At 36.0% G+C, this 144,179-nt stretch overlaps 3 protein-coding genes and 1 long non-coding RNA gene across 4 annotated transcripts; 3 read left to right on the forward strand and 1 right to left on the reverse strand.

Annotated features, from left to right (window-relative positions):
* The first annotated feature begins 9,441 nt into the window (after positions 1-9,441).
* LOC121426396 (integrin beta-1-B-like) lies at positions 9,442-82,495 on the forward strand. Its single transcript, XM_041622684.1, has 24 exons — positions 9,442-9,581; positions 33,624-33,724; positions 39,774-39,850; positions 45,143-45,250; positions 47,182-47,266; positions 49,448-49,579; positions 51,952-52,048; positions 53,296-53,380; positions 55,048-55,134; positions 57,453-57,536; positions 61,465-61,545; positions 62,264-62,359; positions 64,093-64,182; positions 65,683-65,870; positions 68,577-68,661; positions 69,615-69,757; positions 72,067-72,139; positions 73,081-73,162; positions 74,753-74,877; positions 75,837-75,929; positions 76,691-76,817; positions 78,008-78,118; positions 78,522-78,688; positions 79,357-82,495. Exons 2-24 carry the CDS (start codon positions 33,649-33,651, stop codon positions 79,417-79,419), a joined length of 2,355 nt encoding a protein of 784 aa, XP_041478618.1. The 5' UTR covers positions 9,442-9,581; positions 33,624-33,648; the 3' UTR covers positions 79,420-82,495.
* Positions 82,496-97,373: 14,878 nt separating this feature from the next.
* On the reverse strand, positions 97,374-116,064 carry LOC121426222 (serine/threonine-protein kinase OSR1-like). Its single transcript, XM_041622438.1, has 13 exons — positions 115,922-116,064; positions 110,382-110,494; positions 109,614-109,722; positions 108,206-108,347; positions 107,701-107,866; positions 106,887-106,988; positions 106,335-106,468; positions 104,988-105,105; positions 104,392-104,580; positions 103,306-103,427; positions 99,085-99,206; positions 98,592-98,653; positions 97,374-97,597 (listed from the first exon to the last, which is right to left on the reverse strand). Exons 1-13 carry the CDS (start codon positions 116,025-116,027, stop codon positions 97,523-97,525), a joined length of 1,560 nt encoding a protein of 519 aa, XP_041478372.1. The 5' UTR covers positions 116,028-116,064; the 3' UTR covers positions 97,374-97,522.
* Positions 116,065-121,068: 5,004 nt separating this feature from the next.
* LOC121425930 (ADP-ribosylation factor-like) lies at positions 121,069-139,492 on the forward strand. The gene is made up of 5 exons (XM_041622040.1): positions 121,069-121,170; positions 129,755-130,001; positions 131,769-131,879; positions 137,435-137,559; positions 138,468-139,492. Exons 2-5 carry the CDS (start codon positions 129,854-129,856, stop codon positions 138,624-138,626), a joined length of 543 nt encoding a protein of 180 aa, XP_041477974.1. The 5' UTR covers positions 121,069-121,170; positions 129,755-129,853; the 3' UTR covers positions 138,627-139,492.
* A 540-nt stretch (positions 139,493-140,032) lies between these two features.
* Positions 140,033-140,524, forward strand: LOC121425931. Its single transcript, XR_005971546.1, has 2 exons — positions 140,033-140,115; positions 140,184-140,524. It is a non-coding gene; the product is annotated as an uncharacterized LOC121425931 (long non-coding RNA).
* Positions 140,525-144,179: the final 3,655 nt, after the last annotated feature.

Consider the following 144,179-nt stretch of genomic DNA (forward strand, 5'->3'; position numbering starts at 1 on the left):
TCCAATAACCAACTTTTCTACTATCATTTGGTCTGATGTCAGTTCGTCCACTATCCACATGGTCTAATAGTCATTTCGTCCACTCACCATTACGTCATAAAACCTGTTGGTCCAAAAGCCATTTACTCCATATACCATTTGGTCTACTTGGACTAAGTGTTACTTGGATCAAATGAATCAAAAGAAAATTGGTATTAGGGATTAGACCAACTGGTTACGAGACAAAATGGTCATAAACAAACTGGTGATTAGACGAAGTGATTATTGGACCAAATGGCTGTTAGACGAATTGTGTATGGACAGGAAGGCATAAGACTAAATTAAGGTAGACCATGCGATGATTGGACAAGTTGACAATAGAAAAATCGGCAATACATGCAACAAAATATGAAATTGTATGTTCAAGAAGAAGAAAAATATATGCAACAAAATATGAAATTGTATGTTCAAGAAGAAAATATATATGCAACAAATATGATGTATTTAATATAAAGGCATGAAGATATATGCACCATATGCTCAGCACAGAATATGTGTGCAAAATATATATGCAAGGCACAAAATATTTGCAAGGCTCAATGTATATGCCAGGCATAAAATATGCACAAATCCAGGGGCCCAATTCATTAGGAATCAAAGTTGCTATGATAGCAAGTCTGGTGGAATAGCAACTTTTACTAGCGTAGTGTAAATGTTGCAAGTGAAAATTTGACACTGTTTTGAGACTTGACGCTGATGCTGTATCTTAATGAAATTAAGTGTATAAGAAACAAAATAGATGCAAACCATAGAACATATACATATAATAGTCAGAAAATATATGCAAGAAACAAAATATTTACAAGAGCCCTTTGAAGATTACAGCAGATGATGATGATGAAGCTTGCCATAATATGCAACCCAATTTTGTTCAAGCCTGACAAAATGTTTAAGCTAAACGAATTCCAGTGAAAACCAAACTAGAATCACGAATGCTAATCACAATCATGAATTTGATTCTACTCCAGAGGTGAATTCCAGTTAAGTTTCACTTTAATTACGGTACAAATTTTACATATGACACTGAAAGGATTGACCTCCAAAACATCTTTTGGAGGTCAATCCTCCAAAAAGCTCTATCAGGATACCTCTCCTTCTTTCAAAACTCAAAATAAAATGGCCGATCAAGAACAAGGCTATATTTTGGTGGGTTTTTTTAGGTTCCAGTCTGTGCCTCGATGTCAGGATTTGTGTGTCACGATAGACCTTCATCCATATACATGTAATTGTGGTAAGTGCATAATTTCTATTTCCACATTTTATTAAGATTACTAATGAGACCCGAATCTACCCCAGTCCCGTGTCTCCCTCGTTTGGCACGGTCGGCTCCTGGGCTCCGGTCCGGTTCGCAGACTAGAGCTCCCTGGGTTGGTTATATCATAATCTTGTTCATAGAATGAGTGGACACAGTCATGTACACGTCTCAATCATCAACAATCATACTGGCCAGAACTCAAGAGTCAGAAGGATATTACTGTAGTACCACAGATGCTGATACCACAGATAGCCTACTGATATTTTTTGGCATTATCCTGGTTTAAGTCAACATGCCATTTTAATACAGCCGTTCATTTCGTCAGCGGCGGTGACTTCTTTCATCTCCCATTTCAGGCCCATTGACTTTGTACACAACGAGCGCACACACACTGACACACACAAGAAGAGATGTAACTTATTTCAGGATAGGCCCACTTGTTCACTGCTACCATCCTGCCTGTGGAGAATCTAAAGGTAGGACTATGGCATGCCAATGCTGTATTGAGCACACACTATGAAAAATCATTAAAATATCACTTTTGTGACTAAAATTATTAATTTACATACAGTGGCAATTCAATTTTCATTAGAAGCTTATAATAATTTTTGTAATGACCAGAGCGCTCAAAAACATGAATTTGGGGCATATTTTTGTGTACGCCCTCTATTGGTGGAAAGTAATGTGGCAAGAAAATTTTCATTTTTCAAGCTCTATTTTTAATAAAGAAAAAATAGTTCAAAGAATCAAATTTACTTAAGAGCCAAGTTATATAATGAAAAGCTGTAATGAAAACTGACGGTGTAAAAAAAAATGCCACACATAGATATGTAACTGAGAACAAGGTTATCATAACCTTGTTCACTGAATGAGTGGATAGGCCTAAAGTCTTTTTGCATGATAATTAAAGGCACCGGTAATGGGTTAGTGCCAGTTACACAGTCACACGGACTTGGCCATGCCCTATAGTCAGATTCGGTCTCTGTTATGTTGGTTGTTCCGCTGAACTCTGTTGGCTCCACTCACCAAATACAGAGACCGAAGACGAAGTAGAACTTGTAGCTCGATCTGTAGCCCTACAGCCACAGGAACTCAATGGCCATATGTTTATGCATTAATATCATTAAGTTCGGATTAAAACTGGGAAAGTGAAGTTGCACGACAGCCGAACTACCCGAAGTCATTGTTTTTTCCCCTTTTATTTTTCCTGTTTTGCTGCATTTCAGGCCTAAAGTTTAAACAGAATAATCTTCATTTCGGTACAGTTCTTTTTATATAGACTATGAAAATAAAGACAAAAATCAATGAGCCCCATCGGGGGGATTTTGCATTGTTCACCGGAACTTCACCCCCAAATTTATGAATATGATTAGGCCTACGCCCTAACTTCATGAACTTAGACCTAACAAAGTTAAAATTTAAATTAGCTAGGCCTACAAGATAGTCGATAGCAAGCCGTCTGTGTACGAGGAGAAATTTAAAAAAACAAAATGTTAAAAAACTCCTCAAAACAGACAGCAGCCAGCTGTCTAGCCCTGCCCCTGCCCTGAAAAGCGCCTGCCGTGCCATGCCATGGCCGAGATGCCAGAATAAGGGCCGAACAGAAAAGGGGGTGGCTTCTTCGAAACGCTCCATCTGTTCAGTCACTGCATTGCACGTTTTGCCCGTTTGCATACCGCGGCGAATCCGGAAGACGATTGCTACCGAAAATCTAACCACAAAACTACATAAATCATGCGGAACAGGGAAGTGAGGGGCAAGAATTTTATAAGTTTATCAATTATTCAATTTATCGCAAACATGTTTAATTAGACACATATTTTGATTACAGAACAAATACAATTACTTACGGCACAGGTTACGAAAAATTGACCTCTTTCCGATAAAAACATCAAATAGGGACATTATTTCATGATGAGCTGAGATGGCGCTCTTCACTTCAACGTTCACAACAACGTTTCCTTTTTTAATGACCTTTGAAAATAAAGTTACGAAAATAAGGAATTGAACACAGACACAATTCTAACAAAAGTCTCTGGACTCTCCAAAATAGAAATCACTAACTTTGAACACCACTGTATATTCCATACCAAACCTATGACAAACCGGTGACAAACGTCAAATTAATGTTTATGAAAAGGGAGGGAATTCTCAGAAATGTATTCCTTAAATGAGTAATTTAGTATTTATTCTGTTTTCGGATGACATTTTCTAAACGCACGAAAACAAACTTATGGTGTGTGTTTTTTCAAAAGCAAAAATAATCCTTTCTCGATACAACTTATTACCGAAAAGAATCCATTTCTAATATTCCGACCCGAAACTTGAAATTCTACACAATACATTTTGTAAAGAAGAAGAGGATATTCGTTTTATCTAAACAATAGGTCTATCGATGCGAGCTGAATATTTCATATATTCCAACCCAGAGAGTTCGAGCATAAAGACCAAGATATTCTGTATTTCACTCATTTCTGAAAGATATACTTCACTTTCCTAACCAGTGACTTTCTCGTCTCTTTATTTTACTTCTACTTCTATCCTTTCCCAGGCTTTATGACATATACCGTAGGCCATTTCAATACGCAATTTTCAGGCAGCCATGGAAGCCTTTAAATATCATTCAAAGTTGAATAGAATGAATATATGGAAATAAAACAAGCATAATGTTGACCAAAAAAATCGTCAGAAATCGGATGTAAATTTGATTTCATTTGATTTAATTTGTTTCACATTCCACAAAAAATACATAGGCCTAATCTTTAGCAAATTAGAAAATAATAATAATTGAATTCAATTATTTACAAAGTAATATAGTCACGTGAAATATGAGGAACCTATTTGAAAAAAATGCATATGTCTTGTAAATATAGGTTCTCATATAGATTAAAAAGGTTAGGACATTTTAAATTGTCGCGCTTTTTTTGAGGGGGGGGGGGCAAAATGTTTATGTAATATTTATTTTAGTATGAAGCCACGCAGTTACTGAAGATATCACAGCGTGTATATGAATTATATAATAGGCCTATTGTTGCACATTGCAGATCGGACAAAAAGGAGACTTTGCATTCACTAAAAATAGGCCATAAATGGCAACTTTACATTAACAATCTGGCAGAAATAAATATTTCTTTTACATTATGACGAGGGGGTAAATTTTATATTTCATATTTCAAAAACAAAATAAAGAGTGAGTGGGTGATGTAATCGGTTTCCATCATCATGCTCATTTGCATACCGATGTCCTAGCGGTACTTTAAAATATATTTTCCCATATTACAGCCGATTTTCAAGTTTACCCTAACAAAAAGTTCATTTAAAGAGAAGAATCCAACAAGCATCGAAATCGGGTATGAAAGTCTAAAATTTCGCTTTTGTAAAAATGAGAGATTCGATGATGTAACTCTTAGTTTATTTTGACGTAACTCACTGTTTATTTAGTATTTTTTTTACATTTTAGGACTGTTAATTTGACGTTTGGAGTTTAGTTTAGCTATTTCACTTCGACTCTTCCATTCTCTTTATTTTCAGTGGTTGATTTCATGTAATTTGAATATATGTTAATTTTGTAATATGATATGTATTCTGATGTGGCAAAGTATCCCAGCTATTGGAAGCGCTGATTCTGGCCTGAAAAGTAGAAGCATAAACACGGCCTTTGTCGTGTCAAGTTCTTTCATGTACGCGTGTTTGAGCTTGTTCTCTCTTCTTCAGTTAAATATTTTAAATATTATTTCCCATATAGACTATATTATTTAAAAAAATTAACAACATTTTCCCTTTTTTCAAATATGAAAACAAAGATATTTTATTCATTTAACCGCAATAGTTTACAATGGTCAGGGGCGGATCCAGCGTTTTTCGAAAGGGGGGGGGGCACATTATTTTTCCAGAGGAAAAAAAATTGACAAGCCCCCCCCCCCCCCATCAAAAAAAGAGGTTGTAACAAAAAAAATTGACAAGCAAAAAAAAAAAGGCCTTCACTTTAGAAAAGGGGGAGGGTTGCACTCTTTTTTTTAACGGCATTTTACATTACAAATTTCAATTGTGTCTCTCAAGGGGGGGGGGGCACGGGCCGGCTGTGCCCCCCTGGACCTGGATCCGCCAGTGACAATGGTATTCCCACAGAAGATTCAAACTTTGTTTCACATTATAATGAGGAGAATTAATGAAAATAAATCATAATAATTAATTGAAATATAGAAATTGTGAGTCGGTCACCTTCCTCATCTTCCGATCATGTGCATTGCTATAGTTTGTGAAATGAAGCGAAACTTTGAAATGTCATAACTTTCTTATTTTACATCCGATTTTGATAACATGTTTAGTGTTCAGCTTTTATACTTTTAATTTTTCTATTCAAATCAACTTTTTGCTTCGGCACGCCTTTACGAGCGATGAGTGGTACAAGTTGAAATCGAATGTTAGTGGATCAAAATTCCTGCATCTAAGTGTGGATTATAATCATTTTTATCGAATATGATTATTACCAGGGTTATAACCTATAACCCTGGTAACAATCATTTTCTAAAGGAAATTTACTCACATAGTAAATTAAGAGGCTGTAATAGGAGAAAAGTATAATTTGTAAACAAATTTTCGGCATTACTCCTGTGACTTATGATTTTCATTAAATAATCTTAATACATAGGAGAAAAGCCGAAAAAAAAAATGTTTACAAATTTAATTTACTCACGCAATGCTAAACTAGAAAAAAAATAATTCTCGTCAGTCGGGCCTATACTTATACCTCAGTCACATTTGCTCTACGGCGGCCGTACGGCGAGTAGAAAGCATCCGTTTTATTCATACCACCAGTATGTAGCTATACAATTACAAATTGTTAAAACGGCCGTTTTCGACTCGGTTTACGGCCACCCGAGATCATGTGACTGAGGTTTTAATAACATCTTCTTTACTCACAAACACTGTTTAAAATGTTCATACAACGCTGAACCGTATATGGTTTAAACAAGTGTATAAAATCATAATATAAAGTTTAATTTCTCATATTTAGTTCTCAATGCACTGAGTATGGTTGTTTGAACTGTTAAACAAGTAAAAAAAAAACTACAACTACACACTCTTAAAATGTTGGGCAACATATTTCCACACCATAATTGGTTACAAAAAAATCATCCAACTCTGAGTAGTTTTCACCCAAAGCACACATTATTGGTTTAAAACTGCCAAGAATTGTATCAAGTTTTAACTGGGCGTTGTGGGCGTTTTACAAGTTTTAACTGGGCGTTGTGGCGTGCGCCTGTCATCCAAGCTGTGGGGAAGTTACAAATTGATGCAGAGGTTCGAGGTTCGAGCCCTGGTCACGTCTTTCGGATGGTGACGTTTAAGGTCGGTCCCAGACGTAAATAATCATATCTGATTGATACACGTCTGACAAAACTCAAATACACACACACAAGTTTTTACAAGTGTTGACAATATGTTGCCCAACATTTTTAAGAGTGTAAGCTTCATACAATAAACAGCGTTGTATATCAAAAAAAGTTTTTACTGTGCATGAAACACTGTCCCGTCCCCAAGGATATTGTTGATTTTATTTTCTAATGAAAGACGTTTAAACTTTTGAATTGTAAAATGCAAGATACATGGGCGGTGCCAGGCCGGGGGGGGGGGGGTATTTTTCTTATCAATGAAAGTAGGGGTATTTACGCACTTCTAATAAGAGTTCTCTCTTTCCCCTTTATTAATGTTTTATTTCCCATACGAAATACTTAAAGAGTCTAATCAATGAACGACTTGTTTAATTTTCATTTTTCGTGTAAAAATGCACCCTAGAAAATGAATACACTATTCTTTACTTTCAAAAATCCCGTCGTAAAAGAGAGAGTGAGGGGGAGGAAGGGAGAGGGAGAGAGAGGTAGGGAGGGGAGAGAAAGAAAGGGAGAGAGAGAGGGGGAGAAGGGGAGTGAGAATATTTTGCTACCTATCTGCCGATTGATTCTTCCAGCACAGAATAGTATATACCGCCATCTACACTTTCTACATTTATTTCATTTTTTTGCAATCAAAATAAAATTACGGATTTTTTTAAAATGCCTTAATGCTTAAAAATTGAAAGCATTGCACAATATGATAATGATGGGTGAAATATAAATGAGCGAGTAGATGACGTACGTCATACGCTCTTAAAAAATATATGTGAATTTTTTGTGTAGTGTAGTAAATACGCTCTTGATTGAATCATATCATTTGCAACCATGGTTATGTGCAGGAATTTTCCGGGAAGTGTGTGTGTGCGGGGGGGGGGGGCAGGGTGACGAGATTTCACAAAATGAAATACGGGACAATCGTCAAAGCACGCTGCACGAGCGGATGGACCGAGCCAGGTCTTAATAAAAATAGATCAACAAAAAGGCAACAATGTTAGACTTGTGAAAAAATATAAAGAATTGGAAGGGAGGGTGAACGAAAGAATGAAAGCAGAAAGAATAGACGAAAAAAGAGATGAATTGAGAAGAAAAAATAAAGGGAAAATGAAAAAAAATATATGAAGAATTGGAAGAGATGAAGGAGAGAAATAATAGGCGAAAGAAAAGAGATGAATTGAGAAGAAAGAAAGAAAAAAGTAAGGGAGAAATGAAGGAAAAATTTAAAAAAAAATAAAAGAAAGTTAGAATATAAAAGAAGGATGAAAAAATAATAAAAGAGAGAAAAAAGGTTTCCGTCATTCTTTGAAATGAATATAGGAAGAAAAAAAAGAAAAGAAGGGAAGATTGATGAATGTGTGAAAGAAAAAAATAAAGGATAGACAGTACGAAAACAAAAAGGAGAGGACGGGAGAAGGACGCAAAGAAAAGTTTAAGGAAATAAAAAAGAAAGTCAAAATAAGAAGGAAAAAGGTAAGAGAAAGAAGGAAAGAAAGAAAATGAACAGAGAGAGAGATAAAAGGATCAGGAAAAAATAGGAAATAAAGAACAAAAATGGCAATCAGGAAGGATAGAAAGATGAAGAAAGAATGATAGAAAAGAAAGAAAGAGGACAAAGTTCAAGTTTCAAGCAAAAAAAAATCTAATCAAACAAAAATCATAATAATATTTGTTGTTTTTTAATGTTTCTTTAAAATTGAATAAATGAAATGTTTTGGAAATGAATTAAATTTCAAAGTGAAACATTGTCAAAATTAGATGAAACATTGCGGCATCATACACAGACATCTCTCCCATCCCATTATAAGTTCGCACAGATCACAAGACTCAAAACGAAAGTTGTAACAACTAGATCTAGTTATGAACACTCAATAGCTTGTTCCTCCGATTACATTTCCATATCAGTAATCTGAATATGAAGTTATATGATTATTGAGTAATATGATTATGAATATTTCCCGCCGATTTTGTGATTATTTTGGTGGAAAAACTGTTTATCATGTGAGATTGTTTGCACCATTGAGAATCTGCTCCGATCCTACATGCCTACCTAGTAGCCTGTCACACATAGGCAGGAGGCCAGTTTGTTTGCAATGCATGAAGTTAAGTAAATTACCGCACAACTTCCCCAAAATTTACAGTTCTCGATTTTATTGTAGTCTCTGCTTCGTCATAATTATGTTGGTTATTCGATGAAAGTTTGTCACTTTATGTTTTGACTATATTTTGTTCAATATTCTGAAATACGGGACAAATAGGCGTCCCGGGAAGGTTTGCCGGGACGCCGGGACAAAGGGGCAAAATACGGGACGATCCCGGGAAATACGGGACGTCTGGTCACCCGGGGGGGGGGGTGTGAATAAGTAAAATTTTAAAGAATATACAGGCAATTAAGAGAGTGTAGCCATCGAGCTGATTTCCTTTTTATTACTTTGAAAATAAAAATAAAATATCCGACGTACACAATGGATGCAATTACGTGAATATTTGACCCCCCCAGAAACTAGCCTGACTTTTACCATAGCTGAAAAGGGGGTAAATTATAAATTCCCCCCCCCCCCCTCTCCACTCGAAGGCCCAATGGGGGCCTTCACCGCTACAACCGCTCCTACCATCGCCACTACCAGTACCACCACCTGACACTCCGCCTCCACCACCACCACCACCCACACCGACTGTACCCTTTTTTATTACCCCTACCCACTACTTTTGCTCCTTGACGCGAACTCTTCAGAGCTTGCATGCCGGTGCCGGAAGTGACAAATTTCGACGACATAAAGTTTACACACATCTACTGTACAAACTTTTAACCAAGCTTGTGCCGTTGACGAACTTTAATCGCTCTTGGGTTAGCTTCATTTTAAACTGAAACACAACATTGTTCAATTGATTTATTGGTGAGTATCATGTAATGATCGTCTTTAATACAACCTTTTCTTTTAGATTTTGTTAGTGTGTGTAAATGTCATTTTTAAGTGCGGATTTTCTTCGGAGTTGTTACGGGTGTTTGTGATCGGCGAGTGCTCAATGTGCTGAGCTGAATTCAGTCTGCAGGTGTACCCACGGCTTTCGGGCAAGAACTACTACCGAAACACGGTGGGGAGCGGGAGTGGATTGCTGGCTCTGATATTCGATATTTGGAATGGTAATGACAGATCTGCAAAAAGTTACTTTGATCATTTTGATGTTTAGAATTGAAACTAAAATAGTGTATTAGGAATTTTTGAAACTTATTTCAATTAAAAATTATAGTCTGAAAAATAAAACTCGGAATAATATATTGTGGGCAGATAAAGTGCTTTTATTTAATTAAATAAACACTGTGTATATAGTCACATTTATTTTATATGATGAAATAAGAAATTAGGACAGGGGGAAGAAAGTTAGAAACTCATGTAGTTTGTAACTGACATGCAAAGCAAAAAAAAAATAATGAAACTAAATCAGGTCTAGGTAGGTGAAAGGAAATGTGTTACAAATCAGATCGAAAAGTCTTTCAGTATTAATTTATATTCTTAAATTTTGTAGGCCTATATAGTGTTTATTATACCAAAAGATTTTTGATATTTTTTTTTCAAATATGACTCTGCTTCAAGTAAATTGTACCAATTATACCAAACATGTTTTAAATTGGCACAATGAAATTGCAATAGGAGTACGAGCTTGCAGTACTTTGTTGTACAAATGATATTCTCTATAGGCCTACCAGTATTTATTATAACTACTTTTATTCTTAGTCCTGATCATGTACCAATGTTTGTTTACATATTGATGAAAATTGACCGAGAAAGTATCAAAGTTAAGGTGGGGGTGTTGTGGTCTATTGGTTACAACTCTCGTCTTCCAATCAGAGGGACGTGGGTTCAAATTAAGCCTGAGTCATATCGATTATTTTGAAAACCGGTGTTCGACAGCTCTAATTCGATCGAACATCGATGCATCGAATATTGAAGGCGGGGAAAATTTAGTCTTTTGTTTTTGCGTCGATGCGATGCGCTTTGCACATGCACTACGCACTGACGGTACCCCGTATGCGCTGGCGTTGGCCGGGTGAGCGTTGCACAAGCAGATGACAGAGCAAAGTTCGTTTGTATTTTCCATGATCACAAAACACACAAAAAAGGCCGGGGACCAAAGCAGAATTCTTCCCAAAATATCTTCAACAATGATATTTGCAGATGACAACATATAAGTTTAAAATGAAACAATAATAAAGACATGAATCACGCAGAGTCGATCCGAATGATTTTCGGTCAACTAGCATTCGCAGTCCATTCACCAGCCCGGCCCCGTCCGCAGCTCCGTACACTCACTCTCCCGAAACGACAGGCGTGCTTGACGTCAGCGCCAGCAAACAAGTGCAATCAACGGAGAGCGCTGTAACTTGCCTGAGATTGTGTAGTTGGATCCAAAATGAGCTCCAAATAAATTTATGGGAATAAATACGTAATTTTCTCTGGATGGTCATTTGAATTGCTATTCAATGCTGATATAACGATTGTGAGGAAAGATTGTGGAATATGAGTTATGACGATGTTCGAGAATTAATCCTGATAATGACAATCCAGTTTTTTAGACGCGATTGAGCATGCGATCATAATAAATACGAATGTTTCGAATCGAGCCCTGAATTCATCTCAATTATTACGATTTAACAAGATTTCATGGTCATACTAAGAATATTGACGATGTCAGCAAAGTATGTTATGTTCATATGGAAGAATTAATACTGGCATTATTTCTGTTGTTATTCTCTGGACGTCTCCTCCAAGCTCCGAGAAAATAAGCACAATGCGCATGCGTGTTCGATGATGTATGACATATTTTCCCATTCATGAAATCAGAGCCCAAAGTTGGGCTCAAACTAGCAATCAAACGCAATTTTATCTGTTTTGTCATGTAAAATGTTATTATATGGTGATATTACAAACTTGAACAGAGTTTTTGCATGTAGACAATGTTCGACAATCAATCCTGACGTGATGATTATTTTTTTTAGACAAGTGCACTAGCTCGACTCAAGAAGTCAAGTCGATCGTCATGAGATGTCCGCCATTGAAAATTGAAACGAAATACAAACGTTTCACATCAAGCTCTAAATTCATATTAATGATTATCATATGCAAATTATTGTTAAATATTACGATTAAATAATGTTCTATGGTCATGATATTAATATTGTTCATGAAAGCAAGATTTATTTTACGTTGATCGCGTCAATTTCAGGCCATTTTCTGGTTTGATTAAAGAACAGTACTGCGCATGCACGATCGGTGGCCGGCCGGCCATGACTTCCATTCATGAATTCATCGTGCATCAATGTTAGAAGTAGCTACTTCAGCATACGTATTATTACTTCATGGAATGCCTTGCCTGAATCACTTATCTTTGCACGTAATATTGTCGCTTTCAAAAATGGCTTGGACAAATTTTGGCATAGCAAACAGTTCTATGTACCATGACGACATCCACGCACACACGCATCATGTATGATGACTTCGTTGACGACCGGGAGATCTACAGGTTTACCTCACTCCCGTATACCAGATGATGATGATGATAAATTATCTCCGCACGAGCAGACGAGTAAGACTCGAACTATGATCGAAATAAACTTCAAATTAATGGTGAATAGCATCATAAAAAGGCATCATAATTACTCAAACGGTTTCATTTTGGGGGCAATAGAAATCAAGTAAGTAGTAGTAAAGTTGGACATTACTGATATTTTGATGATTGATTGTGTAAACCAAACGAATCGGCCGGCCGACGTATTTTTAAAAAAAATTTTCGATGCACCGATTTTGCAAAATCTGCACCGGTGTTCGATGACATCGATCGAACACCGATTTTAAAATCGATTCGACTCAGGCTTAGTTCAAATCCCAGCTATAATATGCTTTTCTTCAGCAAAAAACAGCTGGAGCTAAATAAGCAACTAGAAAATCAGCGCCTCATAAATGCGAGTCTTTTTAAATAGTTGACACGATTTTTTATGTAATCATAGCTGAAATCTTGAATTTGCCCCCAATAATTTTCTTATTGAAAAAAGAGGGAGAAATTAAAGGGTATTGATGAGAGGTCCTGGTCATGTGTATGCTCTCTACAGTACCCCCTTTCATTCAACTGAGAAAAATTATTACATCATATTTAGGATATTACTTGTGTAGGTCCAGTATGATCTGATAAGCAGGCAACCGCAAGATTCAGAATCGCTAGCTCAGCAGCCACCCACAACACTCGGGCCCAACCAAGAAAGTTGCTGTAATTTGATTGGTCATACTGCCAAAATAGCTACGATTTTGGAACCCCCCCCCCCCGTCCCCCCGCAAAAGTTTCATACATGTAGTTTTGACGAGTACCTACTATTTAGCGTGTATTTTCTTTCTGGGATGTTACACGTGATTTGCTTTCACACTGCAAAAATTATGTGTGATTTTCAGATCAGGGCAAATTTCCCGATCAGAAAATACCTGGAACTGACAAACTTCAGTGCAGTCTGAAACCACCTAATCTGTGAATTCTATTCTTTACTGGAACTTTTACAATTTTCATTATGTGTGAATTACATGTAAGAGAAGATACAATGTATAATCTGATTGTCTTGTGCAGTCATGTGTGAAAGTGCAAACTCTCTAAATGTTGAACTATTTTCAGGGTGATTTTCCTATAAACATGCAAGAAGATGATAAGTTCCACACTTCTCATCTGTACTCACTTCACTTTAATCCCATCATATTTTTTATTCCCTCATGTTTATTTAATAACAAAGTTGATAAAATGGTGGAAATATTTAGTCTTGTTCAGTTTAAAAAAACACTCCAATTACTGCAAAGCCCTTTAAAACATACACATTCCCAATTCAAAGAATTAGAATTATCTGATCTAGTATGATATTATATTTTAATAGTGCTTATATCACATAAAGGCTACTAATGATAATCGGCCCTGAATGAGGAAAAGTAGGTTTATTTATCCACACTAACTTTTTTCTTGGTGGCCTGATCAGTCCATCAAAATCATCAATTTCATATTTTCTATGGCCCGCAAAGCAAATTTGGTGGCCCTAAAACTATAGAAAACATTACAATTATTAAGCCAAACAGGGCGACCACTTTAGTAGCCAAACAGGGCTACCAAGTGTTGGCTATTACAGAAGTTTGGTGGCCTTACTCTCCTTTTTGGTTGCCCCGGGCCACCAGGCCACTGCTAATGTTGAGCCCTGTCTATCTAGACCATTGTCCCACTATAAATAGAGGTGGGCTATAGAGGGTCGATTTTAGGTCACATTTTCAGAACATGCTCATCACACCCTAGTTTGATGGGTTTGTGCCTACTGACACCACTTTTGAAAAAAAAAATGAAAAAAATGTGAAATCCGGGGTGCCCTGACCGAAATCGTAAAAAATCCAAGATGGCCGCCGTTTCGGTTAAAAAAAGACAATTTTGGCTGTTACTCGGTCATTTTTTTGTCTATTGTAATAATTTTGGTGTCTAAACCTATGTTTTAGGGGTCAAAGAAATATAATGATGATATTTTTGGTGTAAAACCTAATCTTCTACATTATACTCACCTTTTCCCCATATTTAATGTTAAATTTTCCTTCTCCTTTACCCCTACCCCAATAGCAATTGTACTTTTTTCTGTAATTTCTTCAAGTCATGCTAGCTATGATATTCTTAATAATAAATTCTAGCTATTAAAAGTTTTCATTTTTAAACAATACAGCAAGAAGTATACAAATAACTTACATACATGTACGTGTCAAGCAGAAAACCTGTATGTGGCTGGTGAATTTCGAGTCGACCGGCATGGTAACTGTGGAGCCAGTACTACATGTAATACTGTATCTGCTTAAAAGTACCAATTAATAACATTTTGGTTATTAGACCTCTAGTCAGAGTGCATTCAGGTCCTTTGTGGGTGTACATGTATATATTTAATTGTAAAATGACTTGAATAAGCCTTCTATAATATGCCAATAAATTGTCAAGCACAAATGTCATGCTTCTGCTGGAAGTTGTATCCCATGAGCCAATTACATTACATGGAAGAATCTGCATTGGCAGAACTGTCTGTACATCATCTTTCTTTGGCCATCTCCATTGCTCATGCTGACCTTTCCCTTTCACTCTTTCCATGTGCTCGATCTCATATCCGTCTTTATTTTGGTCTCGACACATACCAAGGTACCAGTTTCGTTCATCTTTGTAATCCCATATCACAATACAGAACTCATTTATGCCCACTTCTTTGTCTGTATTTTCTTCATGGTTGGAATGGGCAGCTGGCTGTGTGATCCCATTGGATGGCTTTAGATTGAATGCATTCACCATGTCATCTTCAGTTGGAAGATCAGGGGCAGGGTTTTTTTTCAGACTCTCCTCCAGTCAATAGAAGAGTCAAGTTCACCTTCATTTGTGTTTCACATAGTTGGTTGACCTTATACAAGTGTGGGCGCACCAAGTAATCTCGATGGGAGATGTGTCTGCGATATGACAGCTCTGCACGTAACACAGTTTTAAGCTTGGTGGGATCTTGGGTATCCAGGCATTCCTGAAGCTCATCAACATTTGTTAATGGACCTCCCCATGTTTTACATTTCTGTAACAGCCTATGCACATACTCTACTGCTTGTTGTGCCTGGGCCACATTTCGCTGAAGCCTTCCCTGAGAGAGGATGTTTTGCTCTTCCACCCATTTCTGTTCACTCTTATCCAACAATTTTGCAATGTTATGGGTCACTTTTTCCACAGTTACTACACCAGCCTTGTTCAGAGTCATATCATCTCGAATACCCTTGCCAGTGAAGTTTCTATTGGAAGCAGCTGCAGACCGTTTTGCGAGTTTGTCAAACTTTGACACATCCCGCTCACACTGCAAATTGTTTGTAGGTAGATTGGTGAGATCTTCTGGAGTGAGTTTGTAGAGTTCAGTTGCTCTAGGTTCTGCCAAACCCATTTCTGCTGTTTGCTGAAATCCATACTCGCGTCCTCTCTGAGTGGATAAATCTTTGGCAGCTTGCTGACACATTTGCTGAAGAAGATACATGCCTACAGTTGTCTCGGGTTTTTCCACTAGGAAAGAGTATGGTACCTTGTATGAAGACAGCGTATCTGTCTTGTTATTTAGCAGATCATCATGAAGACTTGGAAGGATGGTCACTAGATCATTCTGTGAGCTGACTTCTACCATATTAAGGAATGGGAGGGTTATGCAGTATGTGAACCAGGCCAATACCTTCAATGCTATCATGATGAAGTCACACTCAAGGTACAGATGGCAGGCTTGAACAAGAAGGTTGTTGGATTTGGTGTTCTGCAATGTTGCCTCATACTCCGGGATGTGATATAGAATGGCCGCAGCAGTGTATCCCATCTGAGCAAATCGGCGTTCTTTGAAGAGGCTGTGCTTCTTTGTTTTGCCTGCAGATGCAACCTCACACTCGAAGATCTCCCACATGGATGACTTGTGTCCATCATTACTTACTAGTTTTGTCAGTGCCTGTAATGCTGCTATGACCACACTCTTCTTGAGGAAGGATTTCAGGGGCGGCATGTGTGCAATTAGCTTTTCACGGAGTCCTAACTTGACTTCATGCTGAATAAGGGTAGAGATATTGCCTGCATCGAATACCTCACATGTGTGGCTCACACACAACAAGTGTAGAGGGATGTGCTGACTGTTAAGAGATGCTGCTATTTGAGACTCAATGTGTAGGTTTTTGGCAACTGAGTCAGTCATAAATGCAAAAACCTTCTTCCACAGATTCTCTTGTGAGGCTTGGTTGCATGTAGCCAGAGAGAGACGCTTGATAACTTCAACCATTAACCTTGTGATATTTTCTCGATTTTCAAGAGCCATAGACAAGGGTCGCATTCTAAAGAGTCTCCCACTTGCTAGTCGGACAATTATGGATGTCCACTCTCCAGAAATCCTACGTCGTGTTGTAGTATCATAGTGTATAGTCACTTTGTCTTCATCAGATGCATCAAGAATAGCCAGTGCAGCATTGCGTTCTTGCTGTATTGCTTGCATGTGTTTCTCACGTGCAAGGACACGGGCTGAAGGCAGAACATGTTGGTAAGTTGCTGCATACTCTGCAGCTTTCCGAGGACGCTTAGGAGACTTGCTAGTAGCTTGACCTGCAGTTTGAAAATTAAAAGAGGACACAGCTTTTGTACTAGTACAAGAAACTTTTTTTCATATTCACTCTCCCTTTCTCTCTTTATCATGATTTGTTATTATGCAATGCTCTAATGTATGCGAAAATTATCCTGAATCTGTTGGCTGATTGGACATTTAGAAATGTTATATCTTGATCGATTTATCCATTGTATTTTTTTCCCTTGTAAACTGAATGCAACTTAGCCTACAGGTTTGAATGTTTTACTCACCCAATTCATTTTGGAGAGCTTCATCTGCAGATAAGAAATATTTCTGGCCAAAAAACACTTCACTGGTCACTTGAAATGATCGACGCGCTTGTTCTACACTTATTGAGGCTTGGCTGCTTGCTGATGCTAGAGCGCACTTAATTTTGGGGTCAAAGTTGCGTTTTCCAGTACGAATTGGAACAGCCGAGTTGACATCAAGAGTTGTCTGAGTGGATTCATCAACTTTTGGCACAGTTTGTCGAATTGAGCCTGCCCTTGTAAATGAGGTATTTAAGTCAGTTGACACAGACATGTGATCGTCCTGATAATCGGCATCCATAGCAGCAGCAGGCAGTCTTGCACCATCTTCAATAAAAGCCAGTTCTGCATGCTTCTTCGGCCTGATGATGCTCCAATGCTTCACTTCTCTCCTGTTCAGCAGCAACATCATGCTCAAGATCGATCTGATCACTCAGTGCCATCTTTCTAGCACCAGATTTTTGATCATAATAGAAGGCACGTTCATCAGGATCAAACTTGTCAGGATCAGAAGTCGGCTTCAAAATGTCAAATAACCCTGAAACTTCAGCTTTCCATTTGAGGTGATGAATTCGCCTTTCCTTTCTCGCCTTTTTGAGAACTTTACTGGAGTATGCTTGTACTGCACTATACAGCCTTTTCTTGATTGGGTTGAGAGTCAGTACATGTTCTTCAGAAAATGCCTTCTGCCACTGAAATTGGAGGGCTTCAGCAAACTTGTGAATTGCATGTTTCTGTTTTATAGATTCACGTTTGGAAGAATAGTTGATTATAGTCAGAACACACTCACTTGTGGTAGGTAGCATGTCCATGAAGACAAATACCAAATGGTCATTAGTTTCAGAAGCCATGTCTTCCAAGTTGAATTATATTACTAATGCAACTACTTAAGGCACATTGTGTCAGCAATTATGGAGAGGAGATTTTTATTTGCTGAGTCCTGATGACCCCAGAACTAGAGCAGAGAACTAGGAATGGCTGCCTATAAAAGGCATCCACCCTTCATTTTATAGCCACTTTTAGCCACAGAGTGAGATGATGACTTTACCATATGATGCAAGGAGAGGAACATGATGTATTACATAACATTGTTTGTCATAGATAAGTACATAATTCCCCATCAAACATGAGGAAAGTATTTCTAAATGGTAGGGATCAGCAGAGGGTTGAGAAATTCATAGGTGGTGATATAGTGACGTTACATATGCATTAATGAAGGGAGCTGTGCTGGAACTAATGTGCATATACTTACAAAGTGGAAGATAAAATTTGGGATAGTGGGCATGAGACAAGGAGAAGCAAAAAGAGAAGGCTTAAACTAATGATTGTGGTGCACACGTCAGCTGTAGGAATCGATATTGCAATAATTCACATTTTTGGAGAAAATAAGTACAAATTTGACTAAATATTGATCTAACATGAATTTGAACACTTATATATTAAAATGAATATCTTAAATGGGTTCAGTGACCCCCAAAACATAGGTTTAGACACCAAAACTAAGCTAAGAGATGAAAAAATGACCAAGTTATGGCCCAAAACATGTTTTTTGAGGCGAACCGGCGGCCATCTTGGATTTTCGGGTTTTTCGGCCAGGGCACCCTGGATTTCGCATTTTTTTCATTTTTTTTTCTGATTATGTTGTCAGTGTGCACTAATTCATCAAACTAAGGTGTGATGAGCATGTTCTGAAAATGTCACCCTCTATAGCCCACCTCTACTATAAACACACTTTTATATCCCGAAACAAAGCATTATGCAGTGTGTCACTTTCAATCCAGAAACTATAAAGCAATCAGAAAACACAACTATTGTTTATTCATTTCACCTCACTTTTTTCTCGAACCTGAGTTCCCTTTCTTACGGGAAGTCCAATCTTAAGTCAAGTTGAACTTAAATGAAAGCACTTTCAATGCAGCAGTAAGAGAAAAAAAGAAATTGGAGCTTTGAGTAATATCCACAAATATAAATAGCAGAACTATGCATTTTGGAGAGCTTTAATTTTACAATACATGTGATGTCCTTAAAGCAGCTTCCTAGATCAATTCATTAGGCATACATGTATATTTGTATGTCATGTGAATGTACATGTAGTGCAATTTATGTCAGAAAATTGAAAATGAAACCAGACACATTTAATATATTTAACCATGGAGCAATAAAAATTTATGATTTAACTGTGAACATGGCCATGTATGAAATTTGTAATAAATTTTGACACATTAGTTTGCTTGTTGCACACCTGTACAGAGCCTGCATGTAGATTTCTGATATAGATTCTGCCAAACCTTCACAAATTTCTCTCATTATCTTGTTCTAAATCCAACTTGTGATTAGGTTGAAGTGTCCCTTTAAGACTACGCATTGTACTGGCAACAATCACAAGTCTGTGACTGACTTATGAATAGAGTAATTTGATAGGAAATCTTTCAAGCTTCGACCTTATGGAGTGACCTCAAGTCTTTCATCTTGATGGTTGGCTTGTATTGTAATGGAATAGTTCTGAATTCTTCTGATGTTTGGAAGTGTTATTTATAAGGCATTGTGTGCTCCTATTTTTTTTTTACAAGGCATTGCAGTTACCTATAAAATCATGAAAACATGCTATTCTTACTTTTCGCAAACTTTTATACATTTATATATAATTTTCCTTATTGCCAGGTTCGGAATTGTGCATGTACATGCAAATGTACTGTATGCATGTACAGTACATGTGTAATGATCATTAATGATTAATCATTCTTGATTATGTAACCATGTACGTTATTGAATGTATTGGCACAGCAGAATGTCACATGTCTACATGTGCCGGCCAAGTCCAGACCACACCCAACAAAAAGTTGATTTGAGTTTTCTGAAACATGATTGATGAAGTAAAAATTGTTAAAATGTCATTTTTCTTAGTTTCATTGCACAATGATATACATGTATATGCACAACTCAGAGTTAATCAGTTTCTTGAGACCTCGTTCAATGTATGGAGACTGGTCAGTATTCAGTAATATATGTAGGCAAACTTATTAAAAATTGCACCAAACGGATCACCCCCCTCCATCATATCAATTACAGACAGTTTTAAGTACACAAACTACAAAGCATCTAGCCTAGGCCTATAACTCCCCTTTACTACACAAAGAAAGGACCTATTGTTTATATTTCAGTGAATATGATTCATCATTATTATGTAGTTCCCCCCACAAAGTAGTTGCCTCCAATTATACTGAAAATAACATGTGGCCTGTTGTTGACAAAGCTACTTCACTTCAGACTTCAGCATATTTATCCTATGACTATTGTATTGTCACATTGTGACTGATGACAGAGCTTGAGAATCTCAACAAGAACATACAGGACTATAATTAGAAGAACACATAAAGAATTTAAGCAAGATTAAAGGACAAGTCCACCCCAACAAAAACTTGATTTGAATAAAAAGAGAAAAATACAACCAGCATACATGTAACACTAAAATTTTCATCAAAATCGGATGTAAAATAAGAAAGTTATGGCATTTTAAAGTTTCGCTTCATTTCACATAACAGTTACATGCACGTCTCGGTGGGTATGCAAATGAGGAACTGATGACATCACTCACTCACTATTTCTTTTGTATTTTATTATATGAAATATTTTTATTTTCTCGTCATTGTCATGTGAAATGAAGTTTCATTCCTCCCTGAACATGTGGAATGCCAATATTTTAACATTTTGTGCTTCAGGCAAGGAGGTCCTAATCGTCAAATTCGTAAAATTTGAAATATTGTATGATTCAAACAATAAAAAACAAAAGAAATAGTGAGTGAGTGACATCATCGACTCATCTCATTTGGATGTTACTGGTTCGTTCATATAACTATTTAGTTAAAAATAAGCGAAACTTTGAAATGTCATAACTTTCTTATTTTACATCTGATTTTGATGAAATTTTCAGCGTTGTGCTTGTCTGATTTTTCTCTATTGATTCAAATCAATATTTTTCTGAGGTGGACTTGACCTTTAAACAACATTGTGAAAGTCTATGTTGCATTAAGCTTCTTGGTTGCATAAAGCCTAATAGGCATTTTAAACTTCCTGTAGGCCTACATGTACATGTATGTTCACTGTGTCACCCTTCAGTTTCTCGTTGCTGTGTTCAGTCTGTGGAAGCAGGCTACAAATTACAAACTCTTATTCTAGATTTAAGTAATCAATCAAACTTTTATAGCAGTTTTCAAGCCAGTTGCCAAATCTTGTACTAATTTCAGTTTTGGCAATTCCATACTTTTGTTGTTTTTGTTCATTCCGTATGACATTTTCATTTCAATCATTTAATGTTGTTGGTTCTTGTGTCCCCTTCCTGGTATGACTTCATACTGTATATTCTTTAATCTTCATGCCAAAGTGATGTAAAGTTTTCTCGAAATATGTTTGTATGATACTTAAAGGACAAGTCCACCCCAACCAAAACTTGATTTGAATAAAAAGAGAAAAATTCAACAAGCATAACACTGAAAATTTCATCAAAATCGGATGTAAAATAAGAAAGTTATGGCATTTTAAAGTTTCGCTTATTTTCAACAAAATACTTATATGAACGAGCCAGTTACATCCAAATGAGAGAGTTGATGACATCACTCACTATTTCTTTTGTATTTTATTATATGAAATATGAAATATTGTTATTTTCTTGTCATTGTCATGTGAAATGAAGTTTCATCCCTCCCTGAACACGTGGATTTCCATTATTTTAACATTTTGTGCTTCAGGCAAGGAGGTCCTAATCGTCAAATTTGTAAAAATTGAAATATTGTATAATTCAAACAATAAAAAACAAAAGAAATAGTGAGTGAGTGACATCATCAACTCTCTCATTTGGATGTAACTGGTTCGTTCATATAACAATTTTGTTGAAAATAAGCGAAACTTTTTTTGAACTGTCATAACTTTCTTATTTTACATCCGATTTTGATGACATTTTCAGCATTGTGCTTGTCTGATTTTTCCCTATTGATTCAAATCAACATTTTTCTGAGGTGGACATGACCTTTAAAGGGATGGTCTGAGCTGAAAATATTTATATCTTAATACATAGAATAGAATTCACTGAGCAAAATGCCGAATATTTCATCAAAATCGGATAACAAATAATGAAGTTATAGAAGTTAAAAGTTTAGCAATATTTGAAAACAGTCGTCATGAATAATCATTAGGTGGGCTGACGATGTCACATCTCCACTGTCCGTTTTCTTATGTTATTACATGAAATCATATTTTTTTCATTATTTCATACTTGTACGAATAATATTTCCCTTATAATGAAATAAGTTGCAGCAATAAATATATAATGCACTAAATCAGTTGTCAATCCAATTTTCTAGTTCTTGGAGGAAAAAATTTGAATAAACCTAATTTCATATGATAAAATACAAAAGAACAAGTGGAGATGTGACATCATCAGCCCACCTAATGAATATTCATGACGACTGTTTTCACAAAATATTGCTAAACTTTAAAATTCAATAACTTTGTTATTTGTTAACCGATTTTGATGAAATTTTCGGCATTTTGCTCAGTGAATTCTAAGTTTTATTAAGCTATACATTCTTTCAGCCCGGACCATCCCTTGAAAGGTATTGTTTAACTTTGTGAGCAGCCGATTTAAAAAATTCTCAAACCAAGATGAAACATGTGTACAATGTACAAGTGCATGTATTAGAACTAATAAACCCTGAAAACAACCATTATTGAGAATGAAAAGCTAAAACTACAAGGCAAATCCCGATTTTGTAAATAGGCATCTTATACGCCTAAATAGTACACATTAGTGTATGGGACAAAATTAAGATGGTGTTTCCGGTCACTTTATATTTCAATTTTGAAGCACTAAATAATTATTTTCGAACGCAATTTTTTCTGGGCTTCATTTTTGTAACATATCACAGACACAGGTGACAAGTGTGACCTTCTAGCTCAGATTTTTTAAAAGTCAAACCAATGTTAACCAATCACTTTAATGTTTTGCAAACATAATGTGAACACTCTTACAGTTTTCATAGAACAAAAAAGAGAGAAAGAGAGAGAGTCATGCATGCCAGAGAAGCTGTCACACAAAACTGAAAATATGACCGCAGGCCTGCCGACTCTGAAGTGTCACAAACAATTGGATTAATATGATATTGTGGTAAACATGATGAATCAAGCCATTGCCATTTATAAGCTCCTATTGTGCACACCAGTCATCCAAATCTGGGCTTTTGCTCTGAATGATCCATTGTTCACATTCACCCCCCCCCCACAAACACACACGTACACATATTCATAAACTAAAGGCCTCTTTACACTTGGAGTATGTACATCTGCGGCACTGTCTTCCAAAAAAGTCGGAAATATATTGAAATCGCTTAAGGTAAATCATAATTCTAATATTCTTTTACTACAAAATTTGTTGTTCATGTTGCTCTTCTTTTGTTATGTTTTTTGTTATACCTTGTAGGCTATATAGCTCTAGCTATATTTTTGGGTTCAAGTGGCAAAACAATAAATGAGTAAATTGCATTCAGAATGTATAAAATTCATTTTTGTCTCACCTGCGAAGCAAAGTGAGACTATAGGCGCCGCTTTTCCAACGGCGACGGCGGCGGCGGCATCAACATCAAATCTTAACCTGAGGTTAAGTTTTTGAAATGACATCATAACTTAGAAAGTATATGGACCTAGTTAATAAAACTTGGCCATAAGCTTAATCAAGTATTACTGAACATCCTATCAGAGTTTCATGTCACATGACCAAGGTCAAAGGTCATTTAGGGTCAATGAACTTGGACCATGTTGGAGGAATCAACATCGAAATCTTAACCTGAGGTTAAGTTTTTGAAATGTCATCATAACTTAGAAAATATATGGACCTAGTTCATGAAACTTGGACATAAGATTAATCAAGTATCACTAAATATCCTGCATGAGTTTCACGTCACATGACCAAGGTCAAAGGTCATTTAGGGTCAATGAACTTTGGCCGAATTGGGGATATCTGTTGAATTCCCATCATAACTTTGATAGTTTATGGATCTGATTCATGAAACTTGGACATAATAGTAATCAAGCATCACTGAACATTTTGTGCAAGTTTCAGGTCACATGATCAAGGTCAAAGGTCATTTAGGGTCAATGAACTTTGGCCGAATTGGGGATATCTGTTGAATTCCCATAATAACTTTGAAAGTTTATGGATCTGATTCATGAAACTTGGACATAATAGTAATCAAGCATCACTGAACATTTTGTGCAAGTTTCAGGTCTCATGCTTAAGGTCAAAGGTCATTTAGGGTCAATGAACTTTGGCCGAATCGGGGGTATCTGTTGAATTACCATCATAACTTTGAAAGTTTATTGGTCTAGTTCATTAAACTTGGACATTAGAGTAATCAAGTATCACTGAACATCCTGTGCGTGTTTCAGGTCACATGTCCAAGGTCAAAGGTCAATGAACTTTAGCCGAATTGGGTGTATCTGTTGAATTACCATCATAACTTTGAAAGTTTATGGATCTGATTCATGAAACTTGTACATAAGAGTAATCAAGTATCACTGAACATCCTGTTCCAGTTTCAGGTCACATGATCAAGGTCAAAGGTCATGTAAGGTCAATGAACTTTGGCCATGTTGGGGTTTTTTGTTGAATAACCATCATATCTCTGTAAGTTTATTGGTCTAGTTCATAAAAAGAGGACATAAGAGTAACCATGTATCACTGAACATCTTGTGCGAGTTAGAGTAGAATGCAAAGTCAGCACTGCTGCTATATTGAACCGCGTGATGCAGGTGAGACGGCCAGAGACATTCCACTTGTTTTAAATGCAGCCTGTACATTATAAGAAAGAATGTTAATCTATTCAAGACGACACCCAAATTGTTATCATTATGCCTCTCCATCATGATCTGTCACTTTATTAGTGCTTAAGTTTGTAAAGGAAAAAAAATACATGTAAGAAAAGAAAAAAAAAACATTTCAGTTAATATCCCTATTTGATTGAGAGGTAAAACTCTGTAAACTCTCCATGCAAATTAGTTAATTTTTCTGCTCAAACTACATTCGTTTTCAGGCTTTTTACATGAATAGATTTTAATTCAGAATCATGTACATGTACAGGACTTTAAAAGGAAAATTTAGCATAGAAATATATTTTTTCATTCACTCGTGTTTATGTTATTAAAAGTTGATAAAACATGGAGGGTAGTCCAGTTTAGTTGAATAACTCCAAATTATTGTGGAGCCCTCGAAAACATTCATGTATCCAATTCAAAGAATTGAAAAGCTGGTCTAATGTATTAAATTATGTTTTTATAGTGCTAATATTACATCAAAACTAATGTATTAAAGGATTCTGATCATAATTGGTCCTGAATGAGGAAATGTAGCCCTGTCTACAGTCCCTTTAACACTCTTTTATGTCCTGAAACAAAGAGTATGCAAGGAGTCACTTTCAATCCAGAACAAAACTATAAAACAATCAGAAATGACAACTATGGTGTGTTCAGACAAGATGAAAGTAATGTTAAATACAGAGGAAGAAAGTTATTAATATATTGGGTAAATAATGCAGTGAAGAATGGATGCAAGAATAACATAGAAAATAACATTGAACATTGTAGGCTTACATGTACATGTAATTCCCCCCCCCCAAAAAAAAAAAATGATACCATGATTGACAAGGTAATGGTCTGATAACCCAACTTTAATACAACACATTGTATTTTTATTCAATCACAGAAACTTGTTTTTCACAATTTATTTGTTCAAATGATATTTTAGGTCATAATATTGTTTTTCGCTTGCTTGTTGACATCAAGATGGATAGTGCACTTTGAATAAACTCATTGATGTATTGTGTTCTGTATATAGGAGAGCACTACACTGTAATTGCTAGTTTTACTAATGTCCTCTTTATTCACAAGTTTTGTACATATCATGATTTTCATACATGTACGGTACACTTTGGAATGATTAAATTCTGTCAGTCTAAAATGCGGGGTTCATTTTCTTCCTCAGGAAGTTGAACCAAGTGTTAGGTTTTCCATGTATTTCCTGTCTTTCGCTAGAGCAGGCTATTGTTGTACTCTCAATGCTCTCTTGTAACTCGACAGGAAAGTAAACGTTCTTGGGCCGGAGGTGAGAATTATTTGTGATTCTAAAAAGGTTTGGAGCTCTTGAAATCATAGGTTTTGCCAAGAAATGGGTTTTTAGAATTGAAATTGGGAGTTTAGACTTGAGAGACTCTTGGAGAATGTTGAGGGAGAGCCATTCCCAGGCATAGCTTTGAGAAATATTGTGCTTTTCAAATGCCTCATTTATTAAAGATAGAGAGATTTGTTAAAATTTACTGAGAAGGGATTCATAGTCAATTAATTCAATTTAATTATAATTTGAAAAATGCAGTCATATACCAACATGCAAACTGAATTAAAGACAGATTTAGATTTTAGTATTGATGGATTTCATTAAACTGGAAAATGCATTCTTTATAACTTTGAATTTTGAAAAGAAATTGTCTCAACTGTATGCCTACATGTACGATATGTAATTGTTTATTTCTTTAAGTTCATACATGTAGATATGTACATGTATTTAAGCAGACATGCTTGATTTCTTCATTCTCTGACATTGCTCCTACCAACAGGGGGGATTTAGGTAATTCACAACATAAAAACTTGTTCATTATTAATTAATTCAATTGAACTATAATTTGAAAACACATGTACCAACAAGCAAACTATGAATTAAATTCAGAAAGCAGATTTAGATTTTGATATTGATGGATGTCATTAAACTGGAAAATGCATTTTTTAAAAACTTTGATAAGAAATTATTGTCTTAACTGTATGCTTGCAATATGTAATTGTTTATTTCTTTAAGTTCATAGATATATACATTTGAGCAGACATGCTTTCTTTCTTCTAGGGCTGGGACTAAAACCCGGGTACCCGGGTCCCGCCCGGAAGCGTCGGGTACCCGGGTAGAAAAATCAATACCCGATACCCGAAAATTGCTCACCAGTATAACGTACATTTGATTTGTATTGCGTAGTGTAAGACATGATTGTAAACTCATCACAAAAGTACACAAGTCTCATTTTGAATCTCACCTATTACCCTCGAAATATCCATAAATATATTAGTTTTTCAAGTGATGATGATGTGACTGAGATCGTTCAATCGTCGCCATGTTTCTTTTGCAGCGCAGTGACGTCATCCAGCCACTGCGACGCAAGCCAATTTATGAATGAAAATATAGTAAGCATGCGCATTGCAACTTGCAAGCCTCAGCCCCACGCAGTATTCCGTCAAAACAAGTCTGCAATACTCTGTCACCTCGTACCAAAATCGACCTAGAATTTCACTTTCCTTTATTTCATATGAATTATGAAAGGTATTCTCAGAGGATCTGTTTTCTCACCGATACCACGCAAGTAAGCAAATTTTATTACTTCTTGCTTTTCCGTCAAAATCTTACGAAGTAGCGTCGATGTTGCATCGTGTTTGTGAGTTTGTAGAATCTATCGCTATGTGAACATAGTCAATTGATTTCCGGGTTTCGGAGCATACGAGGCGCCAGCCAATCACGTTCTTGATACCAGTTTCAGTTCATTATAAACCGAAAATGGTAACACGATCGTGATTGGCTGGCGCATTTGACGCTCCGAAACCCGGAAATCAATTGACTTTGTTCACGTAGCGATAGATTCTACAAACTCACGAACACGATGTAATATCGACGCTACTTCGAAAGATTTTGACGGAAAAGCAAGAAGTTATAAAAATTTGCTTACCTGTGCGGTATCGGTGAGAAAACAGATCCTCTGAGAATACCTTTTATAATTCATATAAAATATAGAAAAGTGGAATTCTAGGTCGATTTTGGTACGAGGTGACAGAGTATTGCAGACTTGTTTCGATGGAATACTGCGTGGCGCACGGGAGGCTTGCAATGCGCATGCTTACTATATTTTCATTCATAAATTGGCTTGCATCGCAATGGCTTGATGACGTCACCTATGGGGTTTTTCCACCAGTCATATTTCGAGCGACATGATTTTCGGGTACCCGGGTACCCGCCCGAAAATTACCACGGGTACCCGAAAAGAAAAAAACCCGAAAGTCCCAGGCCTACTTTCTTCATTCTTCAACAATGCTCCTACCAACAGGGGGATTTAGGTAATTCATAACATAAAAACTTGTTCATGTTTATTTTTGTTCTGTCTGATTAAATATTGCATATTCCAATATCAAACAAAAATACTGTAGCATTGTGCCAAAATTACAATAAAACGTGGAGGTGTATACTGTACCTGTTAAGATTTAAGGTCAAGTCTACCCTAGAAAAATGTTGATTTGCATCAGTAGAGAAAATTGATGCTGAAAATTTCATCAAAATCGGATGTGAAATAAGAAAGTTATGACATTTTAAAATTTCATTTATTTTTCACAAATTAGTTAAATGCATAATTTAGTAAAATGCAAATGAGAGAATCGATGATATCCCTCACTCACTATTTCTTTTGTTTTTATTGTTTGAATTATAAAATATTTCAATTTTTACAGATTTGACAAGAAGGACCAACTTGACTGAACATTAAAATGTTGAACATTGGTAATTCCACATTTTCAGGGAGGAATAAAACTTTGTATCTTACGACAATATTAAAGGAGAAAATAATTTCATATTATAAAAAAACAAAAGAAATAGTGAGTGAGTGATGTCATCATTTCCCTTATTTGCATACTGACTGTTATGTGCATATAACTATTTCTGAAATAAAGCAAAATTCAGAAATGCCATAACTTTCTAATTTTTCATCTGATTTTGATGAAATTTTCAGTGGTATGCTAGTTGGATTTTTCTCTTTTTATTCAAATCAACTTTTATTTGTTTGGGTGGACTTGTCCTTTAAGTACTGGGAATGGCCCACAGGAGGCAGTGGTACCATTGAGGAAAATATTGACTCTCTTTCAAATTTCCTCTGACCTCTCTTTTTCTTCCCATGACCTCTATTTCTCTTTCTGAACCTGTCAGTTCAAAACTACTTGTCAATGGGACACTTTTCATTTCATAGAAAAACAGGTCATATTTAAACAGGTTCCTGCTGATTTAAAGATATCTGTGATTCTGAGGGAATCACCATGAAATAGCATAGTGCAGTCACTATTTTTGAATTGAATGTATTTGTAAGAATTGAATTCTTACTATTTAGATAAGTACAGTACCTCAGTTACATGTTACCTTCCTGTTTTCCAAAGTGCCATTTCTAGGGTCAAAGAAATTAGCTCCCACAACTATAAGGACAAATATTTAAACTTTTTTGGAAAATGTTTTAAATACTGAACAAAGAAAATCAAATTATTAAATTCTTCAAAGAATCGCAAGTTCTTGTTTTTAGACTTGAGTGAGTACTTCTTGATGGTTTGAAAGTGAAAAGTTTATTGCATCTTCTTTGAAGACGGGCCCCCCTGTGGCAGTCAATGTAGGAGAATCAGGTGTATCTTTTGGGGAAAGTGCAATCAGACACCATGATTCATTCACTCTCATGCATCATCGATTCTCCTGTCTGATGCGGTCATGGGCCAAATATTCTGGGATATTGATACGTCTACATTGTTGATATGTGAGTGGGCACACAAACTTGGAAGTACATGTACACTGCTCATTTTCTCAGCTGACTTTTCTGAGAATGAAAGCTACATTAAACTTCAAGTAATACAGTTTTGAAGTTTTCCAAGTAGGGGAACTGGAAATGTGTGTGCATGTACATGTACTGTATGAGAATGGCATGATGATTAATTCTCGTCATCAATTTGTCAGATGGTACAGGTCAATGATTCTTTAAAAGTGAATTAGAACTATTATTCTTTAGGCCTGGCATGGCATCTGCAGACTAGGGGCAAATATCAACATACATTATAATCTCAGTGTCCATGTAGGCCTATGTGTTTTGAATATGACCCTTTAATCCTCAAACAAGGATATTACATTTGAGGATCTATCATGTGTTCAGGTCATGATAAAACTCTAATCAATTATGGAGAAGTGCAAATGGATAGCCTGATTCTTGCTCATCCTTGATTTCTTTAGTCTGTGGATATGGGCCAAATTTTCTGTCTGATGTTCTCTGTCAACCCTTGAAAATTGCTCAATCTCAAGATTCTAACCCGGTTAGCCCTAGAGATCTATTCATCTCAAAATTGAAGAAACCTATATGAACCAGTGTGTGAGAAATTACTACTTGAGCATGGAACATGATCTTGAAAGGACATAATAATTAATACTCTCCTTTTACATAGTGATCAGATAATAGCGCGTTATGTCTTGCCTCCTCACAGTATAGTGTTTGAGCTCCTTGCGATGGTATGGTACAAAAAATTATACTGATTCACTTAATATGAATACATGTCCAGCAGTATTTAATCCATCAAATCTCACTCTTGTTTTAACAAATTCTCATTGGGCCCAAGATTAATGAATAAATGAAATCCTACCGCAGCACTCGTGTCCTTTGGCAAGGCGTTTATCTACATTTGCCACTCTCCATCCAGGTGTAGTAAATGGATACCCTGTAGTCAGGAATTTCTTGAATGCTCGAGCGTCCGATCAGGGTATGCTTAAGCCGGGTAGTATGCACTGCTTAGAAACAGTAAGCGCTATATAATGTTGCATATTCAATAGAAGATACCCGAAAAATAACCTGCTTTATATTGCATCTTCATTACACATTATCTCAAGACTGTTTTGATTGGAATGATTTTTAGATCAGAAATAGTGGGATTATTTGAAGATTATGGGTGAAGTGGGAGAAGTGCATGGATCCATAATCCACATTACATGTGATTATCTCAAAAAGTCACAATAGAGAGTGAGCATTGCTCGATTTTGTTATTTGATCAATCTTTGGGATTGATTATGTTCCAAGCATGTGTGTTAAAATCAGGTGTAAACTCTTCATAAATCTAAGTCATGTACATTTTTCCCCTAATGCACTTTTGCTTCCTGAAGTACATGTATTTAAACTACATTATGTTATTATATTAATACCTGTACTTCCTTGTAATGAATAGCGCCTAGCACAAGAAGGCCTATTTTGATATTAAATAAGCCTTGACATGTACACATCCACATCCATGTAACTGCATATGAGTGTATGAAATAAATTAGGACAATGGTGGATTTCGCCTTTATCACAGCCCTTTCTTCACAAAATGGATTGCTTTGGGGTGGCCACCATTTCTAAAAAGTTATCCCAAGTTCTATTACATGTACAAACATTCAAGAATTATATCATAGTACCCTTGTATGATATTTTGACAGGGGGTCTACATCTTACAAGCTTTGCTTTTCAGTAGACCCCTTCACTTTTTTCATTTCAATGGTACGATTTAATCCTGCACTTGTTATGCAGTTGATGCATCTTTTCATTGTAAAAATGATTTATTATGAAATGTACTTTGAGGATTTGTGGAATATGAATATGTCATTAAATGGATAAATAAAATAAAAAGTTAGAAAATTTATATTCTACAAATGTAATATGCATTTACCATACTGTCGCCCTAATTGCTCGGTGTACGATTTAATCCTGCACTTGTTATGCAGTTGATGCATCTTTTCATTGTAAAAATTATTTATTATGAAATGTACATTGAGGATTTGTGGAATATGAATATATCATTAAATGGATAAAATAAAAAGTTAGAAAATTCATATTCTACAAATCTACCATACTGTAGCCCTAATTGCTCAGTGTAGAGGTAGGGACTAGGGAGAGAAAGAACGAGAGGTGCATAGTGATCGTGTGATAGAGAAATATCCTGGCCAGTGTATTTGTCAAAATCACTGTCAACATCTCTAATTTGGTGAGAGGCCTCCGTGTATGTATCTCCATTAGGAGAGGGGCACTGTGTGTCTCCATATAGACACTTAATGTACCTCACACAGGAACCAGCTTGGAAACATGTTTCTTTGACTACTCTTTCAGTTCAACAAAATGGTACATGTATACAGATACATGTTATAGACAAGTACTAAATACAGTGTACAAATTCAGCATTTATTATAATAGATGTTGGGGGCTACATTGTATGTGAAATTGTGATAGCATTTTGCGTCATGTGCAGGTTGGCTTGACAATTATCAGTTTGGTTGATTCGAAAAGGTATTGTGGATAATATTCTGAAAAATGATATTAAAGTTTCAGGCTATGGATTGTTTTTTCATCAAATAAGATTCATTTAAATATCAATCTTGATTAAATCCAACAACAATCAGGCAAGTATGTTACAGTCTGATTAAACACATTTGTTGTGTTTCATAGCGACTCGAGCGAGTTTAAGAACTAAACACTTTATTTAACAAGTATTGCTTTAGTATAAACATGGTTGTAGTAGGTATATGATTAAAGACTTTTATGGTATAGGACCAGAGTTTGCGAAAGTATGTCTTGTACATGCAAACTTCCTATGGAAGTCCTGCCCTTTAGTTTAAGACTGGGGACGAATACAGGTATACATGTACATCATGTAGTAGTATCTACATAGAGTTCATTTTTAGTGAGTCATGACATATAGGCCTGTTGATACTGATGTCTACTTTAAGAAACTGTCTCTTTCACCCTCAATCCTTCTCAGTAAGTGTACTCAGACTGACTTGATCTCCAGAATAACCGTGAATTTACAATGCCTCAAATACTCGATAATTATTTTATGCATTGATACCAAACCAAAGTAAATCATTTCAGGGAAGTTCTCACAACGTTACGAGCATGCCCAGTATGATCTGATTTGCAGACAAGGTGTGAGCACAAATGTTGCTAGGTCCAGATCCCACAGCAACTGTGCGCGGCTATACTTGCTGTACTTGCTGGTTTAAAAGAGAGTTTCCTTTTATAATAATAATATGCAACATACATGTATATGGCGCAATAACACGAATGTTTCTAGCGCTGCATAGTACTGTTACCCGGGGTTTAGCATGGCTACCCTGATCAGATGCTTGAGCAGTCAAAGAATTCCTACTGGGTGCCCATTTACTACACCTGAGTGGAGAGTGGCAAATGTAGTTAAATGCTTTGCCAAATGACATGAGTGCTGTGGTGGGATTCGATCCCTGGACCTTGTGGTCCAAAGCCCAGAGATATTTTCAGGTATTTTCTTGTGGGAATACATACATGTACAGGTAACACTATTTTCTGATTGGGCTATATCAGCATAAATTCCCTGATTAGAGGATATCTGTGCCTGTGACACAAAGGTTAGTGATTAAATCGCTAATATGTAAGAACATTCTGATTGGTTTCCAATCAGTCTAGGCGATTTCATGATTTATCACTAACCTTAAGTTTGTATTCTCGAACATCGAGTCAGTCTGAATATGCCTTATAATGCGACACCCTTAACTTTAGTAAAAGCTCTCCCTCTCTCTCTCGTTCACTAATTTCCAGTCAATCCCACTTCCTCTCCGCCGAGCATAAACACTCCCTCTTCTCTTTACCATGTTACAGATTCATATACAAGGACTATATTGGCATGGCGTGGAAGTGCCTTCTCGTCCTGACACTAGCGGTCAGTGCAGGGCAACTGTATAGGACATATGCACAATCAGGTAAGTACTGGCCCATGCAGGCCTTTATGTTGTTTTCTTGACTTACTGTAGATATGTTGAAAGTGGAAGATCATCCTGATAATAAGTTTGTACTAAAAAAATCAAGAAGATAGATTAGACTTTAATATAAAAAAATATTAATGGAGGTTTGATGAAAATCCATCAAAAAATATTTTTTAAGAGCAATAAATTTATAATCATTTTTATGAAATTAACAAGCTGTGCGCACCGGAATCGGTAAACTAGCTTAGCGGGGGTGATATAGGAGCGCCTTGAGCCCTAGTAAGGTGGATATGTGCGCTATACAAATCCTATATTATTTATTATTTTAAATTGTGGCGTCAGGTGCAAGTACCTCCCTCAGTTATCATGTTAATATGAATTCCTTTTTTTTTGATGGAACAGTTGATGGAACATTCTTCTGGAAGGGGTATGAAGTGATGTGTCACTTTCAATTTTTTAGAAAATGACATTTTTGGGGAAAAACATTTTCTGATATCAAACAATAGATTGTTGCTATCTTGCATAAAATTTTAGTTTCCATCCTCATTGTGTTTAAGAAAGCATTATCTTAATACCACTCTCTTATTAATGATACGTTTCAAGGACAGGTTTCTAGGATCTATTATATTTCCAAGTCAGTTAGTTTTGATTGATGGGAAATTATGCATTATGGATAGAAAGTGTAATGATATGATTAAGGAAAGACAAAGTACATGTATAGATTACATGTAGGCATATACCTTACATGTAGGTATACCATGCACATTACAATATAAGAAAGAATTTAATGAGAAATTATGTTTTAAAGTCAGAACTGGAAGTATAAAAATCTTCCATTTAAAGGCCTACTTGGCAAGTTTTTTTTTTAACTACCTAGTAATGAATGTAAGTTTAATTTAGTCTGTAACAGTTCCAATTTCAAAGGTTTGCTCTACAGGTATAGGCCCACTTTTCTTCTGTTCAGTTGATTTGAAGTACAAGAACATGTAGACTTCGTGCAATGTACATTGTGCAGCTACGGAGCTTGTATCGCCATGGAGTTCCGCAAATGAGTCTGCAGGATTTCAGACTCCTGCCTATTAATAGTTGCATGCTAGCCAGACCCAGTGGTTAACATTACTGTACACTGACAGTGCCCCCTGTGTTTCCCAAGATGTTCCCTTGTGAAGCCTCTCTGACAGAGTGTGGCTGTAATATATCAGGCCAGAGGCACTCTGTGATACCTGTATTATGGCTGGCTGGCTGACTGACTGGAAATGTTTCATATCCTGATAGGCTAGGCTTAATAGGGGATGGGAAGAGGGGATCTTACTGGCCAAGTTCAGGGGTAACTCACAAAAAAAGAGTTCTGTCTTTAAGCATGTGGAAGCGCCGTGGTGTAGCGGTTCTGACTCTCGCCTTGTAATCAGAGGGTCGTGAGTTCGAATCCCACCATTGCCTAGCGTCCTTTGGCAAGGCGTCAATCCACAATTTGCCACTCTCCACCCAGGTGTTAAATGGGTACGCGGTAGGATGCGAAAGCCTATGTAGTATGCCTAGCAATTGAGTCTTGGAACTCTTGTTGGAATGCTCCCCAGGGAGTGGAGAAGGTGCATACATTGTATGCGGGCATGCAAGGATCCGATGACCGGGGTAATGATCTGTAAAGCGCTTAGAGACGTCGTTCCGATGTGTTAAGCACTATATAAATGCGGAGTATTATTATTATCAAGTACATGAATATTTACAATGGAGGGAAAACCCATCGAATGCTTTGGTAAATTGTCAATTAGAGTAATTAGCATCTGGATGAAAATTTCACTGGGGGTTGGGGCAATTTTGTTCCTGAAGTGCTCAAAAGAGCCGTAATTTTTTGTGTGTGTCTGGTAACATCTTACCTTTCTACATGTAGGCCTACAGTGTAGTGGCCCTCTATTTTTTTTTTTGTTCTTGTAATTTTTATGAAAACTTGAATTGTGATGTTATTATTACTGCTTAGATTTTGAAAAACTTCATGTGGATGAAGCAATGGGTGGCCCCTCCCACCCATTGCTTCAGGTGTGGTGCTATATTGAAATATGAGAGGGGGTGGGGTAGCAGATATTTGATTTTGTTCCTAGACTCCTAAATCAAAATAAATCATCATGTAACACATTGCAAAAGTCATCTACATGTAGTATAACCATAAAAAAAGGGATTCATCGTCATGTCTTGTCACCCTTAAAGGGGACGTTCACCCTGATGATAAAAAATAAGGTGGAAGTTTGAGGAAAATCGATCAAATATTAAGAAATTTATTAGAATTTAAATTGTTTGATTTGTGATGTCATACAGGTAGAAGAACAGCTGCCCCATATGTTGTATGTAACATAAAACCCATAAATTTCAAATTTTTAAATGGTTCGTGGTGACTCATGTTTTTATGTCATTCAGGAGCGGGTGTGAAATGACTCGTCTATCGATATACATGTACTGAATACACAACACTATTTTCATTTTTCTGAGAAAATGACCTTTCTTTGATTTTTTGTCATAAGATATATAGGGAGGCTGCTCGCAAATCGTCGCACGCACCACGAACCCTCCTCGTGGAATAGATACAGTGCGCTATTTCACCATGATCGTCTTCCCTGTTACGATGCCCACTGTCGCGTAAATAATTCACTTCAAGAAAATATAAAGATACGGGATGAAGCTTTGGAACCTAAATTATCGAGCGAATTTGCTTTTCTTGTAGGAGCACTTATTGCTGGTTTTGAAAAAGCTTTTCTTTAAATGCGTTTTTTGCGAAACTTACTTTCGTATCGAAGTGCGTAGAGAGGACGGTTCGTGGTGCGTGCGACGATATGATGCCACAAATCAAAATTTTAATAACTTTTTTATGCCTTGATGGATTTTTATCAAACCTTCCCCAATATCATTTGTTATTTTTCTGCTATTTCACAATAAGCTTTTTTGTCTTGGTGAACTTCCCCTTTAAAGTCTGCAAGAACGATATTAACTGAAACTTTTTAAAAATGCCAGTTGTGATCTCAAAATGAGTTACATTGTAGAATAGAATCTAATAAATGACCAACCAAGTGTTTTTACATGTAGGCCTATACTATAATTACAAAAATATGTGCCAAATGGCTGTGGAAGAAAATGTGTAATTGCTGAGAAATGAGCGAAATAAGCATGGAATTCCATCAAACGTCAGGTATTTTTCCAAGCAATATTATTACACTGTCCCACATGTTTTTCTGTATTTGATTATCAGAATCATTGGTTGTCAGCTAAAAAATAATTTCCACAAAGATACATGTAAAGTCTTATGTACCAGATTTAGAAGACTAGATCTATGATAATATGGTGACAATCAATCTTGACTTGAAAGACTTTCTTCTGAAAATAGTTGTTTGCTGCACTACTTTCTTCTGCCTTGAAATTTGAAATGAATCTAAAGTTCAATTTTAGGCGTGTAGACATGACTGAGGCCCCCTTCATACTTAACAAAAAGTATGAGAATTTACAACCTTCATGATCCAAAGCATTTGTTTTACCATGGGCTTTACTATCTGATTATTTTACTATCCCTTATCATGCTGTCTGTGTATTGGAAGTAAAATATGCTGGTAGCCTGGTATGTTGTACATTGTGAACAATAGAAATTGAGTTTTAAAGGGTGTTCTATCTCATATATCCATACATGTAATGACCCTTATCCACATACATGTATCACAGCCTTCACAGGGCCTCTTTGAATAGCATTTTTTAATGATTTATACACATACATGTATGCAGGCTTCTGTCGTGTAAATTCTAAATTACACAATCCAAACTTTAGGCCTATACCGGTACCACATATTGAATATTTTGGATACTTCCTTGAGTACAAACCAGGCGCAGATCCAGCCGGATTAGGCACAATACCATTTTTTGGCCATATTATTAATGTACAATAGTAGGATTCTCAAAGACTATGTGTCTTTTTATCCGGCTGGGTTTGATCGTGATACATCTAGAGGCAACATGATTGTCCTTTAAATAATTCAATACAGAGCATGCAATCAAATATTGTGATGTCAATTTATATAGATTACATCTCCTCTTTTAATGCCAACGTACATGAAAAAAATACTTGTCTATACTAATTACTCTGTCAGTATGTTAAATGGCAGTTTGAACAACTGTCAAATTAGCACTTCTGTTTTGCCATTTTGTTAATTGTGTACTACATGTACCACTTGCCAATCTGATGAATAGACACAAGAGCCTTTTATACATGTATATTCACATTTAATGTATTTTTCCATGTTTGCTTTCTGTATTAACAGTGTTTTTATTTTGTATTAAGGAATTTTAGTTGTTCATCTGAATACTATTTCTAATCTCATGAAACAATCAAGTAATGAAGGTTTCACCTAACCAAAAGTTGATTTGAATTAAAAGAGAAACACTGAAAATTTCATCAAAATCGGGTGTAATTCAAATCAAGTTAAATGAAATTCTAAAGTTTCAGTCAAAACAGTTATATATGCACATCCTGGTCAGTATGTGATGAGACTGAAGATGTCGTCCACTCACTATTTCTTGTTTTTTTGTATGAAATATAAAATATTTATATTTTCTCCTAATTAATAATAATAATAATAATAATAGGCATTTATATAGCGCCATCTATCTAGAAATATTCGATTCTGAAGTGAAGTCAAGTGAATCTATATATTGTTATTAATAGTAATAATACTTCTAACAATGATGATACTATATATAATAACCAAATGAAAATAAAACAATAATATTAACAATAATGACAATAATACTATAGCAAACTATCAATAAAAGCAGTTATACAAATGAACAATATCAATGATGAAGATGATAAAGACCAAATACATGTATAATGATAAAATTAATAACTATACTGTATTATATATATAGAGTGACTCGCTTGTTCATATTTTTACCTGTTTACGTGATTTCTTTATTTTGACTATGCAATATAAGAAGTTATTATGAGATTAATCGCAACCAAGATCTTTGCTGTATATGATGTATTATTCTGTTCTCTCTTGTGTTATGTTCTATATTGTATGTCCTGCCTCAGCAGTATGATTGAATAAGCCAGGACCTGGGCTACTTTTACTTCCTTTGTTAATTGTGTTTGTAAACTACCATGTGATGGTTATATGTCATCTGATCCTTTATGAATATTGAAATAAAGTGATACAAAATCAAAAAATTAATTCCTCCCTATTATTGCTTCGGGGATGTGAGAGATCTCCCTCTCACATCCCTGATTGTTTTACATGTAATAATGGTTCAGTCATTTGGTCCTTATTGTCAAATCTATAAAAAAATGAGATAATTCAAACAATAAGAAACAAAAGAAATAGTGAATGAGGAACATCATCAACTGTCTCATTTGCATGTCATTGAGTTGTGCATATTTTGTGGAAAATAAGCGAAACTTTAAAATGTCATAACTTTCTTATTTTACATCTGATTTCAATGAAATTTTCAGTAATGATTCCTTGATTTTCCTCTATTTATTAAAATCAACATTTTTCTGGGGTGGACTTGACCTTTAACAAACTAAAATCACATCTTCCACAACCATCTTTGCTTTTTTTTATTATTCTCTTGTTTTACCCTACCGTAATCTGTTTATATTTCAAATCAACATTTTTCTGGGGTGGACTTCACCTCTAATTACTATACACTTGGTTTTTGCCTAGTGCATAGTGTAGAGTCTGGTGTAGTGAGACTACATGTAGATTTACTCATGTACTGAAGCTGTTTGTTTCACACAGAGGGGGGATTTGGAGTCTAGTTTTCTCCCTATACAGTACATGGAATTTAATTTGCTAAAGTGTCAAATTTGAGTCTGCTTTACATGTATACAAGACTGCCAACAGTTCATCCGTCATTCATGTAGATGTATGCATTTTCTTGTTTTGTATAGTTTGTGCGTGTTTTTGTTTTTTACAAACTTAGGAGTTGTTTAAACGAATTTGATAATGAATCGCAAATTTCTTACTCTCTTTTCACTTTGCATTCCCTACTTTTTAAAATCTTCTTCCAGCATCTACATGTAGCGATGCCAAATCTTGTGGGGAGTGCATATCACTAGATCCATCCTGCGGTTGGTGTACATTACTAGTAAGTATTGAAAAGAAGGCCAGTGGTATTATAATCAATGAAAATAAACACCACAATGTAACAAATAAGGATGTACTTTTAAACCATCAGGCAAATGATGATGTAACCATCCAACATTATTTACAGGAAATGATAGGCCTATTAATTTTCAAATTTTGGTCTTTAGGGAGAGGATTTCATTACATTTTTTTTTTTTTTTGGGGGGGAAGGGGGTAATGTTTTATGTGCAAGCCTGGTTACATATGCAAAATACATTTCTATCTATATATCATACGAAAAGTGAATAGCAAATTGTGATTCCATACCAGGGCCCTGTCTTACAAAGAGTTACGATTGATCCGATCAATCATAACTCTATGGAAATCCATCAGTGACATAATTTTTTTCTACGAAAAACTTCCACAATGTCCTCTGTATGCAAAGAGAAGCGCAGTGAATTTTCAAGAAAACAATGAATGCATGGCTCTAGAAAATATTTTGAACAAACATGCATAATAGATATTGACGTTGGTGGCCATCCATAGTTACGATCGATCGGCTAAATTGTAACTCTTTGTAAGACAGGCCCCAGGCAGGGGCTGCGGAACAGTTTTCAAAGGGGGGGGCTGACCATGCAAAAAATCACAAGGATATGGTAATTTTTACGTTCTTGTACACAGATTTGGAAAAAAGTGAGGGGCTGAAGCCCCCCCCCCCTGCTTCCGCAGCCCCTGCCAGGAGTGTTGTTTCCTGGCTTTTATACGATACACCCTAATGATGTAATCATCCAACAATATTTACAGGAAATGATACCAATTTTCACACTTGGCCTTTGGTCTTTGTGGAAAAGGTTGAACTAATATTTTTAGCTGATTCCATACTTGGAAAGTATCTTAAAATATGTACATAGTACTTGAAAAAAAAATCAGATATTTTCATTTTAATTAGGCACCGGATCAAAATAAATTTACCCCAAAATGCACATTTTATGTAATATATTCAACATCAGGACTACATGTATTTAGGGTATTTTTTGTTGTCATGTACATTTATTGATGAATTGGAATAGTGATAAGGCACTTCTGGGGAATTTATCCCTACACTTTAAAATAGGCTTTAACAATATGAAATAATGATTATTTCAATTCAAATAATCTTTATTTTGATACAAATCAACATGCAAATAAAGCATTCAATCCAAACTTTGCAGAGTAAACATTCCGGGTGTGAATATAAAAGAAGCATTGAAATAAAATCAAAGGATGTTATGAGTCAACTTCCAATCTGACTCAAGGTTTCTTCATTAATGAGCAGGATTCGGAGCTCGCTAATTTCACTTTATTGACACACCCAATGAGGCATTTATTAGCTCTGCGGTGTGGGCTGTGTTTAGTACTGTATAATGACAGCCAGTGTATTTCTTAATCATGTCCACCTTCTCATTATAGGCACACAAAAATGTAAATAAGGGTTACAGATGAATTGATGTCTTCAATTGAAACCCATTACAATAGCAGTTTTCTTTCTTTATTTTTTATCTATATTTTAACTTTGCATATGGAATGGAATACATTCCTTTCATTATTAAAGGTCAAGTCCACCTCAGAAAAATGTTGATTTGAATCAATAGAGAAAAATCAGACAAGCACAATGCTGAAAATTTCATCAAAATCGGATGTAAAATAAGAAAGTTATGACATTTCAAAGTTTCGCTTATTTTCAACAAAATAGTTATATGAACGAGTTTGTTACATCCAAGTGAGAGAGTCGATGATGTCACTCACTCACTATTTCTTTTGTTTTTTATTGTTTGAATTATACAATATTTCAATTTTTATGAATTTGACGATTGGGACCTCCTTGTCTGAAGCAAAAAATGTTAAACTAATGGAATTCCACGTGTTGAGGGCAAAAAAAAACTTTGTTTCACAGGACAATGAGGAGAAAATTAGAATATTTCATATTTCATATAATAAAATACAAAAGAAATAGTGAGTGAGTGATGTCATCAACTCTCTCATTTGGAAGTAACTGGCTCGTTCATATAACTATTTTGTTGAAAATAAGCGAAACTTTAAAATGCCATAACTTTCTTATTTTACATCCGATTTTGATGAAATTTTCAGAGTTATGCTTGTTGAATTTTTCTCTTTTTATTCAAATCAAGTTTTTGTTGGGGTGGACTTGTCCTTTAAAAAAAAAATCTAAATTGCATCATATATGTCAGCAATTTCTCCTAAAAATGTGTTAAAAATGATAAGAGGATGTTGAAAAATAAAAAAGTATTGTAATTAATATCAGGGGCCCGTTGCAGAAAGAGTTGCAATCAATCGCAACTCTAAAAATCACGTGCAACTTGATTTTCAACCAATCAACAGCGCGCATTTGGGACTTGCGCTTGATTTTTTGACTTGCGTTTAAACGCAACTCTTTCTGGAACGGACCCCTGATCTGTTAATGTGAAAAAGTTGGATATGTATCTTCAACAACCTTCACTTTGTGCATGTTGTCTAAAAATAGAAATGTCAGTATTAATGAATAGTACAAGGAAGATTACTACTGATAATGATATGCATTCATTTATAAATTGCTTAATATGATTTTCCTAAGCGCTGATACTAAAGAATGAAAGAATACAGATCTATGTATTTGACTTTGTCTGTGTTTTAGGCTGCTTTTTTCTACATGTACATTGTTAAAGTGATTTGATTTGTAAGAGGTAGGCCTGGTATCAGGAATGCATTTTTTATGTAAATTGTATTGGGTCTAGATACTGTAAGCAAATGATTTATCAAGGAAAAAAAACCTTCAGTTTCAGGGCTGTAGGTTTGTGATAGTAGTACTTTCACTGAATATGAAAAATATTGGTATCCCTGAAAATGTTTTGCTTTATTTCACAGATTTTCTTTGACAATTACATACAGCCTATGTCCTTCTCTTCTCCTTTGAGCTCAATCTCGGTTTGAGTAACTGTTTATGAGACATGCTACAGATATTCATGTGTACTGATGCATGCATGTGAGTGTAATAAAGAGACATTTGTCACTTTGTCTGGCTTCGAAGAAGACGTTCTGCTTGTGCGTTCCTCATCAAAGTCAATTGCCAAACCAGATTCTGTACTGAAGGTCTGTTTCTAATGATGATTTCATAAAATGAGATCATTGAGAGCTCCTTGATGAACAGACCAGACTTATCGAACATTCACACTAGAGAAAACTATTGTGTAAAAATGTATTTCTGTACAAAGGTACTCCATACTCTTATACACAAATTTAAGCCCAATAGTCGGGGGAGGAGGGGATTACCCCTTCCCTCGTTATCAACTGCCATTTGACTTACAATTCTTGCTCAACTTTTGAGGCTGATTTTGGGATGTTTGGGTACATGGTGACAAAATTATGCATCATTACATGAATGCAGGCCCTGAGCTGCATCATGCATGTCGAAATTGTGCAAAAAGTCAATAAACTTTTTCAGCTGAAATTCATGAATTACGAGTGATCATTTTTGCCTTTGTTGACAGCAGTCATTTAATTTGATGCTGTTTACTTGTAAACCAAGATACAATTGATATCACCAACAAATTTTGTCAAAAATAAAAACTAAAAAGAACTAACAAAGAAATAAGACATGAGGAATACAGTTTTAAAAATATAAGAAATCAGTTTGGTACCAAATTGTACTGAGTACAACAGTTAGGAATTCTATATAAAAATACTAAAAATAGCCTTGTAGTCCTGAGTTTTATTAGTGAATTAGAGAAAAAAGTATGATTGTGTGAATAAGTAGGCAATATAAATTCATCTAGAATAACAGGTATGAATTGACTGAAATTTATCTTGTGTAGATTGTGTCATCTACAACGTACATCATGCAAATTTTTGTTGTGATCACATGATACACAGCTGAGATGTTATGGGGGTGTGGGGAGTGAAGAATAAAAATAACTGGGACTATTATGAAGGGTTTAATACTGTACATAGGTTATGAAGTATAATGTATTGCATAGAACATAAATATATAGTCAGCAAGGAATTATACTAGAGAATGGAACTTACAGGCATGGGCAAAACACGAAGAAAAATGTATGTTTCATGCTATTGTACCCACAGTGAAATTGCAAGAATAGTAGTAAAGACAAAACTGGATGAAGGAAATATCCCAAGGAGTTTCAATGTACATGCACGTGTACAATCGACAGTAATTTTACACATACATGTATATTTGTACAAGTTTACTGAAAAAACGGTAGCGGGGGCTGGGGATCCATGTACCCCAAGTAGGGTGTGGGAGGTAATCAGTATACTATTGATACTATTCAGAGGCCCTTTGTTAATATGATAATTATAATGTGCTCTTGATATTATGTACCAGCAAATGTAGTCTCTGTTCTCAGAAGAGTCATAATAAGGGGAAATCATTTATATTCCGGTATAAATTTCTTGACAGTAGTAGTTCATGTATGTCTGATGTATTTTAAGAGATAATTTAAGATACATTTAGGACTTCCCAAAACATTTAACAAAAGCTCATGCACCTCGAAATGCCGTTTCTGCAGTTGAAAAGGATAACAGCCATATTTACATAAACACTTTGTCCAAGTTTGCAGGTACAACGTAACAGGAGGTGGTGGGGGGGGGCAAAAGTCAACATTCTTGTTCCATTTTCCTGACAATTTATTTGTGATGTCAAGTAAAAAGGGATAAATCAGGCACAGTTGTGCTCAAAAGTTAGTGAACCCACCACAAAATGCACCCCTTCAAGCCGAGTGTTGAATGCAGATAACAACATTACAATTTTCGGCGAACCTGGAGAAGCAACCTTGATTGAATGTAATATTTTAGCACCTGAATTCACAATTAATTATCTAAAATATGGCAGGACTTGAACACTTTGCATTTTCAGGTGAGGCTCACTAACTTTTGAGCGCCATTGCATCTTTTTTTGTGAAGTTATATTTTGTTTCATCGTCATGGTTTGTTATTTTTGTAGAGGTGTTGTGGTTCAGTGGATAAGTCTCCAGACTGTAAACCACAAGGTCCAGGGTTCAAACCCCACCGCAGCACTAGCGTCCTTTGGCAAGGCGTTTATTTACATTTGCCACTCTCGACCCAGGTGTAGTACATTGTAAATGGGTACCAGGTAGGAAGAAATTCCTTGAATGCGCCCGATCAGGGTAGCAGTGCTAAAGCCGGGGTAATAGTATGCAGTGCTTAGAAACATTTGTATTACGCGCTATATAAATGTTGCATATTATTTTTATTTATCATTTTTCATTAATTTATCTTTTATTTTTTGCTTCTGTTTTCTTAGAATTATACAGATGAGACGGGAAACCCACAGTGTGATGTAGCAAGCAGTTTGAGACTGAAAGGCTGCTCGCAGGTCGTTGACCCAGACAGTACTAAAATTACCGTTAAGGTAACCTTAACCCATTTATTTCTCCAGCATTCTAACATAATAGTAACAATTGATTTTCTATTAAGCACAAATAGACAGGATTATTTTTATAATACAATTCATAAAGTGCAATGTAAGACAAGTGTATTGTGAAATTTAAACAAAATATTAGAAGTATTATAAAACCAATTTTAAGGATAGAGAATTATTGATAACAACATGAAATAAACACTGGATAATAATGTATAAATTACAGTTTCAACCACTTCACGAGACAACTGATCAATCAACTCTATTGAATTCTCCGTGATGACGAACATCTTCAGAATGTATAAATACTTATTGTTATCTGTAAAATCACAATAAACCAGTAGGAGAATTAATTTATGATTCAGAAAGGTTAAAATCGTTACACAATAGAAGGCCAATTCTTTTCTTTTTTGTTGCCCGACGTGCAAAATTCAAGTTTTTTTTTATGTAAGCATAGAAAAAAAAATGAAATCAATTATCTTTCATCACTTCCATGTAATGTTGCAGGTGTATCGTATGGCATGTTTATAGATAACTTTTAAACAAATTTTAATGTTTGCAGATGGTATACATATATTTTTCATTTTACGATTTTCTTATTAAAAGATGAATTCAAACTTTTGAAATAGATACATGTAATTATAAAATTACCAAAAACTTGAGACTGCCATTTGAGTGACCATTGATCATTGATTAATAAAATAAAAAATTGTCCTACTGGAAGAACATTGTCCACTGTGGGTGCCACAGTGTGTTCACAGTGTGGAACGCAACGTGAAATCACCTTCACCCTGTTACATTTCAAGAGTGTGAATCACATTCACATCATCAACCATGACACCATTCTCATTATACTTTCTAAAACTAGTTTACTGGAAATTGGGTCAGTAAATTGGGAAGATCGCTTTGCTAGCGTTCCCATTTGATCAGCTGGAAGTGGTTTTCAAAACCACTTCACGTAAAGTGACCTTGTAGCTATGGGAACGTGCTCAGTGGGGATGACATGTTTCGCACAAAATTTGAAACCACAACGTAGATATTCTACACACAGTGTGTGGAGTAGTGCGAAGATCGCCTCCCGAAGAACGGTTGTGTCCTCACTTATGCTAAAACCAGTTTAACGAGAGAAAGCGATCTTGAAAACATCATTGCGAGATGGTTTTCCGAACTGGTTTGGAAGATCACTTCCAAGACCGCATTGACTGTTCTCATTTCACGTTAAAACCAGTTGACACTAAACTAGTTTGCACTAATTTAGTTCCAGGGCGGTAATGAAAACAGGGTCCATGTGAACATGCTGTGAATAGTCACACTGTTTAGGTGTCCACAATGTGAAAATATCTTCATTCACACTGTTGAATTTCAGCATTTTAACAGTGTGAATAATATTTGAACATAGTCCACTATGTGCACACGCTGTGATCACACTGTATGACACATTTTGACCACACTGTGAATACTCTGTGATTACACTTTGTACACACTGTGTAACACAATGTGATAACACTGTAGACACACTAACACACTGTGATCACACTAACACTGTGAAACACAAAGTGATCACACTGTGTAACACTGTGAATACACAGTGATCACACTGCACTCACGATCGCTCTGTGAACAAACTCTTAACACACAGTGATCACACTGTTTAACAGACTGTGATCACACTGTGGATGCACTGTGTAACACACTGTGATCACACTGGACACACCATGATCACACTGCGATCATGATCGCACTGTGAACACACTGTTAACACACAGTGATTACACTTTGAACACACAGTGATCACACTGTGTACTTTCCAGCATGATGTTTGCATGTATTAATTCCTTTTTATTTATGTATGCATCTAATGATGGGTACATAATTTGTTGCTTCATTCAACCCTGTTGCCATGGTTATTTTTGTGTTACTAGGATGCACCTTTGAGTAATGCTGGCAGTGCCCAAGGCCAGGCAGTTCAGGTAAAACCACAAGAAGTCAGTCTCAGACTCAGAAAAGGTAAGGATTTTTATCTTCTTCTTTGTCCAAAATTAACAGTAACGAGGTAAAAAGAATCTGACATAGAAAAAAAACCAATGATTGTCAAAGCATTTACATTATACATGCAGATGGTATTTTACAAGTTGAGGACAGAACCTGGGCCCTGTTGCATAAAAAGTTACTCTAATAGTAACTTTTTCATCCAATGGTAGCTATCTTGGTAATACTGCATCATAAAAAGTAATACTGTTGCATAAAAAGTTACTCTAATAGTAACTTTTTCATCCAATGGTAGCTATCTTGGTAATACTGCATCAACAGCCAATCAAAATCAAGGACTTCATGGAAGTTAACCATTAGATGGCAAAGTTACCATAAATGCAACAGGACCCAGGAACAGCACTTTTTGAGATAAAGATAGATTTCAACATAATCACTGTTACTCCCATGTTTGTGACATAGTGGTTTTAAAAGAGAAGAGTAACTTCTTTGAAAAGTGTCAGCCACACACAGTGATTGAAGGCACATGAATTTAATTCTCAATTCCACCTTCAGTATCTGCTTCTTTGATTGTTTTTAAAAAATTCATTTGGGGTTATACTTCCTTTCATGAAATACATTTTTAGTTAGAAAGTTGTTATAAAAGGATGGTAGCTGCCCCCTCGAAGACTCTGCCCAAGTCTTTATATTGCCTTTCAGGCAGACTTAGTTTGAGACCTGCCTAGTTTTAAACTGGGACCCTTCTTACAAGAGTTGCAATTGATCCAATCAATCACAACTATGGACGGCCAGCAACATCAACATCTATTATGCAAGTTTTTCAAAATATTTTCTAACTATGATGTATATTCATGCATTCATTGTGTTCTTGAAAATTCACTGTGCTTCTCCTTGTTTACAAAGGACATTGTTCAAATTTCCTGTAGAAAAAAAATATGACACTGATGGATTTCCATAGAGTTACGATTGATTGGATCAATCGTAACTCTTTGTAGGGCCCAGGTGTTCCCTTTAAGGCCGCAACAACAAAGAGATTAGCGTTGGGGAAGAAAACAACATGACACTGTGCATTGGCTGTGCTCTAGAAGCGGGAAAGTCAGAATTGGTTCTCACGTTGAAGCGATATTGACAGACAAGCATCCCGGGGAAAGTTTTCACTTGATTCAATTAATATTTCCTGATGCTAGAGTTATTAATATCTACATGTGTGATAATCGTTTGTGAGGGAGTAGCACAGGGGGATATGTTTTGTGTACAGCGAACTGTCCGTGGGTCATGTGACTGTGTGTTTGGAGTGTGTTTATATGTGTGTGTTTCACTGCAAACAAGTAGCAACCACTTGAATACACACATGTACATGCTGGCATTCAAGGGTTTGTTGAACTCTTTTAAAAGTGTAGACATGTTTTTATGAAAAAAAAATCTTTGAAATGCAAACTATTATTACATGTACATGGAGAGAAAAATTGAAAGCTATTAAACTGTCGAGGCTTTGTTGTAATAATTCTTTAAGAAATTAAAATAAGAAAATGAAAATGATAATCATATATCAGGTTCAAATAAATTTACTTTGTCTTTGACATTCTTTTGGTTTTGTTTTGAATGTTGTTTTTGACATGTATATAAATCTTATTTTATCACACTCTTAGCATGTGGGTGTAGTGTAATAGAGAATGTTACTCTGTAGCCACTAATGATAATTGCCCTTTGATAATATGATAGTGATAAGTATCTATTTGACATGTATATTGTCACCTATAGTTTCGGTTTGAAAATGTTTTAAGAGTAATTGAGGGCACTTCTTTCTGCTTGTCTGACATTTACTACTACTACTACTACTACTACTACTACTACTACTACTACTACTACTACTACTACTACTACTACTACTACTAGTAATACTACTACAACTTCTACTACTACTACTACTACTACTACTACTACTACTACTACTACTACTACTACTACTACTTCTACTACTACTATTTCTACTACTACTTTTTACCAGTATTAAATTTGCTACTAATAAACATAATTTTACTACTATTTAGTAGAATATGAATTCAATATTTTTTGCATTTTCTGTAAGTTGCTATATCTTCCCAAAGCCATTATCTTCAAGAAGTACATGTAAGTGGTCTATCTATGTAAATGTTGTACAGGATTGAATAGTTGATGTCATTGATTGGTGTTTTGCAGGAAAGCCGGTGGAGTTGACACTTCAGGTCCGGCAAGCCGAGGATTATCCAGTGGATCTTTACTATGTCATGGATCTATCTAAATCTATGGAGGACGATCTTTCCAAGCTCAGGGACCTTGGTGATACACTTGGTATGTCATCATAGTCGAAGCCTACACTGTACAATTACAGTGTCGAACAACATCAGTCAGTGTTCTGAGAGGAATCTTAACACCAAACTGTGTTTAAACTAAAATGTGTTATTCTTACAGGATCTCATCTTCAATTGTTAGATTTCACCATGCAATTGATCCTATCATCAAATAGTGTTAAGATAAATAACTTTTGTTACTCTTTGAGGATATCATATTCAGGTATTAGAATACACCATGAAATTTTATCATTACACCAGATAGTGTTGAAAAAATAAATGTGTTATTTCTAGAGGGTCCCACTTTCAGGTGCTAAAATACACTGGAATTTGATCCTCATACCAAATAGTGTTAAAATAAAAAATAAATAGGGTTATTCTTAAAGGATCTCACCTTCGGGTATTGGAATATACTGTGGAATTTGATCATAACACAAAAGTGTTAATGTTCTTTGTGCCTTTCAAAGAAAAGGTGTTATAGAAATGTGTTATTCTGAGAGGATCTCACCTGGTGTTAAAGAGAAATACCAGTAGTTGCAGTAAACACTGATTTCATGAGAAAGTCTGTAAAACAAGGCTTAATTGTCAGTATATCATCGAGGATCTAGATCTGGTACAGTTAAATTAACTGAACTTTGTGAATCTTGAAATCTACACTGAAAAATGTTCACACCGAAGATACCCAACACAGATAAGCGAACGTGGGACAATGTATAATTTTTGCTTAGAGCGTCAAGCCCGACGCTCTACCCGAATCCTGTCCTTATTTGCTGGTTTCTCACCAATTACACAATTTCTTCCAGAATCCTTTGGCACATGCGTTTTATTGTCTCACCTGCGAAGCAGAGTGAGACTATAGGCGCCGCTTTTCCGACGGCGGCGGCGGCGGCGTCAACATCAAATCTTAACCTGAGGTTAAGTTTTTGAAATGACATCATAACTTAGAAAGTATATGGACCTAGTTCATGAAACTTGGCCATAAGGTTAATCAAGTATTACTGAACATCCTATTAGAGTTTCATGTCACATGACCAAGGTCAAAGGTCATTTAGGGTCAATGAACTTAGACCATGTTGGAGGAATCAACATTGAAATCTTAACCTGAGGTTAAGTTTTTGAAATGTCATCATAACTTAGAAAATATATGGACCTAGTTCATGAAACTTGGACATAAGGTTAATCAAGTATCACTGAACATCCTGCATGAGTTTCACGTCACATGACCAAGGTCAAAGGTCATTTAGGGTCAATGAACTTTGGCCGAATTGGGGATATCTGTTGAATTCCCATCATAACTTTGAAAGTTTATGGATCTGATTCATGAAACTTGGACATAATAGTAATCAAGCATCACTGAATATTTTGTGCAAGTTTCAGGTCTCATGATTAAGGTCAAAGGTCATTTAGGGTCAATGAACTTTGGCCAAATCGGGGGTATCTGTTGAATTACCATCATAACTTTAAAAGTTTATTAGTCTAGTTCATTAAACTTGGACATATGAGTAATCAAATATCACTGAACATCCTGTGCGCGTTTCAGGTCACATGACCAAGGTCAAAGGTCAATGAACTTTGGCCGAAGTGGGTGTATCAGTTGAATTACCATCAAAACTTTGAAAGTTTATGGATCTGATTCATGAAATTTGTACATAAGAGTAATCAAGTATCACTGAACATCCTGTGCGAGTTTCAGGTCACATGATCAAGGTCAAAGGTCATGTAAGGTCAATGAACTTTGTCCATGTTGGGGTTTTTTGTTGAATAACCATCATATCTCTGTAAGTTTATTGGTCTAGTTCATAAAAAGTGGACATAAGAGTAACCATGTATCACTGAACATCTTGTGCGAGTTAGAGTAGTATTCAAAGTCAGCACTGCTGCTATATTGAACCGCGTGATGCAGGTGAGACGGCCAGAGGCATTCCACTTGTTTGATATACAAACAGACACTTTGGTGGTCATTTCATTGGATTTTGTACGAACTCATTTTGATATCGTTACCAAAACTAGCATTTACCTTTAAAAATGAAATGGATCTCACCTGGTGTTAAAATACAACATGGAATTTCATCACCATGGACTGTGATCACAACACACTCTACCCTGATATTTTCTCAGGTTTCTCTCAAAACTTTCTTGATAATCTATTTCACACAGTACCAGCGAGCCACATTTTCTTTTTGGGTTATACCTTTTCTTTAGAACTATTTGACCCCCAGTTTTTTTCTCCAATGGTACTTCACTCGATGAACTACCAAGCCATTTTGAAATCATTTAAAAAAGGCCCCAGGTATAGAAGCTTGTACATACTTAAATATGACTTTTTAAAAACTTTTTTAATCAATATTCTATTTTCTTTGCCAAACATTCTAGCAAGTGAGATGAAAAACATCACTAGTAATTTCAGGCTGGGATTTGGGTCGTTTGTTGATAAGACTGTCATGCCATATGTCAGCACAGTACCTGAAAAGTAAGTACATGTATACTTTATTTATTTTTATTTTGTTTTAAGTTTTATTTAATCAGCATGGCCTCATTAGTTATACAAACTGCTGTCCTGGATTGACCTAAGAAAACATATATACAAATCCAGATCCACAGAGCAGTTTTGACAGGGGGGGGGGGCTGACAATTAAAAAAAACTTTGCACTTTACTTGAAGCTGAATGCCTAAACGTGAGTTTAGATCACACCTAAGTATTTTACTCTAATTATCACAAAATTTAAGCAAATACTTATTATATTGTGACGTCGAAAATTTTCATGTCAAATAATGTCCCCTGTATGTAAACATTAGGGGGCAGTATGCATGACTGTGCAAATGCATGTTTGTAATTTGCATGTAAAACAAAATTATTTCAGGTGAGGTGGGTGACTTAGATTTAAGCAAGCTACTTAGCTAAAAAATACCATAGAAGCCAAAGATGGTTAAACACTGAGGCCCATACTCTGAATTTGGGTTTAACTTAAAATTCAGGTTTAAAGTTGTGGTTTGAGTATGGGAAGCCAAAAGTATCAAAATTTTTAAGTTGTATGTTTCTTATGTTTACTGTGCTCTTTCCTGATTCATCGATGGTGAAGACAATATCTATTAATACTTCGTAGACAATTATGAATGATTTGAGAGCAAATGAGCTGAAGTACGATATCTCTACTGTTAGTGATTTATGTAACAATTGGCTATCCATACTTTAAACCTGAGTTTAAGTAAAACCTGCTATCAGAATACAGGCCTTGCATTTTATTTAAGAAGCAAAATAAGAAGTAAAATACTTAGTGTTTGAGCTGAAGTATTGTATTGATTACCAGCACTTGTCCTCAGGGTAGTGTCATAGAATTTTGAATGGGATGCTGGGGGGGGGGAGGGGATATGCTGTACCACGCCTGGGGGGTGTTTCACAAAGATTTAAGTATGACTTAGAGTCGCACTTAAATACCGAGTTGCGTACGGTATAAAACGCTTGACTGCATTGGTCAGATCGTATCATGAGGATGCGCACTACTGTGTATCAACAAGATCGCGCGTTGCATATCATGTATGCGTCGGCATTTAATTGTGGCTTAAGTCATACTTAAATTTTTGTGAAACACCCCATGTTGTTGAAATATTTTAACATTTTAACAAAAAAAGTGTACCAGGCTCAATGAGACGTAAACACCCCCTCCATTGGGATCGTTATGTCAAGTTGAATATAAATCCTGTTTATTATTTTTCCAGATTGATAGCACCTTGCACTGGTTGCGAGGCTCCTTATGGATTCAAGAATGTCCTTCCATTGAATGAAAATACCGACAGTTTCTCGGTAAGTTTTGATTTATAATAATAAAAGTGATATAATGACGGTATATTTACCCAGGGTAGCCACTTCAGTTCCAAAAGCTGTTCTCAAAGTGGGCGCTGCTAATATTATTACCCGGCTAAGCTAGGCTACCTATTCAGGTGCACACAGCTTTTTGAGGAATTACTTCCTACTGGTACCCATTTACCTCACCTGGGTCGAGTGCAGCACACTGTGGATTAATTCCTTGCTGACGGAAATTACACCATGGCTGGGATTTGAACCCATAACCCTCTGTTTCAAAGTCCAGAGACTAATCCACTGGGCCACAACGCTCCATTTATTCATTTCATTACCCTCAGCGTGTAGATAAATTTTGTGTAATTGAACTTCTTATTTATATAATGAAAATATATGGACTTTTTCTTAGATGGTGACAGTACAGGCTTTGCTATACAACAATATTTCTTGTATTGTGTCTGTGGATTAATTTCTAGTTATGAACATCAATCAAGGCTTTTTCATATTTGTAATGAAGATGTTAAACAAGAAATTCTATTCTTTCATTAAAATGAAATGTGACATGTTAACCCTATCTAGGCCGGGGTATTTTGGGAGTTCATATGGCCGGGGGGGGGAGGGGGCTCCCAGGCCCCCCCTTGAGATCTTGGCCGTCGACCGCGCGATCGCGCCGAAAATTGGCACGCAGGTTGTCCGGGATATAATCTACAAAAGCGTATAGTAATTTATTCCATGCGAATCGTTATTATGTAATTATGCTAATTTATGTGTAATTAGTATGCAAAATCATTCTTTTTCCTCTAACTCCATAAATAAAACTTCAAATGTTCTAATTTTTGGCATAAAAACTCTTTGTGATGTTCTTAGCAAGTGTACATGAAAAAAATTGTGATATCTGATCAATTTTTTATGTATTATATTGCTTTTTGCAATTTCTTAGGTATTTCCTTGTTTTTTGGACCTTTTGTTTTTCATTCTTTTTTTCAATGAAATTACAAAATACATACATTTAGGCCAGCAAAACTAAAAATAATCATACATTTATGATTTTTGGTTGAAAACACAATTTACATTGACTTTGTACACAAAATCACGTTTTTGAGCAATTTTGGTCTGACATGCACTTGCATAATGTTGCGTAACTTCGGAACCGTGTACCCGGGTGACGCAAAATTGGTCTCAAAAGTTGCGTAAGACTTGAAAGTAAAAAGTCAGCGAGCAGCGCGGTCAAAAAAATTTGCACGGCTAAAAATTTCGCGCGACTCGTTGAGGGGGGCCTCCGAGGCCCCCCCCGGCCTAGATAGGGTTAAAGAGTTAAAGGGAATCCAATGCTGGTAAGAAAAGAAATATTCGGAAGGGGGGGGGGAAGATGGTGAAAAAGGTACAAATTATCTGACAATGAATGTGCAAAATATGAATGTTTGAAACCTGAGTACTTGGTCCTTTCATTGATATACAGCACAAAAAAATGAACTCTACTTTCTTGACAGATTCTGTTTCAGTATGGTATCCATAAATACCCTCATATTTTACTTCTCATTTACTTTCATAATCTCCTAATTTCTTATTTGTTGAACTTTTTTTGTGGGGGTGGCTTAGAAGGCTGTGTTGCACTCAGAAATTATACAATATGAAAATTAAGTACCGGTCATCTTTCTTAATTTTTGTAGCAAACTGTAATGAGGCAGCAAGCTTCGGGTAACCTAGACGCACCTGAGGGAGGCATGGATGCTCTTATGCAAATCACAGTCTGCGGGGTAAGACTAAGATCCTTTTCACACATGAATCTTGAATCATCATTGAAATGATGATTGCAATTTTTCTTTAGAATCATCGGACCTTTCACATGCTCACTTGAAAAATGTGATTTGAATTCGAATTCCAGAGCGAAGGCAATATAAGTGCTTGACAATTGTATTATCTTTGGAAGTGCTTGAAAGGTCACGTAAGCTCGCCCCCAAAAAAGATGTTTTGGAGGTCAAGCCTTTCACACGCAAAATTTGTATCGTAATTTGAGTGAAACTTAACTGGAATTCACCTCCAGAGTGGAATTTGAATTTGTAATTGTGATTATCGTTCGTGATTCTAATCATGTTCTACATGTAGTTTGGTTTCACACGTGCTAAACATTTGACACTAGCCTTGTTTTTCACACGAATCATCATTGAAAGTACAATTCTTTTTACCTTGTGAAAAGGCGGTAATAATTTCTGATATTACAAAAGCTATGTAGATTCGAATCAGTGATAGGTCAATACGCCATCATGTGACCATAGCTGCGAGGATCGCATTTGTTATATTCTAGGTTTTGACGTCACCTCGGAATATACTGCGTAGTATTTTCAATTGCGGCGTTATATCCACTAAGGTGACGTCACTCGCTGCATATAAGTTGCGCAACAAGGTAGTTTATTTGATGTACGCGCTAGTGTTAACGCGTCGACTGCATGAAGAACGCGCTTGATGTATTTTCAAAAAAAAAATCTATTATGACGTAGATGGAACAGAGCTGTAGCAAGAATTTTGCTTTTGAACCAGATGATGAATGCAATTTCTGATGGCGAATCCACATATACTATATAATATAACAGATATTGCCTGGTCTATCGTTTTAATAAATAACATTTCAACTCCCCTCGAAGCTATATTTTTCCCTCGGGATAATATTTTCCCTCAGCGCTGTGCGCTTCGGGCAAAATATATTCCCTTGGGAAAAATATAACTCCGTCGGGGAGAGGAAATGTTATATTCAAACTCTAGGTAGGCAATATCTGTATAATATTCTTAGAAAAGAAAGCAGGAGTGCACGAACCCATTTACGTTTTTTTTTTTCAATTAATTGTCAATCACTTCAAGTAGAGTGTTGGTTTCAATTGTCAATAGTCTTTCAATCTCTGCATCTTGTCTTGTAAATACTGCACCTGAACGCCTCAAAGAGGCTATAGACGTGTTGCACTTGGAGGGATGCATAATACAAGCATTGATTTGGGAAAGATTTTTCATTGGAACAATAAAGTGAAAGTTTTAATTTCATCTCATATAGTTTCTTGTGAAATAGAAATCAAAGAGAAGGGGCTTACTTTCATTTATAAGGAAAGTATAATAGTCCACCCTAGATGCAGATGTTATTGAAACCCTGTTTGTGAGGTGTCTTCATAATAAGGTCAACTATTGGCTTAGAAGACAATCTTCCTGATGAACAATCAAAATGATTCGATTGTTTTTTCAGGAAATAATCGAATGGTAAGATTAACATTTGTCCCAGGCCTACTGTTCTGTGTGAGGTGAATATGGCCACCCCCTGTAGTCACAGACTATAACTGGATTTAAAGCCTGGGCCCTGTTGTACAAAGAGTTATGATTGATCCAATCAATCATAACTCTATGGAAATCCATTAGTGTCATAATTTTTTCTACGAAAAATTTGCACAATATCCTTTTGATGCAGAGAGAAGTGCAGTGAATTTTCAAGAGAACAATGAATGCATGAATATACATCACAGCAGAAAATATTTTGAACAAACATGCATAATAGATGTTGACATTGCTGGCCGTCCATTGTTGCGATTGATCGGATCAATCATAACTCTTTGAACAACAGGGCCCACTACTGCTTGCATGTTTTTGTGATAGTTTTATAGTAAGACTTGTTCTTAATCTTTGCCATAATGGGTATTGGCATTGGGTTCATCTGGAATGTATGTACCATGCTATATTTCATTGCAGTGCAATGACATCAAATGGATTCAATTCATAAATGTTTAAAAAATTGTGATTTGTTCCAAAAGCCGATCATGGACCAGTGAAAAGGTGTGCGGATGCATATTAGATGGTATAGTTACTAATGTAACACAATCAAGATCTAGTGCAGCTTGCATGTGAAAGCTTACCAAAACATGTAATAATTCATGATTGTGCAAAAAAAAACGTTCTCATGTCATCATACCAATCAAATGGATCTATTTCGTAGTGATTTTTTCCGCAATGTTTCTTTTTAATGAAAGGGATTTATTTGAAAAGTAACAGTGTCAACAATTATGAATTAATATTCTTTGTATTCTTTTATCGCCAATAGCAACAAATCGGCTGGAGAGAAAATGCAAGGCATCTTGTTATTTACACTACTGATTCATCTTTCCATTATGCCGGTGATGGCAAGGTAGGAAAATGTTTTATTGTTTTGTCTATCCTTCCATCCTACCATTATATCTCTACCTATCTGTCTATCTATCTATCTATCTGTCTGTCTGTCTGTCTGTCTGTCTGTCGGTCGGTCGGTCTGTCTGTCTGTCTGTCTGTCTATCGATCTATCTATCTATAGATCTATCTATCTATAGATCTATCTATCTGTAGATCTATCTATCTATAGATCTATCTATAGATCTATCTATCTATCTATCTATCTATCTATAGATCTATCTATCTATCTTCCTATCTATCTATCTATCTATATATCAATCTGTCTGTCTGTCTGTCTGTCTATCTATCTATCTATCTATCTATCGATCTATCTATCTATCTATCTATCTATCTATCTATCTACCTACCTACCTACCCATCTATCTATACTTGTAAAACAAATCTCTTTAATTACCAACATTCATTAGTGGGCTGGCTTGAATTTCATACAACAATGCAAAATTATGATAATAAGTTGATTTTGATAATACTGGCTTATACCCAGTAATCGTAGTGGTGTAGCAATTATTGAAGCTTATATGTAATTAAGTATTTCCGTGTATCCATTGTTTGCATTTCTGCATTTATTTTTGTCTTGAAGGTATTAAGAAACATTTCTGTTTTTGTATGCATTATATACAGGGTATTTCTTAGGATATAATTGACATTCTCTGAAGGAATATATGTATTTTCATTGTTTATGAAATATGAAGAATTTATTTCACTTCATGCAAATGTGCGTAAGCAAGTACTTATCAAATCTTGAATATTTAGGTTACATATGCATGTCTACTGCTAGTTATAGGATTATATTTTTTTACTACATATGGTTTAGGCTTATGATAAGTAATGATTCTGAGTCCATAAGTTAGACATATGCATGTCTATTTGGTGTATGTTGTACAACAATGTAATGCATAACTCTTGAAATCCCTTTGAAATAAGAAATAAGGAGTCATAGTTTAACAATCTTTCTTTACTGATTTCTACTTTTTTTTCTGTCGACTATTTTGTCATCGATTAGACAAAAAGATCAAAGAACAGAATGCATTAAAAGTATTGAGTATTGGTTATTTGGAAAGCCTTTATTTCAATACATTTATCTGAGAATGAAATATTGCAGTATTCACAGAAATAGTCAATATTGATTTCACAATACCAACTAGGCCTAATATACATATAACTACCTTTATATCAAATCTGTACCCTAAAACTCCTTTAAACAAACATGTATCAGCCAAATAATTATCTGGTTCATAATTATTGTGGCCTCAAAACCTGATACAGATCTGCAAATTGCAATTATTGAAATATTATCTTACAGGAAGCCAACTGCGTTTGCAGATTTTTATCCCGGTTGTCTGAGGTTGTGTTCAATCCACACTATGTTACCTTTAGAAACATGTTTTTTGTATACAGTAGATTTTTAGTTCAAACCACTGGCTGCATTCACACATACATGCATGCAAAAAGAAGAGGAGTCTTTAAAGAGAACATTATGGAGAACTTGGGCATTAGATTTGATAGAACTCAATGGGGATCTCAGCTTAGGATTCTGCATTGGAAGTCCTTCTTGCATTGTATGCTCCATGTTGACCTTCTGGGTCAAACTGCGCAAAAGGGTCCGGCTTGAAATGAAGAATTTCCTTTGAGTGTTATCCCAAAGTGCCCTATGTTTCTGGTATGATCTGGAATTCATTCATTTCTAAATGGTGTTTGCTGATGTTGAAATATGTTGCAAACCATCGTTTTAAGCTGAGAATTACATGTTTAAAGACAAGAAAATAAAAATGGGAACGTTCCACCAGCAATCTGTATTATGTGTGGTACGGTGTGAAGTACAGTACATGCAAGCACCACAGTTTTGTCGGGGGGGGGGGGGGGTGGGGCGAGACATGCAGCAGCCCATTGAAGTTGGTCATCACCCCCCCCTCCCCCGATAAAACTGTGGTGCTTACATGTACTGTACTTCACACCGTACCACACATAATACAGATTGCTGGTGGAACGTTCCCATTTTTATTTTCTTGTCTTTAAACATGTAATTCTCAGCTTAAAACGATGGTTTGAACACTTCATGGGGCTCACATATATGTATATATATAAATATACATGTACAGTATATATAACCTATTCTCAGCCAAGTGAGTAATCACATACACAGTGGTTAAATGATTTTGTTCTTATTCTGTTGGATAGATATCTGATTATGAGTCATACAGTGCGTTCTATTGGCTCCTTGTTTCCTGTCATCATAGCCTTTGTTTAGAAAGTTTCAATGTCATGTACATGTATGCACAGTGGTGCTGACAAGTTTAACAGTGAACACCACCAGAAAAAATGACTCCTTCATGCCGAGGTGTCACGCGTGTAAGACATTCCCCATAGACTCGTGTGTTAAAATGGCAATTTCGAAAAATTCATAACGTGAAATTAGAGGGTTGAATGTTTACTACCATTGGAAGGGTTATATATCTGACATGCCATATCTGAAAAGGGTATCGTAGTCAGTTTATTTTAAAAATAAATCGCCATTTATGAAGATGACTTCGATGGGATCAAATTTATTTACTGAAACAATAAAATAGCCCTAATTCTTCCGCTAGTCAAAAAATAGCTCCAAAGTAATTGATATATCTTCCCAATTTGGGCAAAGGAAATTCAGTAGTTATCATTTCTAGAATCAGTGTTAGATTTTGGATGGATGTGAATAAAGTGAATTTGAATTTGAATTTTAAATTATATTCATACACTCTTGTCAATCAGCAATATCAAATAAAAAAAAAATTGAATGGGTTGGGATGAATGTATACCTTTAGCGCTCATGGAACCTTACAGCTTGATTTTGTTTTACAGTATAAAAAAAGAAGAAATACTCCTTTAGATTAGACTATTTTTCATTTTTGCTCTTTGAAGACAAATTTACTACTTTTGCCATTGCAGAGAGCCTTCCCTGCAACTTATTGGTGGTTTTGGGGTAGCTTGACGCACATATACATGTCGCACTAACACTATTTTGTCTTTTTTTGATCGAATATCTTTAGCCTTCCTGTTATAATTAGGCTCATGGAACCCGAGCGTTGAATGTAGACAACACTAGAATGTCCAGCAAGCCTTGAAAATCAAACTTTATAGAATGTAATATCTTATCACCTGACTTCACAATGAGATATCTAAAAGAAAGCAGAACTTGAAAACTTTTTAAATATATATTCATTTTCTGGTAGGGTAATTTACTGACTTTTTAGCACCGCTGTATATACCCTGTATACATGTATGTATCTATGGGCATGTTATTGGATAGTACATCGAGCTAACACAGGATATTGCTTTGTTATAAATGTGGACTGTATACATGTAACATTTGTATAATGGTATCTGTGCACAAGAGAGAGGCATAGTAAACTAATATTTTTTTTTCATTCTTGGTGGACCAAATTCGAATAAACATAAAATCATGCTTCTTTTGTATAAGAACAAGTGGGGTTATGACATTAGTTTGCCCATTGAATATTCATGAAGATATGCATACACAACTGTTCCACCAAAATAATGCAAATCTTTAAGATCTGTTACATGTAGCTTTCTTTTTCCTTGTCCCATTTTGATCAAATTTTCAGTTTTTTGGTGTTTGGATTTTTCTTTATCTTTTCAAATCATGTTATTTTCAGCGGAGAGCACCCCTTTGATTTAAACCTTGAAGTTGTTGATATTTACCTTAATATTTTCTCAATTTGTACTGATGGCTCTAAAAGAAGTACTTGTGTAGCATGGAAATATAACATAATTTTTTTTTTCATTCACTGCAATACTGAATCCTCTTTCTTTGAAATAGATAGAAAAATGGAAGGGGGAAGAAATTGAGCTTCATTTAAAAAAATCATCTTTGTTTCTTTTTTCTTCTTTAGCTTGGAGGTATCATTACACCAAATGATGGACGATGTCATTTAGATCCTATTTCACAGAATTATACCATGTCACATTATCTGGTAAGTAGCCTCCCCTTACCCCTCTACTTCTCTCCCCTCCTCCCCTCCTTTCCCAATCATGGACAATGCCATTTGGATCCTATTTCACAGAAGTATACCTTGTCACACTATCTGGTGGTATCGTTATCCTCTTCCTCCTCTCTTACCCTTCTCCCGGCCCTCACCCCCCCCCCTCCTCCTTCCCCAGTGAACGACAATCCAATTTAGATCCTATTTCACAGAATTATACCATGTCACATTATGCGGTAAGTATACCCCCCCACTTTATTCCCCGTCCCTCTTTCCTCCTCCACTCTTCTCCTCCTCCACTCCTCTTCTCCTCCAGTGATGGACAATGCCATTTACATTCTGGTATGAGTACCCCCTTCCCCTTCCTTTTATTATCTAGTATTTTAATTGCAATGATAACAATGACAATGATAATTATTGTCATTTAAAAAACGTCAATGAGGATATGTAATATTGAATATAATGATAATAAAGATCATCATCATCATCACCATTGCTGTCATCAATCATCATCATTATCACCATCACCACCATTGCCATTATCATCGTCATCATCATCATCACTCTCATCACCACCACCACCATCATCATCACTATCACCATCATCATCATCATCACCATCACCATCATCAACAACACCAACCACATCCAGCACCGTTGCTATTGTATTGTGCATTATTTGTTTTATCATCTGATGTATATTTTACAGGACTATCCATCCATCAGTCATCTAAACGCCAAGATGAGGGAGAATAGCGTGATTCCAATCTTTGCTGTCGTCCAGCAGGAATTTGAGGTGTACAATGTAAGTTTCCTGATGATTGCCATTAGATATCAAGGTACCAACATATATATCGTCCTTGGCAGCAATGAAATGATTATATAGTGATATCTGTCTGTAACTCCATTGATACCAGGGCCCTGTCTTACAAGGAGTTACGATTGATCCAATCAATCTCAAATATATGGAAATCCATCAATGTCATAATTTTATCTTCACAAAATTGGCTCAATGTCCTTTGAAAACAAAGAGAGGCATACTAAATGGTCAAGAAAAAAACAGTGAATGTTTGAACATAGATCATTTCTAGAAAATATCTTTAACAATCATGTATTTTAGATGTTGACGTTGCTGGCTTTCCATAGTTGTGATTGATCAAATCGATTGCAACTCTTTGTAAGCCAGGCCCCAGATGTGATCTTTGTGTAGTGTGCAGTCAACAAAGCTGCCAATTCTCTCATTATCTGAGAGGATAATCAAAGCTATCTAGCATACGTGTGTAAATGTCAAATTTTACCATTGTCAAATTTTACCATTGTCATGTTTTGTACAATCATTCTGAACTTGTATATTTGAAGAACTTATTTCTGATTTAATGACAGTGTCTATAGGGTGTGAATGTAAAAGTTGAAATTGAAACTTAATGTATACATTGCATATTTTTTGTTCATTATTGAGTATTCATTAAATTCAGCTCAAGCATCATATTTTCCTGAGCCTGTCATTATGTTAAGAGAATTGATAAGGTTATTTTTTTTTCTAAATCTCAATACTTATGAATGTAAGTCAAGTTTAATATGTGAATTAAGGGATCATGAAATCTGTCAGAATCTGCCATAAATAATATTGTTTATTTAAGTATGACATTGTTTGTGATGTGCACTTAATATGCAGTGTTATTATGTAAAATTCTGAATCGGGCCAATTGCATGAACCCTAGATCAATTGTAACCTTGCCATCAATATTTGACTACCCTAGCAACATTGTTCAGCATCTAATCAAAAGCAATGAGTCCATAGAATTTGTCACAACTTTTTTGAAATCATTTGTAAGGAGATGGCGCTACAGGTTTATTTCCAATTCATCAAATGCCAATTCGTCCAATTTCTAACGCGTCTACTACAATTTGGGCTGTCATCAGTTCGTCTACTCACCACATGATCTACTTTCATTTAGTGTAATGCCATTCCGTCTAATGACCAGTAGGCCCAGTAGCCATTTAGTCCATATACTATTTGGTCTAATTAAACTAAAGTGTTAATTGTGCAAAATGAATGAAAAGAAAATGGGTATTAGACCAACTGGTTAACAGACAAAATGGTAGTAGATGAAATGATGATTAGACGAATTGATGATTAGACGAAATGATGATTAGACGAATTGATGATTAGACTAAATGGTTGTTGGACCAAATGGTTTTTGGATGAAAAGTTGATGGACGGAATGGCATTAAATTAAAGGCATGGTCACACTGCCCGAGCGTTGTTGGAGCGGAGAGAAAAAAATCATCACCGCTCGCTCCCGTTCACTATTTTCGATTGTTTTTTATTTTGTTTTGGATTTTTTCCCCCAATTTTGTGAGCGAAATTCGACCCCCTCTCCCTACCGCTCCACGACCGCTCCAACAACGCTCGGGCGGTGTGACCAGGCCTTAAGGTAAACCGTGTGGTGAGTGGACGAATTGGCAATATACCAACATGTAGACTTCCATTCTGTTCATGATTTTGTTTATTGAACTTTTCTTAATTCCCTTCAGAATCTGACGCAATACATAGAGGGCGCTACAGCAGGTGTTTTGGCTCAGGATTCCAACAATATTGTACAGCTCGTCAAAGATAACTACAATGTAAGTTATACCCTCTTTATGTTGTATTTGGGCTGCTTGGTATTGTCCTACTTAATGCATGGGAGGCCTTCCTGGAATTAGTATTTTCATCATTATTTAAAAAAGATTTCATGTTGTTGAAACTTCAAAACTTAATTACTTTTTTGTGTTACAACTCTGAATTCTAAAGCAGATTTGTTTTAAATTTCATTTGTATCTGTTTAACTGGTATTTATTTTTCTGTGTTTATATGTACATCTGTCATCATGTAATTATGGTTCTATTCCCATGGATTAATTACAGGATGCATTGTGATCAATACAAGTCCTACATTTAAACACAACTTGATTGCCAACCGATCATAAATGTGCATCCAGGATTTAGGTTCGATGTTAAGCATTGCGATCAAATGCAACTCCTTCTGCAAATGGGCCCTAGAAAACTGAACATGTATTTTCTAATGATGCCTTAAAAATAATGATGATTATATTCATGTGTATCATGTTCATTATGCCTGATGTCTTACCACAAGAACGATAGAGTACCGAAGTATGACATCACTGTCATGGCAACGAAGCGACTGGTTTTTAAATCGTCGCAGCTGACGATCGTCTATACACATTTGTATTTGCAAAAATTACCATCATTCTGAGGTTGCGAGCAATGAATTTTTTTTCTCCTATGAGAAACATGCTCCAGGTTCATTTGTTTAGAACCAGGCCGCCTTGGCAACTGACATCATCGCTTCGGAACCCTATAGAAGAAGTGATGAAGGAAAGTGAAAAATCCCAGAAAAGATAAATTAAAAATCTAGAAATCCAAAACATAGCCTGTCAGAGTCATGTAATTTCAGTAGAGTCATACTGTGAATGGGTGAATCAGTGAAGGGGGGATGGTATGAATATTCACAATTATATCCTACATTAATTATATTCTGTATGCTGATTGGTTAAATAGCATCATGTGACCAAACATATTCTCACTATTTTGGGATGATGTCGAAAATGGAATGCCCATCGAAGAAAATGTGTTACTCCCTGATGTCAATGATGACGCAAGCACTAGTACGCGTTCCACGCACTGAGCGCGTAGCTAAGCGCTTCAGGAAAAGTAGGTCAGTCAGCCCAGCTTATTTGGTTCAGATTTAAAAAAAAAAAAGGATTAACTAAGAGTATAAGAACTAGATTATCAAGATCTATTGCTCTAACTTATTAAAGTAGTATATAAAACAAATATACCAGGCCTTTATTTCTTAAGTATAGAGGGAAGTATTCATCCCTGGTTGTACTGGCACTAATCACTACTTTTCCCTCGGGGCTTTGCCCCTTGGCAAAAATAGTAATGCCAGTCCAACCTCGGATGAATAATTCCCGCTATACTTACTCAAAGCCTGGTATATTTCTATGCTATATATGCATAACAAGAATGTTATTTGATTATAAATGTCCCTCATACATGTACCTACAGCGTAATACATTACATTAAAAAAACAATATAATTTTAATTTTCTTTTTATCATAGAAAATCACTTCCAAGGTAGAAGTTGTAGACGATGCCCCGGACTCAGTGAACATTGAATACATAGCTCATTGTCCCGGAGGTCAGGTCTTCCCTGGGTCACAGGTCTGCGAGGGGCTCAAACTTGGCGACACAGTCAACTTCACTTTGACCGTCACCTCAACGGGATGTCCAGCAAACAAAAACCAACAGTGAGTTTTTTTTTCATACACTATCATCTTGTAAAATGATTTTGTTAAATAAGAAAAAAATGAGAGAAACATATTGATAAAAGTTTGTGGAAAACGATAAGAATAACAGGTTTAATTTATATTTTAAAATTATTCCAAAAGATGGTACATGTAGATGCTTACATGTGATATATGACATATTGTTTGATGGCTATTCAGCTAGACCTTTTGTTTTTATTCAATCCAATTTTATTTCAGGGGAGATATGAAGCTCCCATTTTTTCATTGAAAGGAAAGTACATCATTAAGGTGCTTATAAAAGAAGAAAATAAAACAAATACATTTTAACATATTATCTTTTTACACCTCTACCGTTTTCCCAAATTTTCTTAGAATTTGGTGATGATTTAATGGTTTGTCGCTGTTGCTGTTATATCAAAATGAAGTTTCTCTTCCTTTAAACGGTATAAAATGGAAAGAAACTGTTACAGTGATATTTGTTTATATATTGAAATGAATTCGATGAGCTTCTCTTCCATAAAATAATATAAACCAGGGTGAAACTGAGATTTTCATTCACCAGTTATTGATATCAGGAAGAGCAACTATCCTAGAGCTGCTTCTGAAAGGAGATATGAAAAATATACGTAAATGTTTATATAAGGGAGGATATACATGTTTATACTTTGAAGAACAGGAAGTGTGTGGGATATATGCCGTGCAATGTGACAAAAACGGACTGGTTGACAGAGTGATTGTGGACAAAAGTTGTATCTAGCAAAGTAAAGTTTTCAGGAGAATGATGTCTAGTTCAGATATGTTTGAGTATAAGTAGCCAATATACAAGTAGTGTAACATTGGGATACTCCCCAGTGAGTGGTGAGTGTGCATGTATCGATTGAATCAGATAACAGGGGTCATGATAATTTAGCAGTATCATATCAATATGTTTAGTTTTTTTCTTTACCAAAACCAAATATGAAGGTATATGGGGACAGTATAATAGAAATGAAAATATTAGAGAGAGAGACAGAGAGAGAGAGAGACAGAGAGAGACAGAAGGAAAGAAAGAAAGACAGAAAGAAAGAAAGAAGTAATAGAAAGGGCAATAATGAAAGGAAGAAGAAATGAAGAAAGTGATAAAGAAAGGAGGATAAAAGAAGGGATTACAAAAAAGGACAAACAAAGGGAAGGAAAAGAGGGAGAGAGAGAGAAGTATACATGGTTCCGTGTCAATTTGAATACTAGACTTAACGTCATATCATCTATTTCAATTTGCAACAAAAGTAACCACATCCTCTTTTTAAATTGAATAAAAGTTAATTGTGTGCCAATAGCAGCTATTCTTTGGCACTCCGATGTTTTGGCATACATGTACCACCTCTTCAGTTGCAGTGTCAATAGCAAGCCATGTTTGTTTAATTTCTGAAGCTTGCTATGTTTCAATTCTGTTGTACCAGCCTGCCCTTGATGGTGTTCCTAAACAGATATTAACAGGAAGTTGAGAATCATGATTATATTCATGAACCTTCAGTTGGTGTCATGTAAACAAATGGTTAGACTGAGCTGCGTTGGTCATACTCTGAAAGTGGTGTCATGTAAACAAATGGTTAGACTGAGCTGCGTTGGTCATACTCTGAAAGTGGGTTGAAAAACTAACTATTAAAGGGGAAGTACACCCTGAAGAATAGTTTGTTGTAAAAATAACAGAAAAATATGTTTAAGAATATTGGCGAAGGTTTGAGGAAAATCTGTCAAAGATTAAAAAAGTTATTAGAATTTTAAGGTTTGGGTTTGTGATGTCAAAAACAAGCAGCTGCCCCATATGTTATCTAATATGAAAAGTATGAATTTCACTTTTTTAATAGTTCCTGATGACTTTTTTTTCTTTTCATGATTGGGTGTGAAATGATTTGTCTATTGATATACAGTGAAAAGTACAGTAAAAATCATTTAAAATTTCCTGAGAAAATGAAATTTCTTTGATTTTTTACTTTTCACTATGTACATGTATATGTAGGAATGCTGCTCACATACAGTGTGTGACATCACAAATGAAATAATTGAAATTCTAATAATTTTGTAATTCTTTGATGGATTTGAATGAATTCCTTTAGTTAGCAGCAATGTCTGTAAGCACATAATATGCAAAAGTAGGTTAATAGAAGAGAGATCCCCAAAACAAATCTCCCTGAAGATTTTGTAGAGAATTCATCAGTCGTAGGTTTAGTGTTCTTAGAACCTTTAAAGTGGAAATCTGTTGTAACAATAGCTGAAAAAATATTGGTAATGATGACTAAGTGATGACTTTTTTCTCATTGTTTTTAGGAGCGGTTGTGAAGTGATTTTTTTTTTATTGAAATACTGATGAAACAATAAAAATTATTCTTAATTTTCTGAGAAAATGACATTTTATTGATGGTTTACCATATATGTTAGAAAGCTCCTTGTGTATGATGTCTCAAACCAAATGATTAAAATTCAAATAACTTTTTATTTTTTATGGATTTCATCAAACCTTTGCTAATATTTTTTTTTGCTATTGTGTAAAATAAACTTTCTGACAGGGTGAGCTTCCCCTTAAATGTATCTGCTGAAATTTAGGATAAGATTGTTTACAAGTAGCCTGCTGATATCTAGTTAAACAGAAATGTAAAAGTATTGTCAGAAAAAATATATTGATAGCTACAAGTCATTAAACATTTTTTTCATTCTATATTTGTCCAGGTTCACAGTTCGACCAATTGGGTTCAATGAAGAACTCAAAGTAAATGTCCAGTTTGAGTGTGACTGTGAATGTGAACAACAAAAGGTCAGTATTTTTTCATCAGGATAATGTAGACCTATTTTAAGTTTTCGCACATCAACCTTTTTTTGAGATTCAATTGAAATAATTTTAAAACTTCCCATTTTGATTGTGGGAGAGCGGAAATACTCTCATTTATTTCTTTCAATATTATATACAAGTAAAAACATACAAATATCATACATTATTTTGAACATAAATATACAAATATAATCAAGAAACATTGAGATTTAAAAAAAATAATGAAAGAAAAAGGTATCCCAAAAAGCCTCAAAGGCTTGAAAAAAGGGAAACCAAGAATGAAAAAAGCTAACAAATAGAACACCGGAATGTGTCGTCCCAACAGTATAGTTTGATTGTGATGATCGGGGGGGGGGGGGGGGGAGGAGGGTGCAGGGGGAGGGTGCAGAGGGAAGGGTTTGTCAACCAAAGGTTCAACTGCAAATATTTGAAGAAAAACTGTTGGTTTAGGACAATGTTTCCATGGCATTGCACTGGTGACAGTTGCTCCAATGGATAATCTGCAGGTTAAGCCAAGCAAAAAACCTAACCTCCAAAACTAAATAAACCATAATCCTTATCTTCGCATTATTCTGAACTAAAACCCTATTACGATCTTCACTCCAACCCTATGCCCTCTGAGATATTGAAATCAGAGCAAATGTTGTGACATCAGAAGAACTTCAAGGTTAATTAGTTGAAAAGCCTAGCTGGCTCCCACCATTGCGCTATAAGCTGCATGTTGCTGCATTAGCCAGGAAAAAAAACCTATTGCAGAATACTATGCGGCAAATTATTTGATTGCTTTCACTATTATGCCTACAAGCTCATTGGAGCTGGTACAAGGTAAGATACAGTAAAAGGGAGGTATTTTTTATATGCATGTACGATAAACGTTATGTCTTACCAACTTGATTACACAAAATATGGATTTGGATTTTTGGTTCTATCTCTCTTAGGTTCCCAATAGTCCTACATGCAGTGGAGGCAATGGGACCTTGGAATGTGGAAGCTGTATCTGTAATACTGGTCACTATGGGAGATACTGTGAATGTAGCAGCGATGACCCTTCGTTAGAAGACAATGATGCACCATGTAGATCGTGAGTATACCCTGGTGTTTGTGAGTATACATACGTTACCTTGATGTTTGTGAGTATATGTATGTTACCTTGGTGTTTGTGAGTATACATATGTTACCTTGGTGTTTGTAAGTATATGTATATACATGTATATTTATATATGTATTACCCTGGTGTTTGTAAGTAGATATATATATATATATATGTTACCTTGGTGTTTGTGAGTATATATATGTTCCCTTGGTGTTTGTGAGTATACATATGTTACCTTGGTGTTCGTAAGTATATGTATATACATGGATATTTATTACCCTGGTGTTTGTAAGTAGGTATATATATATGTTACCTTGGTGTTTGTGAGTATATATATGTTCCCTTGGTGTTTGTGAGTATACATATGTTACCTTGGTGTTTGTAAGTATATGTATATACATGTATATTTATATATTTAGTACCCTGGTGTTTGTAAGTAAATATATATATGTTACATTGGTGTTTGTGAGTATATATCTGTTACCTTGGTGTTTGTGAGTATACATATGTTACCTTGGTGTTTGTAAGTATATGTATATACATGTGTTTGTGAGTATATATATATGTTACCCTGGTGTTTGTGATTATAAATATGTAACCCTGGTGTTAGTGATTATATATGTGTTACCCTGGTCATTATGGTAGATACCGTGATTGCAGATTGTGAATATATTATTAAAGCAAAAACAAATCTTGAGGGGTTACGGTAAATTCATCCCCCCAAATGGCTCATGTAAGGGGAAGAGTGCTCAAAGTAGAATAACAGTCTTATGCAAATTAAGGCTTGCTCTCCAAATGCCTTCACATTTATATTAGTAAAGAAAAAAAAATTGCTTTGTACATTTAAAACAAGACCACTGTGTATATATTCCCATCCATGCAGATCTGTGCGATCCTTTTCATTTATAATAGATGAGAGGCTATTAATTATCAAATGTGTGATATAATTTTTTTTTAAATAAGTAGATAATATAGGATTTGTATAGCGCACGTATCCACCTTGCTAGATGCTCAGGGCGCTCCTATATTACCCCGGCTAAGCTAGTCTACAGATTCTGGTGCGCACAGATTTTGATGAATTAATTCCTGCCGGTACCCACACTTATGTAGGTGTAGCAGAGCTGCCAAGTAGTACGATTTTTTCCGTATTTCATACGGAAATCAATTTAAAATACGGCAGTACGCTTTTTCATGATAAAATACGGTAAAAAACAAATTAGAGAAGAAGAGGTATTCCGTGTGTTGCTGCCCTCTACGTTCAATGAGTTATGCTTTCATCAAGGCTTTCCGATTAGAATTTTCGATATCCTGGCGAATCAATGCGGGTGACAAGTTCTGAGCGCACGCACGTAGTTTACAAGCGCAAAGCAGCGGCTCAAATCGCGATATTTTGCGACTGGTAAATACGTCTGTAAGGATGATGACGTCATCCAAGATGGCAACTTACGTTGACCGACGGAAGGATCGAAGATGACGATGTTTCGATCATAATTTGAAACGAATTAGCCGTAACTGCGGTCTAAGGTACGATATTTCTGAATTTCATACATTTTTCCGTAAATATGGATGCAATTTCTTTTTCATAATGTGATATTTTATGATTTTATGTGCAAAAAACGATCAGAAAAAAAACAGGTTTCCGTCGAATGTTAGATCTAACGTTACTGCTAATACGTTGTCTGTACGTACGGGCCTCCAAATTCTTCAGTCTATGTATTGGTGAGTCAGCCAACGCAGTTCAGCGGAACAACCAAAATCTAGACTGAAGCTTTCGGTCTCGTGTGCGACGATGTGGGGCGCAAAATAATGTAAGAAGTGATCGAACTTTGCCATTATGCATGCATATTTATCTCATGGTAAAAATACAGATTTTTTGGTCAAAATACTGATTTTGGGGGATAAGAATACTGAAAATGCAAAATACAACTTGGCAGCTCTGGTGTAGTTTGCATGTTTCTTCAACAGTTCAGATACATGATATACATGTACATGTATACTTTTTAAGATCATTATATGTCATTTGTATATAGAAACTAAATTGTTTTTTAGAGGAACATACTTGTTTCGCTACTTAGTAACATAATCACATGTATTGCAATGTGAAGGTATCGAGGAGTGAATGAGCATATCTTTATTCAAGTGGGCCTATGTTACAAGACTACACTCCTCAGAATGTTGCATTGTGGGTTAGAAACCTGGCCACATTTGAGGAGCTAAGGTCTTGAGGTGGTGTTGTTAAAACTGCTGGTTTGTGTCTGCTTTAAGACAGTCCTAGTTTCTCTCTGTCCTATTTTCAGACCGAATACTACCATCGTTTGTTCTGGAAGAGGTTCTTGTGTGTGTGGAAACTGCATCTGCTTTCCAAGACCAGTGAGTATAAATGACATTAATCTTATCTTCACTCAATATTGGCTTATTGCTTCATCTGGGCTCCGTAACACAAAGGTTTGCAATTAATGGCTAAATACCAATAACCAATCAAGATCGTTGTTGCATGTATACTCTGTTTAAAGTACTGACTGGGAACCAATCAGTGCGGTTCTTTCATACTTGCAATTCATCGCAAACCTTTGTGTTACGGAGCCCAGAAGCTAGTCACACACTACATGAATATGATCCAATACATACATACATAACAGGTACTTATATAGCGCTTTACCAAAAATATGATCAAAGCGCATTACAATAAATAACTAATAATAATAATAATTACATTAAACACTTAAAATATATCTACGGGACTGGTGCCTGATCTTAATGCCCTGTTCACCCGCAGTTTAAGGAACTTGCCCAGAAGGCAATCCGGCGGGTACATAACTCACAAGGGCTCTAAAAACACCAGGCCTAAGCTAAACCCTAACAAAGATACAACTTACGAAAGAGAACTAAACATGAATATTTAAACCTATAGTTACACAAAAAATCATATAAGGAGGAAAAAAATCAATGCAAAATCATCCGTAAACAAATAGCCTTTTCCATTTGTACATATCTTGTTCTTAATATTTGTTTAAGTGGAAATAAATTTAATGAATTTGCAAGAAGTAATATAGTATTTGTAGCTTAGCATAAGTTCAGAACAATCAAATCATTATTCTGCTTTTCTGCAAGCCTTTTTGTCTGGAGTAAAGTCCAAATCGGCTTCAAGTCCATGGTGACGTGATGATTTAGAATTGATTGTGCTATAATTCCCTACATGGAGACTAAAATAGACTGGGATTTTCAGATTCCCCCTATTATTTATATTTTTTTATTTATATTGCATGAAAGCTGAAGGTTATAACTTTTCTACCCATCTTGTTTTGTGACAGAAACCGACCGAAGTTGTGTCTGGTCCATTCTGTGAATGTGATAACTTCAACTGTGACAGATACCAAGGAGAGCTGTGTGGAGGTGAGTTCATAATCCTTATCCCTAACTTACCTGGGCTAATTTGAGAGTTTAGATTTCTGGAGGGGGCTTTTTTTCATTCCCCTAATATCTTGGCCCGTGGATATTATGATCGCAACAAAAATTTGCTTGGAGGTAGAGAGTGACATTATCTTCACGGTTGCATAGGTACATTTAATTCACTAAATTCTCAGATTTTATGATATATGAATGAATGAAATCAATCCTGATGTTTATTTGCTTCTAATAAATGGAATAAAATAAGGGAGTCATAGAGTGAAAGCTTGTCAAAAATCCATCAAAAGAAAGGGTTCATGTAACAAAACTGTGTTTCAAACTACTCTTTTATGCATTTTGTTCCATATATGATTTCCTTTAACAAATAACACATTTTCAGAAACGTGAAATGATGTATAAACTCCAGCATATTAAAAACATTTTTAATCACCATATTTTTTTACATGCTTCTATAAAAAATTGGTTTGTTCAGCTGTAACTGGCTGAGAAAATTAATGTATGGAGTGATCTTGTCAGTGTCAGCAGACAAATGAGACTGTGAATCGCATACACTCAAGTATATTTTTTGATTAATTTTTGCTTGAAATTCATGTTTCTCTTCCGTTTTGATTTAATCAACTTGACCTCAGGATGAAATCCACTTTAAAGGACTAGAATAACCTCCCCTTCTCCATTGTAAATAGCCCTTCCCTTGATACCTCTAAATCAAATCTAAAACGGCTTCAGTAAAGTTGTTTCACATACAGTGCGCTGCTCTCCTCCACAAGTTAATGTAGCATAGATATGTCCATCAGCGACATCTTGCTTACCTAACCATTCCGATTCAGATTCGGAAGGAAATGAAAGTAACTGAACCTTATTCATTGTACATTAGCTCTGAAGAAGTTTACCAGGGCAATGTAACCTATATCTTAGCGATTGATTAAAAGGTCGATTTACGATTGATAATTATATAATATTGACTGGCCTTGAGGGGAACATCAAATATATTGCCAGCAAAAGAATCATATTGGCCCGAGTCTTTAGACGAGGGCAATATGGGTCTTTTAAGGGCAATATATTTGATGTTCCCCGAAAGAAGAGCCAGTCAATATTTTTATTATCATCCAAATCAGATATCTAGAGCAAAACTCATGATAAATGGGGATATTTCTTTTAAAAATAGTCTGCACTTTACCATTATGAAGTACTTGCAAGCGCTTGGATCCAGCGTTGTCTTTATTATGACGTAATTGTGGTGCGCGGATCCTTATGAAGCGTATCTCTTTATACGCATCCACAAATGCCCGGATGTGAGACCAGGGAAAATACAAAGGTATATTTTGCGTCGTCTCTGCATGCAAAGTAAATACGCGCATTGAGACCGAGGAAAATACAAACAATATACCTACCCTTCCCGATATTCAGAAAATGTAGGGCAATACGGTTTCGTAAATGACCAGCTCAGATGTCTGATACGGGTGATAATATACAATATTGCAATTGATTGTGGAAACGAGCTCCACGATCAATCGCTATTATGTTTCGGTGCCCATAATCACTCTATTTCATTCCAATGCTGTAATTGTCTTACAGGTGAAGATAGAGGGCGCTGTGTGTGTGATGAATACCTGCGGAGAAGTCGATGCCAGTGTAAACCGGGGTACAGCGGAGATGCCTGCGAGTGTTCTACTCGTACAGATACCTGTATGACGCAAGATGTAAGAAACTGGAGGGGAAGTGGAAGGGGGAGGAGGGAGGAAGGGAGAGGAAGGGAGGGGGGTGGAGGGTGGGAGTAAGGGAGGGAGGAGCAGGGGAGGAAAACAGAAAATAGGAGATAAGAAAGGAGGATGGAGGGAAAGAGGAGCAGGCAAGGGTGAGTTTGTGTGTGAGAGAGGACAACGAAGAGAGAATGAGAGCAAGGGAGGGAAGGATGGAAGGAAGGAATAAAGGGGGAGATGGGCAGGGGAGGAAAGAGAATGGGATGAAGGGGAGGAATAGAGGGAGTGAAGGGCAAGGGAGGGAGAGAAGGTCAATGGAGGGAGTGGGAGAGAAGAAGGGGATGAATAGAGGGAACGAAGGGTAGGGAGGGGGCCAGGGGGAAGGAAGAGCGAATAGGAGAGATGGAGGGGATGAATAGAAGGAGAGAAGGGAGGGAGGAGAGGGAGTAAGAGAAGGGTAGGAGAGAGGATGTGAGTACGCAGGGGGGGTGAGAAGGGAGAAAGGGAAGGAGGGGGAAGGATGAAAGAAAGTGGAGGAGTAGAGTTAAGAGGAGGGGAGATGAGGGAAGGAGAGTGGAGGGAGGAAGGGAAAGTAGGAGAGGAAGGAGGAAAAGCAGGGGAGAGGGGAAGGAAGAATTGGTATAGATATGGAGTTATGCTATTGACCAGAATTGCATTAACAATATACATGTAGGACTTGTGCCATTCTTTGTTAATGCAAAGTCTTTATGTAAAGTAACTTGCATGGATTGAATTGATGTAGACAATCAAGTTTGATAGAGAATGTTTGAAAATGAGCAAGGGTTTTTCTTCATGAGGTAGCTTTATTTCAAATTTGGCTCTGGTTTTGTTCTTATTAAACCAACTATTCACTCTTGTTAGCTTGTTTTTAACCATTTTTAGCTCGTTTGTTACCTCAAATAATTTTCGTGACCAAATTTCTTTTTTTTCTTATCCAGACCATATGTAATGGTCAAGGGGTCTGTGTGTGTGGTGAGTGTAGATGCAATGCTACGTCAGCCTATAGGGGACCGCTGTGCCAAGATTGTCCGGTAAGTTCTTGACCCTTCCTTATCACCTCTTAATGTTTTGAGATTATTTTCTTTATATTATTTGGGGTTTTTTGTTTGGGGGGGGGAGCGGGCACTCAGTGTATAATACATAGTGGGTATGTGCCATGGAGGGGGACCCCATTTTTACACTCAAGTTTCCGTTCCAAGGCTAGCATCTTTGTCTTATTAAGAAAAAGAACAAAAAAAGTCGCTCCAAAACTAGCATTTTCTTCTTATCTTGTAGAGAAAAAAGAAGAAAGATAAAATGTAGTTATGTTAATTGAGTGGTGCAGCTCTGCAAGGCAATTCTTTTCGAGTTTCAGGTCATTAAGGTCACCAACCTAACAACTACTTCAAGCACCAAGACAAAGAACTAAGACACATGGCAAGAGGTCCTTCACCTCCAGTGGGCCTTACCCTATGGATTTTTCTCCTTAGTACTCTCCAATTACAAAACAATCATTTTTTAATATGATTCATTGTAGTTCAGCCATATATCATTGATTAATATTGCTGCCGTTTAAGTAAAGTATCAAGCTTTTGACTCTTTAAATATATGATTTCATTTTTGTTCATACATGTATTATTTCTGTAAAGTACATTCATAGTACTTGCAATTCTGAAATGCGCTTCATTAAACCTGTCATTGCTGTTATTTTTATTATCATTAGACTTTTGTTAAAATGATATTTATGTGCACCTGTTGAGATTGTATTTACGAGCTCGCTGATTGTTATTTTACTTATTTTGTCAATCCATAGACCTGTAGCGGCCAGTGTTCTCGGAATGAGAAGTGTGTCCAGTGTAAGGCCTTTGGTACAGGACTACCTAAAGATGAATGTGATATGTGTCCATTCCCGGTTATCATGGTCGATAACCTTGAGATTCGTAAGTGATAATGATAATAATGATTATGCTTGCTTATGCTGCACCTATTAAGGCCACCGCACACCTTACGACCCGACTGGTCTGTGACTGAATGAAGGGAAATGTGATGTCACAGCTCTTGTCAGCTTGATAGTCCCAGACCGGTCATAGGCAAATCGCAAGGAAAATCGTAAGAATTTGACATGTCGAATCCTTACAACTGGATCGCAAGCTCAATCCAACTTCCCGCCAATCAGACAGCAGAGTCGCAATGCGTACATGATATGAAACGCGCATATGCAATAATAAGCATCATTTTCTCAGTTGCTATGGCAAAAAACAAAAAGTGTATGCTTAAGTCGCAGACCGCATGGTAGTCGGGTAGCAAGGTGTGTGGTGTGGAGGCTTATGACTACTGTGCGATTCATCTCCACTCACTCAGTCGTAGACCAGTCAGGTCGTAAGGTGTGCGGTGGCCTTTAGCCATGGCTTTAGAGAAATCATTATTCATTATTTTAGGGGCAGTCACCGTTTTAACTAGATTTATTTTGTTCAATGGATTATTTGAAGTCATTGTTGATCAGTTTTTATTTTCCAAATTGGCAACAACAATTTTCTCTCTTTATTTATTCTTTTTAAGATTTGTTTATTAGGAATAAAGACAGATGGATAGATAATGTTTTTGAAAGTAAGAAATGTACCATTTGTAACAATAATGAGCAAAAATGGGAATTGCTTGCAGCAACGTACCCAAACTATTTTATATGTTAATCTACATTTCTTAGTCTATCTTGTTCAGGAGTGTTTTTTTTTTCTTTGTAAGATACTTAATTTGTTCATTAGACATTGATACAAATACAGTGTACCTTTATGCTTGCACTCTTGGTTAAAAAAGAAGCATTTTAGAGTTTGTGCTAGCAAGCCTCATTTCTTTGTCATGGATACAAAGCTCACAGTGATATCTTGTCACTGTGAGCTTTGTATCCTTGATGAAGACGTGAGATTTGCGTCGAAAATTTGGTGAATACTTGGAAATAAACTTTGGTGGCACTGCAATGCATTAACTCTTTTATCTCATCTGTGTCCAACACGCGGAATGTAATATTGTTATAATATTATTAATAATAATATTATTAATATAATATATATTGTATCTGTCCATTCATCTCTCTCTATCATCATGATATTATATTTTATTTTTATGTTGACAGCCGATGGATCAGAGAAGTGTCTAGCAGAAGATGAAGACGATTGTTCAATCATCTTCACCTATGATAAATTTCCTAATGGATCCCTTGTTTTATATGTGCAGAGAGAAAAAGGTGAGAAATAGGTTTCTGATTTGAGCTCGAGAAGTTTATTTTAATTAATTGACTGTGAGCGCATATTGGAATATCAAGATTCTAATTGTAGTAATCAGCTAAGTGGCTTCAAATGGAATCCAACACAATTACCACCAAGTGTTTGTCTACTTCTACTCATACATTTGTACTTGGTGGATAAAATCATTCTGCTCAATATCGTTTTTTACTGCAATTTCCATGACTTACTTAAATTGGCGTTTCTGTGTTTATTGCCTTTTATTTATTCATTCATTTGTTTACATGTATCTATATTTTCTCGCATATCAGTGTATTTCACTTTTGTAATCAAAGAAGCATTAGAATTATCATGAAAGAAGATTATATTAAAATTATTCTTATAATAATTTCATCCCTTCTCCAGTCTGCTTTGTACCAGTGAATATTCATCATGTTATCATTGGTATTATTATCGGTATCATCATCGTTGGACTGGCTCTATTACTTGTTTGGAGGTTGCTAGTCTTCGTTCAAGACAGGAGAGAATTTGCATTATTTGAAAAAGAAAGGCAGGATACGCGGTGGGGACAGGTGAGAAAATAAGATCTTTCTCTCTCATTCTCATTCTTTTCTTTCAGTCTTTTTGTCTTTCACTCTCTCCATTTGTCTTTCTGTTTTATGTTTATTCATGTCCTTTCTTCTTGCCCCTCCCCTTCTTTCTTCTCTGTGTCTATTCTCCACTGCTGATTCTTTCTCCCTTTCTCTCTTTCACCATCTTTCTCCCTTTTTTCCTTGCTCTCCCTCTCTCTCTCTCTCTCCCTCTTGAACCAAATTCAAATCTTTGTCCAAGACCCTGGTATTATGTGTCACATGTTGCTTAACAGGCGTGGATGGGGGGGTTGCTGAAGCTGCGCGAGCCCCCCCCCCCCCCAGAGGATTTGCTTGTTAATTTTTGGCGGACGAATTATTGACCTTAAATGTAGGTGACAACCTTTTTTTGGGGGGGGAAAATAAAATGAAATATGGCACCCTGATTAACAAATTCTGGAACCTGTAGCACCCCTTCTTAAAATTTCAACTCTGGATCCACGCCTGCTTCAGTGTGTTTCACAATCTCTACCATTGTTACATACACATACATGTACAAGTATATCTTTACCTCACTATTTTTTCAATACTTCTGGCCCACAGTAATTTTCTATGTGATATAATAATACATATTGTACAATTTTTCTTTCCTTTTCTCAATCAATTTCCAGAATGAAAATCCGATATACAAGCCATCGACATCAACATTCAAGAACCCTGTCTACCAGAAATGAGACCAGACCTCAAGTGCCAGTTATTTTTGTGAATTATCTTTCTCTTTATATTCTAAAACATAAATTCCATTCAGCAATATAAATTCTGCGGATTCACAATACAGTGCGCCATCTATCGGTTGGCAGTGGACAGGCCAATGCTGCGACGACATCGCATGCAGGCTAGGCACAGCCAGCGCATAGTGCTAGTGTAAAGATACTTCAAAAATGAAAACCATATGACAAGCAGAGGAAGAATTCACGGAAAACGGTCTACAAATTTCCCAAAGAAATCTGCAGCAAATTTCTCTCCCTCTTCCTAGACCCTGGTAAACAACATAATTTAATGCAATCCGGTCGAGCCGCGTTGGTCATCGCATAATCACATGCATATGCACTTGCATGCTCAGCAGATATGTAAATTTGTGAATTTTAGCGTTTCTGCTACAACTGAAAGGTGGCGCACCATATTGTAAATCCACCGAATTAAGAGGGTTTTGTATACAGTGGAGTAAAGCTGTGTCCACATGATGAAGTTGACCACCCCACAAATCCTTGTAGCATGTGTTCGAGTTTGAAAAGTATGGTGAAAATTTTTTATGAATATGTAAGTGCAGCCCTGTTCATACGTAAATCAGCAATTGTGATAATACAAGTTTTTTGCTCAATCGATTACTTGTACTTTGGCTAATGTGCAGAGTGCATTGAAAATATAATAACATGACTTCCAAGATCATTGGGGATGTTGTTTAATATATTCTCACCTCCGAGTGGAGCATACAGGCTATTTTTGTGAACTAAATGCGTTAATATTCTAACAGAGTTTGATCATATCTTTCCGAAAATGACTGACTATTTCGTTTATTAATTAATTTGGCTGTTTTAAGTTTATCCACAATATTTGAGAAAAAAATGATATATATATCTTGATCAGTGTGTGTGTGATGTCAGCATTCACTATAATGACATTGTCTATTATGTGACAGGGATATGATGTTAGAAGGAAGAGTACCTTTACAGTGCACACAGAAATGTGTATATATGGGACTACACCTATTAGAAGCCTCAAGTAATTTAAAAGTAAATTCAATCTTGTTTGTGATGTTTAGGAGTAAAGTTCCTAGTATTGACTCAAACAATTCATTTTCTGGCGGGCAATAACTCAAGCTTTTTTTGTAACATACAAAACGGCTCATCCCTGGAATTGAACGTGTGTATTATCTTATCAATCTGGCATTGATTGATTATATATTTGTTTTAAAGAACATAATATTTTGTTCTGAATCTACAGAACAAAGTAGGAATATTGCCATAATGTAAACAGAATTTTGTATAAAGTGAATAATTTATGTATGTTTTTTGTTTTATATATATGTTGCTATGTCAGTGTCTTGTCTTTGTGTACCGGTAGGTCTATAGTGAGTTAGGTTGGTATTGCATTCACACATCTGGATGTGTAAACACAAAATTTTACTTACACTTGCATTGGGTGATTACAAAATTGGTGTTGGTGTTGGGTTTAGAAGTACAATTTAAACGCTGTTTTCACAGGGCATGCAAACGTTTTACAAATGTAGCGAAAATGGATTTGTAGAAGTTTGTCTCCAACAGCCTCACGGCAATGTGTTCTCAAATTATTCTTGCGCAGTTTGTACGAATGTCGGGTGTCAGTTTCTGGCAAACTGAAAAGAACTCTCGCAGTTGATTTTCAAAGCTTCTGAATCTTCACGTTTTTGCAAGCTTTTGCAGCAGAAAGTGGGAATGACGGACTTTGCCACTGTTTTCGAACTTTGCATCCTTCGAAAATCATTCACCTGCCGTGTGAAAACGGTCAGTGTGCTTTAGATTGCAATTCCTACGCTCCAAAACCTAATCTGAGTTGACAAAAAGGATCCATTCACATTATTAAGAGCTCAACACTTGGTGAGATTCAACCCAGGATGGGGGGGGGGTGTATTTCATCAAAAAAGTTTGTCCGACAAGTTTTCTGATCTGACAACTCTCCTTGATTCTGATTGGCTGAGAAGCACTGATGATACTATGGTAATTTTTGGAGAAAACGTCTAACAAGTCCTTTCATGAAATGCCCCCCCAGCTCTATTTTTAAGTTTGGTGCTAGGCTGATGTTTAAAAATAAATGACTTAACACCAGCAAGGAAAGGTCATTACCAAACTTGAAATCACTCACTTTAGTGCTAAAATAATTACATTTTTCCATTTTCTTTGTTCACATGTATTTCCTGTGCTGGAAATGCATATTGTGACCTGATTTTGGGGGGCTGTGAATAAGTAGTTTAAAAGTTTGTTAGATATAATGGTAAAAAAGTTTAAATATGCACTTTCTGCCAAAGGTTGTGTGACTCCGAAAGCACTTTGTACGGATGTTTTTGTTGCGGAAATGGACCATATGATATGAATATATACATCCCATATTATGCAGCACCAATCATTATGCTCAGTTTTGTTATGTATGATATTACAACTCCTATTTGTCTGTATAGAATCAGCTTGTATATACATATCGTAGAGAAAATGGACAACAAAAAATCTGAAGTTGATTGCTATTTTAAGAAAAATGTAGAATGGAACTTTTAACTTATATGATTAGTTGTACAGAATTTTTGACTGTAAAGGAATATTACACATTTATGTTTAAAAAAAAGTAGTAGATGGTGGATTGAAAAATATGAACCAAAGCAGTAAAGTATAGGACCAAATGCCGAGCATGGCTTCCCCTTTCGATAGCAATCTTTTCTCTTATATTTCAGTTCTAGATCTTATTTGGAATGCTGAATGTTGACAATTATTATTTCTGATTATTTGCTTAATCACAGATCATGAATTTTGCAATTAAAGAATGTCAGATATTGACTACATAACATTGTTGACAATCTATTTTTCAGTTTATCCTTTCAGAATCTTAATTGAGTGTGGCACATTTTACATAATGCTAGGGCGCTGCATTATATGTCAATAATGCATCTCAGACACCTTGCATAGATCGACCAAGAAATGTTCCAATGTTCTTGTTTACTTTGTTTTCTATACTGTTCATTGTTCAACAGGGAAGAATATTTTATTTGAATCAAAGAATATAGTCTGCAAAAAAATTTGAAGCATTGCTTATATTTATATTCTACTTGCCTTTTCAGTTTAGTATAATGTTTGTGATGATCAACCTTGTTCATCAGTTTCATGGTCGTATTTCTCTTTTGTAATTTTCTTCTTTTGTCACATTTTAATATTATTTTTGAAATTGCTGATATTTCAACAAGAATCTTGGATGTTCAAGCAATTTAGTCCTTATTGTCTCTATTGTTTTTTCACTTAAAAATATAGATATTTGTGAAAATTCTTTTTTAATCTTAAAATGAGAGAGCTTGATTCATGTGACAAATTTTTATACTAAAATTATATCGATATCTTGTAAAAGTACAAATAAACAAATATTGCGAAGTAGATGTGCATAATCTATACATTTTTGTTTTGAACAGCTGTACATAAACAATTCTAGAAAAAGCAGTTATTTATACTTGTAGAAGAATTGCTCAACAAATTTTCAATTTCTTGTTTAATTTTGAATTATATGTATTTGTCATATTTTGCAAAATCTTTGATGATGGGGAGGAAAATATATATTTTAATCATATTTGTGTAATGAACATAATATGTTATCTTCCAAGATTGATATTAGTATTATAATGAGTGCAGTAGTGTAAATCTTTCTCTATCAACTTGTGATGTTATATTTTATATTTATTGGGCTATTTTGTCATTTCTTTTCAAATTTAATTCACAAACATTGGTGCCATCCATATCATTACCACAACAGTTAAAAAAGAATTCCCCTTTCCAATATCTTCAAAAGAAATAATAGCTTTAATGAAAAGAAATGAGTTGTGACACTGTAGCTATTACTTATGTAATTTTCATTAAGTATTTGATGCAGGAATTTAGTTATACATGTAAACGATTTTTCTATTGTTGATGCAGAGAAAATATCAAGTGATAAATGAAGATCAATCATGGGCTATTTTATTTTATTATTAAGCTGTCGCAATTCAGGAAAATGATGTCTAAATCATCTTCCGGCTCACAGCCATGCAAGACAATATAAGTTGCATATGGCATATGTGTTATGGATATTAACAACTAGTTTGCATATTCAAGCTAAAGCATTGCTAGCCACTGATCACAGATGAAATGCACAAACTGCCATATTATTCCAGCAATAGTCACACAGTTGTTGCAATGATACTGGTAATGACTGAGACATTTAATTTGTGGCCCTTTTTTGTGGGGGGGGGGGGGTGAATGCCCTATATTCCTCCAGTGTTTCATGACAAAATTTACACTTTGACATGTATACAAATTCTTCCAAAGTTTTTTTAAAAGAGACATGATGTTAGATATATTTTTTCTTGAAATCAGATACTAGAATTTAAGATCTTGACAATAGCACACACTGTACATGTACTTGTAGATGAAAACATCTAAATTCAGTAAAATTTAACCTTTTGCACACAACATGAAGAAAGTTTTGAGGTAAATCTTTGGATTTTTCATTGTTGTGAGTGAAAGGTTAAATTTTACTTTTAACCAACAAAGATGAACTTCCATGATTGTATCTAATAAATTACTTTGATAATATACTATGGTATCTAAACTGTGGTATGTTAGTGACATTCTTAAGCAATATACCTTGTGAATGTTTAGTGTCGATTTATATGATGCATTTTTAGATTCTTTAAGAACAAATAATTCCTATGCAATGCAATTTTCAATTAGGTGAAATTGTATCTTAGGTCATGGTCAATGATGATGCTGCTTTATCGGTTTGGTGATTTTCTACAGCAATATGCCTTATGGAAAATTGAACATTATAAGTTTTCATGAATGATTAACTTGGAGAATAATGCAGGCTGTTAAGACATGTTGAATAAATACTTTATCCTCATATTACGTACAGTATGATTTCTTACATGAACTTGTCTTTGATGATGCTGTGGTTTTACACATTGTGTTGAATCCCAAAGAGCCATTAGTCTTCTCTTCCATACGTTTTAGTTTGAGTTATATTTAAAATTTCATGAAACTACAATGTACATTTTCGTTATACATCACGCATCATTTTATTACATTTTCAAGATTTGCTGAAAGCTTCCTAGATATTTTAGAATGAAAATTACATATTGCAAATATATATTGCAAAAATAGTCCAAGGAGAAGTTTTAGATGGATGTACAATGACCTTTATTTTTTAACTTGGTTTATGACCTTAGCTTGTAAGAAAATTGTTGAAAGCTAGACAGCTTAATTGGTTTTATCCCCTAATATTTGTGCTGAACAATAAGAAATTAATGAGTTTACAGCATATATAATATTGACTGGCCTTGAGGGGAACATCAAATATGTTGCCTGCAAGGCTGCAACAAAATCATATAGGCCTTATTCTTTAGACAAAGGCAATGCATTGATTCTCATACTGGTTCCAACCAATTTCGCAAGTACTGAAATTAGCAATCAAAATCGGCTCCTACTGCGCAAGCGCACTAGCAGAAATATGGCCAATTTCGCCCTCAATTTGGTACAGGATTCATATAGGCAAAGCCCGGTGAGGGCAACATGGCAAATGTTTAACCCGTTCGTCTCGAATTGAAAGTAGGGTTTGAAATACGACATTTATTCATCTGCTAAAATGCCTTGTATAGATTAAAATGTAAATCATCCACCTTAGTTTATTGCACAAAAGCTTATACATGAATGATATTGATAATATGCAGATATGACGATTGCGTGAGTACCCTTAGAATTATTCTCTACTGAAATCCATGTCAACCAATATGATTGACACTGTAGATGTTAGTTGCTATTTCATTATACCAGAATTTTCATTAAAAAAGATATATATTCACATATCATTTGAATATGCAGATTTAGATTTGCTCTGACCCTTTTTCCCCTTTGAATAACATGACAGAGCATTTTGTCAAAATCGTATAACATTAACATTTGAAAATACCATGAGAGAATTGCTTTGAAAAATTATATAACAAATGAGTCTTTGCTAGCAACTTCTGGTAGTGTGACCACCAAAGATAATCGTGAAATTTTGTTCTGTTTGCTAATCTAAAGTGAAACTTACAAGTGATGTCTCAAAGTTGTTCACAATATCAATCACATGTACATGTAATGTAATATTCTTATTCTTCTCATTACCTTGTTCAATGTGTTAGTAGAATTAATTATATTGATTTTCTAATTACGCAAATTTTATGCATGATTCATAAGGACATTCCGTATGGTTCTTGAGAAGTTGATTAGTCAATTCTCCTGCAATTATGATTAGTTTTAAAGATGATCGTAAACTTTTAAAGGATTAATTTGGTTTTCTATATAAACACCATGGTGCTAAATCTGTCCTTGTCTTTGATCTCCTGTGACCAAAATCCAGGAATTATTTTTTATTCTCACATTTCTAACTTAAAGTATGTATGATTTTTTTTTGCTGTCATTATTCTGACATTGTTTTGTAACAGTAGAGATGTATTAAATAATAAAGACTCTTTATGAAGAGCTTTTCTTGGGCTCTAGAAATTATTGAATGCATATGTCATTTCAAAGAGTTTTACAGGTACACTGTGTACTCCTGCATGCACCAATTAATACACTACATATACATGTACTCCTTGTTTGCGAAAGGACTGTGTACACAGTTCTAATGTGGAGAATTATGGCATCGAGGGCTTTCCATAGTTGTTACTGATAAGATTAATCACAGCTCTTTTGAGATTAATCAAATAAGGTCCAGTTCTCTGTCCTCTTTACTATGATATCAATACATGATTTATTTTATTAAAAGAATAGGCTACCCTCTACTACATATACATGTATGTCCATAGATTTCTTACAATCTGTCTGTAATCATAGTAATGTTATTTTTACCATTCCATCTTTCACCTTTGAATGTGATAATATTGGATTATATGATGTATAAGAACTGATTTTGGTAATGAGGATTATGACAATTAAAGTTGCCTTTTTTGGTAGAAACAGTAAATTGATGCATTTTTTTTATTGCTTCCTTTCATGCGCTTTGATTGTGATATATAGTTGTAGTGTAGCACTGTTTGGAACAGAGTCAATGTATTGACGATGCCCGTCAAATGACAATGGACAGCTGGGAGGTCTTTGTCAAATTAATGAACCGGAACAGCTGTTTCGACTCGAGTTTCAGAGCTGACAAAGAGTTGCAAATTTGTTTGTCCAGGATGAAACTACCACAGACACAGATGACAGGCATTTGACAATACATTCTTCTCTCACCCCACTCTGTCTTCCATTCTCCTTCTCTTTCAGCCTCTCTCATCATTCATCAATGATAAAGCCTAAAAATACTAACAAACAAAATGAAGCACGATGCAAGGGTATGTATATTATCTTGTTTCATGCCAACTGTCTTATTTATTCGCAATATTGGCACACATGGATAACATTGAAAAATTGAAATAATCGTCATGCAAATCAAAATATTGAACTGTATGCTGTCATGCCTCTTTGGATTACTTGGCCATTTTCTTTCTTTTTAGAATTACACAAAGGCATCAGGTTGGAGCACTACGCTGCACTTTGTGTCAATTATAAACTGTTAGCATTTTAATATTCTCTTGAAATTAAGACCCGTTACCCGTGAATTTCAACAATAAAAATAAAATTGACTTGATATCCACTAGTTCTGGTGGATTTAATGATAATAAAGAAGACTGACCATGGAGTATAAAGCACAAGTATCCTTTTCCCATGGTTCAAGCATAAGAGTGATGCTTCTTTTTGATTTTCTTATGAATGAAAATTTTCGCAACAGCAAGTGACTTAAGATTATGCAATACATTTGCCTTCCACACCCCGCCCCCTTCCAGAATCTACAAAATGGTTCTATCTCAACTTAAGCATTTGAGATGAAGAATTTGTAAAAAAATAATATTGCCCTGGATTTAATGAATATCAGGAAGGGATATTGTTGGTATTTTCCTCAGTCTTGCTGCGTATATTGACTCTGCATGCAGAGACAACGCAAAATATACCTTCGTATTTTCCCCGGTCTCACATCGCATTGTATTGATCGGCAAAGCAAATAATATACGTCAGGCTGGGGATACGACATTTCAATGACATCACAATGGTGAAGATCAGAGGCCCAGCCTGCTCAACATGAAAAATATTGACTGGCCCTTCTTTCGGGGAACATCAAATATATTGCCCTTAAAAGAACCATATTGCCCCCCCCCCCCCCCCCCCCCCGGCCAAGGGGGCCAATATGATCCTACTGCGGGCAATATAATTGATGTTCCCATCAAGGCCACTCAATATTGTACAATTATTAATTCTTTCCTTTGGTATTTGGCAAATCTTTTCTATACATGTACAAGAAGCTCCTTTCCAATGAAATAGGATTCAAGTCTCATTTTTATTCTGATTTAATGAAAACTCAATCAGAAGAGCAAAACAAGTTTTAATTGGTACATGTATACATCTTAGAATTTCAACTATACTCTACACAACATAATATATTTCAATTTTTGTATAATCTTTAATTCAACCTCATAAGAACAAATTGAATATTATCTTTACAAATATGGAAATGGCAGGTCACATTATTAAATATGTTTTTATTTTGAACAAGGTTTCAAGCTCTGAAGATACCTTATAGCTGACTGCGTAATTTTTCTCGTTGCTAAATGGGCATTACCTCGACCAATCAATCCTCCCAGGTCCGGAAGATGCACATGAGAACTAAACCTCCATTTTGCTTTCAAATGGATATAAAAAAAATATACAGATAACCCTTCACATAGATGAATATTCATCAGCAAAATGAATATTCATCAGACGAACGTTTTAGGTAAGATAAAAGAAATATATAGATATGTTGGTTCCAATAATATTTTGCATTTTTAGATTAATCAGGAATATACAATAATAATTTATAATGATGGTGAAAATTATGAACCTCATGTATAAGCACCTACTTATACTTGCGTGATCGTCTATAACATATTGTATTTGGTGAGCTAAGTTTGATTGTAGTGTACAAGCTGATGTTTGTAGCTATCCTAGACATGAAAGCTAAAATAATTCATGAATATAACATACACAAATATGTCAGACTTTGTAAAAACAAATGGAAAAGCCAAGAATATGTGTTTATGGACACACTGGCAGCAATCCTGATTAAAAATCACTTTTTGTCTTAACACTGATGAGTAGATTCACCATCATAGTCCGACAGCCAAACCCTGATTTGGGGGGTAAGGATGCTTACCCCCCTTGGCTCATTTCATTCAACATTCTTCCAAGAGAAAATATTACCCATGAATACAGTGTGAGGGAAACCAAGTTCTTCCACTTTCCTAAACATCATTCTTTTCAAGGCCAAAGATAATATTCACTGTGAAACAAACAGAAATAGTTGCAAGTATCATTCTTTTCCTTGAACTATGGTATGTTGGCTGAGCAATATTGTATAGTACAGTACAAGCTATTAAGAATTCAGAAAACAAAATATATAAATAATAAACAGAATACACATGCAGAAAAAAAAATTTCTGAAAACATATCTCAAATTATATTGAATCAAACAACTTAAAAATAAAAACACTTTCACATTAAAAGACAAATTAAAACCAATGGGCAATTCTAAAAAAAAAACCTTTTTGTAAGTCCAACTCCAAGTTTCTCCTTTTTATACCTCATTCCCACTTAGCAATCCTTTAAGAAAGCCGTGATTGGCCTTTCGTAACTGATGGCAAACATTTTGAACCATTCAAAATTTTGCTGTGATCAATATGATTGCCACAACCGAGCTGATGGTGATACGATCTGATAAGATCACAACGATTACTCCTCGTTTGAATCGTGGCGTAAATCGCGACAGTGGGAACACGGTACAAATTTGGGTCGAAAACAGTAAAACTCATAATTCAAGAGCTTCACAACTTTTCATATAACCAGAAAAACTAGAGACAAACGATTTCGGGGAAGTCCCGTTCTCTAGTGGGTCGGACATACATGTACATACTTCATGGAATTGCCCCTACGCTATTACATAAAAAAAATGTTATACACGTATTCAACACTCAAATTACCGAATAGTAAAAACTACATGTAGACAACTGATTGTAATGCCAATCTATATATGAAAGACTTTATAAAGTAAAACAAATGAATCATAAGCTCTGATAGAACGCGGACAGTAAACCTGCCAGAAACTTATTTTTTTTCTCTCCTACTCTACAACTCCACTTGCCCACTCAAGCCAGCTTTTCCTCATCTCTCCCACAACTCGAGCCTCTCTACTTAAAGGCCCGAATTCACAAAGGTGGTTTTGAAAACCCACGGTTGAATCCATGGTTTATGCAGATTTCCTGTCATATGAATTACGCTTAATTTAGCGTGTATCGGGCGCGTGTATAAAAAAATGACCAATGCTGATGCGCACTTTTGTCACAGTGCGCAAAATTGATGCCTGTTACCATGGTTAGATAGGCTATCAAATTCATGAGTTCACTGTTTGAAGAGTGGACTCATGAATAAAATAGCGTGGACAACCACGTCAACAATTTGGCGCACTGTGACGTAAGTACATGTACGCATCAGCATTGGACATTTTATTTAATTTATACAGGAAATCTACATAAACCATATACTCAACCGTGGGTTTTTAAAACCACCTTTGTGAATTCGGGCACAAGAGTCCATGCACTCAGTTCAGCCTTCCAAACTTCAACTTTCTCTCCTCATCTTTCCACTGAATTCTACACCTCTATCTAGGACTCACCACTCGGTGTACCATAAACTACTTCCACGATTGTCCATTCCGCCAGGCAAACATCTCAGCTCTGATAGGTACAAAATTAGTAAATGAATTCACATGAAAATTGACATTACTGACCCAATAAAGACAATTATTGATAAATATCATGAAACAAAAACTTACATAACCCCTTAAATGAAATCAAAGGAGAACCGACCCAAATGGGAAGTTGTTTTTCTTTCTTTTCAAAGAAACAACACAATTCAGGGAAGCTGGTAGACGAACAATTGAAGAAAACTGGACAAACATGAAAGTTATGAATTTCCATGTTGTTTGTATGTAACAAATAGATTTATAAGACTTTCCAGTATACTGGTACTGAACATAAGTTGGGCACAACTTTACGCACAAATGGTGACCTGTTCTTGTGTTTCAAAATAGTTTGAATGCATTTCATATAATCCTGATAAAATATTAACAAATAATTCACTTTGAATTCATGTAAGAATAATATGTACATGTAGCACATATGAGGCATCAATTTTCTAGTTGCCTTTTCAATGGTGCAATATATTAACTCTGCTGTAGCTCCAACTGCAAAATACGCTGGGTGCATTCAAGGAATTATTCCCGCCGGATACCCATTCACCTCACCTGGGTCGAATGCAGCACAATGTGGATAAATTTCTTGCTGGAAACAATTGCGCCCTGGCTGGTATTCAAACCCACAACCCTCTGTTTCACAGTCCGTAGACTTAATCGAGTGGTCCAGAACACTTCATATGTATGCGTCATAATAACAAGAAAATTTAATCTGAATTTTAATTTTTAAATGATTAATGAGACTCAAAGGCCCAAATTCACAAAGGTGGTTTTGAAAACCCATGGTTGATTCCATGGTTTATGCAGATTTCCTGTATGAATTATGCTTGTTTACCGCGTATCAGGCGCGAGTATAAAAAGTGTCCAATGCTGATCTGTGCTTTTGTCACAGTGCGGCAAATTGATGCCTGTTACCATGGTTATCGATGCTATTTCATTCGAGTCCACCGTTTGAAGAGTGGACTCATGAATAAAAACAGTGGACTAAAATAGCGTAGATAACCACGGAAACGGGCGTCAATATGGCGCACTGTGACAAAAGCGCGCATCAGCATTGGAATTTTTCATACACACGCCCGATACGCGCCAAATTAAGCGTAATTTATACAGGAAATCTACATAAACCATGGATTCAACCGTGGGTATTCAAAACCACCTTTGTGAATTCGGGCCAAATTGACAGAGAATCTGATTAGGAACCCAAGAACACATCACCAGTCATGCATTCAAGTAATTGTTTCACTTTGTTCTGATTTTAAAATATCAAAAGTTTCAAAGTATCATATCTACAGGAACTATTTAAAAACTTTGGAGATGTTAAAGGAGAAATATATTGATTATGAATGTGGGCTTATTATATATCATTGGAAAGGTAATGATGTGGGGATCATCAGTGGGTCATTCAAAAATACCGAAAATAATACAAAAAGGTGAAAATCGCCGATTAAAAAACGCTAAAATGCCCCTCCGAAATATGCCTCGCATCGGTCTCTGAATTGACTGGAATTTGATGACGTCACTGTCTGTACGAGAGGCGTGATTGGCTCTCCCACGTGAAGCTCCACTTGCATGCAAAACCTGTTGCGTGGGTACGTTTTCTCCACACTGTCACTGAATACTTCTATCACGAAATGAAAGAAAACCCAGAATTTTATCTAGATTTGGATTTTCAAATTGATGATTTTAAAGATGAAGAGAATGATGATGAAGTGAACAACACAGTGAGGTAGTTGGAGGTAAATAATGGGGGAACAATGCCGATGATTATGATGAAAATTCAACTTGCCTGACGATCACAAGTAAAGTCATGTACATGCCGATTCGCTACCAACTCATGCAGCTGCTGCTACAAGTGGTAGCTATACGTACACCGCGCGGGCCAAATTAAATCCATGAAAATGAATAACCACATCCAGACAGAGTCTATCATAAGAAGGAAAATAATGATATAACTGTACTTACAAACAAGTGAATAATCCGAACATGAAAGCAAATCAACTCAACGAATAGCAGCAGACGATATGCACCGACGATAAACTTCATGTGGCTGGGATAGATTGTCACTCGTTCTGTTAGATGTAATTTGTAACTCATTAATTTGACAAAATTGCGAAACTCGGGGAATTATTTATATATATAAAAATATAGTAACATCTCTTATTATTTTTTTGTATTACGATAAAACCTCTTTTGAAGGAAAACGTTGAGATAAACTAAAATTACTTTTAAATCCCCCCCCCAACATGCATAGCTTGTATGTCATTGTAAACAAACCATCGCAAACATGAACGTATTCCTTCCTTGCTGACTGAGAGCTGTGCAAAACGTGCATAGATCTATTCTCTCAGCCAAGGCGAGCAAACAATACCATGAATACGGCATGTGTTGTTGTGATGGTTTGTTTACGATCACATAATGCTACGCATGATGGGATGATCTTTTACATCTAATTTTAATTTACCTCAACGTTTTCCTTCAAAACAGGTTTTATCGTAATTCAAAAAATGATAAGAGATGTTACTATATTTTTATATAGATAAATAATTCCCCGAGTTTCGTAATTTTGTCAAATTAATGAGATAAAAGTTACATCTAACAGAACGAGTGACAATCTATCCAGCCACATGAAGTTTATCGTCAGTGCATATGCCATATCGTCTGCTACTATTCGTTGAGTTGATTTGCCTTCAGGTTCAGATTATTCACTTGTTTGTAAGTACAGTTATATCATTTTCCTTCTTATGATAGACTGTCTGGATGTGGTTATTCATGTTCAGCATGAATTCAATTTGGCCCGCGCGGTGTAGCTAGCACTTCGAGCAGCATGAATTGGTAGCGAATCGGCATGTACATGACTTTACTTGTGATTGTGTTGCAAGTTGAATTTTCATCATCATCATCGGCGTAATTCCCCCAATTTACCTCCAACTATACGTCGCTGTGTTGTTTCACTTCATCATCATTCTCTTCATCTCAAAATCATCAATTTGAAAATCCAAATCTAGATAAAATTCTGGGTTTTCTTTCGATCATTTCGGGATCGAAGTATTCAGTGACAATGTGGAGAAAATGTACCCTTGCAACAGGTTTTGCATGCAAGTGGAGCTTCACGTGGGAGAGCCAATCACGCCTCTCGTACAGACAGTGACGTCATAAAAAATCCCCAATTTCGCGGACGTAATTCTGCGTGTTTGAAGCATTCAGAGAGAGAACTTTAAACTATCAATTAACTGAGTTTCATCCGTCTCCATGATAAATGATGTACACCATCGTGTTCTCCTTATTTTCTCCTTTATTGTGATATATGATTCTCCAGTTTTACGATTTTCAATATATTTCTACTTTAATCAAAATCTGAAAATGATTGGGGTTGGTTTCAATGCAAATCCATATACTAAAATACAAAAACTCTAAATGAACCCAGCATGACCCATGTACAGTATGTACAAGGTATACTGAATATACAGTGTACACCATGTAGCTAATAATAGAGTGTGCATAGGAGATTCACACAGCAGAAGGCAGTCAACACAGCATACAGACTTTTTGCATTTGAGAAAACTGGGCATAAGCTAATGCGTCTCAGAGACGGTTGTCAAAATCAGGCTAATAAACTGCTACTTGTGTCTTAGAATTTATATAGTTTTTCATCCTATCATTTTATATTGTGGTCTGTTTCAGGGGTTTCGAGGACAAATACATGTATTCATACAAATGTTTGTTTTGAGAATTTTTTAAATCAGCTGCTCATAAAGTTAAATGATCCCTGTATTACAGTCATAAACTTAAAAACAGCTATATGAAATACCATCTTGCCATAGCAAACGTAACATTGACACTATGACCCATAGTCGGCTAACTCTGTGCTTAAATTATGGGAAGCCACACGTGTCAAAATGTTGTTTACATTGTATGCTTCATACATTCACTGTGCTCTTTCCTAATATTTTAATAATGAAGATAACTTATCCTTCCCAGACAGTTAAGAATCAAATGAGCCGATTTGTTGGACCTCTAATGTTAGAGATTTATGTCATAATTGGCTTTCCATAGTTGAACCATAACTTTAAACAAGAGTTTGAATTAAACCCAACTTCAGAATACAGGGCCTTAGTCACTCTTTACATGAATATATATCATCATTATCCTTTAGTTGGCTTCATCATAATGTCAAGCAGGCTTTAAAAAAACATATTTATCATTATATTGTATGTAAAACATCAAGTTTCAACAAGTTTGGCCTCCACAATAGTCATATTTTGGCAGATTAGGTGCTTTAAACGCTCAATACACCGTGAGAAAGAACTAAGATCTTTGAGGTAGCCCCTCTAAAACAAAATGCTGATAATGCATAGATAAAGCAAGTTTAATTTCTATTCAATAAAAAACAATACTTGGTGCAATTCCCTGCATGATCCATGATCCAATAATTTTTTTTCATCTTACATGTATTTGACGAGAGTGAAATCCTGTACCACAAAAGTGTGTAAATGCAGTGCTACTTAAATAATAATTGAATCATTGTCCTGGTTTCTTCACAAAAAATCTAGTAGTAGTTTATGAACACCTCAGTGATAGCACTTGTACACCATACCATTTAAGCACTTTCATGATATCATTCAAACACCGTATTTTATACACTGTATCATTTAAACACCTCGGTGATATCATTTAAACAGCAGTGAAAGCATTAAACCACTTCAGTGATGGCTTTTGAACACCTCAATGGTCACGTTGGTCATCAGGTGTAACACCTCAGTGATAACATTTATGCACCACAGATCATTTGAACACTTCAGTGACAACATCTGTATTAAAACCTTGTTATATACTTGAACACCAGTGACAGCATTTTAACACTTGAGTTATGCCAATAACACGCCTCAGTGATCCCATATTCACACCTCATTGATAACATTTGTACACTACAGAGATATCATCTTCACACTTCAGTGACAACATTTGAACACTTCAGTGTTTTCACATGCTGTACATCTCATTAGCATTAGTATACATCGTTGATAGCATTCAAACACCAAAGTGATGTCATGGCAATTAAAAACCTCAGTGATAGGCTAGCATTTGAACACTGCAGTGATATAATTTGAAAACCTCATTGATAGTGTTCAAACACACCAGTAGGGACAGTGATTTTCCGTTTCAAAAAATTGCCTTTTCCGTTTCAGAAAATCTCAAATTCCGTTTCAGCATGTCAGAAAACGGAAATTCCGTTTCCCCATAGACTTTGTACACACGGAAAAGTGACAATTCCGTTTCCACATTGAATAGCAAAATTACACGTACCGTACACTCGCACTGGTCAAAATTGTATCTGCTACTGTACCAACAACACAATAGAATCTGTTCTAATCGGATCTATGCGGGTAGATATGATATTTTTACAATGAAATTTAGCATGCATACATCCTCACCTTTCACATTATTAGCATTATTTCACGGTGAAATGATATTTCATCGATAATTTTGGGGGACTTTTGACATCGTTATCATCAGTCAACGGCGTTTGCCAATCCGCCATCTTGGATTTTAAGACCACGATATCGTACTGTTACATCTTCAAACGTAGAGGGCAGCAACACACGACCGTGTAGTTGAACGATATGATATGTGTACAGTGCAGTGAAGCCCAACGTGCAACCCGGCCGGGTACGGGCGCGGGGTACAATCGAGTGTGCTGATGTCGAGTGCAGTCACGATGTGTGAATTGTCATGATTGTAGCGAAGTGAGATCGTGTTTTCTGGGGTTTTGTGGCCATTTAATATTCTCATTTTGTTGTGATTTTGGAGTAATTTGTGTTGCTATTATGTGTATTTTGAGGGAAAATACGTTTTCCATGATTTTCCGTTTGAAATGCCACTTTCCGTTTCAAAAGGCCCTTTCCGTGAATTCCGTCCGTTTTCCGCGATCGCGGAAAATCACTGTCCCTACACCAGTGATGTCACAGCATTTAAACACTTCAGTGACAGCATATGAACACCCCAGTGATACTGTAGCATTTGTACACCTCAATGACAGCATTTGAACACCTTGGTGGTAGCATTTTTACACCTCAGTGATAGCATTTGAACACTACACTGGTAATGTTAAAACACCTGAGAGAAAATGATTTCAAATCCAGTGCTAATGTTTACTGTCTTCAATATGACAAACTCATGAACTTTTTTGACAACTTTTTGTGGAAGGATAAGAATAATATTTAATTGATGATTGAGTTGACAACTGGCGCTCCATAAAAGTGTGATCAAAGTAAACCCATGTTTAACTAAAACCATGGCTATCAGAGTGCCACCTCATGTCTTTTGTAGCATTGTATCATCTCAGAAACATCTTTAGGATATCTAAGAGAGTTTATCTCCCTTGTAATGGATTGACCAGATATATACATTATAAAAAATGTTATTTCCAAAATACAAGGATAACTAATACCGCGGTATGAGCCAGAGAAGCACATTTGAAGCCTTACATTACCTCTGCGATCATATCCAAGGATGATTCTCCAGAATAAAGAACGAAATGGTGCATCGCTACCACTTCTATATGTCTGCAATAAATGCATGAAAATATGAGCAAGTGGACACACAAGTTTAGAGCTTCAAACACGTGAACCGTTGTGGTAAGTTGGACTCCAGTTTTGCACCCATATTTTCCACTTTAAACAAGCTTAATGACTTCATTTTGATTAGTTTAAATCCTTGACACAACATTGCATAGTTACATGTACTATTTCACTCGAAATTATTGTCGATTTCGGAGTTAAAACACTGCTGTAGAGAACATAAATTAACTATTCAAGCCTATAACCCTGTGTTAATAACATCATACTAATCACATAGAATTTAGGCATAGATAAAAATAATGGAATATAATGTTCCAGGGGGGGAGGGGTGATGAAATAGATAATCACCCCCCCCCTCCTCTGAACAAAAAGCATTTCTTAAAATCTTAAAATATTGCAATTCAACGATCATTTTAAACAGGCTTTGGTTTAGACGCTTACTTTGAAAGTGTACTAAAATTATAGAAATGTACCAATTTCAGTGAATCCATGACAATTAACAATGCGTGACTTGATACCAGCTTTTTAAAGAAGCAATATAATTGTAAAAATCTCTATACACCCTACATTCGTTTCCTTTACATTGTGTAGTTTCTGTCTTCAAGACATCCTTTAGGGGCTTGAAGCAAGACTAGCTGACAGTAAGCTGAGCAAAGCCTATAAGAGCTTTGTCGTCTGCCACTTCGTTCACTTCACAACCAGAATTCTAGAAAAAAAAAGAAAGAAAAAAAAAGACCGAAGAATTAGTTGCTACTGCATAAACCCTAACTGCGGACCATACAGGCTAATAAAAATCTGTGAAATTGTAGATACACTGTATTACATGTGTATAATAACCCATTAAGTAGCCTATGAATTGGTCAGGTCAATATGGACACTATAGAAGTTTGAGGTGGACACTTTAAACAAAATGCCTCCAGTATCATTTAATGTAGACAGAGGCATAAACATTGCTTTGTCATGCTTTGTTCATATCAATAAAAAAAACAGAAATTTCATTTGTAGAAAAAAAAGAGAAACAGAAAATCATAATATTTCACATCTTTTTGACTAGTTACATGTAGCTTGTATTGCTCTAGAGAAAATAATAAATACATACAACAGTCCTGGGGAGCGTTTCATCAATATTTTCATCCGACAAGTTGTCAGATCTGACATCTTTCCATGATTTTGATTGGCTGAGAGGCACTGTTCCCATGGTAACTGTCGGATAAAATGGGACTTGTCGGATAAAACGTCCGACAAGTCCTTTCATGAAACACTCCCCTGGGAGTAAAACTCAAACCATCAAATCATTTGATCAGTTTACCAACAACCAGCAACCAAATACTAAATTTTACAGTATCAATTCCATTCCTCCAAACATGATGATTACTCATTTGAGACATCGATTATTCAAAGTACATGGCTCTAATCTTTGATATTTGACATTAGTGCAGGATAAAATGAGATTTGTCCTAAATTTCAATAAATTCAAAACATGGTAATGCTTTCAAGACACGACAATAACGACTGGGACACTCGACTGAGTCAGATCACTCATCATGTGCGACCTCGGGTAGGGCATGTAAGTAGGACAATTTTTTTGTGATTTCTGACCATCCAGGAATCTCGGTTGTTGGAATCATGCAATTGTGTAACCTGGCAAACAATCAAATATTAACAGGGTATTCGTCCCAAGCCTAAAATACATCACTTACCAGTCTAAACGTCCTAGATTTACAATCCCGATCTTTCACAACTTTCTCCAAATTTGCTGCAACTATAAACACAAAAAGAGGAATACGAAACGAAAAGTAATTTACTTTGAATTAACAAGTCACATTATTAAAACCCTTTTAATCACATTTGAGTGGGATTCCTGCAAAAAGCTACAGCGTCAAATACTTTAGACGTCTTTTCATGTACCTCATAGAGACTGAATTTCTCGGATATTGTTGTCTTTCTGAAAGTCCCAGTAACATGAAGTGGGTCGAGGGAGGATGGTCAAAGGGGAAGGGGGTGACTGGAGAAGACATGGAAGAAGCAATTAGTGGAGGATAGTGGGAGGGTTGGGTTGAGGGGGGAGGATAAACTAAATAGAGTCAAGTGGAGGGAGGGGTGAGGACGATTTCTATGAGGGCGTAGTCGGGAACTAAACCAGATTCAAAACCTGGATTACTTCCAATCCAAATCTCTTATCCTTCTACCCACCAACAATGACATCCCTGCCGTCGACCAGACCTTCCTTGACCAGTTCCTGAGAGAGTCCGTTGGGTGTGTCCTGGTCCACTCTAAACTCAAATCTGATATCATGCAATTCCCTTGATGCATTCCTGTGTGGTAGAAACAATTATAAATAGAATATTTTAATTACAGAAGCGTGCCATGAAAATTGTTGACAAGGTGCATCATAGAGCATGTACGTCCAATTTTTTTCTAAAATATAAAGAATTGACAATTTATCAACTACATAATGTGACCAGCAACTTGCAAAATCTATGTACAAATATACCAAAAGTCTATTACCACAACAATTTTCTAATCGGTAAACCTTAAATGATTCCATCCATAATTATGATACCAGGAACTAAAAAAGGAAAAAGTATTCATTTCAAAACAACCCCAGGGCAATGAGTGTTAGATAAGGAGGTCAAGTCCTCTGGAACGGTTTGGATAGTAAATCTAAACAAATATGCATCACTCCAAAAGCTTCAAAAGGAACTTCAAAAGGAACTTCAAAAAATATTTGATGAAAAAAAACCCCTCTTCAATTAATCGTTTATTTGAAATATTGACCCCCCCCCCCGCCTTTTAAAGATTTGATATTATGATTATTTATGGAATAACCCAGACAAGCATATTCTTTTTTTTTATCCTATCCATGAACTTGTTATTTCACTTTGTATATTCTCTCTCTCTTTATTTGTATTCAATGTTTTTATGCATTTACTGGAATTGCTTATTGCACTTGCATGTTTTTAACGGTACTGGAAGACAAGCTGAAATTGAATTATACAAAATAAATGGAAATAAAATATAGATAAGCAGCAAATCCACAAGGATTAGCATGCTGCGGAAAGGAAAAAGATTACATGGAGAGGGAACTACTGGGACAAAATTGTAAGAGCAAGTTTTAAAAACATCTAAATTTGAAATGTATACATAATAAGCCCTTTAAGAGACAGCAAAGATTAGAATTGATATTATTATAAGTCTGGCACGCTATGTGAAATAATCATACAACACAATATTTGCTCCCATAATGATATTTCTGAGGAAATAGGATTAGAGTTTGGATTATAATAGAGTTCTACATTCAGAATAATGTAAAGATAAGGATTTATTTTGTTTTTAGATTTTATATTTGGCTTTAATAATAAGCAGATTTTTCATCAGAGCAAATGTCATGGAACCTCAAGAAATTACTCTGATTGGAATCCCAAGCAATTGCACAATATCTTTTAAAATCTTTGACCCACATTTATCATAAATAAAAAGATTAAATGAGAACAAAGTTTGAAATTTAATATTTATTTTATGAGTAATTTGGAGGGAGAGATTACAGGAGATCCCGCCTGCGCATGCGCAGTCATCATTCAAAGCATCAAATATGACTCCTGATAAAACAGCAAGAAAGATTAAACTAAGATGAGAACAAGTTAGAGCTAATTTTGCCCTTGAGTAATGGGAGGGAGTGGGGGGCCTGTAATCTCTCCCTCCAAATTACTCATAAAATAAATATTAAATTTCAAACTTTGTTCTCATTTAATCTTTCTATTTTATTTCGTAATTCTCCTGGAGAAATTACAGGAGATTTCAAAGCTCAGGAGGCATATTTGATACCAAAATTGGTAAACATGTAAATTGAAAAAAGCGTGTCTTGCCAAATAAATCTTAAGTACTTTCTATCTGAAGGGTGAACTGGGACCGAAAAGTAAGAATCCCGGAGGTCCACTGAGGCAAGAAAACAATTTTCTGACATTGTGTTGCTGTATGTATGCTATCCATCTTAAAATGCTGACAGCCATACTTTTTCAGGTCAGAAAGATCCAGAATAACTATTAATTAGCCAACCATTTTTCTTGGGCCGAATAAAAATGTTGGACACGAACTCTCCCTTCCCATGGGAGCATTGTTCAATAACCTTTTTCTCAAGTAAGTGTATAATTTCTTGATTTTAATTACTTCAACTGTTCTGATATGAAAACAGTGTGGGGGTAGTGAACGGTATGGTTTAGTAGATAAATTTTCAAACTCTAATTTATACCCTTCAACAGCTGATAAGATGACGTGATCAGAAGTAATATTTTTCCAATTGTTTACAAAATGCCTCAGTCGGCCACCAATAGGAAACTTTGAATAATCATTGAGTTAACTCGCCTCTTCAGCAGAAGTAGTTACTTTGTTTTCTTCCAAGATGCACCCTGCTTTGGGGGAAAGGGGCTGTTGAGAGGCATTCTGCTCAGCGAGCCTGGGTTCTGCCACTGGTCTTGACCCTTGTTCTTGTGTCGTTTCCACTGGGGATGCCCTAAAAAAGGACCCTCTGGTTGCCTGACCACAAATCATGTTGGGCTGATTGAGCCCATCCAGATTCACGAGTACTGGTTTTATTCCTGGCATATGGGTGATATGTGTGAGACTTGAATTGCTTGTCCTTCAATTGGCCTCTCATCATCCCTGCAGCTGCCTTTTGTTGCTCACTCAGGTCTCTCACTTGCTTAGCAAGATCATCTCCAAATAAGAACTTGCCCACTTGGGAAGATTTGCACAATGGTGTAAATTTCATATTCATATCAGGTCTGATAAGACGTTTCCTTGTGCAATTTAGCTCAAAATTGGCATTGCTGAGCAAAGCGAGGCAATCTTGTTGAGCTTCAGAAATATTCTCTGGGTCTAAAGATTGCATGAATGCTGTCAAACCTCTGGTTAGTGAACGTTGAATTTTTTGTAGTTGCAGGTTTCTTTGTCTAGTTAGGCCTACTTGTTTTAGTTTGTCCCAAATGGGAGCATTAACTCTTGGCATATCGACCAAGGTTATCAATTGCCGTGCCCCATCTCTTGGGGCTGGGCAAACTTAGCGGCTAATGCCGGTATGCCTGGGCCTTAATTGGCCCACATCACATTCACCTTCCCCACTCTCGAAATCTGGAGCTTGTGAATTGTCATCATTGACATTGGTCACATGGACCTGACCTGCGTGGAACTGTATTTAAGAATTCTGATCATCATAACCATTATTATCATCATCGTAAAAAGACAGCCTCAGAATACTATCTTGATAATGGCTGATCTATGCCTGGGGAGTAACTGGCTCCCTGACTGGTTCTGAAAAGCCTGGTTCTCCAGTGCTTCAGTCAAAAGCGATTCTAATCTAGTCTCTTCTCAAACTCAGAGTTTGAAGTTGAGGGGGAAGGTTTATTCTCTTTGGGCTTGGCTTTGTTGGTGTCATATCGGTTCCTATGCCCGAAGAGCCCGACGGAGATTTAACATCTCCTTTATCTTTAATATGTTTTTGACAATTTTATTGGGCTTGGCTTTCAATAGTGCCATATCGGTACCTATGCCCGAAAAGCCCGACGGAGATTCAATCATATCTCCTTTATCATGAAGTTATCTATAACTGTATTCGACGAAGTCGAATACATAGACCGTTGATGCAAAGCTGGTTGCTGGCTCGTGGAACGGGTCCCTGGCCCGGTGGAGAAACCGCACTCCGCTGCGACTGAGTCGCCGGCGGGCTGGTACCCACATTCAAGAAATCACGATTCATAATCATATTTTCGTCAGGAAGTACTCCAACTCGAACCCAATGTCGATATCAGAAGGAGGTTGTACTAGAAAGGGGCTCTAGCGCATAATTTCCAGCAACCAACTCGAAGAAGGGGAAGAAAAAGCAATTTTTATCTTACCCCAAATGGCGGAAAATGACTGCCAAATCAATGCTGCGAACGTAATGACTGCGCATGCGCGGGCGGGATCTCCTGTAATTTCTCCAGGAGAATTACGAAATAAAATTAAATAATAATAAACATTAATTTGTATAGCACAGCTTTTATATAAATATATTCAGCTGCGCTTGTTCAGAGCTCTTTTTTACTTAAATCTAAATTCAGCAAATTTTCTTAACTAAAGAGATATGTTTTTAATTTTGATTTGAAGAAAGTCAATGATGGAGAGCTTCTTAGGTCAATTGGCAGGCTATTTCATGGTTTGGGGGCAGCAAGTGCAATTGTAAGATCACCAAGTGTAACTTTTGTTTTGTGAAAGGGGATCTGGAACAATATATAATTTATCTGTGGAACTTTGGAGGCTTTGACTATGTGATTGGGTTGTTAGTTTTACAAAACAAACACTTAGGTGGTCACATTATTGGATTCTGTATGATCTCATTTTGAGATCATTACCACAACTGGCATTTATCTTTAAACTGACCTGAGTCTGAGGATGATTCTTAGGGGTGGGGTTTGGTCTCCTCCTTCTCCACCTTCTACACTTTGTTCTGTCTCTCCGCTTCTTGGAGCATTGACTGATTTCACATCCTCGTTCTTGATAGTCTATGAACACAGACAAAAAAATTGCAGTGAGTTCTTAACCATCTTGGAGTGGAGCGTTGCTGCCAAGTGGACTAGTCTCCAGAATTTGAAATGGAGGGTCGCGGGTTCAAATCCCAGCCATAATGAAATAATTTCCTTCAGCAAGAAAGTTGATCCACAAAGTGCTGCACTCATCCCAGGTGAGGTAAATGGCTACCGACAGGAAGAAATTCCTGTGAGCAGCTGAAATGTTAGCCAAGCACAGCTGGGGTAAAATAGGAGTGGCTCAAGCACCTAACAAGGTGGATATATGTGCTAAACAAATACCCCATATTATTATTTATCATTAATATCTCTACAAAAAATAAAACAAATATAGGATTTATATAGCACACATATATATATCAGGTCTTTATGCCAGGAAAGGTCTACCTGTACATGTATGTATATTACATTCCAAGGCAAGGTCACATTACAACAGGATGGAATTGACAATGGTAAAGCAAATGTAATGCGCACAAATTGCCGATGAGGAATCGGCTTTCTATTTACACGTAGTTAAAAAGCTGATTCTGCATCGGCTCGCGGTTCTGAACCTACTACTTTGGTGAACCGCGAGCCGATGCAAGTTAATTGCCTTTACACGCTATGAAAAAAGCCGATGCAAAAGCCGATTAATTGTAACACGGTAATTACGACAGGATGGAGTTGACAAGAATCAAAGCTATATTTTGTATTGCAGATTACAGGAAGTAACATTCCATCTGAGTAGATTATATGTGAAATAAACACAGAACATTTGACCTGTACTTGCCTCATGGAATAAAGGGTGCAAGTAACCACAGATGAAAATGGCTGAAATAGCAAAAAGCTCTTTTAGTATTGCAAAGACAAAGCACACACAAAAAAACTGAAAATAAGCTGGAAAATACAGCTGAAATCACCCAAGCAGGTGAATTCTCAGACCCTTGAAATAAGATATTACCTCTGGTTCTGCCTTTGTACCCATCTCATTCTCTAGAGCCTCCTTGAACTGTGCCCCAACCCTTGGTGATCGTCCAATGCTTGCCGCTTTACCTTCCTGACTATTCTCGTCCAGTTCATCGTCTGACCATTCCCATGCCCCGTCTACCGTCCTATGCAGGCGACCGCTTGACCCTGGTACTCGTTTGACCTGTAGGAATAAGAATGACCGACGGTGAGGACAATTAGTGGAAACATTATTTCATGATTATTTCATACATCTAGAAATTAATCATTATCATAGGTTGGAACATTCATATCAAGTGCTTGTCAATTTCTTTGTAATTTAGATCACAACGGATCATGTAATGTGTCCCAGGCTTTAGAGTCTAATAGAATGTTGCAAGAGAAGTGCAATCGATGGCAAGTCAATCATAGGTCTCTGAGTCAATCATAAGTCTTGAAACTAATTGTAAATTTGCAATTGATCACCAGTCTGCTTCTTGCATCAACAACTATAAGCTGATTTCTTTTAATTAAAACTAATCTATAACTTGTTGATTTGCCACAGAAATTTGTGATTGCACCATTTTCTTGCACCCCCCCCCCCTGGCTTACATTTTGTTGCTGTGCTTGTCTGACTTTGAGTCCTTCTTGAATGAGACTCTCAATAAGATACTTCTTTTCTCTGGCTTTCTTGAAGAACGGACTCTTGAGCAGTTCAGACGCATCAGGTCTGGAAAGAAACAGAACAGAGACCTGATTCACAAAGTGCATTAGTTCAGATGCAGTAGGTCTAAAAAGAAAGAACAGGGGCCCGTTTCATAAAGGACTTGCAACTGTTGTAACTTTGCCATTACAGCAACTACCATGGAAACCTTGATTCTGATTGGCTGCTGAATCCTGTTACCATGGTAGTTGCCATAATGGTAAAGTTAAAACAGTTGCAAGTCCTTTATGAAACAGGCCCCTGAGCACTGATTCACAACGAGCTAGCATTGATTTTATAGACCATCTAATGCCCATGTAAAGCTATGGTACAGGGTATTGTGGTATTGTAAATAATACTTGAGTTAATATTGAGTACCGGTAAATACTTGAGTAATTCCAATCTTACAAAAGTACAGACATTGCAGTTGCCACTGATTTCTTTTAGCTGTTAGAAGATGGTATTGTTTTATTTCTAGCAGCCTCACTCTGTAATCATATTATTTTGACTTAAGAAAAAGCCTTTTCAAGGACTTACTTTACAAATTCATAATTGGATATTAGAAAGCTAAAGACAAAGATTATATCCTAAAACCCCCCTATTGTATCTTTCAGAAGGGGTTTTATAATTTTCAAACAAACAAGACAAAAGTCTGCAGATATTTCAATATCATCATGCACCCAATCAAAATAAATTGTGAAATAAAACCAGTTTTAAAAAATTCATTTTATATCCATCACATATTTCAAACTGTTTTAGGGCACATGCATTCATGTACAAATCTAGTCATGAATAGGGATAGTGAAAAGCACCTTTGTGGGACTGACCAAAAGTAAAGGTTTTAAGCACTAAGACCTAAGAAATTATCAAAGCAGTTTCTGATGTTAGCAAGAGAAAAAGAAAATGTGTCTTCTCATCAAGATAAAGATTAAACATTGGCAGACACATCAGTAATCTTTTTCTGTTACAACAATAAAAAAAAATATTTTCTGACTTTTGACCAGCACTTATTGCATCGGAAAAAATCTCTGGACCTTATAGCCTCTACAAAATCAACACAGAGATAACAAGTTATCTTTTCAAAATCATGGTTTCATACTGTATAAAAAATAATAAAAAAAAACATTTTGCCTAATAATCTTAAATCAAGAAAAAGCATGAAATCTTGCAAATCCTACTAGATTCATCACTTTCATTTTATTTTTTTGGTTGGGCATACAACTGTACACAAAAATAAAGCAGTCTTATAAATGTACCTTATCTGTGGATCTTTTTGTAAGCACTTTGAGATCATTTTCTTGAATTCCTTGCTGTATTTCTTGTATTCATCTTTGTTTTCTGAGCAGGAATCAAGGTTTGGCGGTTCATTCTGAAGAGTTAGCATCAGCACCTGACAAAAAAAAAGACAAAGTGTTAGTACCACATGTATATGTACGTCCAGCTACCCCAAAACCACCAATAAGTCGCCGGGGAAGGCTCTCTGTAAAACAAAAATAGTAAATTTGTCTTCAAAGAGCAAACATTAAAAAATTAGTCTTATCTAAAGGAGTATTTCTTCTTTTTTATACTGTAAAAAAAATTCAAGCTGTAAATTTGATTGGAAAACAAGATAGTCAACTTTTTTGACAAAAGTTTTGTGGACTGGTTGGAAGTTTCATTGAAATTGCACAGAGTGCATAACTCATGCTTATTAAAGTGAACCCAAACTCCAAATGTTATTTTCTCCTTATTTTCTAAAGCTCTCGCTTTGTTTCTTCTGCAAATATTGAGTGGGGAATTGGTGATCAATTTTGACAAATGAGTGATACCTTCATGGCAGGAAACTTTGCATAGGGTGCAGCACCAGTAGCTAGCTCTATGGCCAGGATACCAAAACTCCAGATATCGGCTTTGAAGTTATATCCATTCACCTAAATAAAACACAAAGAAAACCCACAATTCAATGATGATAATAAACAGTCCCCCCCATCAATCTATTTAAAAAAGCCTGAGTTTCCAGCTCAGTAATTCATCCCTGAAATATCTTCGTCAACCCCTGAATCTACAATAGGAAATCAAATACTCATGTCAGCAATGGTGATATTTATACATTTTACTACAATTAAAACTAAAGACAATAGTAGAAAAGTAAATGTTCAGGCTTGCTACTAACGCAAGGGGTTTAGTTCCTGTGAGAAGAATGCATTGCTCCTACAAAAATAGAAACAGCAATATAATGCACAGGTCATAACAAAAAGTCTCTTTTCAACCCCCTACCTCCAAATATAGGGAAATGAAAATATTGTGACAAAGACACTTCAATCAGCATTGGATCTATGACAATTTATCGCCTATCATGACGTTAAATGTTTGAGGTTTTAATGCGTTTTGAACTACAAATCTCCCTTGGAATACTATGAAACAAAAATATTCCTATTTTTACTCCAATCTTACTCACCATGGTAAAAAAGAAAGGGTTATAAGAATTTTATTTCCCCAACTCCATTTATTTAGTCAGTTGGAGAAAACATACTTCGTCATGATTGTGATTTTTACAATTGAATGCCCAATATCATGCAGCACTAGCTTTTAACAAAACAGACATATTACATCTCATTAAGATTGTGACCTTTGACCTCTCACCTGTTCCATGACCTCTGGTGCCATCCAGCACGGTGTACCAACGAAGGTCGTACGGACCTTATCACGGGAGAGGTCGCCACCAGTCGCAATCCACGAGCTGACACCAAAGTCGGCAAGCTGGACTGTACCATCGGAACTCAGGAGGATGTTTCCTGCTTTAACATCCCTACGACAGATAATGGAATGGTCCAAAATCAACAGCATTAATAAGAACAGAGTTAAATTCCATTTTAGCTGATAGGCAGAAAACTGAACGCTTAGAAACACCTGTATTATGTGGCCTACAAATGTTATTATTATTATCATTTAGAAAATGGGTTATATCCTAAGCATCACTGAACAAAATGAGTTCTTGTTAATATCAATAAAAAAATAGTCTATTGAGAACTTGTGCATTAAATAGATTATATAAAAAAGTCCATATCAATGTCTTTATACTTTTGTTTTATAGAATAAGCTGTGTTTTTAAAATTGATAGATACAGAGGATGTACGTAATAGCTCACCTATGGATTTGACCATTTTTATGGAGGTATTCAAGACCTAGTAGCGTTTCTTTAAGGATTGTTGCAATGACAGCTTCTTCAAATAGTCCTCCCTTTCCTTTTCCTTTCTTCATCATGTACTTGATAAGATCAAGACAGGAGCCTGATGGAAAACCAAAGACACTCAAAGATTTATTAGATGAAGAATATCTTAATAATACAATGATAGCTTCTTAAAATTGTCCTCCCTTCCCTTTGACCTTTTTCATCATGTTCTTGATGAGATCACGATGCTGTCATGTGCCATCAAGTCATTCTCATATCAAGGGGAGCGTTTCATGCATGGACTTGTCAGACATTTTATCCGAAAAGTCCTGTTTCATCCAACAGTTACAATAGGAACTGTGTTTCTCAGCCAATCAAAGTCAAAGAAAGTTGTCAGATCTGACAACTTGTTGGACAATGTTAATGAAATGCTCCACTGGGCCACCACATGGATGAACTTTCTCCATGCTGTTCTATCCTGTGAAAGCATGCTCAGTTCTCACAAAGATTTTCCACTTTTTTTTTAGTAATTCCTTCCAGCCATCTATTCCTCTGTCTTTCTCTTCTCCTTCTGCCTTGTACCTTTCCAAGCATGATGTCCTGCTTCATATCCTTTGATCTGAATATGTGTCAAAGTATCTTAGTCTCTGTTTTACTCTGTTTTTAAGATCTGGGGCACTGTTTCATTAAGGACTTGCAACTGTTGTAACTTTGCCATTATGGCAACTACATGTACCATGGTAACAGGGCTCAGCAGCCAATCAGAATCAAGGTTGCCATGGTAGTTGTCATAATGGCAAGGTTACAACAGTTGTAACTCTTTATCAAACGGGCCCCAAGACAGGATCCTCATAGAAACAAAAGGGCACCTACCAAACAACTTTCAAGTCAACAGCTACATGTACATGTCCACTAGATGGATTCTTCATTGCACACAGTCAAAATTTAGTCATTGCCAGATCAAACCTTATTTACACACCCAACTTCATAAATTTTCATTTAAGGGCCTCGGTCTCTGACCCCAAAACGTAATCAGAACATTATTATTCACACAAGTATACATGAACCAAGTTTGCAGTTGATCCCGCAAATGATTTTGCAGTTATTGCAAGAATGAGATATGACCTACACGTCAGAGGCAGCGGAACATCAGGCTCGGACAAAGAAAGTGGAGGGGCACCTTTTGTCTTGCAAACAATAGGTGCCCCTCTACTTTCATAGTATGAGCCTGACGTTCTACTGCCTCTGCTTCACGTACATGTATGACCTTTTGACCCCAAGAGCTCATGAAGTCTTTCCATTCCCAAGCACATGTAAGAAAAATTAGAAGTTGAACTGGAAAACGTTATTTCATGTACAAGAATAAGAATAGGCAATGACTTACCAGCTTCTAGCAGCCTCATAACAAGCCAAATTTCATCCTTAACAACGAAGGAGGTGTAGTACTGTACCACATTGACGTGTTTGCATAAAGACATTGCTTGTATCTCTTTCTATAATAAACAAACAAAAGAAAACAAAACAATACCAATGAGAGCAATTTAAATGGTCCTGGAATTCATTCATTTGTTTTAGCTTTAATACACGCCTGTACTGTTACATAATTTGAATGCAATCGTGAACCACTGATATCAAAAAGCTGGATGGAGCTTGTATGCTGCAGCACACACGACCTTCATGCTCAGGAAACCTACTCCGTGACACAATTAACAGTACATGGGGCCATACCAACGCATAAGAAAAGCATGGCTGCACATCGATGAAGTGGACATGTAAAGAATCAACATCAATCCTTTTCAAGCTCAGTCGCATTTTGATACTTCATTATCCTTTCATCGTTTGTATTGCATAATTTATGAAACAGCTCCCGGAGATACATGTACATGCCCACCCTTAACCTTTACCTCTAGAAGGTAAAGATACTGTAAATAAGGACATTGCAGAGTTTCTCATACATTAATATACAGACTTTTCATAAATATAGGGACACAGTGGTTGAAAAAGCTTTTATCTATTCAAACCAAAACTCTGGACTCTTCAAATTAAATAAGGATGGTTATCAACAGGTATGTGAATCCCAAGTAAAGCTACGCCAGACCATTTTATGTGAAAGAATACATCATGTAGTATACTACAAACAAAACTCTCTTACCACTAGTTCTTCCATGGTCGTGTTGCACTTCTCCAGATTAATCCTCTTGATGGCGCACTCCTCATTACGAGGAAGGCAGATTGCTTTGTGGACAGTCGCAGTAGCTCCATGACCTGTTAGCGACGATTAAAATGCAGAAAATAGTTATCTTGGTATCGCATGGCAATTCACTCCATTATATTTTATGACTTCTACACAAAATTTGTGTACAGTGATATTCTACAGTATATATTAAATGTAAATGTAGGTCTGAAGAGAATATAATTGAAAGCTTTCATTTCCTATAACAACCAGAAATGCAAAAGTTAAATTTAAAATAGCTCATATGTCTATTTTATACCCACCAATTTCCTATTAAACAAAATCAACTTTTTTTTAATATTAGAAATGCATCAGATATGTACATGTATGTAGACCTACATGTACAGTGTACACAAGGTTTAAATAGTACATGCTGCACCCACAGTCAAGTTGCAATTTTATTTCATTGGAAGACTGCTGGTTCCAATTAACCCATTGAATATTGCATAGCATTCAAAACTGTTGCGAAAATAAGGCTTTGGTCAAGACAGAACCCGAGTATTCTCTTCTAATCCTTGGATAGTTTACAATCAAATTTCAGTACCGTATTCATTGAAATAGTATACTATCATAAAATGAATTTGTACATGTAGCAATAATTGGCCAAAGGCAAAAATTGATTTTTAATTTTTGGGGGCTACTTTTCACCTCTTACTATTTGAATCAGAAAAATTTGATAAGCTTTAGAAAATTATGGGGATTTTCCGGGGCTTGTTTTTAAGTTTCCAGGGCTGTTTCGAGCATTTTGGGGGCAACAGAGCCTCCAGCCCGGGCCGTGCAATATTTCCCTATTTGGGCAAAAATAATTTTAATGATCGAAAGAGAAGGTATATTTCTATGTAATTGGGAAGATTTACTGCCTGTCTTTTTGTACAAGAATTAAATCATATTTTGTTTTTTTTCATTGGAAAGGCCACTATAATTACACATTATCATCTACGGATATCATCCGGGCCGTGCAAATAAATCTTATGTACTATACATGTATCAAGTGAAACTGCATAACTTTCTTCTTCTTGAAATTTTTCCATCAAACTCCTCCAGGAGATTTCATGGAAAATGGCAGAAATGTTTCATATGTATACGTGTATTCCTAAAACAACTTGAGGTAGGCTGGATTTGAAAAGTCATCTTTGCATGCATGTACATTGTACACTTTTCTACAGAAAATGCAGTGTACATAAAAAAAGCGAAGACACACCCTTGGCAGGGGAAGTAAAGTGAATGAGTGATTCATGATATACATGTAGTGATGAAAGATGTCTTCCTTTTCATTTTAACAGAAAAATAACCATGCTTTCGCAATCTACATCTCAGAATCTACTCTATGGCAATTTGGAGTTACTAGTGTTAATCCAGTTTGGCTTAATATGAATAGTGATAAAAACTGCGTATTTTTTTTCAGTTTATTACATGTATCATTTATTTAGGAATTTAAATATCCAACCATCCATCTATACATCTATTTATTCATATTAGCTTCTCATCAATAATCAACTCATTCATTCATTCCCTTATCTATTACGCAATCCAGTAGTTATCTAGAATTGTTCAATTAATCTATATTTATTTCAATATTCAATCAATCAATCAATAAGTCGGTCAAGTCAGTCAGTTAATCAATCAATCAATCAATAAGTCAGTCAAGTCAGTCGGTCATTCAGTCAGTCAGTTAATCAATCAATCAATCAATCAACCAATCAACCACCCAACTAACCAATTCATTTAATACATTGTTCATTTCTGCTAGAAACTTTATTTCAGACATTCTGGCACATGTATCCATATTTTTTTTCTCTTTGCCCACACCATCAATTACTTTAATCCCATGTTTGTATTGCTCATGAAATTCCCTTTTTGTAAATTTCATGGAGGTAATAATTATATGTTAATTCATTTTATAATCTAAAATGTCTTAAACTGACATTTAAATTAACTTTTAACCTTCAATTTCTAACAAGTGGAGCGCCTCTGGCAGTCTTTCTTGCATTACACCATTCAACATAGGCTTACATGTAGCACCAGTGCTGACTTTGAAAACGACTCCAGAATAATAAGTCACAAAAGCACCATTCATATGATGATAAAATACTATGTTCATTGATCCTAAATGACATTTGACCTTGATGTGTGACCAAAGACTTGTGCAAGATGATCAGTGATACTTGATTACATTTATGTCCACATTTCACGAACTACATCCAAGATGGCAATTCAACAAATACCCCCAACACAGCCAACGTTCATTGGCTTTAATCAGGTGACCTGAAACTCACACAGGATGTTCACTGATGCTTGATTACTCTAATGTCCAAGTTTTATTAACTAGATCCATATACTTTCATGGTTATGACAATTTAAAATCTTAACCCTGGTTAATTTGTTTGATTCCCCCAACATATAGGGGAAGGCAGGGTAAGTTGAGCATTGGGGCAAGTTGAGCCACCACCCCCAGGCCAATAATGAGTCAGACATCGTGGTGGTGCCATATATTGATGACCCATTACATAACCCTTTACCCACCACATTGTTTTCGACTTTGAAGCAAAAAGTACTTTTTATAGGGAAAAATACTAATTTCAGCCAAAAAAGTAAAACAGGGTGTAAAATAAAGCAGTGCTTTTTACCCACATACGTCTTCAAATATAATAAAGAAAATTTAAGAAATAAGAACAATATTGTTAGTCCATGTATGGATTCTCATTCTTGTCATAGTCTTTTGCTTGATGGATGCATAAGAAATATGTGGATGCGAAATTATCGCATTAAGTTTGGACTGGTGTACTTTTAGCCAGTCAACATGGGGCAAGTTGAGTCATGGTAATTCTTTTGGTACTAGTAATGTATAATGAAAAAAAAAATTATAATGAAAGCCACTGATATGCAGGCAGAAAGGTGCAAATTCACATGACAGTTCTTTTACTTTTAGAGGATGTTAGTACTTATAGAGAATTAGCAATTGTAAAGACTTGAAATAAAAAATTTAAATTCTGGTTCTTCCTGCATAGTTTTTGTGGCTCAACATACCCCAGAAGGTGGCCACAGATGGGGCAAGTTGAGCCATTTGACATCATGTTTTTCAAAGGTCACAATGAATTTTACTGTGGGGGGAAAAGTTATATATACATGTATGTAGATAAAAAATATTTCCCAAGAATCAAATTTTAAGGCAAGGTACTTATTGCTACAATATTATTAGTCATATCAATTCTAACATGCAAAATGCAAAAAGTGTCACAACTTACCCCGCCTTCCCCTACACGTAGTGTCTAAAAGAATAATTTGTACACTTCATACAGCAATGCAAAATGAGAAGATAACTATGTTGGGACCAAAAAAAAATTGCTCATTTGGCCATCATAGAAAATAATGAATTATATATCATATGAAAGAGCGAAGTAAAGCAACTGTTCTGCACCTAGTTGAAAATTGCGGTCAGTCACGCATGAACGATAATGAATTATGAAAAGCAATAATGCACATTTTCCGACCTTGCTGTGATTATTGAAGTGTAGCTCACGAAACATTTCATTGTTCATGACTTATTCACTTTTTTCCAAGAGATGAGAATATGAGATGATATGCTTTCATAAACAATTCTTAGTATTTCACTCGGTTGTACAGATTTCCTTCACGATTTCAAACATATTGATGTCTGAATGCCTCACTGACTTCTGTAAATGGGTGTATTAATTTTTAATATTTCAATTCCTGTCAAAATAAATAAAACATTGAAAAAGATCATCTCGTCCTGTCATCTCGTCCCTCAGAAAAATAAGAAATAAGTCATGGTCATTGAAGCAATATGAGTTACACTTCAATGATCACAAAAAATAAGAAAATATGCATTATCACACTTGCTGAATTATAATCATTCATGTGTCAATGCGTGACCAATAACAATTTGCGACAAGAAGGAAAACAAAGACTATACTTTTCTCTTTCATATGATATGTTATATATTAGAGTTTATGAAAGCAAGGTTACATATTTTTACTTTTATCATAGTCCATCCACTCATCTTCCAGTGTTTTAATATAGTGTATAAATAATTCTTGTAGACACTGTAAAGTTCATTGGCCCTAAATGGCCTTTGACCTTGGTCATGCAACCTTAAACTCACAAAGGTTGCTCACATCAAGCTATTAGATGAGACCAAAATTCAGTCTCTCTCTAGCCCCCTGTATACCATTTGAAGTAATTTATATTTTACATGCGAATTACATTTTCCTCCATACACTTACATACTGCTTCCCTGCTCTTGAATGCTCTTTCTTCATATCAAAGTGCACACTGCACAGTGCACACAGCTGTTGTTTGCATTGCTACATATATGTTTCCAATGGGATTTGTACATTTTATCAACAATATGAATGGCATCGCTGTGAAAATCCCCACATATCTCAAAATATAAATAACTTGCTGCCTAGAAAATCAGTCAATTGTGGTTTTAAAATTGCTTAAATTCATATTAGAAATTTAAGCATGTATAGGACTTAAATTTTCAAGTTTGGCACAAATTTCAAAATTGATTTTTTTTCTACACCAAAATTGACTGATATGACGGTTCGGATGAATGCCGATGATATGAACAACTTCCATCTTGTCCTCCTGTTGCTGTTGTTGCCCACAATTAAACATATCTAGTTAATAAAATGGCAAATTAAAAATAATTATTTATACTTCTACTTCTACGATGATACTCAGCAGGATCCATAAGTCAGGATGTAGTGCTAATCACGTATTACCTTCTATTATTTGTTAAATAATAATTTTTATCATAAATTGTTCTTCAAAACGGCATTTTGTAACATCGTTAATCGAAGGTACATGTAAATTCATACATGTACATCAAGGGTCAGACCTATTGTATTCACGGATCAAGGGATCTACACAAAGTCACAAGATCGGTCTGGATCTGTAAGAAACCTTCAATTTTTCACCTTTTTATTAACCAATTTTTGAAACCTTCATACACATTGCCATTACTTTAGCTAAGGCATTAACGACAAAAACGTTATGCGTACTGAAGGTGACCTAAAAATAAATATCACTATTTACCAGGTAGGCCTAATTCTAGAATAAATTAAACTAAGAATTATAATAATAAAAATAATTAAAGAATTATAATAATTTAGACCCCTAAAATACAGCATTGCCGGGAAACGGGTACTCAAGGCTCCATGATGAAGAAGTATATCAGACCTACATGTACGACTTGTCAAAATATTTTTTAAAAATATCGTCCTCACATGCAGTCACACACCACAGAGCGAATTGTGGACTCGCGAGTACACCACAACACAAACACACCCTCATACACGACAGACACACGGGCTCACGGCGACACCACACCAGGCACAGCACAGCCAGCCAGGCATCACGATCAGAAAGTCAGAATCTTGCATCTTACAGTACATTCCCTTTCTTGAAATTATCAAAATTGAATTCAAACATACCGAGGACCGTTTTGATTTCGTAAGCATCTCTGTTATTAGGCCAAGGCTTTGCAGATGATGTTTCAGAAGAAGAGGCAGGGCCAGAACTTGCAGTTGCAGTCGCCATTTCTCTCTATGGTCGTCAATTTTTAACGTCGGTTAAACGGCGCACCGGCTACCCGATCCGAGAATTTAATTGACGGTCCTAATCGAATTGCCAGCATACCCAGCAATGTGCATACGAACACCGGATCAGACTGTGGAGGATTCTTAACCGAACCGGACCAGTATGGCAAGCCAGAACTTCAGAAGGGAATATTCATCCCTCCCCCCCCCCCCCCGACCTCATTGTGTAGGCCCATTTTCTTCCGTGGTACAGAAGATGGTTAGCTATAGCGCCCACAAAAGTTTCACAACCAAGAATAGAGGATGAACAGATGAAAGGAAAGCGGACAAACTGTGAAAATATGTTATCACTTTCTGAATAATGCCATATCACAAAATTTGAATTTTGTATTAAACAAGATCAAAATTATTGCTGGATCGCTTCGCTCCAGTTCTCGGATTTTGAGAAAGTTTGTGTCATACGAACGGTTATGTCTTTTCCATAAAAAAATTTGTACATTACTCCACTGCTAGATAGGTCCCTAATCCTTGTACTTCCTCAAAATCATAACTATGTGATTCATCAATACACTAATGCAAGATATATTTGAACAAAATGACTTGGCAAAAATGATTATTCGACACCACGCTCAATGATAGCCCACGTACCCCACCCCCCCGCAATAAATGAATAAGTGAGGGGCTATCATATTGGGGAAAGAAGAAATAAGCGAGCTTTTTTCTGTTCTCTTTTTTTTTTTAAATATTGCATCCTATCAACATCCGTTTATCATTATCGAACTATATGGAGGCCAGTAAATGTTCAATGGGGGGGGGGGGGCAAAAACCCATTCGTCAAACCACTGTAAAAAGATGGTTCGATTAAAAAAAGAGAAAATTATTTTCGGATACCTAGCAAAAATAATATGTATTTTCCATTGAAAACTTATATTTATCACTATCTCACGTTTAGAGGTTCGTTTTCATGTAAATAATCATTTATAATTTTGTACTTTCAGCTGAGTCTGAGTTTTTGTATCCCTGACGAAGACGTGAGGTTTGCGTCGAAAATCTGGAGAATACTTGGAAATAAATTTTGTTGGAACTGGAATGTAATAACGACTGTTTCAACGGATTTTGAAAACTTTGTTGTTGTTGTTGTCACATCATGGGCACTGACGAAGAGTGGGACTCTTCCTTTCATTTTGAGAGCTATGCTCCTTTTACAATCTATGATTTTATTTCCACAGCATTTACTAAACCCTTTGTGATTGATTTATTCCTTTTTTTTCTTTCCTGTAATACATGCATGTACGCATTTAATAAGTTGACTATAATTTCTTCATTTCCAAGGGGGATCCACACTTTACAAGGTTTGCTTTTTAGTGGATCCCCCTCATTTCCATTTATGCTCTATATTATACTGGGGTTTTTTGTCTGTTTTACGAACGAAAAATGCCCTTCTGTAAAATTGTACTTGATTTGTATTGTTTTATATTACTTTGTATTATGTTTTGAATGGAAATGAAATGAATAGAATTTTAAAAGACTGTTTATATAGTTTATATAATAAATATATAAAATAGAGTCAAATGATCTGCTCGGAGATTATAAGTGGGTTTAAACAAATAAAAGTAGGCCTATAAAACTCCGTGAACAATAATGTTTTATCGAATTTTTGCCCATAGGGCGAAAATTATATATATATATCCCAGAGATAAGAGCACTTCTCCAACTTAAATTGATTTTCTCTACTTTGAATGGAAATTTGAGGAATTAGTTGTAGCGGCAGGGGCAGCGGTGGCATAAACTTGGGCACTATTCTATTTACGTTATTTTGATCAAAAGGAAATATACTCTATATACCAAAATGCTTTGATTAGAAAAGCAGTTATACTAAACAAAAAAAAAAAAACATACATCCTAAAAACTATTTAGCTTAAGATGAATCAGAAGAATGAAGTTTACGATAATATGTCTAACGCTCCGGATCCTCTACCCCAGCCTCCTCGACAACGGCTTTATGTCGGCGGGCGGGGAAATGATTTTTGATAAGGTCTGTTTTTTTTTTAAATCTCAGGAAGAAGCACCGCCTCGCCACTACCGAGCTGGGGGGGGGGGGGGGTAGTTTATTAACACAAAGACCAGAGAGAAAAGATTTAAATTTCTAATTGGTCGTTTGTTTTATTATGCTCAAAATGTATGCTTACTCTTCCTCGGTTTTCTCCAAACTTGATTCACATATGGTTTACTCTCTAGTATGCAAAAAGACAAAGTGTAATTAGCTCAACATATACTGTACACTCTATATTCACACCAGCACTCAAATTTTTAGTATACTCTATAAGACATATTGGGTAAAAGTGCTCCATGGGGGTACTTATATATGTGTCCATTTGTCCAACCAACATTGGGCATTTCTTTTCGGCCCTTTTATTTATCCAGTTTCGAAGAAAATTTCGCCCTTTCTAAAATAATTGCTGCTTATGTTTTAACTTTACTGGACTGCTTCCCGCATTGGGTATACTGCCCAAAATTGGTTGGACACCTTTACCATCGTGATGGTAAAAATTTTACCTAATATATTTACAGTGCAGGGAAAAAGGTAAAGACAAGGAGAAAGGAAATAGTTTTGGGGGGTTCATTGTCCGTGTGCCCTTATTAAGTTTTTTAATGTCCGTTGTATAATGACTAAATGTTTATAGTTCTATAGTGAAGTAGGCCTTTATGAAGAAACGTGTCTCAAGCTGATTTCTGGATTCTCTCTCTCAACTTCCACGATACGATGTGACGGACGTTTCCTCCTGTGTTTCCTCCGGCCATCTAAATCAATCTACGATCGGTTCCCCAGTTCCTTTTCCATCAGGTTTCCACCAGCCTGGATCAACAAAAATATGTGTTCATTCCTCTCTTTCATCTGGAAAGCTTTAACTAGTTGCAGTTCGTTTCTGAACTTAGTAAAGAAGATACAGCATGTCCAGTTGTTTTATTTCAAGAAAAAACGAAATTGGAGGCTTTTGAACAGGAGATTATTTGTTTCGCCAAATCACAGCGGCTGTATTCTATGGTGGCCCTGAAGGGACATCGCATATAGACCAAATCGCGAATATTCACGACGAAATGGGCGACGAAATTCACGACGTCGCCAATTTCTTCGCGAATTTCAAATTCACGACGAAATTCGCGACGAAATTGGCGACGTCGTGAATTTCGTCGCCCATTTCGTCGTGAATATTCGCGATTTGGTCTATATGCGATGTCCCTTCAGGGCCATAGTATTCAGCAACTATCGAAGACATAGACGACCAAATTTTAAAAGTTTCTTTCTTTAGAAGGACAAACTTTGATTTAACTTTAATAACAGGTTTCTCAGGAGTCAAACGTGTTCAAAGGGTAATTGATCCGCGAGCTTGAATTCCCCCGGGTATTCTAGCGACAACTTGTTTAGGGGCCAAAGAAAGCCTGCGACTGAAAACTTGTTTTGGGGGGTTATTTGCAGACATGGAAAAACTCGTTTGGTGTTTAGAAAATTGGTCACGCATGTGTACAGCAATACATTTGACTGCCCCCCCCCCCCGGGGGTTGCTGCATGGCACTTGCTCTGGGACGTGGATGCAATTGCAAGTGTAAAGCGAAATAAGGGGAAACCCGGGGGAAAACGTGGGATTTGTTTTGTACTGCATCCAATGACTCTCAGCCAAATATAACTCACACTTAAAGATTATGTTGTTATCATTTTTCCATCCCATAATAATCTTTTAATTGGTCACCTGATCTAATTCCACTGTCACTGTTTTGATGGACAGGGAAAAATGACCTATTTTCATTGGTCAAAATATTTTAATCCCCCCACCCCAAGCAATGATCAGTGTCACTGTACAAAGAAGACGTGAATCATGAAGAACGCATGAACTTTGGCATCGATGAAGATTGGTTTGAAGATCATCTTTTACCTTATTTTTTTTTTACTTTTTTTTTCTAGCCCAAAAGCATTTCATAGAGCGCCACTATAGCGTACCTACGGGGGGGGGGGCAGAGGGGGCAGTTTGCCCCCCCCCCGACGAGTCAAAACCCATACAAAAGACATATCCCCGGCCCCCAGACAAGCTTGAATACCTATTTTGCCCCCCCCCCCCTGACGAGCTTGAAGACCTTTTTTTTTTGCTTTTCAAATATTTTTCGGGTACGATGAAGAGCTTTTTTTTTTGCTTGTCAAATTTTTCGACTGGTTTTGCCCCCCCCCCTGTGAAAAATCCCAGGTACGCCACTGTAGAGCGCCATTAAATTGCGCCGCCCCCTCCCTCCCTCCCTCCCGCCTACACACACACACCTATTCATCGTGATATATAACAGAGCTGTGATTCACATGAAATAGCTTAGGCGGCTTGCTTTTCTTTCTTTTAATCATTGTCAAGCTTGGAAAAAAAATGTAGAGAAAAGAGAATTAAATGAAATATGAAATTTAAACCCAGCTTAAAATCATAAAAAATTCTGAGTGTTTACATTCAGTTAGGCTATGTCCTTAGATCCAGCTTATTGCTTATTTGGGTCTCAGAGTTGTTAAAAACTGTTGATATGTACATGTTTTATTTCAATTGGCTAAAAATGCAAAAGAAATGCCCAAGATCAGTTTGTTTTCGCTGGGAGCGTGGAAATAATGAGCATTTCTGCGCTTGCAAACCAATTTCTTCGAGCTTTACAAAAATGGAGGGTGCTCTCTCAAGTGCAACATTCTGTCAATATGTTTACTTTCATTTGATAGATGAGAAAACACAATATATTCGAAAAAATCCCATAAGTCATGGCCCATATGTTCTATATTTTTCAATTCCCATACTTTTTCAAAATGTAAACTTTAATTTATTGCAACGCCTCTGCACATAATTGAGTTTATCTATGAACTGTGTATTCTGAATAAGTCATTAACCGGCTTGGCAAATAAATGTTTTTTTTTATTTGTACCTTTTTTGGCCAATAAATTAATTGGCCCGTCACAATGGTATCGAAAATGGGCCAATGAATATATTGGATCTAAATGCAAGAATTATTATGGGTCATTTGGCTTGCCATATGAAGAATGAGGTGCGTTTTCGATATCGTGCTTTAATCGAATTAATTGGGCTGTTGACATCAAAATTGAACTTTTCAGGATCAGGTGGTTGAAGGTGAGTCGTCTGGCAAGATTGTAAATAACTTAAGTGATTGTAGAAAAATTTGGCATAAATTCAATAGAGGCAAATGTAACATTCTGATGTCTCATTGTGATTTTATAAGGTGAAAAAGAAATGGACAGAGATCGATCGCAGCGCGAAGGTGCACGGGCTCTGGTCCTGCCAGCGACAGGGAGCCCCACCGGCGGCGCGGCAGAGCCAGAGACATTACCTCGAGCGAAGTTTGTGCAGGATCCACTCCACTTCACTACCGCTACACTACACTCCCGGCATGCCCGGGGCCGGGGGGGGGGGGGGGAGGAGGCACTCAGTATATAATGCATAGCCATAGTGGGTATTAGACAGCTGGCAGCCGTCTCTTTCGAGGAGTTTTTTAATATTCTTTTTTTTAAATTTCTCCTCGTAGTCGTACACAGACGGCTCGCTATCGTGCAGCCACCATCAGGGGACTTGCAATGCAAAATCCCCCTGTCTTGTCGGGGCTCCTCAATTTTTGTCTTTAATGAATGAAAATTTGGCATTATCGTGATCCAAGTCCCCGGTGACTCGGATCCACGGACAATTTTTCACAACGTAAAACATGTCCTACCTGTTTCTACCAACCTCCATCGTAGTTGTGTGTGACTTGTCTCTTTTCAGTCTCCACCAAAGATTGTAGAGCGCCGCGTACGCGAGCTCTACAATCTTTGGTCTATCTTCACTTTATTGGCGTTATGAATCAGATCGAATTGCATCTATATACTTCTTTTCAATCTCTATTGCTTTAGTTAGTAAATTAGTACTTTTCATATAAATAAATCATGATTATATTCATCTTTTTATGTTTCCCACACTATGAAATTTGCTTTATTTCGTTTACATTTTTACTAAATAAATCGGCCCCTATATCCCTCGAACAGTCTCAATTGCTTTATTTCGTTGATTCCTAATTTACTAAATAAATCATGATTGAATCATCTTTTCAATCTCCATTGCTTTATTTCGTAAATTAGTACTTTTCATATACATAAATCAAGATTATATTCATCTTCTTATGTTTCCCACACTATGAAATTTGCTTTATTTCGTTTACATTTTTACTAAATAAATCGGCCCCGAGTATATCCCTCTTCTGCAGACATTGCTTTATTTCGTTTATCCCTAATTTACTAAATAAATCAAAATTGCATCTACTTCTTTTCAGTATATATAGGCTTTATTTCGTCGTACTTTTTAATTATGCTATGAATAAATCTCATGATATGTTTGTCAAGATTATGCTTTATTTCGTCTATCACGTTTTTACTAAATAAATCAAAATGCATCTCTCTCTTAACTGTCTCCATTGCTTTATTTCGTAAGGTACGTAAAAAAATGTCGGTCTATAATTACTCCTCGTGATTCAAGTCCCCCTTCATCCGAATTAAACCACTGTGTTACTTGTTTCCTATTTTCGATGATAATTATTAAGATCAATAGAATTGAATTAAAACAGTATACTACTCCTCGTGATCCAAGTCCCCTCTCCTAAAAATACAAAACGGCAATTAACCCGTTGATATTCATCTACCCCTCATTTCCCTCCTCTTCAAAACCACTCTGCCACTTTTAGACAGTTTCCTAGAGATGATTAATAAATATTTTCGATAATAAGAATCATTAAAATCAATGAAAATCACATTAAAGACACTATTTAACTGTCTAAAGAAGTTTGAATTAAAACAGTATATACTACTCCTCGTGATCCAAGTCCCCTCTCCTAAAAATACAAAACGGCAATTAACCCGTTGATATTCATCTACCCCTCATTTCCCTCCTCTTCAAAACCACTCTGCCACTTTTAGACAGTTTCCTAGAGATGATTAATAAATATTTTCGATAATAAGAATCATTAAAATCAATGAAAATCACATTAAAGACACTATTTAACTGTCTAAAAAATTTGAATTAAAACAGTATATACTACTCCTCGTGATCCAAGTCCCCTCTCCTAAAAATACAAAACGGCAATTAACCCGTTGATATTCATCTACCCCTCATTTCCCTCCTCTTCAAAACCACTCTGCCACTTTTAGACAGTTTCCTAGAGATGATTAATAAATATTTTCGATAATAAGAATCATTAAAATCAATGAAAATCACATTAAAGACACTATTTAACTGTCTAAAGAAGTTTGAATTAAAACAGTATATACTACTCCTCGTGATCCAAGTCCCCTCTCCTAAAAATACAAAACGGCAATTAACCCGTTGATATTCATCTACCCCTCATTTCCCTCCTCTTCAAAACCACTCTGCCACTTTTAGACAGTTTAATAGACATGATGAATGAATATTTTCGATAAAAAGAATCATTAAAATCAATGAAAATCACATTAAAAACACTATTTAACTGTCTAAATACTCCTCGTGATCCGAGTCCCCTTCCCGTGTTAAGTTCGTTCAATTTCCCATAGGAGGGGACTTGGATAACGAGGAGTATTATTACTCGTGATCCAAGTCCCCTCTCCTAAAAATACAAAACGGCAATTAACCTGTTGATATTCATCTACCCCTCATTTCCCTCCTCTTCAAAACCACTCTGCCACTTTTAGACAGTTTAATAGACATGATTAATGAATATTTTCGATAATAAGAATCATTAAAATCAATGAAAATCACATTAAAAACACTATTTAACTGTCTAAATACTCCTCGTGATCCGAGTCCCCTTCCCGTGTTAAGTTCGTCCAATTTCCCATAGGAGGGGACTTGGATAACGAGGAGTACTATTACTCGTGATCCAAGTCCCCTCTCCTAAAAATACAAAACGGCAATTAACCCGTTGATATTCATCTACCCCTCATTTCCCTCTTCAAAACCACTCTGCCACTTTTAGACAGTTTAATAGACATGATTAATGAATATTTTCGATTATAAAAATCATTAAAATCAATGAAAATCACATTAAAAACACTATTTAACTGTCTAAATACTCCTCGTGATCGGAGTCCCCTTCCCGTGTTGAGTTCGTCTAATTTCCCATAGGAGGGGACTTGGATAACGACTAATACTACTCCTCGTTATCCAAGTCCCCTCCTATGGGAGATAGGACGAACTTGACACGGGAAGGGGACTCGGATCACGAGGAGTATTTAGACAGTTATATAGTGTTTTTGTGTGATTAATTTTGTCTTGTTTTGATCATTGCTTCATCAACTAGGAAGAATATACCGCCACAGGAGAGAAAAGAAAAAGACTATTTTTGTCGTTTGAAAAAGTGTCCGAGTCAATTGTTTTTGTGTCAATGGGAAAACGTGTGGTGGAAGGAAGTGCCCGCTCAGTGAGAAGCTTCGCACAGTTTCGCATCGCGAACAATGAATTTCTTTTGAAAATCTTCCAACCGTGGATTCTATTGAAAGATTGCTGATATTTGAGGTGTGTCTCAAGTTTGTCCCCAGTGACTTGGATGACGATAAGGCCGAAAATTTTGAGAAATAACGTGCCTAAAATGCAAATCAATATTCCCTCTTGGCATTAATTGCCCCAAAACTGAGAAAAATCAAGTTAAAAGGAACAAAAACAGTGACTTACCTCGCTCGGCTGTCTCGCAAATTCACTTCCCCGTTTTATCCGATCTTAAGTACATAAACATATGGCCATTGAGTCCCCTGTACAGATCGCTAGAACTTCGGTCTCTGTATTTGATGAGTGAAGCCAACGGAGTTCAGCTGAACAACCAACATAACAGAGACCGAAGCTTTTGGTCTTACTCATAGTGGGTATGTGCCGCGGAGGGGACCCCCATTTTTACACCCAAATTTCCGTTCCAAGACCAAGGCATAGCATTTTTGTCTTATTAGAAAAAAAAAAGAAAGCCGCTCTAAAATGCATGGCATAGATCTAGCATTTTCTTCTTATCGAGAAAAAAGAAAGAAATCCGCTCCAAAGGTTCGCATATTTTTCGTTACGCCGTTCCAGTTGCATTGATCTGCTTTTGGTGAAAAGCGGCTGCCGAGCGCTGTCCGAACATCGTCTCTGCGCTAGCACACCCGGCGGAGGCCGGGCTAGCTGCATCATGCACGCACGCCCGTTCCATAGGGGTGCACGTGCATACGCACGTACTCACACGCTGGCGATCCGTTCCAAGGACCCCCGTTTTCACAACGTAGTTCAGAAGCCCGTTCCGAGGACCCTCCTTTTTACAATAAGCCCGCTCTACGGCCCCCGTTTTTTGTCTCGCCTGCGGCACACCCCTACCACTTTTTTTGTAGAGTCCCCCCCCGGGACTACACTCCACCTACCCGAACTTCGGTGAACTCGATCGGATATTCCGAGTGACAAAGGTGGGATGAAAATATTATTTATTGTCAATCTTGACAATTGATTCATCGGACCAAAAGCTGCCTTCAGTCTCTGTATTTTGGTTGTCCCGCTGAACTGCGTTGGCTCACTCACCAATACTCGATGTTTGGCAACATAGTCATAGACATAGACTAGAGGCCCGTACATACAGACAACGTATTTTAGCAGTAACGTTAGATCTAATAGCGGAAACCCGATTTTCCAATCTTTTTTTGTACATAAAATGTCACATTATGTAAAAGAAATCACATCTATATTTACGAAAAATGTTTAAAGGAGAAATATATTGATTATGAATGTGGTCTTATTATATATCAATGGAAAGGTAATGATGTGGGGATCATCAGTGGGTCATTCAAAAATACCGAAAATAATACAAAATGGTGAAAATCGCCGATTAAAAAACGCTAAAATGCCCCTCCGAAATATGCCTCGCATCGGTCTCTGAATTGACTGGAATTTGATGACGTCACTGTCTGTACGAGAGGCGTGATTGGCTCTCCCACGTGAAGCTCCACTTGCATGCAAAACCTGTTGCGTGGGTACGTTTTCTCCACACTGTCACTGAATACTTCTATCACGAAATGAAAGAAAACCCAGAATTTTATCTAGATTTGGATTTTCAAATTGATGGTTTTAAAGATGAAGAGAATGATGATGAAGTGAACAACACAGTGTGGTAGTTGGAGGTAAATAATGGGGGAACAATGCCGATGATTATGATGAAAATTCAACTTGCCCGACGATCACAAGTAAAGTCATGTACATGCCGATTCGCTACCAACTCATGCAGCTGCTGCTACAAGTGGTAGCTATATACGTACACCGCGCGGGCCAAATTAAATCCATGAAAATGAATAACCACATCCAGAGAGAGTCTATCATAAGAAGGAAAATAATGATATAACTGTACTTACAAACAAGTGAATAATCCGAATTAACCTAGCTGAAAGCAAATCAACTCAACGAATAGCAGCAGACGATATGCACCGACGATAAACTTCATGTGGCTGGGATAGATTGTCACTCGTTCTGTTAGATGTAATTTGTAACTCATTAATTTGACAAAATTACGAAACTCGGGGAATTATTTATATATATAAAAATATAGTAACATCTCTTATTATTTTTTTGTATTACGATAAAACCTCTTTTGAAGGAAAACGTTGAGATAAACTAAAATTACTTTTAAATCCCCCCCCCCCAACATGCGTAGCTTGTATGTCATTGCAAACAAACCATCGCAAACATGCACGTATTCCTTCCTTGCTGATTGAGAGCTGTGCAAAACGTGCATAGATCTATTCTCTCAGTCTCAGCCAAGGCGAGCAAACAATACGGCATGTGTTGTTGTGATGGTTTGTTTACGATCACATAATGCTACGCATGATGGGATGATCTTTTACATCTAATTTTAATTTACCTCAACGTTTTCCTTCAAAACAGGTTTTATCGTAATTCAAAAAATGATAAGAGATTTTACTATATTTTTATATAGAATAATAATTCCCCGAGTTTCGTAATTTTGTCAAATTAATGAGATAAAAGTTACATCTAACAGAACGAGTGACAATCTATCCAGCCGGATGAAGTTTATCGTCAGTGCATATGCCATATCGTCTGGTACTATTCGTTGAGTTGATTTGCCTTCAGGTTCGGATTATTCACTTGTTTGTAAGTACAGTTATATCATTTTCCTTCTTATGATAGACTGTCTGGATGTGGTTATTCATGTTCAGCATGAATTCAATTTGGCCCGAGCGGTGTAGCTAGCACTTCCAGCAGCATGAATTGGTAGCGAATCGGTATGTACATGACTTTACTTGTGATTGTGTTGCAAGTTGAATTTTCATCATCATCATCGGCGTAATTCCCCCAATTTACCTCCAACTACGTCACTGTGTTGTTTCACTTCATCATCATTCTCTTCATCTCGAAATCATCAATTTGAAAATCCAAATCTCGATAAAATTATGGGTTTTCTTTCGATCATTTCGGGATCGAAGTATTCAGTGACAATGTGGAGAAAATGTACCCTTGCAACAGGTTTTGCATGCAAGTGGAGCTTCACATGGGAGAGCCAATCACGCCTCTCGTACAGACAGTGACGTCATAAAAAATCCCCAATTTCGCGGACGTAATTCTGCGTGTTTGAAGCATTCAGAGAGAGAACTTTAAACTATCAATTAACTGAGTTTCATCCGTCTCCATGATAAATGATGTACACCATCGTGTTCTCCTTATTTTCTCCTTTATTGTGATATATGATTCTCCAGTTTTACGATTTTCAATATATTTCTACTTTAAAATTCAGAAATATCGTACCTTAGACCGCAGTTACCGCTAACTGAAATTCCTTTCAAATGATGATCGAAACAAACGATGATGGAAACATCGTCATCTTCGATCCTTTCGTTGGTCAACGTAAGTAACCATCTTGGATGACGTCATTATCCTCACAGACGTATACCTGTCGCTGTATATTACGATTTATGCCGCTGCTTTGCGCTTGTAGATGAGCGTGCATTCGGTCTTTTGGAACTTGTCGCTCGCATTGATTGGCCAAGATATCAAAAATTTAATCAGAAAGCCTTGATAAAAGCAAAACTCGTTGACGGCTGCCATATTTTCCTCTCCGGCAGAAAATAAAAAATAATAAGGAATAACCCAGGGAATAACTCATCGGTAAAGTATATTTTTGATAATTTATAGATTTTACATAGTATTAATAGAAAGATTAGAGTCTTAATGAAAATAGTGGGCCTTCGTTCAAGATCATATAATGTCATTTAGAATCTAAAAGAAATCAAAATCTGGAAAAAACCTGCCCTTTGAATTGTCGACCCAGAATACACATGCAGGTTCGCACTAACACACTACCGGCGGTGAATGGGGATTATAGTAAAATGTCAGAAATTGTTGAATAAATCCCCAGAAACAACGGTTATTCCTGTCTAGACATTTATATGCCATGATAATAAACCTAATGATTGTGGGCATCAACGGAAAGACAAGACAACAAAAAAATATAACAAGAAAGAAAAATAGCTCAATTTCTTACTCTTCACCCTTATTTCAGTTTTCACTCCGTATCCATCCTCCGGTTATCCTCAAAATTGTTATTTGGGGCCAGAATAAAAAATCCTCACACGTATTATTCACGGCCGATTTAAAAACATTGCATGCGATCGGTTTGACCTGCGACCGATTGCATGCGATGTTTTGAAATCGGCTGTGAATAATTCGTGTGAGGAAATAGGTACTGGCCCAAAATCACCAATTTTGAGGATAACCGGAGGATGGACACTGTGTGAAATAAGGGTGAAGAGTAAGAAATTAAGCTATTTTTTTTTCTTGTTATATTTTTTTTCTTTAATTTTTACAATAAACCAATTTTTGATCCCAACTTTGTCACTCAGAATATCCGATCGAGTTCACCATCCCGAAGTTTGGGTAGGTGGAGCGTAGTGTAGCGGTACTGAAGTAGAGTGGAGCCTGCACGAACTTTGCCCAAGGTAGTTTAGAATGTGATGTTAACACTTAGTTAGGTTGATGGGCGATATTGGTTGGCAATGTTTGGCAAAAAAATTGATATTTTTTCTTTTAATATAATGACCCTAAAATGAAATAAAATTATTAAAAGTAGAAGAGCGTTTAACTTACATGTTATTGATGCCATCTTGTCTCCTTTTTGATTGCATCCTAGTGACGCAACGCGTCTATAGAGGGCGGCAAAATCATGAGCAGTGCCAACCTAGATTTAAAAAAATACTTGCATAGGCTGATAAATTCATGAATCGTAAATTTCTTGCATTGGTCGGTAAATATCATTATATACAATTCATGGTATTTATTGGCCGATGCAAGTATTTTTTAAAATCTAGATTGGCACTGCTCATGATTTTGCTGCCCTCTATAGACGCGTCACTTCGCTAGGATGCAATCCCAAAGGAGACAAGATGGCATCAATAACATGTAAGTAAAACTCTCTCCTACATGTACTTTTAATAATTTCATTTAGCGTCATTCCATAAAGAAAAAAACAATTTTTTGCCAAACGTTGCCAACCAACATTATCGCCCATCGACACAAGTGTTAACATCACATTCTAAACATAACTAGCAGTTTGGCGCATTATTATACTATTATATATTATATTATAGTAGTTGATTTCTGTTCCTTAACATATTCTATTACATATAGGTCTATACATACATGTATTTTTTTTATGTAGCCTGGGATCTTATCTTTCCAGACTTGGCCAAGGGGGAAAAACTATATCTCCAATTACAAAGCCATTGAAGACTTTTAACAGAAGATTTGGTAAGAGAAAAAACAGCTTTTCTGCTCCGTCATGGGTTTGGCTGTCAGCAATCTGTTCAGCCGTTTATTTGGCAATAAGGAGATGAGAATACTGATGGTTGGCTTGGATGCTGCCGGAAAGACCACCATCCTCTACAAACTCAAGCTTGGAGAAATTGTCACAACCATCCCCACGATAGGTAAGACCATCGCTTTGATTGTTCTCGAGCAGCGACATGGTCGGAGGATCCTGCCAAAATGCTGTATTTTTTCCCCCTAAACAATAAACTTTCTGCCACAAGCACCTACATGTACTACGTGTAATTCATGATGGGTGTTTCATAGCTCTTCGTAAGTTACAAGCGACTTTACGAACGACTGGTGATCCTTTATTTATAAACGGTAAAGCAGCATAAATGGAAATCTGGGGCCCGTTCATAAAGAGTTGCCACTGTTGTAACTTTGCCATTATGGCAACTACCATGGTAACCTTGATTTTGATTGGCTGCTGAGCCCTGTTGCCATGGTAGTTGCCACAATGGCAAATTTATAACAGTTGTAATTCTTTATGAAAAGGGCCCCAGGTCTGTATATGAAAAGGATCACCAGTCGTTGGTAAAGTTGCTTGTAACTTACTAACAGCTTTATGAAATGCCCCCTGATTAGTGACATACAGTGTTTGCCTACTTCTTGTCAGATTTCTTTGGGTATGCCCACTGTCATACTCCCTCATTTTGCAGTGAACTTATCAAATACATGTATGTTGCTTAAACATGTAAGATGTAAAAAAATATGTGTGGGGGGCATGTTGTATGTTACAGAAATCACTGAACCTAAGTTTATTAAGGGCATATAACAAATGCATAAGCATGTATACCTAATACGAGGACAATGAAGATGGAAAAAAAAGTGTATTAACATGATTAAGAAACCTTAAAGTGTTTTACACCTTTTATTACCAACTTTAAAGCTAATAATGAAATCGAAAACATTCATCAAAAAGAAGAATACTTAGAATTTCTCCTACAACCACTAAACCTAAATTTAAAAGGGCATGAAATCAATGCATAACTACATGTATGTTTCCTGAATTACGAGGACAATGGAAATACGAAAAAGCAGTGAATTTAGAACCCTAAAACTGTTTTACATCTTATCAACTTTATGACGAATATATCGAAAGCATTCATCAAAAAGAACATTTAGTATATTTTTCTAAACCTTAATTCATGGTAAATTGCCAATTCGTCTATTAAATTGTAGAAAGTTATTTTCATACTGGGGCCCCTATTCCTTTTAAACCCAGCAGCACTTTCATGTCAGTAAATTGGTGAGAAATGTAAAACAAAACGTACGCCAGGATTTAAATAGTGATCTCTGCATTATAAGAATGACAAAATTCATAAGTGATGTTCAGGGGACCGTTTCATCAACATTTTTGTCCGACAAGTTGTCCGGGGAGCGTTTCATCAATATTTTCATCCCACAAGATGTCAGATCTGACATCTTTCCTTGATTCTAATTGGCTGAGAGGCACTGTTACTATAGTAACTGTCAGATAAAATGGGACTTGACGGATAAATTGTCCGACAAGTCCTTTCATGAAATGCCCCCAGATGTCAGATCTGACATCTTTCCTTGATTCTGATTGGCTGAGAGGCACTGTTACTATAGTAACTGTCAGATAAAATGGGACTTGACGGATAAAACATCCGACAAGTCCTTTCATGGAATGCTCCCCAGATGTTGTCTCTATTCAAAATTAAGGTTGTTGATTTAAAATATTTTGCTGCCCTTAATAATTTTCAATACGTATCTAGTGTGGTTCTACATGTAATACCCACTGTCAAATGTTGTGAATTTTCATTTGTGTGCTGCAATCTTGGATGGTAAACACACATTTAATATTGCTTGAGAATGCTGTCAAATATCTAAATTGTATTGTTAATTTGTGTGATATTTCACAGGTTTCAACGTAGAGACGGTGGAGTACAAGAATATAAGCTTCACAGTGTGGGATGTTGGCGGTCAAGACAAGATTAGACCACTTTGGAGGCATTACTTCCAGAACACACAAGGTATCAATCATTTGCACATTTCAATAGACCTTTTATGCATGTGGCATCATAGTTTCAAAGCGCCCTCCCCTGGAGGGTATAGGAATATGTGTACAAACAGAGTTGTCAGAGATCAGCCAGCTGCATATTATAACACATGCAAGGCAAAGGCACTGTCATCTGAGATGGCGGCTCGATGACACAAATACATTGGGTCAATATTGACTGTCTTAAGTTTTCATACCCTCTAGACATTTTACAGTGTTTCTGGGGGGGGGGGGAGAATTCCACCTGTTTGTCTGCCTGTCCCAAAATTAAGGCAATTACGATCCAACAACCTTGTATACATGTGTAACACGCGGAAACTGATGTAGAAAGATGACACACAACACCATTCCTTGTGTTTCGGTTCGTTTAATATCGATGAGTCGTTATATACAAATTCCAAAATTTCCAAGTACAGGAACAAAAGATAAAGAAATAAAAAAACCTGCAAAAACCAATGAGAATAAAACAATTAACTAGAATGATGATAATGTTTGAAAAATGCACAAAATAGAAATATACACATATTTGCTTGTGACTCTAAGATAAAACATCAATATGACGTCAAGTAGACTCGTAATAATAAATGATAAACATGTTGTCTATATCCATTCATTAAAACTTATTCAATATTGCCTGAATTAAACTCATCTAATCACAAATTCAGTTCCTCCATCGTTATGGATAACTCTTCCAACAAATAAATGTGAAATTTACCAAACAACAATTTAAATATGCCAACAAATTAGCATTGAAATACAGTGGTTTATAAATGATAACCACTCACCCTGGCAATCTGGCCTAGAGGACCATATTTCCTCTCGTGATAGCCTCACCCGCTACACGAATGTCATGTCAAATACCTTTAAAAGGAAAGTAACAATTATTACACATAGTAAGCAATTATTGTAACCCTTTACTCTGAAACACAGAACTGAAACATTGCATTAACAATTCAATAACCAAAATCTTCAACTCTAAAGATCATTCTACTAAATCGTTTTACTTTACGATTAGAACCGAACACATTTTATGTTTATAACTACATACTACAATCAAGTATACAAGTACAAGTAATTAATATAAAATATCACAAAAAATCATCTGAAGTGACAAAGACAGATGCACAACTAATTAATTATTTAATTCACAAAACCCCTTAGAATAAGACAAATAACATGCTATGCTAGCAAAGATAGCACTTTAATATAACCTAACCTCTTATTCAAAACAATAGAAAATACATTGTTAACCAACTTTATAAACTATTGTTCAAAACTAACAGAATTGACAAAATAAGATAAATATCTTACCTATAATTCTGACCCAAAAATGAAGAAGCCTCTCTGCCTGCCCCATGAATGGGGTGCAGTGCAGGAGTGAATTGGAGCAAAATCCTCTCTCCCTTTTATGCAGTTATCACTCTCCATTCACAGATGCTAAGCCTTGACCATAATTATCTACGTCATACAAGCTTATAGCTCTGGAATGTGATGTTTTGACCCAAAGACCATTCAGCATCACTCTTACCCAGAAAGAGTGTGAATCATATTCCTTGAAAAGCATGAAGATTGTTAAATATTTCTACTTTCTACTACTTCCTGTGCACTTCCTGTGAAGGCATCTATTACTTACAGACAAATGATTAAGAGTAATGAAAATATATGAATTTTCAATAAACAGTTCATTTTGACCTGTTACATACTCCCCTACTTAATTGAGTGACGTCCCGGCACTCACTATACCAAATTATTACAAATTAAAGTCCTACTTTAGATAACACTACCCGGAGATACTTGTTCCCAGTTACAGAACAAGTCAATTTACAATTAATCATGGCCCTAAATATATAAAGCAAGTTATCTCCCGATACAGAATATAAAAAATCTCGGCAATAACACGGTATTGGCGAACCCGCACCACTAATACGAAGTTCCTGGTCTCGTGACGAGAATAAACACAGAAAACATATCTAGTGCAAAAACTCAACTGTTTCAGTTTTCAAGTACACTCCTTATTATGTAATACTAGTATCATGTTGAGGTTCCTAGCATTAAACATTCCAAGTGCTTCCTAACTGATCCTAACAGCTCCAGAGTTTATATCAACCAATTGTTTAGTTATCGACATAGACCTTCACAATCCATGTATCTCAACGAATAACAGACCATTATATAATTATAGCCAGTAAATCAATCACTACAATGTCGTCCTTAAACCTCCCAAAATATACCTACTTATACTTTAAGCTGATCCAAATTGTTAAAGAATTACAAGACAATAAACAAATAACAACAATTACCAGATGTTCCCCCAAATCTTAGCAATTTCCAATGGAACAATGGTTCACCAATATAACATATTGAAAAATCTCATCACTTTTGACTAATTCTCTCAACTACCAATGCGTCCTTTCCGGCCTCGAAGGTTAACAGAAAAACAAAGGTAAAGAGAAAAGCCTTACTGCCCCAATAGTCACTCCAGTATCCCTCTAATGCAATCCCGGTCTCAGATTGAGGTTCTCGAAATTAACATTGATACTTTATCCTGACTAAACCTAGCAGTACTCCTAGCCAAATCCCAGTTACAAATCAGAAAGATCAGCATATTACAATATGGTAACCATTATAACACACAGACACATAAAAGTAAAACACTTTCATCAACACGTGGGCTCCCCTTCTTTTTCCAAAGTAGCCCCTAAAACTATCAAATACACATTCTGGATCAAACAATTACCATTAATTCACGCCATAGCTTAATTAAACCGAAGATCCAAAACAAAAATTAAAAAGTTAACAAACTTCAAGTATCAGACAAAGAAACGCCTCAACTATTCATTAGTTAATCATGTTTGCCAAACCCAGAGCTTACTCTGCACATACTGTACTCCCTCCTATCAACATATAAAATACTGGTGTCTCTGGCCTCCTACACCCCAATGTGTGGTTCCCATCCAACCAGCCAAAATTACTTAAGAAAGGGGGCATGGACTGTTCCAAAACACAGCATTACCATGACAACACAAAATTAACCTTCAACAGTACTCAGTATTCCCTTGACCAAAGCCATTTGATCTGAAAACTTACAGGGTATCTCATAAAATACCTTCCCACTAGTATAAATCCCTATCAAATACATTGTAGCCTCATATTACTTTCAAACAAACTACATTTTGGCTACAACATTCACACTATGCACACACACAAATACATCTTAAAGCTACGTTCATATTTACAAATTCAAGATGTCCACGGATGAGCTCCTCAGATTGTCAGGGTTTGAACTTGGTTGTATCCAACGACGAACATCGATCCTGCTGACAACGCCACTTTGTAACATGCGGAAACTGATGTAGAAAGATGACACACGACACCATTCCTTGTGTTTCGGTTCGTTTAATATCGATGAGTCGTTATATACAAATTCCAAAATTTCCTAGTACAGGAACGAAAGATAAAGAAATAAAAAAACCTGCAAAAACCAATGAGAATAAAACAATTAACTAGAATGATGATAATGTTTGAAAAAATGCACAAAATAGAAATATACACATATTTGCTTGTGACTCTAAGATATAACATTCATCAATATGACGTCAAGTAGACTCGTAATAATAAATGATAAACATGTTGTCTATATCCATTCATTAAAACTTATTCAATATTGCCTGAATTCAACTCATCTAATCACAAATTCAGTTCCTCCATCGTTATGGATAACTCTTCCAACAAATAAATGTGAAATTTACCAAACAACAATTTAAATATGCCAACAAATTAGCATTGAAATACAGTGGTTTATAAATGATAACCACTCACCCTGGCAATCTGGCCTAGAGGACCATATTTCCTCTCGTGATAGCCTCACCCGCTACACGAATGTCATGTCAAATACCTTTAAAAGGAAAGTAACAATTATTACACATAGTAAGCAATTATTGTAACCCTTTACTCTGAAACACAGAACTGAAACATTGCATTAACAATTCAATAACCAAAATCTTCAACTCTAAAGATCATTCTACTAAATCGTTTTACTTTACGATTAGAACCGAACACATTTTATGTTTATAACTACATACTACAATCAAGTATACAAGTACAAGTAATTAATATAAAATATCACAAAAAATCATCTGAAGTGACAAAGACAGATGCACAACTAATTAATTATTTAATTCACAAAACCCCTTAGAATAAGACAAATAACATGCTATGCTAGCAAAGATAGCACTTTAATATAACCTAACCTCTTATTCAAAACAATAGAAAATACATTGTTAACCAACTTTATAAACTATTGTTCAAAACTAACAGAATTGACAAAATAAGATAAATATCTTACCTATAATTCTGACCCAAAAATGAAGAAGCCTCTCTGCCTGCCCCATGAATGGGGTGCAGTGCAGGAGTGAATTGGAGCAAAATCCTCTCTCCCTTTTATGCAGTTATCACTCTCCATTCACAGATGCTAAGCCTTGACCATAATTATCTACTTCATACAAGCTTATAGCTCTGGAATGTGATGTTTTGACCCAAAGACCATTCAGCATCACTCTATCCCAGAAAGAGTGTGAATCATATTTCTTGAAAAGCATGAAGATTGTTAAATATTTCTACTTTCTACTACTTCCTGTGCACTTCCTGTGAAGGCATCTATTACTTACAGACGAATGATTAAGAGTAATGAAAATATATGAATTTTCAATAAACAGTTCATTTTGACCTGTTACACATGTAGCACCAACCAAAACCTTGACTACTCAAATCTGGCTAGGTTCCTCAGCCATAATGCAACATTCTAAGCCATGTAGTCTCTGAATATAAGCCCACTTGACGCATTAATTAACTTCTCAATACATTCATATTTTATATAGTTACCAATAAGCATATCAATTACTTTTCCTTTCAAAATGTTAAAGATCCTCTATTCAAATGAAATGATATGCTAAGTTATTCTTTGTATTGTTCATAGTTATATTTTAAGACCATACATGTATTTCAAACACACAGTTTGCTCCCCTTTATTTGATACATTTGCCTGATTTCTGGCCCTGACAGCTCCATATTTCATTCTTTTTCAGGCAGGCTTCTATATTGTACTGGCCACATTGGGCTTTATCTACATGGGACCCCAAACCCTCTTTACCTGCATCTCCACCTTTGCCTTCCTCATTTAAGGACTTTTAGGCCCGTTTTCTGAGGTCAGACCATGGGCTAAAACTGTTTGAAAATTATGGGAAGCCACATTTCAATATTTTGTTTACATTGGATGTTTCTCATGTTTACCGCAGTGCTCTTTCCTCATTCTTTCCTATTTCTTAATTTATTTTCATCCTCCCCAGACAGTTTAGTATGTCATATGAGCCGATATATCAAACCTCTCCCAATAGGGTTTTATGTCACAACTTGCTATCCATAGTTAAACCACAACTTTAAACCAGAGTTTTATTTAAACCTGAGTTTAGAATGCGAGCCTTAGAGACTGTTGATATGCTGGTTATTTCCTATTTTCATTTTTTTGTGTAGGTCTGATTTTTGTTGTAGACAGCAATGACAGAGAGCGCGTCACTGAAGCCAAAGAGGAGTTAAATCGTATGCTTAATGAAGATGAACTCAGAGATGCTCATCTACTGGTGTTTGCTAACAAACAGGTAATATCTTGTAATTTCAAGGACTATGTTCAAGGGGGCGTGGAAATGGCGGGGGGGGGGGGGCTGCGGGGGCTTCAGCCCCCACACTTTTTTTTGACCAAACAGATATTAGATGAAATGGGTATAGCCTAAATGAAAATCAAACAAAGTGTGAAAGGGACTAAATGACAAGTATGACAAAAGTAGACAAATTTATTGTGGACGAACTAGGATTAGACCATGAGATGAGAACACATGGAAAGAATACTCAACGGGTGTAGACCAATGGGCAAATTACCATTTAAAAATACTAGTAGCATATCCTTTTCTCAACATCAACGTAATGTCACACACACACAGTCAAGGTTTTGAGGAACTGCATGAGTAGGGTATATATCTCCTGTTTTGTATCCCCGTTGAGGACAGCTTGAAGCTTTAATCGAGTCCCCAGTTTTCTGAAAAGAGGGAAAAAAGGGAATTACACAATATCTGGAAATCTTAAGATTTCCATGAATACTTTCTGTTACTTTCTGATATTAAGTTTATTGTGATTTTGATTTGTTTACTTTTATGTATTTAGTATTTACATTTTTTTTCTCATATATGTTCATTTTGTTGACGATTTTTATGTGATATTGTTTTGTCATGTTTTTAATTTCTGTTGATACAGGGCCCCTTGGTCGAGCAGTTCTTGTAACTGAAAGGGCTACCCTGTTAAAATAAAACGACAAATAAATCTTCAAGAATCCTCAGGCACATAGTTTTTATTCAAACATGCAGATACTTTGCTTTTCGTTTTGTTGTATTCTAAGCGAACTTATTTTGAAATCATTGCCACAACCGACATTAATTACAGTCGTTTTTTTAGTAATGATGACATGTAAGAACATTTCTTCATTTTGTGTGTGTTATTATGTACGCTATTGCAGGATCTTCCCAATGCGATGAGTACATCCGATTTAAGTAATGCCCTTGGTCTGTCAAATCTGCACGGCCGAAGTTGGTACATCACCGGAACGTGTGCAACCACGGGGGACGGACTTTACGAAGGCCTAGACTGGTTATCGAGTCGAGTCAAACAGAAATAGTGCATAACAGGCAATTACGGTGTGAACTTTGTGGCTGAATAACCAACCGCAAAGTTTTAAATGCATTCATGCAATAAAATGACAAATAAACTCTTAAAAGGTATCTGATCAGGAATTCTAACTGCTTGAAGTATTATAGTAAAACATACATACATGCAAAATCTTTGGCATACAGTATGTGTTGTCCATTGATTCAGTGTAGGGACTCATTTCCTAAAGAATTACATGTACAGCTGTGGTTACTTTGCCTTTGTTTAATACAATGGAAACCTTGATTGTGATTGGCTGCTGAACCCTGTTACCATGGTTACTGGACAGTGGCAAATTTACAATAACTTGTTATAAGGTAGGCCCCAGAACCCTGCAATATGAAAAAAATATAATCAATAATTACTAACTTTCGATACAAGGTATGACATAGTTACTGTCCTGATGAAGCCCTATGGGTGAAAATTTGAACAAAATTTGTCTCTCTATGGTTGTTTTATTCACCTTCTATTTTGTGTGCCATACTTACATTGACAATCACATTTAATCGGGAATTGATTATTTCTTTCCTGCTACTTGGTGCAGGCATAATTACATATATGTTATTACATGTACCTTTAAACAACTTGCATGTAAAATGCAGGGAGATTATTCTTTATGGAAAGAGTACTACGCCCAGATAATGAAATATATAGTAGGACATACACATACATGTATGTCATTAGCGAAGTGTAATATTCAGATATTGTTGTAAGCTGATGCTATCGGCTTCTCTGCTCCGGTGACCACTGTGCTATGTTGTTATTAAAGGTCAAGTCCATCCCAGAAAAATGTTGATTTGAATAAATTTAGAAAAATCAAACCAGCATAATGCTGAAAATTTCATAAAAGTCGGATGTAAAATAAGAAAGTTATGGCTATTTAAAGTTTCGCTTATTTTTCACATAACAGTAATATGCAGAACTCGGTGTCATGCGAATGAGTCAGTCAATGATGTCCATCACTCACTATTCTGTTTTTATCATTTGAATTATACAATATTTCATTTTTTAAAGATTTGACAATAAGGACCATACTTTTTGCCTGAACCATATAGTATTAAACAATGCTAATTCCACATGTTCAGGGAGAAATTAATCATTGTTTCACTTGACAATGAGGAGAAAATTAGAATATTTCATATAATGAAATACAAAAGAAATAGTGAGTGGATGACGTCATCAGTCTCCTCATTTGCATACTGACCAGGATGTGCATATAACTGTTTTGTGAAATTAAGCAAAATTTTAAATGTCATAAGTTTCTTATTTTACAATACATCTGATTTTGATGAAATTTTCAGTGTTATGCTCATTGGATTTTCTCTTTTTATTCAAATGAACTTTTTGTTGGGGTGGACTTGTCCTTTAAAGGGCCAAGCAACTGACAAATCATGGGGAAATACAAAACTTGCAAAAGGCCAATTGACTTGCATAATATAAACCGTCCATCATGAGCGCCCGTCGGACTAATGCGATAATAGTTCGGACAGCACGAATTTGACTAATGCGATAATAGTTCGGATAATAGTTCGGACTAATGCGATAATAGTTCGGACAGCACGAATTTGACCGAACTCGTGATGGTTATTACTTCGGATCATCGCTGTTCCAGTTTTCAACAATCCCAATTCCTAGACTCGTGGCAGGTCTCTTGATTGCAAAACCAAAATAAATAACCACTGTGAAGTTACATGATTCAAAGTGAAAACACGCAGTTTACATCTGGTCGGTTAGTCTATTACTCTCAAGACCTCCCAGACATGCCGGCGTCTATTACATAACACCCCCAGACATGCAGCCGAGTAGAATCCCTTCTCTGTTCTGAGATAAGCCTTGATTTCCCCATGATTTGTCAATGAAAGGTCGCTTTAATGTCAAGTGGGAATATGCTGAGTTCCAATACACTCGCAGCTTCCCTCAAGAAGGGGGAATGTATTGTAGGTATTTGTGCCAAACAGTGCCATACCATAGAAGATTAACTCTGATAAAATCTCTGCGAAGCCACGAATTTCAAACTTGCATTTACATTGTATTATATAATATGTTTCCTATATGTTTCCTGTGGTTCTTTCATCATGTTTTAATGATGAAGAGAACTATTCCAGGCATTATTCCCAGTCAGGTATGACTTATTTGAGTGTCAAATGAGCTGACTTCTTGAATTTGTAGGCCTAGAGAAGTTTATTTCCAATCGATCTAATGCCAATTGGTCTATTTACCAAGTCGACTACTTTCATTTGGTCTATCATCAATTTGTCCAGTATCCACATGGTTTAATTGCCATTTCGTCCACTCACCATAATTTCATAATAACCGTTTCCAATAACCATTTAGTCCATAAACCAGTTGGTCTAATTGGATAAGTATTAATGGGACAAAATGAATGAAAAGAAAATGGGTATTAGACCAACTGGCTAATAAGACGAAATGGTCATAGACAAACTGATGTTTAGACAAAGTGATTATTGGACCAACTGGTTGTTTATAGACAAATATTGATGGATGGAATGGCATTAGACGAAATGAAGGTAGACCATGTGATGAGTGGATGAGACGGTAATAAACAAATCGGCAGTTTACGGTTTAACCTGTCATGATAGGCTATCCATAAATTTCAACCACAGTTTGAATTATACCATAAGAATATAGTTAAAGTTTAATATATATATTGTACAATGAAATTGTGACTCGCTTGACATTTATAACAAATTTCAATTTGGGTTAAATACTCAAATCTTTTTTTTCCATTAGTTTAATTTGAATTATGGACAATCTAGATTGACACACAATAATTTTGAATTTACAGTCAGTTTTTGAGGGAGATATTTTGATTTGTTTATGACTCGCTTGAGGTGACATTATTCAAGATTCCTCATCTTATATTTGACTAGAATTTCCTCACAAGCTGCTCATCAGATTTAGATAAAAAAAATTTGGAGATTATTTTGACCTTTGAGCATGAGAAAATACTGTGTGAGTTTCATGTGACTGGCCAGCTTACATTAACTTACCAACCACCTTTTAAGCGATTTTCAAAATGTTAGTTCTAAGACCCAAATTGCCTGCTATGGCTTCTAGATAGATTGATATTTTTTTCTGATGATTTATTATCAGTTTTGATAGACCTAAATGTACACATATTATAAAGCATAATGTTTTGATATTTGATATTCTTAATATATTCACTTCTATTCGTGAGATAATTTTGAAAATTGAAATATATATGTATAACAGTGATTGTCAATGATTACGGTATGTAGCGAAATTATTCTAATACAACTGTATGTTGTGGCTTGTAGAAATAATCCGGAAAGCAGCAATTGAAGCAAAACTGGAATAGAATATGTTTTTGCATTATTGACAAGTTATGTGATTGTATTACTTTTTGTTTGACTTTGATTATTTATCAAATGAAAAGGTTATGACAGTCTCCTTATAGTTGCATTTTGGGGGGCACATAAAAAGTATATGGAGTAATTAAAAGGCATTCTTGGTTATTTTGCTTTAATTAGATAATAAACAGTGTATTTGTATCCTATTTTAAAAATAATATGTTCCCTTATTTGGAGAAAAGTTCTTCTAAGGGAAAGCATTCAATGAAAGGTGAGCAAAATCAAAAAGCGGATTGGTGAAAGTTTGAATTATACTGGATTCCCGGGGGGGCCACTTCCATTCACGAGTGGATACCATGCGCGACCATGGGGTCTCGAAAAGCACCCTAAACACGTAATTTCCATATTTTGAAAATGCACCCCTTAACAAGTATTGGCGTGTGAAACCCTACCCTTAACAAGTATTGGAAACAAAACGATACTCTTGGCAAATATTCCCTGAAATGAACCCCTAAACAAGTACAGGAATGTTTTATTGTTACGTGTCCTTCGGTCGTCGGCTTTACCTTATTTGGTTTAGTGCGACCCCACCTTCTACACCTCGCACAAATAGGACTCTAAACACGTAGTGTTGGGGCAAAAAGGACATCCTTTATAAAACATTCTAATTTTGTTTTATCATCCCCGCAAATTCGACCCTAAACACGTAATTTTCCGAGCGAAATAGATACCCTTTTTTCATTATTTTTGTGTTTTTGACACCCTTATCACGTTACGTACGTAACGTGCCCTATCGTGAAAAGGACATCCTTTTTACGTGTTTTTTTGGTCGCGCATGGTATCCACTCGTCAATGTAAGTGGCCCCCCCGGGACTGGATTTAAGGTAAAAATTATTTTTCAAGCAGCACATAGCTGTATATCACATGTAAACCAATCATTCATTGTTTTTCATATTCAGAAATACACGTTCCAGTAATTTACCTACTCCATCTTAAGTTGAAATATAACCCTGAAATATTCTGCCAATATGTTGAACTCTTGCCAGCTGATACAATCCCTATATTTCTTTTTTTTAAGCCAGGTATCTATTAATGCAACTTTTTTTATTGGATTTTATCCCAAGCAGTAGTGAAATTGTTTAAAAAAATAAACTTTTTACCATTAAAAAAAAAGATAAAATACAAATTCTGCACAGCACATTAGCGGACAAGCGGATGTATACAAATTATTGCACAGAATCTCCTGCAGGCAGTTTGCAATAAACCAGGATATTTTTTTTAATTGATTATTCACAGACAGACTAAGCGATTGAGTGTCAAATGAGCTGATAAATGCACTTCCTGTGTTTGAGATCTTTGCCACCACTGGCTATCCACAAGATACAAGATTAATTAAAAACATCTGATTGCAGCTAAAAAGCTGAATTGACAGATGTTTTACAATAAAAAAACCCAACAAAATTAACAAATAAGATGTATACCAAATCAATCAAGAAATTTACAGAAATTACAATTTAAATTCAAATTATTATGGTATTCTCAAGGAAATAGTGGTAATGTATGAAGATAATTTTTGAAAATCTATAAGAAGATGCATATTAACTAAAGATTTGAAAGATGTTTGAGAAGGTTGAGCAGAACTATAGCAGAAATTATGATGCCAAATGTATATATAAAAATAACCAATGAATAAACAAAATTTTGTTTGAACCCGTCTATTAGAAGCATTGTAAAACTTAAAGAAACCATAATGTAGGACCAGATTTTGAATTAACCCAAGTTCAGAATATGGGCCAAGATGATTGAACTTTTGATTTTTTTCTCTTTTTTTTTGTTTTGCTTGTTTTTGTCCTGCTTATATTTAGTATTTTGATTTACTTCACACAATAGGCTTCATTTTATTGTAGCTGTCTTTAGGGGCAAACAGCTTTTATATGACATTCCGTGTGTAGTGTGTACATGTGCATGTATAAATGTAATGTTCATTACGTTTGTCTTCATCTGTTGGCTTTATTTTACATTCACTTTCATCAATTATTTTTAGGCCTTTTTAAAGTAATAACCTGAAGTCATTTCCTCGTATTTTGGGCACCGTTCTCTCTCGAAACCCTTTTTTTTCCTATTGATGCTATTTTAATATATAGTGTATGTATGTCGGTGAAATGCCGACAGATTTGTATGCATATGTTGTA

The sequence above is a fragment of the Lytechinus variegatus genome, chromosome 13, assembly GCF_018143015.1.
Source record: "Lytechinus variegatus isolate NC3 chromosome 13, Lvar_3.0, whole genome shotgun sequence".
NCBI lineage: Eukaryota > Metazoa > Echinodermata > Echinoidea > Temnopleuroida > Toxopneustidae > Lytechinus > Lytechinus variegatus.

Bases quoted from the DNA above. Each gene is read 5' to 3' on its own strand.
- LOC121426222 (XM_041622438.1), bottom strand. From the start codon at position 116,027: ATGGCGACTGCAACTGCAAGTTCTGGCCCTGCCTCTTCTTCTGAAACA. The intron at 98,654-99,084 runs GTGGGTAGAAGG...TTGTGTTTATAG, and splicing joins CGGCAGGGATGTCATTGTTG to TTGCAGCAAATTTGGAGAAA. The intron at 97,598-98,591 runs GTAAGTGATGTA...TTTTTTTTCTAG, and splicing joins AATCTAGGACGTTTAGACTG to AATTCTGGTTGTGAAGTGAA.
- LOC121426396 (XM_041622684.1), top strand. From the start codon at position 33,649: ATGGCGTGGAAGTGCCTTCTCGTCCTGACACTAGCGGTCAGTGCAGGG. The intron at 39,851-45,142 runs GTAAGTATTGAA...CTGTTTTCTTAG, and splicing joins GCGGTTGGTGTACATTACTA to AATTATACAGATGAGACGGG. The intron at 65,871-68,576 runs GTGAGTTTTTTT...ATATTTGTCCAG, and splicing joins CCAGCAAACAAAAACCAACA to GTTCACAGTTCGACCAATTG.
- LOC121425930 (XM_041622040.1), top strand. From the start codon at position 129,854: ATGGGTTTGGCTGTCAGCAATCTGTTCAGCCGTTTATTTGGCAATAAG. The intron at 130,002-131,768 runs GTAAGACCATCG...GATATTTCACAG, and splicing joins CACAACCATCCCCACGATAG to GTTTCAACGTAGAGACGGTG. The intron at 137,560-138,467 runs GTAATATCTTGT...ACGCTATTGCAG, and splicing joins TGGTGTTTGCTAACAAACAG to GATCTTCCCAATGCGATGAG.